Source organism: Equus przewalskii, chromosome 1 (assembly GCF_037783145.1).
Source record: "Equus przewalskii isolate Varuska chromosome 1, EquPr2, whole genome shotgun sequence".
NCBI classification, from domain to species: domain Eukaryota; kingdom Metazoa; phylum Chordata; class Mammalia; order Perissodactyla; family Equidae; genus Equus; species Equus przewalskii.
The window spans coordinates 161,703,156-161,845,746 of record NC_091831.1 but is presented as its reverse complement, the minus strand read 5'-3'; the positions used below and the strand labels follow the sequence as shown (position 1 = coordinate 161,845,746).

The 142,591-nt window shown below is 46.2% G+C and overlaps 6 protein-coding genes across 12 annotated transcripts; 4 read left to right on the top strand and 2 right to left on the bottom strand.

The window, feature by feature from the left end:
- The first annotated feature begins 8,433 nt into the window (after positions 1-8,433).
- LOC103544143 (mast cell protease 8-like) lies at positions 8,434-10,280 on the top strand. Its single transcript, XM_008511003.2, has 4 exons — positions 8,434-8,578; positions 8,950-9,076; positions 9,307-9,558; positions 10,004-10,280. Exons 1-4 carry the CDS (start codon positions 8,475-8,477, stop codon positions 10,175-10,177), a joined length of 657 nt encoding a protein of 218 aa, XP_008509225.2. The 5' UTR covers positions 8,434-8,474; the 3' UTR covers positions 10,178-10,280.
- Positions 10,281-63,586: 53,306 nt separating this feature from the next.
- Positions 63,587-66,525, top strand: LOC103561055 (chymase). Its single transcript, XM_008535451.2, is given in 6 exon segments — positions 63,587-63,644; positions 64,321-64,471; positions 65,222-65,357; positions 65,584-65,818; positions 65,821-65,837; positions 66,245-66,525. Coding segments are annotated over 6 exon segments (741 nt in total). The 3' UTR covers positions 66,389-66,525.
- A 26,747-nt stretch (positions 66,526-93,272) lies between these two features.
- On the top strand, positions 93,273-96,425 carry SDR39U1 (short chain dehydrogenase/reductase family 39U member 1). The gene is made up of 6 exons (XM_008535449.2): positions 93,273-93,404; positions 93,713-93,819; positions 93,913-93,995; positions 94,375-94,496; positions 95,288-95,431; positions 95,665-96,425. The coding sequence occupies exons 1-6, from the start codon at positions 93,389-93,391 to the stop codon at positions 96,075-96,077; spliced, it is 885 nt and encodes a 294-aa protein (XP_008533671.1). The 5' UTR covers positions 93,273-93,388; the 3' UTR covers positions 96,078-96,425.
- Positions 96,426-97,793: 1,368 nt separating this feature from the next.
- Positions 97,794-107,560, bottom strand: KHNYN (KH and NYN domain containing). Of its 6 annotated transcripts, none has more exons than XR_011542108.1 (9): positions 107,281-107,556; positions 106,402-106,622; positions 104,199-105,307; positions 103,914-104,044; positions 103,731-103,827; positions 103,121-103,169; positions 100,346-100,453; positions 100,037-100,138; positions 97,794-99,227 (listed from the first exon to the last, which is right to left on the bottom strand). XR_011542108.1 is itself a non-coding variant. In XM_070627847.1 (8 exons), exons 2-8 carry the CDS (start codon positions 106,600-106,602, stop codon positions 98,975-98,977), a joined length of 2,001 nt encoding a protein of 666 aa, XP_070483948.1. In that variant the 5' UTR covers positions 106,603-106,622; positions 107,281-107,560; the 3' UTR covers positions 97,794-98,974. The 6 variants fall into 6 exon arrangements, 4 of the variants coding, with proteins under 4 accessions (XP_070483948.1, XP_070483955.1, XP_070483963.1 ...); XR_011542109.1 differs by lacking the exon at positions 107,281-107,556 and adding an exon at positions 106,898-107,131; XM_070627847.1 differs by lacking the exon at positions 103,121-103,169 and having other exon boundaries at positions 107,281-107,560.
- A 742-nt stretch (positions 107,561-108,302) lies between these two features.
- On the top strand, positions 108,303-111,166 carry CBLN3 (cerebellin 3 precursor). The gene is made up of 3 exons (XM_008535448.2): positions 108,303-108,906; positions 109,206-109,325; positions 109,680-111,166. The coding sequence occupies exons 1-3, from the start codon at positions 108,607-108,609 to the stop codon at positions 109,875-109,877; spliced, it is 618 nt and encodes a 205-aa protein (XP_008533670.2). The 5' UTR covers positions 108,303-108,606; the 3' UTR covers positions 109,878-111,166.
- Positions 111,167-118,592: 7,426 nt separating this feature from the next.
- Positions 118,593-138,701, bottom strand: NYNRIN (NYN domain and retroviral integrase containing). 2 transcript variants are annotated; one of them, XM_008535447.2, is made up of 8 exons: positions 138,393-138,701; positions 129,349-130,016; positions 127,590-129,227; positions 126,538-126,668; positions 126,310-126,406; positions 124,726-124,827; positions 124,405-124,506; positions 118,593-123,208 (listed from the first exon to the last, which is right to left on the bottom strand). In XM_008535447.2, the coding sequence occupies exons 1-8, from the start codon at positions 138,588-138,590 to the stop codon at positions 120,328-120,330; spliced, it is 5,817 nt and encodes a 1,938-aa protein (XP_008533669.2). In that variant the 5' UTR covers positions 138,591-138,701; the 3' UTR covers positions 118,593-120,327. The 2 variants fall into 2 exon arrangements, with proteins under 2 accessions (XP_008533669.2, XP_070483935.1); XM_070627834.1 differs by lacking the exon at positions 138,393-138,701 and adding an exon at positions 137,864-138,137.
- Between the last annotated feature and the right edge of the window lie 3,890 nt (positions 138,702-142,591).

Sequence of the window (142,591 nt, the reverse complement as noted above, 5' to 3'; positions counted from 1 at the left end):
CCACATGTTCTTGGTCCAGGTTCCCACACCTGCTTGTTGCATACCCTTCGGGTGACAAGGGGGCTCCTTCTTGTGGTGACAAAATTCCTGGAAGAGTGGACACTCAGCTGGGCTCTGTGCTGGGTCCTGGAGGACAAGGTGGCAGCATCTACCCCAGCTTTAGGGGCCATGCACTGCTCAGTCACTCAGCAGCAACAGGTCACTTCAGCCTATCCCTTTTGGTCACATCTGGCAGTTCGGCTCTGCTCCTGCCATCCATCAATACATACATGGTTAGTGAGGATCAGTCAACTGCCAGGCCTGGTGCAGTGCCCTGGAAATACAATAGTGAGAATCACAAATGCCTAACAATCAGGCATGAGAGTGGCCTTGGTCTGCATTTCATGGATCTCTGTGCTCTGTTCTCAGAGTCCTCAGTGACCCAGATCTAAGTGAAACCCAACAAGAATGGAAGAGCATCCAGTTCCAATAAACACCACAACTTCCATTGTTTATTACAGTGCACTCTGCTTGTATCATTTCACATCATCTTGGAAATACAGATGATAGTAGCTAAGGGAATCGTGTACATCATCATGCCCCATGGTTTCAAGTCCTGGAGCACCCTAGGAGACAAGAGGGAAGGAATCAAGCACCCCACTCCACCAACTTAAAGTAGAATTGTTCATGTGTTTTAAATATTTGGCATTAGTGAAATTTTTCCATGTGAGAAAAATATCTCAATATTAAAAAAGGAAAGTATGGCCACACAGTGATGTAGATTGTCTTGCTCCTTTGAGATAAAAAGTGTGGAATGAGAGGTGACCAGCACAGCTATTCAGCAAGAACTCCAAAGGAACAGGGTGCCTGATGTCTCCACTACCAGGCCTGGGCTCCTCCATAGGGGCATTTTGCTCCTTACACTTTCTTTTCTCCAAAACCTCTGGCCATGCGGCCATCCGGGCTGCTCTGACACCTACGGGAGAGGATGCGCCACATGGGACCATGTGATCCATTTCATCTCCTGTCTGTAAACACTAATCAGCCCCACTGGGGCTTCCAGACATCTGTATTTCTCAATTAACTGGTAGAATCTAAGTTATCTGAGTATCTTCTGGAATCCCTCTATTAGTGTGAGTCACCAAGTTACTCAACCACCCAGTTCTGGAACCTCAAGGAGAAAATCTCACCCAGGCCCACCTTACAGTCCTTAATTTGGGACAGCTATCATACGTACCATCTTTTCAGCCCAACTGTGCTCTCTTACAGCTAAACACCTCCAGTTTCTCATCCATTCTCCTAAGATACTTGGAAGCCCATTCAACTCCCAGGATCCTGTCTTGTGGAAATTCTCCTCAGAGGCCAAAGTTGGAAGATCCAATGGCCAGATTCTCTTGGTTTCTCTCCACTGTGCTGAGCTCCTCCCAGGGAAAGAAGGAAACTGGCCAGTTTGGAGAAAACTCTATCTTCCACCTTAGAGAGCTGCTCCACTAAGGCTTAGGCCTAGGAATGTGTTTTTAAAAGGGAAATGGCCAGTATTTCCAGTGCAGCCACCATTCCTCTCCCAACACTGAGTGATAGAAAAAGGGAAGAAAACAACAACCAGGTTGGGGCAGTCTCCTATAACTGGGATTGTTTCTTCTTTCCATGAAAATTAAAGCAGAAGCTCTCAACCAGGGACAGAGAATGATGAGGTGCAGAAAGTTGGCCTAAATGACAGTCTTCAATGGGGCCCCGTGACCCAAGCACACTAGGACAGGAATGGTGGGGACAGGGGGAATTCATAACAAAGTCTGATTTCATCGCTTTATAGCTCTACTTGCCTGTTCTAAATACCTTGCAACTGGAAATTGTGACCCCTTGAAAACACCATGATATTTGGAGCAACATTGGCTTTATCAGGGTGACCTAGGAACACACACTGAACTCAAGCACATTTGCTGTCAACTCTCCTCTAAGGGCTCCCCTTTTGGCCTCTTCTTACCTTCTTACTACTCTCTTTAACATGCCATCTCCACTTCCTGCCCAATATCCAGCCTGCACTCACACACCCAGGATTTTGCCATTGTCTGAAACTACCAAGAAGTTGATGGATGACTGGGTTCTTGGCTAACATGTTTCAGGTGAGACAAGAGTTGGGCCCTTTTGAATGAATATGAAAAAAGGGCTCAGGCCCTCAAACAGTAAAGACTAAAAGGGAAAGGATTGCATCAAGTGATGATATTATAGGAAAAATGCATGCAGGTGTTAACCACACATGAAAGGCAATGTGGGGTGATATTCAGGCTCTTTGTTCACCCAGAATTAAACCAAGGTAGGGAATATCATGTCTGACTCAGGCCAGTGTGCCCCAAACCCCTATCCATTCCATCTGAGTACCCAGTATTTCCTCCTGGTGAATGTGATCATGCTAACTCAGCAACTATCTAAGAATGTGATTTTTACAACAACTTTACTACTTGCAGACAGCTCCTGCCAGGCTACCTCTGTGACCCATCCTTGTCTCAGTCCTACACAGGAATTTACTGAACACCAGCTCTATTTGACAACAATTCACTGAAAGCACAAAAATGAAAACTTCTCCAAAGGGCAATGGTGGGCTTCTCCCTTTCATGGCCCACTCATTGTAACCAGGACTCTGATAAAGTATTAGAATGGTACACAATGAGAGAAAGCTGAAAATGGGGGATATAACTTTCCATTCTAGAAAGCTAAGAGTGGTTATCTATCCCAGGAATTTTTGTCTGTATCAAGAATAGAAGAGCTGGCTAATAGTTTCCTAGGTATCACCTTCACCTTGTCCCTCTACTGCTGAGCCACTCAGCAATACCAGGCCAGATACACAGACCCTAACTGAGCCATCAGAGTGTTGCCTCACCACTGCTCCAATGGCCCTGGTGGAGGCTGGCTCCCACCCACACCCCTCCTGCCTATTTCCCCATCTCACTCTGATTTCCCATCCTTCGTCCTCTGCCCTTATTATTCTGAGAGCTCAATGACTTAGAAGGATAAATCCAGGCAGGAGTTCAGAATCCTTGTGGGGATCTCCCACACACATGCAAGCCAGAGCAAATTTATGTATTTTCACTCATGCATCAAATATTTATGGGTATTTCATATGCGTCCAACTCAAGATGGAAGAGAAAAATACCAGAGTATCCTACCCGATCAGCTCAAAATTTCCAGGTCTTAGAGACCATCCTCATCCTGGAAGGGAGCAAGACACAGGGAGGTGAGATAGTCAGGGACAAAGAAGCAACCAGCATAGGAGAGAGAAAGTGTTTTCCAGGTCTTCTGGACAGTCTACCCTAAAGACAGAACCTTTCCCCATAAGACGTATCTGAAGCATGCTTGCTACAGACCCGAGCTGAGTTTCTCATCAAAACAGGGAGAAACTGAGAACTAAGGAAGGAGCCTGGCCATGGCACAGGGATGCCATGCTGCCCACAGAAGCCAGAAGGCCCATCTCAGTATGTAGTGGTCCTGACAAAGGGCTCCCTTCCCCACCATCTCCACCTCCACAGACTATCCCAGGCTCTAAACAACCTGTCTTCTGGCCACCAGACCTGTCCTCTGGTTTCCAGAACTCTCCTCAGAGACCCAGGCCAGGATCCCCTAGACTCAGCCTCAAGTTAAGCTTTCTCACACCTCAAGCCAAGCTAAACTCTCAGGTAGTGAAGGAGACCGGACAAGTGGAAGAAGATCCCATCCTCCACCCTACTGAGCAGCTCCACTGAGGATCAGAATAGGGATGTGCTTTCTGGAGGCAATGGCACTGATATTCCTACTTCTCAGGACAGTGAGTTGTGTAGAAAGGGCAGGGGAGCAGAGCCCGGGTGGAGGCAGTCACTCTTCACTGGGGCTGTTCTTTCCTTGCAAGCAAGAACAGAATCCCTCACTAGGCTTCAAGCTCCTCTCAGTTGTCCCTGATGACATCAATACCCCATTCAGATGAAGAAATTTGCTTCTCTCTCTCTTTATCTTCCAAGATCCCCAAAAGTGTGGAAAGCCAGACTTCTCTGTCCCACCTGAACACATTCAGGAGAAGTTAGGAGGAACCTTGCCTTCATCCTAGTAGTTGAGGGCAGAAGGATGAATTCAGGCAGGCTTTTTGCCATTGCTTGCCACCTCCCCAGCTCTTTCTCTGTCTTTCACTTCTCTTCAAATCTCTGCTTGCCTAGAGTTGGCCTACTGCCTAATAAGGTCTAATTGATAAACAAGGTGTAAGGTTTAAGATGAGACCATGCTCAAGCTTCTTTCATTTACATTAGAATCTCTTGGAAATTTATGGAGACACAAAGGAGAGTGATGATTCCCTGGGACTAGAAGGAGAGAGCAATGGTAAGTTCCTGTTTATTGAGTTTAGAGTTTCAATTTTGGAAAAGGAAAAAGCTCTGGAGATGGATAGTCATGATGGTTGCACAAAAATGCGAATGTACTTAATGCCACTGAACTGTACACTTAAAAATGGTTAATAGGGGCTGGCCCAGTGGTGTAGAGGTTAAGGTCACACACTGTGCTTCAGTGGCCCAGGGCTCACAGATTCCAATCCTGGGCATGGACCTACACACCTCTCATCAAGCCACGCAATGGCAGCATCCCGCAAACAAAATAGAGGAAGATTGGCACAGACGTTAGCTCAGGGCCAACCTTCCTCACCAAAAAAAAAAAAAGGTTATAGCTAAATTTGATGTTATATGTATTTTGCCACAATTGACAAAGTAGTAGTAAAAGTGAATCTCTTATAATACAAAAATACAAAAGGAATAAAGCTCTAATGGTAGGAAATACTTTTTGTAGAAAGTGGGCAGCGATCTCCTCTGCACCTGTATGGCATCCTTGGAGCTACATTTTCCTTTGAGCACTCAGGTTTCTAGGTCAAGCAGAAGAGGCATCATGTCTGGTCGATGTCACAGACTCAGAAGCGTCTCCATCCTGGCTTTTCTCCCCTGCTAACATGATATACAAGTAGCAGCTGTGGGAAGAATGAGCCAGAGGGGCTGTCTGAAGAGAGAGCTGGACTGTAAATGAGACCATGATATCTAGGGTAGAAGGGAAGGAGGAATGGGGGAAATCTTGCCCATTCTTCTGTGATACTTTATCCTACTTGGAGTTTACTGAGCTTCTTCTGGGTTTACATTAATGATTTAGGTTTGTTTTGGGTTTATTTCGACCAAAATTGAGAAATTGTCAGCCATTAGTTTCCCAAATATTTTTTCTTCTCCTTTCTCTCTCTCCTCTTCCTCTGGGACTCCCATTAGACATATATTGCATGCAGTGTTCCAGACATCTCAGACACTCAGTTCACTTCCCCTCTTTCTGTTCTCTTTCCGCTCACTGAAAAGTTCTAAAGCAACTACAAATTTAGTAATGAGAGCCTCAGGAGAGCAGCCAAGCTTCTCTCCAGACACGATGGCTTAGCACAGGCACTGGTGCCTTCTGCCCTTGGCCAGAGCAGCAGAGTCATGATCAGCTAGGTGTCGGTCCAATGAGACAGGGGGCCGAGAGAGAAGAAGATCAGAAAGAGGGAACTGCCTGCCAATATAATCTGGATCCAGGGGGAACCCTGGGAGAACAGGGGTCTGAGTTGTTTGTGGGGTAGACATGTAGCCCGAGATAATGTCCCAATAGCTCAGAGGAGAGTTATCTATCAGAAAAACATGATAGCACAGCCAAAAGTACAGGAAACCAGCTACGGAAATTGTAAGAACTCTCACGGGTCTCTGTGACAAGATGCACTCAAATGATAAACAACTGCTTTGGGGCAAAATTACATTCTACCATCTATAATTTTCTACGCTTCCAAAACTTCATAAATATTATTTAATGGGTACATAATAACCCAAGGTATGAACACACATTTAATTAATAAATCATTAAAACATTGCTAAACATATTGTGGTTTCCGAATTGAGGGTGAAGAGGAGGCCTAAGTCATCAAAGGAAGGAGAACAGTGATATCCCCTAAAAGGAACAGCCACGTCTGGGACACAGAATGAAAATGAGATGTTTGACATGTTCCACCTTCTGGGAAATGACTGATCCAACAGATGCAAAAGCAGCATAAGCATTATGCTCAGTTTGAGATAATTCTTCCAAAGACTTCACATATCTTTATTAAATTATATAAGAACAAAGAAAAACAATTTAAACTGTCAGGGTGAATGCTTGTATTCAAAGCAGCATCATAACTTGAAACTTCTCCTGTCCAAAAGCTGACAGCCCTCAAGCACCTGTGTGCAGAGAACTCTGGGAACAACCATGCCAGATTCCTCACCAGGGACAGGGAGCCTCGGGGGTATGACCTTTGCCTACATCATGGTCTTCACTGGGGCACCAGGTTACCTGCGCCAGGGGGGGAGAGGAGTGACCAAGGAAACTCGGAATGAGTGGCAAAGCTTTGGTTCTCCTGTTTCAGTCTATATCTGCATGTCCCCAACTACTTCACTCTGGGGTCTTTGAAACATCAAGAAGTTGAGAACAACATTAGCTTTATCAGGGCAACCTGGGATCACAGAGTGAACTCAAGTGCATTTCTCTGTCAAACCCCTCCTCACAGACTCTCCTATTCTGTCATTACCTTCTCTTCCTAGTACTCTCATCAATGCCCCATCTACACTTCATCCCCAATCTCTGCTCCTCACCTCCACCCCCAACAGGTTGCAAGTGCCTGAAACTACCACAAAGTGAATAGATGACTAGGCTCATGGCTAGTGTGTTTTAGGAGAGACTAGTGCTTGGTTTTTTAGTATCTATTAAAAAAAAGAACCTTGAGCTATCAAAAGAATGAAGCTCTACAAAGAGTAGGATTGCATAGATGCATGCTATTTTAGGAAGTAGACAGTTACCTAATCACAAATTCAAGGCATGGTGGGGTCATATTCATGATCTTGGAGGGTCTCACTTAGGGGAAGAGGACACATTTTCTGGCTAATCCCAAATGCCCCACAAATCTCCATTCAGAGAATTCAGGATTTTCTCCTGGAGAATGTGGTCTCCTAAGAATGTGGCTCTTGCAAAACCTTCACCACACAGCCCTTTTCTGTGAGGGGAAGAGGGATGTGACGAAAGCTCTAATCTTGAGAAGCAATAGAACTGGGAGGAAATTGGTGGTCACTGAGCCAGCCCCTTCTTCCTTCACCTCTAGGATTGAAAAGCCTGGAAGGAGAAGGCACACACCACTTCAGACCTGATCAGCCTTTCAGAGAAGATGCTGCTGCTTCTGTTCTTGTTGGTCAATCTCCTACCCTCCAGGCCTGAAGGAGGTAAATGCCCCTGGAGATCCTCAGAAGCCTGGCTTATTCCAACACCAACACTTCCACAGTGTCCCAGTGAGGCTGTCATTATGATCCTCCCCTCCTTCAGTCCATTCCCAAAATTTGCTGATCCCATGATCTATCACCAGATATGCAATGCAGAGAAATTGTGGAAAATAAAATTAGCCCCAGAGAGACCTGGTGAGTCTTGTCCCTTCTATGGGTCATACTCCTGTCACCTGGAAAGTGACAATATTAGAATAGCACATGATTCTGTTGGGGGGAAAGCTGAAAATGGGGGATATAATGCCCCATTCTACAAAGCTAAGAGTGGTTATCTAACCCAGGAGCTATCCTCTGGATCAAGACTAGAAGAGCTAGCTCATACTCAGTTACATGGGTGTCACACTCACCTTGTTCTGATTCTGCTGAGACACTCAGCTCTACCAGAGCAGATACTCAGAAACTAACTGAGCCATCAGAGTGTTGTCTCAGCACTATGCCCACAGCCCTAGTGGAGACTGGCTTCTACCCAGGCCCCCTCCTGCACATTTCCCCATCTCACTCTGACTTCCCAACCTTTGTACTCTGCCCTCTTAGACCTGAGAGCTCAATGCCTTAGAAAGATAAATCTGTGCCGGGGTTCAGATTGAATAAGGACTGCTCCTCCCTGGCTGCTGACCAGAGCAAATTGAGGAATGTTCATTCATGTACCCAGCAAGCATTTCTGGGGTATGTACTACGTGCCTGACCAAGGATTAGGGGGAAAGAAGGCATAGTATTCAGCTCCGTGAGCTCAAAATGTTCAGGTCTCAGATTAGGCTCATTCTGGAAGTAAGGACACAGGAGTCTGAGAAGCTAGAGACAAAGAAGCAACCAGGGTAGGTCAGAGAAAGTAATTTCCAGGGCTTCTAGGACAGTCCCCTTAACATGTATATGAAGTGTGTTTGCTCCAGAACAAGGGCTGAGTGCCTCATCTCTGCAGGAGGAAACTGAGAACAAAGCTAGGAAACAAGTCCTGCTGCAAGCATGCCAGCTGCCCTCTGAAGCCCACAGTCCCATCTCATTGTGTTGGGTCCCTGAGGACAATACAACCACCCCAGCCTCTGAACATCCCATGGGTTTAGGCCACCAGGCAGTGACTAGCCACTGTTTGCCATGAACACAGAGATCCAGCAATTTTCTCTTTCAGGGAAGATCAGATGGGGCAGAGAGGCCAGACCACACTCCCGGCCCCACATGGTGTCTGTACTTTCCTACAATGACATAGGTGGTGGGAGCAAATGCGAAAGGTTCCTGGTACAAGACAACTTCGTGCTGGGAGCAGTTCACTGTAATGGAAGGTGAGGAGCCCAAGTGAGTCCTTGTCTTCCTGGAAACCCCAGCTACTGTCCCAGGGCCTGTAACTCAAGAAGGTCCCTGAGCACAGAGAGCCAATGACCAATCAGAGGAGCAATCTGATCTGCTCAGGCCAGGACACAGTGAGTGTGGGATTCAGGGGTGGAGCGTGTGGACAGAGGCCTGGGTGACATACAGGCTGCTGAAGAACCAGGCTGGGTCACTGCTACGCAGCAGAGCATAGTGACACTGTTCACTTTTCCCTTCCTCCCTGTCTGACTCAGCTGTAGGTGCACCTTTGGCTGGAACTTCAATCTATCTCTCACAGACTGAGCCGTATCTCCTGTGACTCACCCAATCCACCTTTTCTTCACAGAAAAATAAGTGTCATCCTGGGTGCTCACAAGATCAGAAAAATGGAAAACAGCCAGCAGGTCATTCCTGTGCTCAAATCCTTCCCTCACAACGATAATTCAAAGGTCAACGACATCAGGCTACTGAAGGTACCAGCTTGCTGAATTTCAGGTGCACTCACACAGGTTACAAGGGAGCAAACAGCTCATTCAGGGTCTCAGTCCCCTCCTCTCCTCCCACCTGTCTGCTGTACTGGGTCAATGTAATAGAAGGGGGCTCGGGGGACTCTGGTGGAGTGGGGTACAAGCAACCTCATCCCTGGCTCTGAGCCCAACTGGAGGGAGGGACCTGAACTGCCGTCTCTCACCTTTCTGACCAGCTGCAAAACAAGGCTCAACTCAATTGGGCTGTGAAGACCATCACTCTGCTGCAGAGCCAGGACTGGCTGAGGCCGGGGCAGGTGTGCAGTGTGGCAGGCTATGGGAAACAGGCAAGTGGCAAAAAGGCAAACACACTCCAGGAGATGGATCTAGAAGTACAGAATGAGCAGAAGTGCAAGGACCTCTTCAAAAACTACAACTCCATCCAGCTGTGTGTGAGGAACCCTAACAACAAGAAGGCCACTACAAGCGTAAGAAGACAAGTGTCTTCCCAGCCTTGCCCCAGGGACACAGTGATGCTGGGGTGACAAGGCCAGGCCTTCTCCCACCCTAAGCCAATGGTTGACCTGGGTCCACTCATGGGTGGAGGCATGCTGTTCCTAGCATGTGGGGCCCAGGCATCTTTCTCCAGCCAATCTCTTGGCCTTTGTCCATGGGAAAACAAGAGGAGGGCCTGGGACTGGGTTGAGCTGGAGAGAGAACACAGCCAGGACACAGGCTCAAGGTGCAGACAGATCACAGAGCATCCACCAATCTCCCTAACACTCAGAGCCAAGGTGAATGGTGACCACTCAGCCGCTAACCATCCGAACAGCTGGGCCCTGAGATGGGGGCAGGAGAGCACCCGGGAGGATATGAAGCCGAGAAGGGGGCAGCCAGAGGATCGACTGAGACTTCTCCCTTCTCTGTCCACAGGGGGACTCCAGGGGCCGCCTCGTGTGTAACAACATGGCCCAGGGCATTGTCTCCTTTGGAAAAAGAAATGGGAAACCTCCACATATCTTCACCAGGATCTCAAGCTTTTTGCCCTGGATAAAAAGCACAATAGTTCAGGCAGCAGGGACCAGACTCAGGTGCCCCCAGGATTGATCCATCCATCTTCTGTGGGACAGAGGCCAGAATTGCACTGTGCAGAGGCGGGTGGAGTAGAGGCTGCCAGGGACTTAATAAATTTTCATCTCTAGAGTAGAAACCATTGATTCCTCCTTTTATCACTAAAATTGACCCTAGCGTATAGCTTATTGAGGAAATTTTGCTTCTATTTTTCAACAATCTCTACATCTTGTATAGAACAATGAATTCAGAAAAGTAATCTCATTTTTAAAACACCCAGCTTAGAGAAGGTTAGACTGGAAAGAAGAAGTGGTTTGCTGAATGTTTGCCCTTGATGTGTGCTTTGACTACGGGAAAATGTATATTGGGTAGAAGGGTAATACATATTCATCATAGAAAGATAGTTAAAGGTAGAATGTATCAATAAGAAAATTAAAATTACTGAGAATTCCACCACCCAGCAAGCATCATCATTAATGCTTAAGCATTCTGCCTTTCCCTCTTTTTCTATGTCTTCATAAGATGCTGTTGCTTTAACAGAATTGGGATTTGGCTATTTAGAACTCATAATGACTTCCTTTTCCATTACTCCTTCATCTGTCAGCACACTGGTGAGAGTGTTGGGATAATCTGTTTGCAAATGCTTATAATTGTTAGGACCAGGGACATCAGAGCCGTGGTTCACTGGACCCTGGACAGAGAATACCTGGTGGGTAGTAATTATTTGGATGATTGACATCCACTTCCCCACCGCCTGGCAATAGTAACCAGCATTTCTTGAGGAGGAGCCCCTTCCCAAAAAGACAGGCACTAAGATTTGGGTGGAACAGTCCCCACCTCAGGTCCAGGTGTGCTAAATGATCCAAGTATAACCAATCAGGCCACTAAATTCTGATGAACCCAATGATGCTTTGTTTTGGCCCAATGAATATCAAGTCAGGACTTTGTTCAAAATGGTGGGATAAAGGAAGCTCTCTTTCTTGCAGAATATTTACACCTAAAGACATGTTTCCAAATATTCCAAAAATACAAGGCTGGAATGGTGGTCAGACGGGAAGCGGGGTTACCATTGGGGCTGTTTGGGTGTGTCCGGCTCTACATGCTCCTAAGGCAGGTCCAGTCTCTATCTCACACCAGCAAGAAGACCCCCACCACAGCCCTTACCAGCCTGTACTCTAACCACCGATTCTCAGTCTATTCTGGCTGACCATCAGCTTCTGAGGGCAGGAGCCATGTTGCTCACCTCCCTTGACCTAGCTTGCTAAGTAATTATTCATGACTTCATCCATCCATCCTTGGAAAAGAACAGAGCTGAGAAATGGAGACATTCTTGATTCAGTCACTGAGGGACTTCTGGGGTCCAGCTTCTCTGCTGGCTGCAGCACAGGTTTTGCTTTCTTGTTCTTTCTTCTTGCTTTCACCTTGTGACTCAGCACTGAGAGTGCAAGTGTGGCTGGTGACGGAGCTACTGTCATCTACCGGAAGCCAGATAACTTTGACAAACCACCTTGCAGATGATGCAAGGAAACCAGAAGCACAGGTCTAGGAGGTCTGTGGGGTCCTGGGCCACACCACTGCCTTCCCCTCGGGGACCGTGTGTCTGGAAGGAAGAAACACCAGCAGCTCTGACCTGAGCAGAGCTTCAGGGAAGATGCAGCGGCTCCTGCTCTGCTTGGCCTTTCTTCTGCACCCCAAGCCTGGGACAGGTGAGTAACCATCCCCATTCCAGAGGCTCCAGCCCATCTCACAAAACCCTCTGTATTCCTGACACTTCTGCCCAGCACAGTCAGGGATTTTCCTCAATTTGAGCCCAAGAACTTTCTAGACCCCAGCTCCCATCCTAAACCTAGATTAATAAGTCCAATTCTACATAGACACTCAACATGGATGGCTGGAAAGAAGGGTGTTCACTAAAAGATTAGTGTGTGAGCCTCTCTCTTATCAGCTGGGAAGGGGGCTGTTCATAGAAGGCAGAGAATGTGAAGCTACAAAGACAAGTAATTAAAATCTCTCACTCCAACTCAGGAAAGGGCAGATCAGACAAAATGGCTGCAGTAGTGAGAGTTGTCTCTGGATCCAGCTTAACAACCAGTAACATTTCTTGGTGTCCTCACTAACTCACCTCTGCCCAGGAGAGGAGCCCAGGGTGCAGTTGATCTCAGAAGGGGCTGGATGACTGCACACAGGGCTCCCCTGTTGCCTTGGCTCTGCCAGACACCCTGTGACACCCATTTTCAGCCCCACCTCCCCCTGCCTTCCCAGGCCCTCGGTTGCTCCACACAGTGCCCTGCCCCCATCCTGGTGACCTTGAATCCCATCAGCAATATCCTCACCAAAAGTCAGCCTAAAGCTAAGTGAAGGCTCCAGTCCACATGCAAGGGCTGAGTCTAAAGGTTGCCCATTATAAAACAACAATCTTCTTCCCCAAAAATTGATCCTTTCTGGGCCCAAGAAATTTCTTAACATCTCTAAGCCGACCACCATCACCAACCCCCCAAGAATTTGACAGAGAGAGGAGCAGGGCAGTCGAAGGGGAGCAACTCCATGGACCCAGGAGGCCAGAGGGCCAGGCCGTGGGCACTGAGTTTCCTGCTTCCAGGGCCTCTCTCTCCAGCAAGAATAGCTTCTCCCACAGCCAGGACCATCTGCAGATTCGGAGGCTCAGACGCTCTTACGATGGCCCCCAGCCCTCACTCTGGTCCCATTCCCTGCCCTGTCCTGGGCCCAGCACTGAGCTCAGTCAACCTTCCTCCCTGGCTGACCGTCCCACTCCAGCACTTGTTGTCCATGTGACTGCCCTGGCCACCAGCTCCTTTCCCTTCCAGGCCACCCTGTCTTGAGCCAGTCTCTCTCTCACCTCCCTAACAGACTTCCAAAAGCCCCATGTGAATTCTCCTCTATTGCATGTTTCTGTCATACCTGATCTGCCAGCCCACCTGATGCCTATCAGAGGGGCCAGTACCCACTTCCCACCTGAGCAGAGACAGTTTGGTTCCTCCAGCCTGCCCAGCATCCCCCAGGGCCTCAGCCACCATGGCCTGTGGAGTCACTCAGCAGTCTCAGTCCCTTTCAGCCTGGCCTGATGCCCCCTGCTGGCAACCTGGGTTATGGCAGCTTTGTAACCTGAGGGCTCCAGTGTTGCTGGGCTGGAAAGTACCGCCTGGCCATCCATCAATACATCAAGTGTTGGTCTCTCTATTTGTGCCAGGCACATAACAGGCTCTATCCCTGATACTGGGGAACTTATAGTCAGGAGAAATTTCCTCTAAACTCCCCTGATTCCTCCCCTTCCCCCAGGCAGGTCAGTTTGGCAGATGTATCTGTATTTGGAATCCTCATGATTGTCTTGAAAATAATTAAATTCTCTTATTTTATCTGTATTGCACATTACAGTTTCACATGGGTGACCTTGTTCAATTCCACAAGGGCCATGTAACATTGGAAAAGACTCAGAGACTCACAGGTCCTGAGGTCCCCAGTCTGCGCTCAGTGGAGTTGATGTCTGGAGGGGAGGGAGGGAGGGAGGAGGCACCTGGGCAGCCTTATCTTTATTTATTTACATGTAGAAGGCATGGGCCCCAGTCCACAAACTCACAAAATGCCATGTTTCAAGGACAAGACCGTTCATTGTGACCCATATGACCTTATTTAGTGTCTTGATCCTTCAAACAGCACCACCAGTGAGTTGGACGGGACAGAACACAACAAATTCATGAGAGCTGGACAAATATTGAATCAATTAGGACCAATATCAAAAAGAGAAGGAACTGCACTAAAAAGAATAACAAATCAATCACATGGATATAAAAAGCAAAGCCTAGCACACTGAAAAATAACAAAAAGCAAATAAAAGCTTTTTTTTTTTTTTTTTTGGTGAGGCAGATTAGGCCTGAGCTAACATCTGTCGCCAATCTTCCCCTTTTTGCTAAGGAAGATTGGCCTTGAGCTAACATCTGTGTCCATCTTCCTCTATTTTGTATGTGGGATGCCACCACAGCATGGCTTCACAAGCAGTGCGTAGGTCTGTGCCCAGGATCCCAACCTACGAACCCCAGGCTGCCGAAGCAGAGCACACAAACTTAACCACTACACCACTGGGACACTGCAAAAGCTTATTTTTCAGTCAAGACTGTCCCCATGTCCATCTGCCAAGCCTCACCTGGGGCTCACAGCACCGGTAGAAGCACAGGGGAGGGAAGAGCTGAATGCACATGTGGAGATAAATAAGCAAACAGTAGAAGGTGCAGGAGCCAGGGGACAACTTCGGGTCACAGCAGTGCAAAAGGACACTCTTAGAAGAAGCCGTCACACTACAGAATTAGAGACCCCAGAAAGTCAGCCATGAGGAGCTCCACGGAGCCCCAGGGTGTAAGCCAGAGCCAGCGAGAGAGTAGCCAGAGATATCTGCCACCAGGGACATGGGTGTGTGGTCTTGAAGGACAGTGCCTGGTGGGTCAGTTCCCCCTCACATCTGACAGGAGCATTTGACGTAGAATGACACACGTTAGGAAGGAAAACGATTACCTAATAATGCCTGTAGCATCAGGAAGACTGGGGTGCTCTTGATGGTATCTGTTTCCTTAAAATGGTTTCAAAGTCAGTTTACATCTATTTCTCTCTCTTCATCTAGTGATTTTTCTTCTGGGACTTATTCCTATGTGAGGTCTAAAGTATGTGTGTGTATGTATGTGCGCATGTGTGGGTTATTCATGAAGATGTTCATCACACTATTATTTAATAATGGACTCCATATTGGAATCAGTATTAATGTCCAAAATAGGAAAATGGTAAAATATGGCACATGTACATTATGGATTCTTGAGCTCTTAACATCTGCATTATCCATGGATCTAGGAAACTAGGGTGAGAACATTAATAGGCATGTTATTAAAAAAACTAATAAACATTTGGAAAAAAACTAAAATCTCACTAATTAATCAATGCTAATGGAAATATTAATAATTTTATTTTTATATAATCAGGAAATATTTACAAAACTAATGATGCTTACATTCAGTATGGTCACTGAGAAAATGGCATTTTCACACCTTGTACATAAAGGCTTTAAACGAAAAAAAGGAGTCTTTCACCTAGCCATCAACCACACTGAGAAAAGCGGACAAGGTTATTCTTTACAGATTTGTTACACAAGTCAAGCCATAGAAACAATGCCAAGGTTCAGCACTAACTTGGATATCAGCTTTTAAAAAGTTACACAGGACTAAGCACTATGGAAACCTTAAATTTTTGAGATAAAATTACATTTTGTCAGATGGAAGAATGTTCACCAGGTATATTTAAGTCAAAAGCACTTAGAGAGCAGTATATACTACAATCAAATTTTTGCTTATACACATATTTTCCTTTTAGGCTTTTTTTTCTTCTTACATATCCATTTTCCTAATTTTTCTACAACTTTTATGTATTACTTATACAACTTAAAAGCCTATTTAGTAAATATAAGTGACATCTAAAACAATACTCAATAATAGATTTTTAATAAAATCAGGGAAATGTTTATGCTGAATAATGTAAACTATAGGATTCAAAACTAAATATATTGTGATCAAACTTATATAAAAATATACACAGAAAAATCGTAGCTGGAAATACATCTGTTAACAGTGGTCAGTTGGGTGCTGAGATTAAGGCTGACAGTTTTCTTCTTTCTATTTTTTAATTTATTCAATATTTTAAATTGTATATTTACTATAATAATTTCATTTTAAAAAGTATTCCAATCCAGAAAAAGGTAGGCTTAAGTAAGTTGGTCCGTATGTTAGTTAAGATAACCCTAACTATTGTAACTGATAGACTGTAACATTTCAATCACTAACACAATAGAAGTCTATTTCTTGCTCACACAAAGCCCAAAATGAGTTTCCTGGTGAGTAGTGCCCCTTCTACTCTCAAGTGGCCCAGTCTGGACAATAATTATATGGTCAACCCATGATTAAGGGACCAGGATCAGTCCTCTGAAGATGACATCCATGTTCCCCGGTTCACCAGCATAAAACTCTAGAAGGGGAGGAGTCTACATGGTCAGGCCCAGGAGTATGTGGAGCCAGGTCTGGAAGGTGCCCACAGCATTTCCACTCACCTCCCATTTGCTGCAACAGTCACACAGCCAAGACCTCGAGACCTCAAGTGAGACTACAAATGTGGTTCACCTGTGTCCCCTGGAAGAAAAGGAAATTGTTTCACTAAACTGCCAGCTCATCTCGACCACGATGCTTAATAGTGTTTGCTGTTTATAGGGATCATACGCCCTAAATCTCTTTCTGCCTATAAAACTAATATATTTCCATTATAGAAAAAAGTTGGATAATAGAAAGGTGAAAATAAGAGTCACATACAATGGTTGTTCTGGTTTCATGTCTTTCACTTTAACAGAATTAGTATCAAATATGTATACACCATTCTACATTCTATTTATTCCAGGTAATATCAGATGACACAAATTGCTCCATGCCACTAATCAGTCTTCTAAAAATGATGTTTTTTAACAGCTGGACAGCATTTCATCCCATGAATATATCACAATGTCTATTACCACTCTCCCATCTTGAATATTTGGACTGTCTGAGCATTTGTGGAATATGGTCTTAGGGAATATGTCCAATTCCACCTCTTCCTATATTTACCCAGAGCCCCAGGGTCAGCAGCTCAGTCTCAGAAGTAAGCTCTTCTGGCAAGAACCACTGAGGGTCTTGCACCTTTTTTCAAATCTTTCTCTGCCACATGCAGGGTCTGGGGCCCTCTTTCCCACTGACTACTCTGATGAGAGGACTGTATGCAGCTTCCACTGAATGCCCTTTTCACCTGCTCTTTCCTACAAGGACAGCAGCACAGTCTAATTCTTGGAAAGACAGTCTGGCTCCCATCAGACACATGGTGGGAAGACAATGGCACGGGCACAGGCTTCTCCCACTAACACTCCATGAAACATAACAAGCTCATCAGTAGAAACTTCCCAAGGAGCTTCCAAAACGTCCTTCTGAGAATGACATTAAGGCAGCCCTGAGGATGTCTGGAATGGCTCAGTCGCACATTGCTCTCCTACAAAGCCAAGAGCAATGAGATCGGTTTCTCACTACAGCAGCATCAGAGGGAGAGAGAGGAAGTGACCCAGCATCAGCCTGCCCAGAAGATTTGCATTGTTGGCAGCCTAGGGGGCCCAGGGAGGATGTGGGAAGCACAGGACTTTAATGTCCCAACATCCTAGAGGAGAAAAAGTTGTAACTGACGGAAATATAATAAAACAGTCCAAAGTACGTGTAACAGCTATGGATGCTGTGAAACAAATCACAATCTTATTTATTTTAATATTACAAATTTTTTATTAAAACAGAAAATAAAAACATTAAAGACATACATGTCCTTATCTATTCTCACACATTCCATTCTCCATCCAAATGTTCTCTCAAATCCCCACCCTCTGGAAAACGGACTTTTTAAAAATTTTATTGCAAAATATACACACATGAAAAGTGAACAAATCATAAATGTACAGTTTAAAGAATAATTACAAGGCAAGCACTAAAATATATGTCAAGAAATAGAGCATGGTCCACATTCCAGAAATCCACCATATATCTCTCCCTGGTCAAAATGCCCTCTCTGCCCTCTAACCCCAGTGTTAACCACCATCATGACTTTGTGAGAACCACTTCCTTGCTTTTCATCACGCCTTTAACACCTATGTATGCATTTCTATCCAATATAGCTACTTTTTGCCTAGTCGTGGGCTTTCTATAAAGAGAATCATACTGAATGTAGTCTTCTTGGGTTCTTTCTCACAACATCATGTTTGTAGGATTCATTTGTGTAGCTGCACATGGCAATAGTTTGTTCATTTTCATTGCCATGCAATATTTCATTATATGAATGTACCACAATTTGGTTATTCGTGCTGCTGTTTGTCGACCTTTCGACTCTTTTCCTCTTTGAATAATGCCACTATGCCCTTCTCAGACATGCATCTGGTAGAAGTGTGCACCTGTTTCTCTAGGGTGTATATCTAGGAGTGAGGAAAGAACCGACCTGCTGACTGTAACTGGTATCTCACTGTGATTTACATTGGTGGTTCTCTGCTATCTACCGAGAGTAACACCTCTTCACGTGTTATTGGCCACCTGCAGTTCCTCTTTTTTTTTTTATCAAGATTATGATAGTTTACAACCTTGTGAAATTTCAGTTGTACATTATTGTTAGTCGTGTCGTGGGTACACCACTTCACCCTTTGTGCCCTCCCCCACCCTCCTCTTTCCCCTGGTAACCACCGATCTTTTGAGATGAGGCTGTTCAAGTCTTTTGCCCATTCTACTGAGCTGATTATCTTTTTCATACTGATTTATAGAAGCTCTTTATATGATTAGAATATAAGTCCTTTGTTAGTTATGTGTGTTACGCATCTTTGCCCCCTCTACAAATTGTCTTTTGTTTCTCTCAATTTTAATGTATCAAATTCATCAATCCTTTTCTTTATGATTAGTGCTTTTATGCACAGCATTTGAAACCTTTACCTATCATGAAGATATTGCTATATATATTTTCAAATATTTAGTCACACTTGGATGCAAAACCACCAAAAATGGATTTTTGAATATGGTGTGAGTTAAAGGCCAAGTTTTATATTTTTCCATGTAGAAAATATGTGTCCCTATAGGACACCATAAAGACACCTTTTGTCCTAGCACCATTTTTTGGAGAGAAAAAAGAAAACAGTCTTTTCCCTATTGCTCTGCCACGCAAACTCCATCATAAATCAGGTCTTCATAAATGTGTGTGTCAGTGTCCAAACGTGTGTGGGATGTCCATTTCCAGTGCATTAGTCTCTGTCTCTATGCCCACATCAATACTCTCTTCATTTCTGTGGCTTTATTGGCTGAAGCAGGACCTCCTGTCTTATTCTTCAAGAGTGTCTTGGCTATTGTCGGCCCTTTGTATATTCATGCGTATATTTAGAATCTAAGTTCTATAAAATACCTCTTAGGTGCAACAAAACTATAGATCAGTTTTGGAGAATTGACATTTTTATAGTACTTAGTCTTCCAATCCACGAACATGTAATATCTCTACATTTAGCTGTTCTTAAGTGTCTCTTAAAAGGTTAAGGTTCATGTTCCCTGCAGCTCCTTTAAAGCTTGTTTTTATTTCAGCATAATGGTTTTGTAATCTGTATTTTATAATTGTAGTAATATTATCCAAATAATTAAAGTTTTTTCCTCTGTTCTTACTGTCTATTGTTTCTTAGTCATGGTGTCTTATTTCTTTTGTTTGTTTGTTTGTGTTGTTTTGTTGTGTTTTTGGTGAGGAAGATTGTCCGCGAGCTAATATCTCTGCCAATCTTACCCTATTTTGTATGTGGGATGCCACTACAGCATGGCTTGACAAGCAGTGTGTAGGTCCGTGCCCAGGATCTGAACCCACGAACTCCGGGCCACCAAAGCAGAGTGCGCAAAATTAACTACTACACCACTGGGCTGGCCCCTTCATGGAGTCTTACTTCTTTGCCTGAATAATTTTCAGATATAATTCGAATCCTTGAATTCAGTGAATTTCTTCTAGATTTGCATTAGATTCTGCCAGGTATTTTGAGACACCATCCATTACCACATTAACTTAGGTTTGAGATTCCATGAAAAGTCCAAGTAATTCCAACCTTTCATGAAATTACTTGCAAGGACTAGCCCTACCTCTTCTTTGCTACTTTGAGGGTAGACGTTTAAGGGTTCAGCTTACTGTGGGGAGGGTCTCTGATTAGACCTGTTTGTGTGGGTCTTGGTCTTGGATTTCCACACCTCCTCCCTTACATGCTCAACAAAACATAAGTTCATATTTTGTGGGTTCAGCAAATTCTCTCAGAACAATAGTAGCTACCTAATTGGACTCCTATGATTCCTGCAGTTTGCACCTGATAATTACTCTTGTGTTGGCAGTTCTCCAAGGCTTTTGAAGGTTTTAGACATTTTAAACAGTTGGGGTTTTTTAATTCTTTTTAGTGGGAAAATTGGCATGAAATCCTACGTCACTGTTAACAAAATCCCCTATCCACATCTCTATTCAGATCATTGGATGTATATTTTTTATTCCCCTTTCTTCTCAAGGTGTTCTTCATCCCTTTCCTCTCTTTTTTTTCCTAAATTAGACTAATGTTTTTAAAACAAATAAGATGTTGGAAAAAATTACATAACAATAAATTAAAATTACTCCAAATGCTAAGGCATTAATAAAGCTTTTGTAACAATTTTTCTTTTTTCCCTTTCTCTGCATCTTACTTTTCACATGCATAAAGAAATTTTATGAGGTGGCGTTCACTGAGCACACATTAGAGAAGGGATGAAGTTCTTTGCAGCTCTGAAAATAAGTGGAAACCTGTGGATATTTATATACGAGAGGATCCTTAACTTTCATAACATTTTTAAGGGGGTCTATCACAATCCATGAAAGATTGAGAATTGTATTAGTTTTCAATTCTGATGTTTTTGCCAAAATTATGCTGTATTATAATGCTTTTCTGTGCATACACAGAATCTTCTAAGTATTTTTAGGGTGTCTAACAACTTTCTGTGTTTCTCTGCAGTGTCTTGCTGGGCCTAACTCTCCATGTTGCTACATTTTCCAGGTCTTTATGTATTACAGGTAGCATGGCACAGAGGTACCCCCTTCTTAGAAGACACCACCCCTGGGGCACAGAATGCTGCTTAGGTTGATTGGTCTCTCACATCATGGATGAAGAGGATCTCAGATGCTTTCCAGCCACGGTCGGGCAGCTCTCAACAGAATCAAGTCACTAGTCCTCTTCTGTGTGCAGGGAAACTTCTGGGACACAAAGGCCTTTGCCTTGAATAGGGAGCAGGAAAAGAGAAGTCTTCAACTGGGTCACAATTTCCCCTGAAAGTTTGTTGGGGCTCCAGTGACCTGAGAAAGTAATTGTCAGTGGCAGAGCCTTGCTCTTCCCTTTTCCTTCTCTGGCAGCGCACTCCAGCCACTCAGGAGAGAGAGCTACTCAACCTGCCTTGAGACTTCTAGAAAGAAGTGGAAGCACCAGGGTCTCCACAGGGTGGCCAAGGGCGAGAGATGAAGACAGGCAGGCTTCCCCTTTTCCTCTTGTGTGTCCTTTGATTTGTTCCTGGTGTCCTCACCACATCACACCTCACAACACACTTGTGTTTCATTCGCCCTTGTCCATGTCTTGCTAAGTATATATGACTAAGGAATCCAGGAAACATATTCATTTAGAGAAACTGCAATTCCAGATGACTGAGCTCTAATTCTGGAGACAAGCAAATAGAGGAAATAGGCTGCCACCAGCTTTCATGCATTGTCAGGAAATTATTGAATTTGGCAGGTTTAGGATTCTAGGTCACAAGCTCCAAGCACCCCTTCATCACCCTGGGATCCCATTTCTGCTCCCAGCACTGACTCAGCGGTTGTCGAGAGGATGGTAGTGCTGGCTGGGATGACTCTTTCTTCCCCATATCACTGGCAGTGGTGGGCAGCCTCCTGGGCAGCTGGGTGATGAAACCTATCGCACCAGCAGGAGAATGAGACTGTGAATTCTGACCACCAGCCCCACCCTTCCTTCCTGTCTCTGGGGACGAAAGTCCGGCAGGAAGAAGCACCAGCAGCAACTCATTGGGCAGGCTTCCGAGGAAGATGCAGCCGCTCCTGCTCCTGGTGGCCTTTCTCCTACCCCCAGGGCTGGGGCTGGTGAGCGACCATTCCAACCTCAGAGATCCGACCCTTCTCACAGACCCTGGAGCCAGACTGCCTAGGCACTGCCTACCTCAGGATCGCAGGGCAAGTTACTTGAATTCACAGCTCCCAGGCTCCCCAAACATAAAATAGCAATCATTTCAATGCCTTCCTCATACACTTGCTATGAGAAGCAAATTAGTTGGTGTACATAAAATTCTTGACTTGCCCCTGGCACCTAGAATGTGCTATATAAATGTGCTCTCTAAATTCATTCTGCTGCCCATGTGTCAGAGCCGAGGCCATAAGGAGACAGCAATAACAGTCCCATCAGCTCACATCTAGAATCTCAAAACCAGTCCCCTGTTGGTCATGAGCTGACCATGAGCTGGACTCAGAGGGATCTGGGAAGTTCCCTGAGAAAGAAAGTACCAGAGAAATTCAGGGAGAGGCCACTCCAGAAGGCTCTGGATTTGCCAATCAGAGAGTAGAGCATCTCTCCTCAATATGTGAGGCTGAAGCTGGCCATGCCTGGAGCAAGGGTTCTTCTCCTCCTTTGGAGGAGTTGGGAGGAGCTGGGGTCTGGGATGAGGAGTCAGCAGTGTTTCCTGAAGAACCCTGGAGCTCTCCCCCAATGTGTGGAGCAGATCGCAACTCTCACGCCCAACTCCTCTTTCCTCTGCATCCTCTCATCTGCCTCCACATCCTCTAGCCTTTCTGGAGCTACCAAATTGGTGGCACACCAGTGAGTCCACAAGCACAGAGATAAGTACCGAATGTTTCCTTCCAGGGGAGATCATCAGAGGCCAAGAGGCCAAGCCTCATTCCCATCCCTACATGGCATATCTTCAGACCCAGACTCCAAAGGGTTTGGGCACTTGCTGAGGGTTCCTGGTGCAAGAAGACTTTGTGCTGACGGCAGCTCTCTGCTGGGGAAGGTGAGGAACTAAGGAGAATCCTAGGTGACCAGTCACACAGGCCCAGAAGATATCATACGGAGGGCCATCTGAAAGCAGGGTTCTAGCAATGAAGGGGTGACAAAGAGACCAGGTAGGTCTAGGGGAGAGGGAACAGGCCAGTGTAAATGAGGAGAAAGGAAGAACACGATCAAAAAGAGCAAGAGGAGGAAACGGAAGGCACGCATTGGGGTTCAAAATATGAATTGAAGCTATCTTTCAATTTATTGCAGAAGAAGTAAAATTCGAGGTCACTATGTCCCCTGCCCTCCCATCTCAAACACCCCACCTGTGCCTGCCTTCTCTGAGGGCTGTGCCTTAGGGCAGGAGGAGTGGGGAAGCCCAACTTCGCATCTGTTCTCATCACCCACACCGGTACACCAGAGGCCCCCTGGTGTGTCACCATGAGGCCCAGGGCATCGTATCCTATGAAAATAGGATGAGGATTCCTCCAGCAGTCTTTACCACCATTTCCAGCTTCCTGCCCTGGATAACGAGATCAAGGAGACACTTCAAACAGTGGGCTCAGACTAAGACCCTGCTTGTGACTGACTACTCTGGGGCAGAGGCCAGCTCCAAGGGTGTTGCCATAGCCTTAATAAATGACCACATCTAGAGTGTAAATAACCTATTTCTCATTTGTTCAGTCAACATCATTCAGTACACAACAAATATATGCCAGGACTGAGTCTGAGCAAATCCAGGAAAAAGGGGTCTCTTCCTCAGGACAAATGAATCCCCTACAGTGTCCTGGAGATCAGGATGAGCTTCTTCCCTCCTCCAAGCCATCTAATCCCTCATCTCCCCTCCCCTCATGGCCTTGGGAAGGGATGGAAGGACACCTCTCTGCCCAGGGCAAGGCTCTCTACTCTCCACCCTACCAGAGACCCCCTAATAATATTAAAGTGCAATCCACCTTCCATATCCCCGGCAGATTCAACCAATGGGGATCGAAAAGCCTATGATGGTTGTCTTACTGAACACGTACAGACGTTTTTTTGTCATTATTCCCTAAACAATAACTATAGTATTAACAACTATAGCATTTTCATTTTATTACGTATTATGCTTAATAGAGATAATATAAAATGTATGAAAAGGGAAGACACACATAGCTTATATGCAAATATTTTGTCATTTAATACGTGGGACTTGAACATCCGCAGATTTTTATATCTGCTGGTTTCCTGGAACCCATCCCCCTCGGATACTGAGGGATGACTGTATGCTCTAAAACTGTGTGCCATGGTGTGTGTGGGACAGGCAGAACAAAGGATAGAACTGAAATTCCATACAAGGCCTAATTTAATACATGGGAAAGTTGGTATCGCAAATCACTGGGAAACAATAAACTTTTAATAAATGGTGTTAGAACAACTAGGTAGTTATTTGGGGCAAAAGAGAAAACTGGACATTTTTTCTAAATGTAAAAAATATATAAATACTAGAAGAAAAAAAATATTTGCTTGCTTAAAAATAGCTAACAAACGCCCATGTTCACAGCAGCACTATTCACAGTGGCCAAGAGATGGAAGCAGCCCTCGTGGCCATCACAGCCAGAGTCCTTCTCCTAAACCCTTCACCACACCAACTCCCACCGTACTGTGGACCAGTGTTCTCATTTTCAATGTGAGGAGGTCTGCTTCTTGTTTTGATACTCTAAACATACACAAAACTTCACAGAAAATGTTGACCAAAATAACATGACTTTTACCCTAAAGATTAGCCCATATTCAAAGAAAAGATTCCTGAAGTCACTTAATTTAAAATCATGCTTTAAATGCCTTCTTAAGGTAACCTTACAGAATGAGCTGGCAGATTTTTCTACCTCTATCAAAATATAAATTACTCTTGCAGTCTATACAGAAACTGATAATGTACACCTGAAATTACACAATGTTACACACCATTATGACCTCAAGAAAATAATTGAAAAAAATGTTAATTACTCTTTGCAGTGTGACATTTACCATCTGAACTGCACTTTCCATGATCTTAAATGGAATAATCACTGAGGACATATTTTATCAAATCCAAGCAACTATACACAGCAACGCTCTGATAAATGTGACCATTATTTCATGGGTATTCCTATCAGAAAGTCATTAGCCTAATATTCAGTGTAAGACACTTATCAATAAAGTTTTAATCAACAATACATCTTTGATAATACTCAGTCAATCTCTATATTTGCTACCATCTACCCACAGGAATTCTCCTTTACTAGCATGCCTGGGAGGATAACTGTCTCATTATTAAATGTTTGCACTGGCAAATGGAAAGAATACTTGATGGTGGGGAGGGGAGAGGAGAAGGCAGGGAAAGAGTCCCCCATTCGGCCCTTCCTCTCTGTAACAATTACTTAGAGCCCAGAGCACCGCCCAGTCTCAGGACTCAGTCCCCAGGAAACACCCAGGCCAGACATGTCCCACTCCCATGTCTTTCTCTGCCTGTCAGTACTTCCCAAGCAGCTCTCTGCCTCCAGCTGCCCTGCTGAAAAGATTTCCATGCCTCATGGTGCTCACCTCCAGGAGACAATTCCTTCCTGACCATCCCAGAGGCCAGCCCCACCACCATGGCCCTGCACTCTTCTCTCTTAAGGAAACCTCAGCAGCAGAACTCTGGCAGGAAAGCGTGCTGCCCTTGTTGAACAAGTGATGACAGAGGACATCCTTGCCTTGTTCCCAATATTTGGGGGAAGGATTCAGTCTTTCGCTAACAAGTATTATGTTGACTGTAGGCTTTTCATAGATTTCCTTTATCAAGTTAAGGGAATTCTTTTCTATTCCTAGTTTGATGACAGGTTTTTATTGTCAATGGGAGTTGAATTTTGACAAATGCTTTTTATACAACTATTGAAATGATCATATGGTTTTTCTTCTTTATGTTATTAATATGGTGAATTACCTAATTGAATTTTGAATGTTAAATTGATCTTGCATTCCTGGAATAAACCCCACTTGGATATGACACATTACCCTTCTTATATATATCGGAATTCAATTTTCCAATATTTCATCAAGGACTTTTGCATTCACGTTTGTGAAGCAAATCCATCTGTAGTACATGTATGTTTGTGAGTGTGTATGTGTGTACCAGAATTCACCATTGACGGCATGTGAGCCTGAAAAGTTCTTGTGGGCAGATTTCAACTACAAATTCAATATTTTATCTTTCTTGTGTCAGATTTGGTAATTCATGTGTTTCAAGGAATTTCTCCATTTTATCTATGGTGTAAAATTTATTAACCTAAAGTTGTTCATAACACTGCTTTACTATTTTTTATTGTTCTCAGGATATTTAGTGGTGTCCTCTATTTCATTCTTGATATTGGTGATTTGAATCTTTTCTCACTTTTTTTCTTCCTCAATCCAGATAGAGGTTTGTGGTAAATAGCCTCCAACATGGCCCCTAGTGGTTCTCACTTCTTGGTTTACAAACTCTCTTGTAATCCCCTCCCCTTGAGTGTTGGCTAGACCTATTGAGTCACTTCTATAAATGCAATATGGCAGAAGTGATGGTAGGTCACTTCCAAGATTAGGATCTTAAAAAAATATGACTTCCATCTGGAATCCTCTTTCACTTTGTCTTGGATCATTCACGCTAGGGGAAGATAGCTGCCATGTCATGAGGCCTTTCTGTGGGGTAGTCTACGTGACAAGATACTGAGGCCTGCCAACAGCCCCAGGAGTGAATTTGGAAGCAGAACCTCCCACAGTCACATTTGAGATGACTGAAACCCTGGTAGTCACCTTGATAGTGACACTATGAGAGACCCTGAGCCAGAACCACCCAGCTAAGCTGCACTTAGATCTTAACCATGAGAAAGTAAATAGTTGTTGTTTTCAGTCACTAGGTTTGAGGGTAATGTTACACAGTGACAGATAATTAATATAGGCTTTCTTTTTTTTAGTGATATTTCCAAATAACCAGTTTTCTATTTTATTGATTTTTCTTTATAATTTGTCAATTGTCTGTTCCATAGGTTAGCAAACTTTTTCTGTAAAAGGCCGATAGGAAATATTTTAGGATTTGTGGGGCCAAAGGGCAAAATCCAGAATATTATGCAAATACTTATATACCAAGAGTGAAAACAAATTTTATTGACAAATTTCTATAAACATTTTACTGAAATTCAAAATATAATAATAATAATAGAATATAATTTCTTGTAGTAAAGATCTACTAATGAGAAGAATGGAACCCTAAAAGAGGATAAGATTTTACTTAATTGAGGTTCAACATTAGTGTTCCCTAACATCAAATCCATTGCAAATTTTCATCTGTAAAATTCATTCTGTACAAAAAGAGGAATCAGACCAGGCTTGGCCCACGGCTATAGCTTCCCAATGCTTACTCTACTCTATTGATTCATTCTCCCATATTTATTATTTCCTTTCTTCTACTTATTTGGGTTTGATGTGCCCTTTGTTTCCTAGCTTCTTGTGGTAGAAGTTTAGATCATTGATTTTAGGCCTCTCTACTTGTAGAAAATAAACACAAACTATAGACTGCTTTATTTGCAGTCAAATATTTTGAAATGTTTTATTTTTATTATCATTTAATTCAAGATATTTATAAGTTTTCTTCATAATTTCTTCTTTGACCCAGGGGTTAAATAGAAGTGTGTTATTTAATTTCTATATATTTGTTGGCCTTTTTCTAGATATTATTATTGGCTTCTGGTTTAATTTCATTGCCATTAGAGAACATAGCCTGTGTTAATCTTTCGACATCCATTGGAACTTGTTTAAGCCCAGCATCTGGTCTATCTTAGTGAACATTCCATTTACACTTGAAAAGAATATATATTCTGCAATTGTTTAGTGGAGTGTTCTATAAATATCAATCGGGTTAAGGTGATTAATAATGTCTTTCATATCTATACAGAGTTTTTTGTCTAGTTGTTCTATCAATTGCTGAGAGAGTTTTGTGGAAGAACTCTAAGTATAACTGTGAATTTGTCAGTTCTCCCCTTAACTCTATTTTTGCTTCATCTGTTAAGTGCATGTACATTTATAGTTATTATATCCTCCTGATAAATTGACATTTTATCATTATGAACTATCCTTCAATGTCTGTAGTAACATTCCTTGTCTTGAAGTCTACTTGAAGTCTATTTGGTTTGATATTAATATAGCTACTCCAGCTTTATTTTGATTAGTGTTTTAATGACATACCTTTTTTTTATCCTCTTAGTATCAACTCATTAGTCTCTGTGTACTTAAAGTGTGTCACTTGTAGATAGCATATAGTTGTTTCTCATCCCTTGATAATCTCTGCCCCTTGATTAAAATGTTTATGCCATTTACATTTAGTGTAATTATTACCATGGTTAGATTTAAGTCTGCTATTTTGCTATTTGTTTTCTATTTATCTCATCTGTTTTTGTTCCTCTGTTACTCTTCTTGCCCTGTTTTGTGTCAGTCCAATATTTTTTCATTATTCCTTTTCAATTCCTCTATTGTCTTTTAGCTATATCTCAGCATTCAGTTTTAGTGGTAAATCTAGAGATTACAGTATTCGTCACTTATTTCAAATAAAACATAGGAATGTTGCAACCATATAGTTTCATGGAGATGGAGATGGGGATCTCTCCATTCTTTGGGCTATTGGTGTTATTTATACTACATATATGAAATTTTAAACTCAACAACAGTTATTAAATTTGCTTTAAGTCCTCATATGACTAAATTAAGTGAAGAAAAGAAAAATACATCTATATATATACATAATCTATTATATTGGCCCATATATTTACCATCTCCAGTGCTTTTCATGCCTTTCTGTAGATTTGAGTAACCACCTGGTGTCACTTTCCTTCAGGCTCACTTTTAATCAATTGCTGTAGACAGCTCTTTTTCCTGAGTATGGATCAACTTTTTTTTTTTCTTGCATATCTAGCAGTTTGGGGCTAAAATTTCAACAGTGTAGTAATACACACTATAGTGACTCTGGATCCTATTACGTTCTTCTGAAGATTGTTGCTTTTTCCTCAGATAAGAACTTAACTTGCTGGGACTCAGATTATAAACTGTGTCTCCCCTGTGGAGTGTAGCAGCTGACATTTCTGCTTAGCTGTTTTTATTCAGCCTGGCCCCATAGGGTCTTCCCCACACTATGCGTAGTTTAGTGCTCAGCTAGGAAAAGGGCACAGTTCATACTCAGATTTGGGGTTTTACCTCTTCTTCAGATCCCTCAGTCCTAGGATTCCACCCTAATTTCCAACTGCTCTGCCAACTCTAATTCTTTCCTTTGCTATCTCTAACCAGTAATTCCACAACCTTTTTCTGCCATAGTTTAGGGGAGTATTGAGTGCTCTCAGGCAAAAATGGAAAGCCACAAAGTTGCTCTCTTACCTGTCACAGTCATCTGTGACCCTCCTGAACTTATGCCTACTGTTCATTTTCCAGTGAATCCACAATTTTTTGAGATTTATCTCCAGGAGCTTGACCGCTTCTCACAGTAAAGAACAGAGAAAAATCCCCTCATGCTTTTGGCAGGGGAAGGGGAAAAGGAACCATTTTAAAATACAGTAGAGAACTCTGTTCTTCTTAACAAGGCCTGCCCTCAGGAGAAACTAGTCAACCAGACCCTAACCTGCTGAGGTATTATCAGAGCCTAACTGACCTGGGGGAAGGAAAATATCCAACTCTAGTCAGCTCTAGCCATCCCGTCCCATCTAACAGAGGAGAAAAAACTGAGAAACACTTGTGAAGTTCACAGTCCAGAGGCAGAGGCTCACTAAAAGACTGAGACCTGATCATAGGACTATAGAATGCCTCCTCTCTGCTCACACCTCAGCACCACTTTACCAAAGCCCCATTTATAACAGTTCCTTTACACAATACATCATGTCCACCTATCAAGAAAAAATTACAAGGCATACTAAAAGGAAAAAACCACAGTTTGAAGAGACATAGCAAGCATCAAAACCAGACATGGCAGAGATATTGGAATTACCAGACTGGTAATTTAAAACAACTATGATTAATATGCTAAAGGCTCCAATGGATAAAATATATGCAGTATGCAAGAACAGACAGGCAACATAAGCAGAAAGATGAAAATCCTAAGAAAGTACCAAAAAGACTTCAACACTCCTCTATCAGAAATGCACAGACTCAGCAGGCAGGAAATCAGTAATTACACAAACTCAACACCACCATCAACCAACTGGATATAATCAACACCTAAAGACTGTTTCATCCAACAACAGCAGAATGCACATTCTTCTAAGCTTGCATGGAATATTCATCAAGATCTGGGCCATAAAACATACCTTAACAAATTTAAAAGAATAGAAATCATACAATGTCTGCTCTCAGACCAAAATGTAATTAAACTAGAAATCAATAACAGAAAGATAACTGGAAAATCCCAAAATACACAGAGATTAAACAACACTCTTCTAAGTAATTCCTGGGTGAAAGAAGAAGTCATGATAGAAATTTGAAAATATTTTAAACTAAATGAAAACCCAATTTATCAAAAATTCGTGGGATGTAGTGAAAGAGTGAAATTTATAGCAGTGAATGCATATATTAGAAAAGAAGAAAGATCTAAAACCAATAATCTAAGTTTCCACCTTAATAAACTAGAAAAGGAAGAGCAAGTAAAATCCAAAGTAAGCAAAAGAAAAGAAATAATAAGGATTAAAGCAGAAATCAGTAAAATTGAAAACAGGAAATGAACAGAGAAAAATCAATGAAAGCAAAAGCTGGTTCTTCGGGGAGGGTTTGGGGTTTTGGGGGGTTTTTTTTGATGAGGAAGATGGGCCCTGAGATAACATCTGTTGCCAATCTTCCTCTATTTTGTATGTGGGATGCCACTACAGCACGGCTTGATGAGTGGTGTGGAGGTCTGCTTTGAAAGGATCAACAGATCAGTAAGCCACTAGCCAGGATAACTAAGAAAAAAGAGAGAGGACAGAAATTAGTAATAGCAGAAATGAAAGAGAGGGCATCACTACAGATTTCATGGACATTAGAAAAATAATAAAGGACTGCCATGAATAAGTGTATGCCAACAAATTTGATAACACTGATGAAAGGGACTAACTCCTTGAAAAATACAATTTGCCAAAACTTACATGAAGAAATAGACAATCTGAATAGGCCTATATCTATTAAAGAAATCACCAGTAATTAGTAACCTTCCAAAACAGAAAGTACCAGGCCCAGATGGGTTCACTGGTGAATTCTACCAAACATTTAAGGAAGAAATTATACCAATTCTCTGCAATCTCTTTCAGAGGATAGAAACAGAGGGAATACCTTCTAACTCATTCTATGAGGCCAGCATTCTTTAACACCCAAACCAGACAAAAACGCTACCAGAAAAGAAACTACAGACCTATATATTTCATGAACAGAGATGCACAAACTCTCAACAAAACATTACCAAATTCAATCCAACAATGTATTTAAAAAATCATACACCCTGACCAAATGGGATTTACCCAAGGTATACAAGGCTGGTTCAACATTCAAAAATCAATTAATGTAATCCATCACATCAACAGGCTAAAAAATAAAAATGACATGATCGTATCAACAGACGTCAAAAAAGCATTGACAAATTCTAATACCCATTCATGATAAAAGCTTTCAGTAAACTAGAGATAGAAGGGAATTTCCTCAATTTGATAAAGAATATCTACAAAAAATCTACAGTTAAAATCATACTTAATGGTGAGAAACTAGCAGCTTTCCCTTAAGATGTCCCCTCTCACAACTTCTTTTAACATCATACTGAAATTTCTAGCTAATGCAATAAGACAAAAAAGATAAAAGTTATATGGATTAGGAAGGAAGAAAAAAAAACTCTTAACTTGCAGATGACACGATTCTCTATGTAGAAAATCTGAAAGAATGGACAAAAAAACTGCTAGAACTAATAAGCAATTATAACAAGGTTACAGGATAGAAGGTTAATATACAACAGTCAATCACTTTCCTCTATACCAGCAATGAACAAGTGGAATTTGACACTAAAAACACAATACCACTTACATTAGCATCAACAAAAATAAAATAGATATATAAATATAGCAAAATATACACAAGACCTATATGAGGAAAACTACAAAACTCTGATGAGTGTCATCAAAAAGAACAAAGGGGCCAGCCTGGTGGCCCACCAGTTAAGTTCGTACCCTCTGCCTCTGCAGCCTGGGGTTCGCCGGTTCAGATGCCAGGCACAGACCTGCACACCACTCATCAAGCCATGCTGTGGCAGGCGGCCCACATATAAAATAGAGGAAGATGGGCACAGATGTTAGCTCAGGGCCAATATTCCTCAGCAAAAAGAGGAGGATTGGTGGTGGATGTTAGCTCAGGGCTAATCTTCCTCAAAAAAAAAAAAAGAACCAAATAAATGAAGAAATGCTCATGAGTGGGTAGAATCAATCCTGCCAAGATTTCCTTTCTTTAGTTCATTGGTCCTAGAAATGCATTCTATTGGCACTAGAATGAAAGATTGTTTGTTTATCATCTTGTTCCACGACTTTTAAATTGCTCTGTGGAGCCCCTGGAAGTGGAAAGGGAGAGAAGGGCAATGAATGAGGTATTCTCAGGCCCCCTAGTCTCTCACTTCAATCAGAAGAGCATATCTCTATCTGTTTTAGGTACACGCATAGGTATAAAAAGACATCCCTGGCCTGAAAAAAGTAAAAATTTTGACACTCACTGACGTAGAACAACTGCCTCCTTCAGAATATGAAGAAACTGAGGAACAGAAAGGGAAGAGACTGCAGGGGACCCTTCAGAGAGTCATCCCCAGACTTACGATTGGGATTTTGGTCTCCCAACTACCAGGCCAGTACTCTTCCAAGATGCAACCCCTAAATGCAGCAAGAGGCCTTTAGTTCACCCAGCCACCTCCTTTCCCACAAGCTTACAGCCCAAACTTCCTGGCCAAGTGGCCATCTGGCTACTCAGATGCCAACCTGGACAGAAAGTACACAGAATTCAACCTCTTCCCTTTCCCATCTTACATATGAAAGCATATGTACAAACAAAATATGTATCATATGACAGTCCATATAAAGCTTAAGAATAGCTGTCATAAACACCTGCCCTGCTCCAACCCAGGGCAATTCCACTCTGTTCTAAGTTAAATGCCCTCAACCCCTCCCCACCCCAGTCAGGTCTTCATTTGCTCCCCACCAGAGCACTTGGAGTCCATTCACCACACAAGACCCTCTCCTTTGTAGACTCTCCTCAGAACCCAGGGCTAGGATCCTCCTAGAACCAGGTTCTCCTGAAATCTGTCCAGCTGATGCTGAGATAACCTGATGGGCAATGAAACAAAGAAGTTCAGTGGGAGAAGGGCCCATCCTGTGTCCCAGAGGGAAGCTTAAGTGAGGATCAGGCCCAAGAGTGAGCTAAGAGACCCATCTTCGTAATGTAACCACCATTCTCCTCAAGCAGTGAGCTTTGAAGAAAGGGTAGATGAGGGAGTCACAAGTCTTGGGTGTCACCCTTATCTTGGGACTCTTTTATGTTTCCTTTGAGAAACAACATGAGTTCCTTTTCAGCTCTCTGAAATAGCTGACTGAGAAGATAGAGAAAAGACCACTTCCGTCAAAATCAGAACCTCCCATGATCTTGATGAGGCTCATGATGAGAAAGTGATGAGCTTGAAACAAACATCTTTATCTAGTTTTCATTTCCTTCCAAGTTACTCTCAAGATCCATCTCCCAATTCAAGAAGGAGTCTGGAGAAAACTGGTCACTCACATCCTGCAATTTTTTAAAGGCAAATCACTAGACTAGTCAGGACTTCCCCAATCCCTACCTGACTAACAATCCCCCAAGAACTTCACACTAAAAAATGTCCAGACTTCACATAACCATTCCCATGGGCTACTGTGCTCAGAAGAAAATGCTTAAAGGGCATGTTGTTTACCTGGTGGGGGCCCAAAAGAAAAAAAAGAAAGGAAGATAGGAGCTAAATGAGTCACCCAACCACCCAACCCTACTTGCGTCTTCACAAAGCCCTCCTTTTCCTGAGTCCTGGTATGATCAGGGTCCTTGAATGGCAGGACCACTGTCTATTTCATGTTTATATCATCATCTGTCCCCCTTCCCCAGTAGATTCTAGACACTCTTTTGGAGCACTGGGGCCTGATTCTAAACCCTTGATACATCCCTACTGCCTTACTATCTATTCCCCACCCTAATGCTGTTTCAATTTCTTCCTATCTCCTGAGCTTGGCAAAATGTGGTTAACACTCCCCATCAACCATATTAATCTCCCAAACACTTCAGGAATGATATTCTGACTCCTGTTCATCACCTCCAAACCTCACAGAATCTAGTCCAGGTAATGAGTAGATTGCTGGTTGCTCTAAGGGTCCCACATTACATAATCAGAGGCAGCTTCTATAGGCATAAACTCAACAGTGAAATACAACCCACTATCAATGAGGGCTCCCCATTTGAAGTACTCTGCTAGGCTCCATGGTGTCAAAGATAAGTGTAATAAAGTCCCTGATTGAGAAGCTCGAATATCACATGAGCAGTAAATATAAAGAGAGTTACTTATAATACAATAAAAGATATAATAGATATAGCTATAAACTGCTATTAGAACATCAATAAGAAGCAATTTACTCTGCTTTAGTGAAGGAAGAAGGAAAAAAGAGGGATAATAGCACAAAAGATGAAAGGGAAGCAAATGAAGTTAAAATCTTTTAATGGCCTTGAATTATCCAGGAAGTGGTAAAAGTACTAACTTATACTACATTTCGTAAATCCAGACTTTTATTTTTTACTCTGCAGGGTAACCACTAAAAGAATAGAAAAATAGTGTATAACTAACAAGCTGTAAGATGAGGCAATTGGAATAATAAAAAAATACTTCATTAACCCAAAAGAAGGCAAATGGAAAGAATGGAAAGAAAAAGAACATGAAACAAGTGAAACAAATAGAAAACAAGTAGTAGGGTGATAAATCTAAAGTCAATTATATCAATTACTACCTAAAATGCATCCTAGTCTAATTAAAAGATAGAATTATCAGAATGAATTTTTTTAACTGTATGCTGCTTACAAGGGAAACCTCTTAAATATAATGATACCGAAAGGCTGAAAGTAAAAAGATGAAAAAATATATGGCTTGCAAACACTAGAAAAGAAAAAAAGCTAATCTAACTGTACTAATATAAAACAAAACAAACTTGAAAGATACAAGTGTTACTAGAGATTTAAAAAGATATTTTATAACGCTAAAAGATCAATTCATTGAGAAGATATAAAATCCTAAGCCATATGCACCTAATAATGTAACTTTGGAATATATAAAGTAAAAAGTTGAAAAAGCTGAAAGGCTAGACAAGTCCACAATCACAGTGGGACATTTTAATACACCTCTACAGTAGTCCCTCTTATCTATGGGGGATACACTCCAAGACGCCAGTGGATGCCTGAAACAGTGGATGGTAGTGAACTCTATACATACTATGTTTTTTCCTATACATACATACCTATGATAGTTTAATTTCTAAATTAGGCACAATAAGAGATTAACAGCAACTTCTCTTTGGCATATCCGAATTGCCAGCATCACTACTCTTGTGCTTTCAGGCCACAAGAGTAGCCCCAAAATAAAATAAAGGTGTAATTATTAAGTGAAATAAAGGTGACTTGAACATAAGCACTGAGACAGTGACCTGATAACCAAGATGGCTACTAAATAACTAATGGATGGGTGGGTAGGACTAATGGGCGGGTGGGTGCATGGATACGCTGGACAAAGGCATGATTCATGTCCTGGGCAGGACGGAGTAGGGCCATGCAAGGTTTCATCACAGTACTCAGAATGGCACAAAATTTAAAATTTATGAATTGTTTATTTCTGGAGTTTTCCATTTAATATTTTCTGAGTACAGATGACCATGGATAAGTGAAACCATGGAAAGCAAAACCATGGATAAGGGGGAACTACTATATTTGTAACTGATAGAACAGGCAGACAAACAAATATCTCTGTATATACTGGATACCTTTTGTACCCTGTCTCCATCCTCTTGGCCCTCATTTTTACTTCATTTATTGCAATAGCAATCTAGACAGGTGTAACCAGACAGCTCCTTGTCTCAACTGCACCATGCATCTGTCACTTTCTGCCCTGGAGTCTCTTTGCTGCCTCTACATGGAAGATTTGCAAGAATCTGCTTAGTTATTCTGATATATGCACAAAATCTATATGTACAAGAGAGTTAATGCCACCCAGAGCAGCCTTCAACCAATGAAGACAGGAGCCAGTGGATAATTATCCTCCTCTAAGATGTATCCTAAACAGATCACCAGCAGGTCCCCAGTGAAACCGAGCAGCACATGCTCATAGATGTAAACAGTTCAATAACATTCCATTGTCTTGTCATTTACTCCTCCTCTGTTTCATTCTTCCCAGCTCCCAATTCCTGTCCCTTGGGATTACTTCCCAAAATAAACTATCTGTGCACAAACCCTGCCTCAGACCCTGCTTTTGTGAGAAACCTAGGCTAATACAACAAGAATATAGAATACTTGTACAGCATAATTAACAAACTGACCTGACATATATAAAACGTAGCACCCAAACACTGCAGAAGCTACCTTCTTTTCAAGAGCATATGGAACATTTATCAGTATTGAGCATATTCTGAGCTAAAGAGCAAGTTGCAACACATTTTAAAGTATTGAATTCATACAGAGTCTTTCTCTGACCACAGTGGAATTAAGTTAGAAATAAAAAATAAAAGGACAACTGAGGCCAGCCCAGTGGTACAGCAGTCAAGTTCACACATTCCACTTTGGTGGCCCGGGGTTCGCCAGTTCAGATCCCAGGCACGGACATATGCACCATTTGTCAAGCCATGCTGTGGCAGGCGTCCCACATAAAAAGTAGAGGAAGATGGGCACAGATGTTACCTCAGGGTCAGTCCTCCTCAGCAAAAAGAGGAGATTGGTGGTAGATGTTAGCTCAGGGCTAATCTTCCTCAAAAAATAAAAATAAAAAATAGAGGACTAACTAAAAACTAACCAGTGTTTTGGGGGCCGGCCCCATGGCCACATAGTTAAGTTCATGCTCTCCACTTCAGTGGCACAGGGTTTCACCAGTTCAGATCCTGGGCACGGAGATGGCACTGCTCCTCAAGCCACGCTGAGGTGGCATCTCACATGGCACAGCCAGAGGCACTCACATCTAGAATATACAACTACTTACTGGAGTGCTTTGGGAAGAAGAAGAAGAAAACAAAGGAAGATTGGCAACAGATGTTAGCTCAGGTGCCAATCTTTAAAACAAGAAATAATAGAGTGATGTCAGAGTCATGGTGGAGTAAGCTTGCCCAGGACTCTCTCCTCTCCAACATACAATAAAAAAGAGGAACCATATTCCAACAAAAAAAATATCCTAACAGCACAGGAATCCTCGGAGACCCACAGCAGCCAAACAACAGAGGGCAGAGAGGCTGGAGCCCCCTCTCAGAGGAGCTGGAACAGGGTAAGAGAGAACTTCGCTCCCTCCCCTAAAGACTTGGATTGCTGCTGCAGGAGGCTCCATGAGGGAAGGAGTAGGGGAGGTGCCTCGCATCTGCAGGATCACCCAGGACTCCCACAGCCATGCAGCCCAGACAGAAACTCTCCAACAGGGGAAAGCTCTCTCGTGGGGTGACCTCAGCAAGCCAAGACCCCAGGACAGAAGATAGCCAGAGCTAATCCGGAAACCCAGTCTGCACACGAGAGAAGGTGCCCCTCCCTCCCCCAACCCTCGCTGTGCCGGCCATCTAGGCGAAGGCAGAGGGCTCAGAATATGCAGCTCTTGATCCCCATCTAGTGGCGACAGGCTGTAACTGCAAGTGAATAATAGCACTATGTGCAAAAACCGTTCTTCTGGCATCAAACAATTCATAAAAACTCCAGACCAAAGGGAAAATGAGCACCCAGAATTCTGCCCTGAGGACTCAGAAATAAGTAAACTAAACGAAAATGAATTCACAATAGCTACTGTCAGAAAACCCAATGAGGTAAAGGAAAATATAGAGAAACAAGTCAACAAGTTCTGGAGTTACTTCACAAAAGAGATTGAAACTACAGAGAAGAATCAATCAGAAATACTAGAGGTGAAAAATACAATGGATCAGATAAAACAGAATATGGATTCCCTGAGTGTCCGTGTGGATGCCATAGAGGAGCAAATCAGCATAATTGAAGATAGACAGGTTGAATGGCTCCAGACAGAGAAAAAGAGAGAATCAAGAATAAAAAGGAATGAAGAAAATCTCCGAGAAATAGCTGACTCAATGAGGAAATGCAATATAAGAATAATTGGAATCCCCATAGGCAACGAAAAGGAGAATGGAGCAGAAAGCGTGCTCAAAAGAATAATAGCAGAGCACTTCCCAAATCTAGAGAATGAGAGAGAAATATGTGTAGAGGAAGCTTTCAGGTATCCTAGATATGTCAATGTAAAAAGACCTACTGCAAGGCATATAGTAGTAAAACTGGCAAAAGTGAATGACAAAGAAAGAATACTCAGGGTAGCAAGGTAGAAGAAAATAACCTACAAAGGAACGCCTATCAGAATTTCAGCAGATTTCTCCGCAGAAACCTTACAAGTGAGGAGAGATTGGAATGACATATTCAAAACTTTAAAAGATAACAATCTTCAGCCAAGAATACTCTATCCAGCAAAAATATCCTTCAGATATGAGGGAGAAATTAAATCTTTCCCAGACAAACAAAAGCTAAAGGGCTTCGTAGCCACAAGACCCTCCCCCCCCAAGAAATCCTCAAGAAGGCCCCTCATACCTGAAAAAAGAAAAAAAGGGAGAAAGGGGTCACAAAACACAGGGTAAGGAGACAAATAGAATCAGAATAGGTTAGCAAATATACAACAATAGCATTAAGATAAAGGGAAGGAAAACACCAAAAACAAAGACAATCTTATCACTTTAACCACAAACTCGCAACACAAGTTGGAATACGAGATGACAAGAATAACTTAGGAGGAAGGAGGAAAGGGACTGAATCAGTTTAGGCTAAGGAAACAAGAGGCCACCAGAAAATGGACTGTGTTATTCACGAAATTATGAATACAAACCTCAGGGAAACCACTAACCTTAAAAACAGAACAGAGACACAAAAAATAAGTAAGGAAATAAGAAACTGCCAATGTCACTGGGTAGGCCAAAACACACAGGACAAGAAACAAAGGTAATGCAGGAAAACAAGTGACAGAATGACAGCATTAAGCCTTCATGCATCAATAATCACCCTCAATGTAAACGGATTGAACTCTCCAATAAGAAGACACAGAGTGGCAAGATGGATTAAAGAACAAGATCCAATAATCTGCTGCCTCCAGGAAACACACCTCAACTCCAATGACAAACACAGGCTCAGAGTGAAAGAGTGGAAGATGATAATCCAAGCTAATGGCAAACAAAAGAAAGCAGGTGTCACAATACTTATATCCGACAAAGTAGATTTCAAGATAAGGCAGGTGAAGAGAGACATAGAGGGTCATTATATAATGATCAAAGGGACACTACATCAAGAAGAAATAATGCTTATAAATATCTATGCACCCAACACAGGAGCACCAGAGGTCATAAAACAACCATTAACAAACCTAAAAGTAGATATTAAAAATAACACAATAATAGTAGGGGACCTCAACACCCTACTCACATCATTGGATAGATCATCCAGACAGAAAATCAACAAGGAAATGGTGGAATTAAATGAAAAGCTAAAACAGTTGGACTTAATAGACATATATAGAACACTCCATCCAAAAACAGCAGAATACACATTCTTCTCAAGTGCACAGGAAACATTCTCAAGGATAGACCATATGTTGGGAAACAAGAGAAGACTCTATAAATTTTTAAAAAATGAAATAATAACAAGCATCTTCTCTGATCATAATGCTATAAAGCTAGAAATTAATTATAAGAAAAAAGCTGAGAAAGGGACAAAGATATGGAGACTAAACAATATGCTATTGAACAAGCAATGGATCATTGAAGAAATTAAAACAGAAACCAAAAAATATCTGGAGACAAATGAAAATGATATCATGCCATACCAACTCATATGGGATACAGCAAAAGCTGTATTAAGAGGGAAATTCATCGCAATACAAGCACACATTACCAAACAAGAAAAATCCCAAATAAGCAACCTCAAATTACACCTAACTGAATTAGCGAAAGAAGAACAAACAAAGCCCACAGTCAGCAGAAGGAGAGAAATAATAAAAATCAGAGCAGAAATAAATGCTATTGAAACAAAAAAGGCAGTAGAAAGGATCAATGAAACAAAGAGCTGGTTCTTTGAGAAGATAAATAAAATTGACAAACCCCGAGCCAGTCTTAGAAAGAAAAAAAGATAGAAAGCTCAAATAAACAAAATCAGAAATGAAAGAGGAGAAATAACAACAGACTCCGCAGAAATACAACAGATTATAAGAGAACACTACAAAAAACTATATACCAACAAAATGGATAACCTAGAAGAAATGGACAAATTCTTAGACTTTTACAATCTCCCAAAGCTAAATCAAGAAGAAGCAGACAGTCTGAACAGACCAATCAAAAGGAAGGAGATTGAAACAGCAATCAAAAGCATCCCAAAGAATAAAACCCCAGGACCAGATGGCTTTCCTGGGGAATTCTACCAAACTTTCAGAGAGGATTTAATACCTATCCTTTTCAAGCGATTCCAAAAAATTAGGGAGGATGGAACACTTCCTAACACATTCTATGAGGCCAACATCACCCTGATACCAAAGCCTGACAAGGACAGCATGAAAAAGAAGAACTACAGGCCAATATGACTGATGAACGTAGATGCAAAAATTCTCAACAAAATTTTGGCAACTCGAATTCAGCAATACATCAAAAGGATCATACATCATGATCAAGCGGGATTTATACCAGGGACTCAGGGATGGTTCAACATCCACAAATCAATCGTGATACACTACATCAACAAATTGAGGAATAAAAACCACATGATCATCTCAATAGATGCAGAGAAAGCATTTGACAAGATCCAACAGCCATTTATGATAAAAACTCTGAACAAAATGGGGATAGAAGGAAATTACCTCAACATAATAAAGGCCATATATGACAAACGCACAGCTAACGTCATACTCAATGGGCAAAAACTGAGCGCCATCCCCCTGAAAACAGGAATGAGACAAGGATGCCCTCTATCACCACTCTTATTCAACATAGTACTGGAGGTTTTGGCCAGAGCAATTAGGCAAGAGAAAGGAATAAAAGGAATCCAAATAGGGAGAGAAGAAGTGAAACTCTTGCTGTTTGCAGACGACATGATCTATATGTAGAAAACCCCAAAGAATCCATTGGAAAACTTTTAGAAATAATCAACAACTACAGCAAAGTTGCAGGGTACAAAATCAACTTACATAAATCAGTAGCATTTCTATACTCTAATAATGAACTAACAGAAAAAGAACTCAAGAACACAATACCATTCACAATCACTACAAAAAGAATAAAATACCTCGGGGAGAATTTAACTAAGGAAGTGAAGGACCTATACAACGAAAACTACAAAGCTTTCCTGAAAGAAATGGATGAGGACATAAAGAGATGGAAAGACATCCCATGTACATGGACTGGAAGAATAAACATAGTTAAAATGTCCATACTACCTAAAGCAATCTACAGATTCAATGCAATCCCAATCAGAATACCAATGACATTCTTTACAGAAATAGAACAAAGAATCCTAAAATTCATATGGAACAACAAAAGACCCCAAATAGCCAAAGCAATCCTGAGGAAAAAAAAAACAAAGCTGGAGGCATCACAATCCCTGACTTCAAAACATACTACAAAGCTACAGTAATCAAAACAGCACGGTACTGGCACAAAAACAGGTGCACAGACCAAGGGAACAGAATTGAAAGCCCAGAAATAAAACCACACATCTATGGACAGCTTATCTTTGACAAAGGAGCTGAAGGCATACAATGGAGAAAAGAAAGTCTTTTCAACAAACAGTGCTGGGAAAACTGGAAAGCCACATGTAAAAGAATGAAAATTGACCTTTTTTTTTCACCATTCACAAAAATAAACTCCAAATGGATCAAAGATCTAAAGGTAAGATCTGAAACCATAAGCTTCTAGAGGAAAACGTAGGCAGTACACTCTTTGACATCAGTATCAAAAGGATCTTTTTGGACACCATGTCTTCTCAGACAAGGGAAACAACAGAAAGAATAAACAAATGGGACCTCATCAAACTAAAGAGCTTCTTCATGGCAAGGGAAAACAGGATTGAAACAAAAAAAAAACCCCACTAATTGGGAAAAAATATTTGTAAGTCATATATCTGACAAAGGCTTAATATCCATAATATATAAATAACTCACACAACTCAACAACAAAAGCTCAAACAAGCCGATCAAAAAATGAGCAGAGGAGATGAACAGACATTTCTCCAAAGAAGGGATACAGAGGGCCAATAGGCACATGAAAAGATGTTCATCATCACTGATCATCACAGAAACGAAAATCAAAACTACACTAAGATTTCACCTTACACCCATTAGAATGGCAAAAATAACCAAAACAAAAAGTAACAAGTGTTGTAGAGGTTGTGGAGAAAAAGGATCCCTCATACACTGCTGGTGGGAGTGCAAACTGGTGCAGCCACTATGGAAAACAGTATGGAGATTTCTCAAAAAATTAAAAATAGAAATACCATATGACCCAGCCATCCCACTACTGGGTATCTATCCAAAGAACTTGAAGTCAGCAATTCCAAAAGTCCCACGCAACCCTATGTTCATTGCAGCATTATTTACAATAGCTAAGATGTGGAAGCAACCTAAGTGCCCATCAACTGATGATTGGATAAAGAAGATATGGTATATATATACAATGGAATATTACTCAGCCATAAAAAAGAATAAAATCATCCCATTCACAACAACATGGATGGACCTTGAGGGAATTATGTTAAGTGAAATAAGCCAGATATAGAAGGACAATCTCTGTATGACTCCACTCATGTGAGGAATTTAAACATGTGGACAAAGAGAACAGATTAGTGGCTAGCAGGGGAAAGGGGGAGTGGGGGTGGGCACAAAGGGTGAAGGGGTGCACCTACAACACAACTGACAAACAATAATGTACAACTGAAATTTCACAAGATTGTAAACTATCATAAACTCAATAAAAAAAGAAATAATAATAACTAGTGTTTTGGAAACAAACACTAAATAATCCTTGGGTCAAAGAAGAAAATCAATAAAAATCTAGAAATTTTTTGAAATTAATAATATTAAAACCAAACATCTCAAAACCAAACAACTAGGGCTGTACCAAGAAGGAAATTTACTTTTTAAAATTTCTTGTATTAGAAAAGAGGAAAGGCTGAGAAGTCAATATGATCTCATTACCTACACCCAAGATGTTAGAAGTAGTACCCTAATTAAACCAAAAAAGGTGGAAGGATTGAAATAAGAAAGGTAAGAGCAAAAACTATTTAAATAGGAAAAAAAAGTATCAACAAAGCAAAAAAAACGTAGCTATCTGAAAAAAACTAACAAAGTTGATAATAGCAAGACTGATAGGGTTGCCAGTTTTAGTAAATAAAACTACAGGACTCCCAGTTAAATTTGAAGTTCAGATAAAAGAACTTTAGTATGAGTATGCTCCATGCAATATCTGGACCTATTTATGCTCAAAAATTATTGTTTCTCTGAAATTCAAATTTAACTAGGCATCCTGTATTTTATTTGACAACCCTAAAACTGATTTTAAAAAAAGAGAGAAGAAAAAAATTACCAAAATCAAGAATGAAAAGGGGACATCACTCCACATTTTACAGACATTAAAAAGATTTCTTAAATAATATTATACACAATTTTATGATAATTTGAAATTCCAGATTAGAAAATTGATTAGTTCTTGGGGAAAAAAAAACTCACCAAAATTGACACGGGAAAATTTGAAAACATGAGTAGTCCAATATCTGTTAAAGAGATAGAGTCTAATTTAAAACCTTGTCCCAAAGAAACCTCCAGAAGCTAATATAGAAGACTATCTTCATGGTCTTCAGGTGGGCAAGATTTTTCTTAAATACAAAAACCACTAACCATCAAGAAAGCATCTTTAGAAAGAGTTTTTGTCATTGGAAAGATGAGAGGGACAAATGGCAAGCCATTAAGTGGGAGAAAACATTAGCAATGCATGTATTTGACAAAGGACTCATATCCAGAATATACAAAGATATATAACTTCTACAAATTGCTAAGATAAATACAGGCAGTGTAATTTTTTAAAGGAGAAAAAGCTCAAACGCATTTTGCAAAACAGGATAACTAAATGGCCAATAAGTATGTAAAACATTTTTCAACAGTAGTCTTCAGAGGAATGTAAACTAAAAACTGCAAAAAGAGGGGCTGGCTCTGTGGCCGAGTGGTTAAGTTCGTGCACTCTGCTTCGGTGGCCAAGGGTTTTGCCAGTTCAGATCCTGGCGGCAGACATGGCAATGCTCATCAAGCCATGCTGAGGCAGCATCCTGCATACCACAACTATAAGGACCCACAACTAAAAATACACAACTGTGTACAGGGGGCTTTGAGGAGAGAAAGGAAAAATAAAATCTTTAAAAAAAAAAAAAAAAAAACCTGCAAAAAGATACCACATGGCCACCAGAGTGGCTAAAATGAAAAGTTCTGACAACACCAAGTGTTGACAAGGTATACCAACAATTTCAAAACTTTCAGGGGTTGGCCCTGTGGCCAAGTGGTTAAGTTCGCGTGCTCCACTGCAGGCAGCCCAGTGTTTCATTGGTTCGAATCCTGGGCGCAGACATGGCACTGCTCATCAAGCCACACTGAGGCAGCATCCCACATGCCACAAATAGAAGGACCCACAACGAAGAATATGCAACTATGTACTGGGGGGCTTTGGGGAGAAAAAGGAAAAAAATAAAATCTTTAAAAAAAAAAACTTTCACACAGAGCTGAATGGAGTGGTACGATCACTTTGGAAAAAATGTTTTGCTCAATATATGCGTATGTCAAGCAGAGCAATCCATTTTTAGATATATGTGCAAAAGAAATGTATTCATATATGTACAGAAGATATGAATAAAGAAGTTCATAGCAGACCTATTCTCCAAAGCAAAAACATTGCAAATTCTAATATCCAGTAGAATGGATATATAGATCATAGAATAATCATAATGGAATGCTAATCATCTATTAGAATGAAGGAACACCAATTCCACACAACCGCACAAATGGGTCTTTAAAAGCATAACACTGAATAAAAGGAGCCAGACACAAAAGAGTGTATACTGATTGATTCTATTCACATAAAGTTTAAAACCAAGTATACGAAATTAATCTAAGGCAATGAAAGTCAGGATAGACGTTACATTTAGGGAAAAGAAAAGTAGTGACTGGGAGGGGCACAGAGGAGCTTCTGGGGCAGTGGCCAAGGTCTATTGCCTGATCTAGGTTGTAGTTTCACAAGTGTGTTACTTTGTGACAGTTTATGGGGAGTACACTTACGATTTGTATACTTTGTGGGGTTCTGAGAGGGCTTTTGTTGAGATATAATTTACCTACAACATTGTGTAAGGTTAAGGTGGACAACCTATTGATTTGATATGTTTATATATTGCAATATGATTACCATCACAGCTTTGGCTAACATCTCTACCAGGTGACACAGCTGTCATATCATTTTTGTGGTGAAAACATTTAAGATTTAGTGTCTTAACAATTTTAAAGTATATAATACAGTATTATTAACTATAATCACTACACTGTGCATTAGATCTCCAGAATTTATTCATCTTCTGGTTGAAAGTTTGTACCCTTTAACAACACATCCCCAATTCTCCCATCCCCCAGCCCCTAATAACCACCATTCTACTCTCTGTCTATGAATTTGGTTTCTTTAGATTCCACATATGAGTGATTCATACAATATTTGTCTTTCTCTGCCTTGCTTATTTCACTAAGCATAATGCCCTCAAATTTCGTCCATGTTGTCACAAATGGCAGGATTTCCTTCTTTCTCATGGCTGAATGATATTCCATTGTATATGTATCTTCTTAGGTTGTTTCCATATCTTGACTATTGTGAAAAATGCTGCAATAAACATGAGAGCCCAGATATCTTTTCAATATCTTGTTTTCATTTCCTTTGGATATACCCAGAAGTGGGATTGCTGGATTATCTGGCAGTTCTGTTATTAACTTTTTGAGGAACCTCCATACAGTTTTCCAGAATGGCTGAACAATTTCCATTCCCATCAACAGCTCACAAGGATTCCCTTTTCTCCACATCCTCACCAACACTTGTTATCTCTTGTCTTCTTAAGGATAACCATTCTAGCAGATGTGAGGTGATATCTCATTGTGGTTTTGATTTTCATTTCCCTAATGATTAGTGATGTTGAGCATCTTTTCACATACCTGTTGGTCATTTGGATGTCTTCTTTGGGAAAATGTCTATTCAGTTCCTCTGCTCATTTTTAAGTCAGATTGGGTTTGTTTTGTTTTGGTTTGGTTTTTGCTGTTGAGTTGTATGAGTTCCTTACATATATTGTGGATATTAGCCCTTTATCTGATATATGGTTAAATTCATCCCTAAGAATGCAATGTTTTTGATGCTATTGTGGATAGGATAGTTTTCTTTTTCAGATATTTTGTTGGAGGTGTATAGACATACAACTGATTTCTATATGTTGATTTTATATCCTACAAATTTACTGAATTTGTTGATTAGTTCTAATAGAGTTTTGGTTGAGTCTTCAGGGTTTTCTACGTATAAGATCATATCATTTTCAAATAACAACAATTTTACTTCTTCTTTTCCTATTTAGATGCCTTTTATTTCTTCATCTTGACTAATTACTTTAGCTAGGACTTCCAGTATAAGATTTGTATACTTTGGTATGTTTGTGCCACTATTTTAAAAAAGTTTACTTTAAAAATGTCTCAAAATAGGGGCCAGCCCTGTGGCCATGCTGTGGTGGATGACCCACATAGAAAGTGGAGAAAGATTAGCATGGATGTTAGCTCAGGGCTAATCGTTCTCAAGCAAAAAAAGAGGAAGATTGGCGACAGATGTTAGCTCAGGGTTAGTCTTTCTCAGCAAATAAATAAATAAAATGTCTCAAAATAGCATATGTTAGTACAGATATGGGGCAAAGAGAAGTCTTGTAAGGCGCTGCTAAGAGCATAAATTGGTACAAGGATTCCGAAAAGTTTAGCATTTCCTATTAAAGTTGAAGATATGCGTCTGCTTTGACACAATGATTGCAGAAAAGTCTTTAACAAAATCCAACATCCATTCATGATAAAAGAAAAAAAAATTCTCAGCAAACAAGGAATAGAAGGGAACTTCTTCAACCTGGTAAAGAACCTCCACAAATCCCTAAACCTAACATCATACATAATGGTAAAAGACTGAATGCTTTCCACTTAAGTTTGGGAATAACGCAAGAATGTCATTCTTACCACTTCTATTCAACAATATACTATAGAACCTAATAAGTGCAAAAAGACAAGAAAAAGAAAAGAAAGGTATACAAATTTGAAAGAAAAAAGTAAAATTGTCTTTTTTTCAGGTAACAAGATCATCCACATAGAAAATTCTAAGGAATCTACAAAAAAGCTAGTAAAAGTAAGGCTTCAGTAAAAGTAATAACTGAGTTTGGCAAGGTTACACGTTACAGGATTAGTATGTAAAATTCAATTATATTTCTATATACAAATGAAATCAGACATTGAATTTTAAAACATTTACAATATGTTTACAATAGGTTACATACAAAATATATGTCCAGTTATACACAATTCTTGAAATGACAAAATTATAAAGAGGAAATTAATGTTGCAAGGGGTTAGGGATGGGGTGGGACGGCACAGTGGGAGAGAGGTGAGTATGGTTGTAAAAGGGCAGCATGTTAAGTGTCCATCAATGGGCGAATGAATGAAGAAAAGGTTGTACACACACACACACACACACACACACACACAGTGGAATACTATTCACCCATAAAAAAGATGGAAATCCTGCCATTTGTGACAACATAGATGAGCCTTGAGGGCATTAAGCTAAGTGAAATAAGTCAGACAGAGAAAGACAAATACCATATGATCGCAATCCTATGTGGAATCTTAAAAACAAAACAAAGAACAAAAAATGAGCTCACAGATAACAGAGAACAGATTGGTGGTTGCCAGAGGCAGGGGTTGGTTGGTGGGTGAAATGAATGAAAGTGGTCAAAACTTATAAGCTTCCAGTTATAAAATAAATAAGTCCCGGGGATGTAATGCACTGCGTGGGCACCATAGTTAATAATACTGTATTGTATATTTGAAAGTTGCTAAAAGAGTAGATCTTAAAAGTTCTCATCACAAGAAAAAAATTGTAACTTTGTGTGGTGATGGATGTTAACTAGACTTAAGTGTGGTGATCATTTCACAATATACATACACGTCTAATCACTATGTTGTACACCTGACACTAATATAATGTTATACACATTATATGTCATTTATATCACTTTTTTTAGGACAGCATGAGAGGTCTTTGTGGTAATGAAACTGTTCTTGAAACATACCTTGACTGTTGTGGTAGATACATGAACCCAGACGTGACAAAATTGCATAGAACTAAATACACCACACACACACACACACACACACACACACACACATTAGTACATGTAATACTGGTGAAATCCAAATAAGATTGGTGGATGGTATCAACATGAGTTTCCTGGTTGTGATATTTTGCTGTAGTTTTATAAGATGTTACCACTGGAGGACGCTGGGTGAAGGGTACACAGGACTGCTCTGTATTCTTACAACTGCCTGTGAACCTACAATTATCCCAAAATTTAAAAGTTTAATTAAAACAAGTAGCAACCAGAACATATTCCTTCTAAATCAACTGACCTTTCAGAAAGGTTCATTGAGGGCTGTACTTTTTTAGTAGTAGGACGGACCAGATGCAGCAACTTTTCCATTACTTAAGAAGGAATATCGTAGTACCAGGTCACTGAAGTCTTAGATCTTCCACTAACAATGAAGACCCATGAATTTTTGTGGGATTTATATTCCACCTTCTGACATGCATCCATCTTGCCAAGGTATCTAATGTAGTTGCTCCCTCCTGCCTCCCAAATCCAATCAACATAATATCATCAATGTAAGGGACCAGCATGATGTCCTGAGGAGAGGTGATCAAGTTCCCTGCAATTGTCAGTAGGACCCTGAGAGAACGTGCATTGGTAGCCCTGCCAAACGTTCCCCAGAACAACAGCTGCAGGGAATTTGTTCATTTGCTCCAGCAATAAAACTACATCAGGGAAAGCAGCTGCAATTAAGGGTCGCCACCTGATTAAATGTATAATAATCGACTGTAATTCTCAAAGATCCATCTATCTTCTGCACAAACCAAATAGGTGAGCTGAGTGAGGATGTCAAGGATGTCATAGGAATCATCATCCCTGCATCATTGAATAATTTGGTGGTTGCACTAATCTCTGAATCTCTCCATGAATATAATATTGCTCTTGGTTTACTATTTTGGTAGGTAGAGGTAGTTCTGGTAGCTTCCACTTGGCCTTTTCCACCATAATAGCCCTCACTCCATGTGTCAGGCAACCACTGTGGGGATTCTGCCAGTTTTTAACATGCCTGTTCCATCTCTGCATTCTGGAACTGGAGAAATAGTCAAAGGTTGATTTGGGAACCCTCTATGAAATGGACACATGTCAAAACTTTGTTGATCACCTCCATAAGCCCCTCCTCTGACTGGTGATTCACAGAAGCAGTTTGGGTCTTTAGGAATTAGTATCACTTCAGAGCCAGTGTCCAGAAACCAGAAAAAAGACATGATTATTTCTCCTATTTTTTTTCTCTAATTCATAGGCATTCTGGGAGATGGCCACAGGTAGCTTTGGGGAAGGCAAGGAGGAAGATGTACAGTACAGATTTTTGGCTACGTAGCAAAGATCTTCCTCAGGGACACTTAGTCCTCTTCATTCTGGGTCAGTGAGCTGACTCACATCTGACAACTAGTTGAGGGGCCTTGCGATATTCAAGACTTCTGTTCAGCAGACCTAGAATGCTTCCACTCATGCAAATCAACTAAGACTTTAGTAGGCTGCCCATCCTTTTCAGTTCCAGAGACACCATGATCAATTAGCCAAAGTCAAAGATCTCTATTTGTCAAACTATCTTGACTTCTGCCTCAACTCTGATACCTATTACAGTAAACAAGCCTACTTTATCTCTGGTAGCCTGGCTTCTCCTACCCCAGATCCCATCATCACCTTGGAACTCAGGGACCCAGTCCAATAGCAGCAGTTCCTATGTCATTCCAGGCCTGCAGCAAATAGCCACTACAGTGTTCTTCAAAGATGCCAGTGTTCCCCTCCTTAAATTACTTTTCACAGCTTTGGTGGAAAGAGTACTCTCCCACTCTCCTAAGACATACTTAGGGAGTGAGTAAACCAGCCTCACATAATAAATCCACTCTACTTCCTGATTTCCCTGAGCTCTGGATATCTCCCTTCACAGTATACTAAAGAAGGTCTGGCACCTCAACTTCACTTAGTATAGGCCACCTTTGGCTGTACAGTCATGCATTGCTTAATGACAGGGATAAGTGCTCAGAAACATGTTGTTAGGCGATCTTATCATTGTACGAACATCCTACAGTGTATTTACACCAACCTAGATGGTATAGCCTACTACACACCTAGGCTATAGAGTACTAATCTTATGAGACCACCATCATATATGTGATCTGTCATTGCCCAAAAAGTTGTTATGTGGGGCATGACTGTATATTTAAATCCAACCAACTAGGTAAATAGTTAGAGCCAATTAGATATGCTTGATCTAATACGCTGACATTAGAATCTCTCTTAGTGCAGCCCATCAACAAAGTCAGGCTGGCCCAACATTACCACATTCCTTCTACCCTATACCAACCTCTTAAGACCTATTTCCATTCCATTTACAGATCTAGAAGCAACAAAAGGCCTTGGCTAGGGGGCGGGGAGGGGAGGGAAGGTCAGCAGTCCCCTGCAAAGTAGCTACCTCAGGGGATCCCATAACAGATTCTTCAGGCAAGAGAAGACTAACTTCCTCAGCTGGAGAAGACGGACTGCTGTTACCAGCAAAGGAGGACTGGAGGAATTTAGGGGTTCAAGGTCCAAGCTTCATCAGAATCTGCCCAAATACACTCCCATCCCAATTTTCAGAGTCCCATTTAATGCCTTAACTTTATATAAGAGACCCTGCCAGGCTAGGAATACAAAACGTGGTGCAAGCCAGCCATAGGATTAGACATTGGTTTGGTTTTTAGAAATCTCAGACATGAGGTTATATGAAGTAAGTTTCTTTTATGGAAGTCATAGAAGATTTCTGGACCCTAACTTAGACCACAAGCTTGGAATTTAAAGCCCAAAGCTCATCCTTTTCTTTTCCTAAGTTCTTTAGTGTGCTTATAAGCCATCAATCAACCCCATTTTACTCCTTATTTACACTAATAGGTTTTATGGCAGCAAATACTTGGTCACCTAAAGTCTTGTCTTTGATTACAAGTATCTACAGGTAATAATTTAGGTAACAGATTTGAGACTGCATGCCGTAAGTGATCACTTACAACTTACAACTAATATCCTTTACCACTTACAACAGGGTAAGTAAGACCTTTAGATATATTGAAATTAGGGAACCAATAGCAGATAACTCAGGCCAATTTACAGAACCTACATTTAGGTTCCCCTGGACTCCCTCCCAGTGCCAATATCTCTATTATTTAGAGTACAGTCGGGGAAGCAGAAGCACTATGAGTAATATAAAATAAGGAATTTATTATAAGGATCATATCTTATAAAATTGTGGGAACTGGTGAAGAAATCCTCTCTGGATCCTTGTTATTTCCTTTTGTTTTGTTTTTACACATCAGGGAAGCAGGATGATATATGGAAAGATCATGTGATTGGAGTCAAACAGGTATGTGTTTGACACCTAGTTCTGATATTTATTGGCTATGAGGTCTTGTCAAGTGACTCAAATTCTCTGAGCCTCAGTTTCCTCATCTGTAAAATGGAAACAATAACACTTCTCAGGGTTGGTGTGAGAGTGAATGAGATAAAGTACACATCTGTAATATACCATATTTCTTTGATTCCAAGATACACAGTATTTCACATTTTAACCACTACAACAGGAATGAATCTTGTAATCAATATGTTATTGTCTAATTGAGAACACGTTTTTTCTTTCTCAGTGGTACATACGATAATGAGAGCCCAGAGTAACATCTCAAATAATGACAGGCACAGATATTACTTCATTATCAAACCAAATGTGACTCTCAGTGCACAAGCGGAAAACTCCAACATCCCCTAGAGAACACAAGCACTCTCCTTTATACATTCCATTCCTTTTTCTGTTCATTGGACTAATTCTTCATCCCACATCCCTTATTATTCAGAGTAGTGGAATGGAAAAATATGAGTTTCAGAATCTGACATATTAGATTTAGATCTTGCTGCTATGTGACATTCTGAGCTTCAGTTGAATCCTCCTCACTAGCTTCAATGAAGTCTTGCACTGGGCTCTTTTCTTACCAAACTAATAGTCTTGCCTACCAATTTCCCTGTATATTGTGTGGTGTTATGGATTATAAAAGAAAATATTTTGATCTACACAATACGCTTTAACATCCAGAGTAACATTGGCACTGATTTACCTTCTTCCTCCACTGCCCTCTCTTCCTCCTCCTCTCACTTCTCCTCTTCCCACAAACCCCATGCCGCAGGCACTGCAATTCAGGGCATAGCTGTGCCATAGCCAACTCCCTATGTCTATTTCTGGAGATGGCCCCAGGCCTGGGCTGTTAATACCTTGTGTCCTCACACCCACTTCTGCCCCATCATCATCATCCCCCTCAATACTGTGTCTGCAGCCAGAGGAGCAACTGCCCAGTGAGAAAGAAAATACCCCAAGCACAAGAGTTCAGGATGGAGATGGGGGGAAGGATGACCCTTGGAAGTTCTCAGGATGGGTCTATTGTAGCAGTCACAATGGAGCTGTATATGGGGGAGGGCCATTCTAGCCCAGGATAGGGGTCCCCAAAAACATCAGAGTGAGCCTGGTCCCTGAACTGCATCAGAGTCACCCAAATTCAACCGTTGTCTTCCCTCAGAAATGACACAGAATCTCCAGGTCTTCCAGAAGAGGAGTACCTGTACTCCAAGTGACCCGCAGTGCTCTGAATCCCATCCCCAACAGCATGTGAGCTGGGTGAGTACACTCACGGCCACAAGCATCCAAATGCAAGGGACACAGGCCGTGAACTCCAGCTAGCTCTTAGGAGCCTGCAATTAAAGGGCTCCCTTACAGGTCCCACCATGGTCCCTGAGAGGCCTAAGGAGAGAGGTCTGGCCCCGTGCAAGAAAGAACTGCTACTCCAAGCTCCAGACCAGGAACCCACCACCTCCACCTTCCCCTCTGGCTGCCAGCCCTCAGATCTGGGTTTCCAGCTTTGCCACTGATCAATACGGATGAAATATAAGGAAAGTATGACATACAAGACTGATTAAAAACTCTAACTCTATGCAAAAAACAAGGATATATGCAAAAGAAAAGAAAAAGCCTGGAAGGATCTCAAAAATAAAAGAAGTTGGGGCTGGCCCCGTGGCCAAGTGGTTAAGCTCACACGCTCTGCTTCAGTGGCCCAGGGTTTCGCCAGTTCAAATCCTGGGCACAGACATGGCACTGTTCATCACACCATGCTGAGTTGGTATCCCACATGCCACAACTAGAAGGACCCACAGCTGAAAATACACAGCTATGTACCAGGGGTCTTTGGGAGAAAAAAGGAAAAATAAAATCTTAAAAATAAATAAATAAATAAATATAAATAAATAAATAAATAAATAAATAAATAAATAAAAGAACTTATGCTGAAATGGTAAGAAAAGGATGTTTCTTCTTTTTGTCCTAACTCTTATTTTATATTTGTATAATTAAATAAGAGATTGTAAAATGTGAAATACAAGAGGCAGAGACACTATGTGTAATATTTGTTTAGAGGATCAGAGCACATGCTGAGTTGGGCTGAGGCTCCATCCACTCATGACCTCCAGAACCTAAGGACACCAGAACCTAAGGACAGCACATCCACAGGGCAGCCCTTCTTCCTTGGAAGCTGGAAACTGGAAACATGGGGAGAGTGGTCAGGCTACCCTGCCAGCCTGGCCCCCAGGAACTAATGGAGTTGGTAGAGAATGTAGGGAGCTGGGCTGAACTCACAGACTGAATTGGACCCCAAGGGGTTGATAGACACGGACTCTGGCATGACCATCACTGCAGACCAAAGAAGCATCACATGGACCCCTGCTGTGGAAAGAGCAGTTGGAGGCCCAGCCAACCAGAGAAGATAAGCACACCATCATTGCTGCAGTGTTGGTTCCGCAATGTGGAGGATGGGGCCCAAGGAATGTGCCCGCCTGATGGACACCAAGAGCAATAAGAGAGTCTCAGCATCACAGGGTCAGCAGGGGAAACCATCTACATAAGAGGTTTTGCCCAAATTCATAGGAAGAGGCCCTCTGGACAGCTGAGGGCAGGAAATGCTGAAGAACCAGCTCCTCCTGGGGTCAAGGTTGTTGGGGCCCAGGTCCAACAGCCCAACAGAAAAGTATCAGCTCCTCCAACCCCACCCCAATGTTAGGCCTTCCCCAGGGAATCTGAGGATTGTCTGTCCTGCACCCATAGTTCCTCTGGCAAATTTACCCTCACATAGTCATGCACTGTGTAGTGGCTTGGCATGTGTATCTACTGAAGGAGTTGGTATGGTTGTATTGTGTCCTTCCAAAAAACTATATTGAAGTCTTAACTCCCAGTGCCTCAGAATGTGGCTTTATTTGAAAACAGAGACATTGCAGATTTAATTAATTAAGATGAGGTCATACTGGAGCAGGATGAGCCCTTAATCCAATATGGTTGCTGTCCTTATAAGAACAGGAGAGAGACACTTATAGGGAGAAGGCCATATGAAGACAGAGGCTTAGAGTGGGTGACGCATCTACAAGCCAAGGAGCCCCAAAGATTGCCAGCTGTCACCAAAAGCTAGAAGAGAGGCATAGGATAGATTCTTCCCGATGGCTCTCAGAAGGAACCGATCCTGCCAACAGCTTGATCTCAGACTTCCAGCCTCCAGAGCTGTGAGACAATAAATTTCTGTTGTTTTAAGCCACCTCGTTTGTGGTACTTTGTGACAGTGCCTCTAGAAAGCTAATACAGGAGGTAAGGCAGAGTTTTAGGAATTTAATGTTTTCTCAAAAATATAGCCGTTGATTATAATAAATGTTTTATATTGAGTAGGTTTTAAATTCATAAAAAGCTTTGCCATTCAAACATATCAAGAAAAGAAGCTGTGACTGTGGGGTAAAGAGATTGCTAAAACCACATTTATAGGGTGTAACTCCAGCCTGCTTCAGAAATTCCTTTTTTTTTTCACAGTAATTAGAATAACAGACCCAAGGCTTTACTCTCACCTTGTCCTCACAATCCACTGCTCCCCGCTCCATTTCTCTACAAGAAACTGCCACCCCGTGGGAAACTTGCCTCACTAAAGTGAGGAAACAGAGGCACCTGGGTGCAAAATTGAAGGAGACAGTCACTTGAGGAGGCACTTGCAGGATGCTGAGAGTGAGCATCTCCTCAGCTGTGTGCCCCAGCTGCCTCTCTTGCCTCACCCAAGCACATTTGTGAGTAGTTTTGGCTCAGAGCTGGCCTCTACTTGGCCTCTACATAGTTCAAATGAGTTTTTACTCAAGGCCACCATCAAAAAGGACACTTCTACTTCTCAACATCAAAGTGAGTGATAGCCAAGCAGACTTACAGATAAAGGAAAATTTAAGTCCGAAGGAAATACATTTATTAAAAGCTGGAAGTGGGTGAAGCTGACAACCGTGCTGTGGACTTATAATTCATCTAGGGGACCCAAAAGAAATGCAAGGTGAGCCATATCTGCCCTTGTAGGTCCACAGTCTCCATGAGTAAGCACCATATCCATGAAGGAGGCCACTTAGCCCAAAGCCATACAAAATTCAAGGGAAAGAACTAACTTTTATCGAGGGCCCACTTGGTGGTGTTTTACCTACATTGCCTCATTTAATTATCACGACATCACTTGGGAAAAAAAAAAAAAACCTTCAACCTAAGTCTCATACCTTATACAAAAATTAACTCAAAATGGATCATAGATCTAAATGTAAAACTTTTAGGAGAAAATCTTCATGGCCTCAAGCTAGGCAAAAAGTTCTCAGACATGACAGCAAAAGCACAATCCATAAAAGAAAGAATTGAGGGCCAGCCAGGTGGCACAGCGGTTAAGTTCGCACTTTCCCCTTTGGTGGCCCAGGGTTCACCTGTTCGGATTCCGGGTGCAGACATGGCACCGCTTGGCAAGCCATGCTGTGGCAGGCATCCCACATATAAAGTAGAGGAAGATGGTCACGGATGTTAGCTCAGGGACAGTCTTCCTCAGCAAAAAGAGGAGGATTAGTGGCAGATGTTAGCTCAGGGCTAATCTTCCTAAAAAAAAAAAAAAAAAGAAAGAAAGAAAGAATTGATAAATGGGACTTGTCAAAATTAAGAAACTTTTGCTCTGTGAAAGACACCTGTTAAGAGAATGAAAGGATGAGCTACAGACTGAAAGAAAATATTTTCAAATCACAAAGCTGACAAATGACTTGTGTCCAAAATATATACAGCACTGACAAACCTCAACGGTAAGAAAACAAAAACCCAATGGGCAAAAGACACAAACAGGCACTTCACCAAGGAGGATTTATGGATGGCAAATAAACACACAAAAAGATGTTCAATTTCATTAGCCATCAGGAAAATGCAAATTAAAAACACAATGAAATAATACTATGCATGTATTAGAATGGCTAAAATAAAAAATACTGAAAATATTAACGGTTTGCATGGATGTGGACCAATTGGAACTCTCATACATTGCTGGGGGAATGGAAAATGGTACAGCCACTTTAGAAAATAGTTTGGCAGTTTCTTATAAAGTTAAACATTTACTTATTATATGACCCAGAATCCTATTCCTGGATATTTACCTTACAGATGTGAAAACTTAAATTCACACAAAAACCTGTACAGAAATATTTATAGAGGCTCTCTTCCTAATTACCAAAACTGGAAACAATCCAAATGTCTTTCAGCAGGTGAATGGGTAAACAAACTGTGGTACATGCATACAATGAAAGACTACTCAGCAATAAAGAGAAGCAAACTATTGTTCATACAACAAAACTTGGATGAACCTCAAAGGGATTATGTTGAGTGAAAGAAGCCAGCCCAAAAGTTACACATTATATGATTGCAATTACACAGCATTCTCAAAAGGACAAAACTATAGTGATGGATAACAGATCCTTCCTGTGTTGTCTGGGCTATTCATTTGAACATTCAAGGCAGGCAGCAGTCAAGAGTGGAAAGAATTTGAACTTTACAATTAGATAAGCCAGTGTTTGGATCTAGGATTTCCAATTTGCTAACTTTGTGCCTCTATGAGCCCAGTTTCCTCATATGTAAAATGGCAATGGACTATTGTGGGAAAAATTTTATTTTTAAATTATCATGACTTCTTTGGTGTAGCTCTATGAATTTTAATACATATATAGATTCATATAACCACCACCACTATTGGGATACACAACAGTCCCCTTGCCTCCCCAAATTCCCTCACGTTATTCTTTTATAGTCATATCTCCCCACTCTACAAACCCTGTGGAAGAGAACTTCAGGTCTGAGGATAGAGGTAAAGAGAAATGGAGGGAAGGAGAGGAGAAGGAGGAAGGTGGGGAGGGTAGGAGAGAGAGAAGAATTTCCTAACAGTGATTCATATTAATATAAATTGAGATACAAAATTATTTATACGTCTCTCCCTGACCACCTGACACATTCTCCCTGTTCTGGAGCTGCATTTCCATCTTCCACATCTCCCCCAGATGCCAACTCATGCTCTCTGAACAACCGGGGTTTGGTCCCAAGGAAAATAGAAGGGCTTGGAGCTGTCCGTGGTCCTGATTTTCTCCCTCTACCATTCCCCAAAGGGTGGTTGGACAGAAGCACCATTGAAAGCTCCCTAAACGACACCTAGAGGGTGGGTTCTGTGACTGTTGATACTGTACACCACCTGTCTCATTAGTCTCACATAACTTGCTTCTTCACACTACTCCTATAACCTTACCAAAATCATATCTGCAGCTGGGCAGTATTTGTTATTCAAGAACAAAGGAATTTGCTTGTAACCAAGAATGTAGGATGTGGAGAAAAGACTAAACAAATGAGAAACCCTTATAAGGCCTCAACATAATACAGCAATCTCAGTAGAAGGAGAATATCAGGCCACTCTAGGACAATCTAGAAGATAAGTCACTCCCAATCCAGGAACTCTATCCTGACAGCTTGGCACACAGGAAGCAGAAATGGAGACTGTGAGGAACAAAGTGGAGCCTGCAAACACTGACTCTACTATTAGCAACAACCACAGATTAAACAAGCATCATGTAGACCTCTGAATTAAAATAACAGTTGTTGCCTCACCAGCCTCCCCTACAGCCCACCCAGAAAAGATAAGATCATCATGGCTACAACGTTAATTCTGAGGTACAGAAGATGATGGCCCAAGCAGTGGGCCTGCCTGACTGATGCTGAGAGTGATAAGGAGGGTGGTGGCACCACAGAGTCTACAGGAGGAACTGTCCAGGTAAAAGGACTTGCCCAAACTCACCAGAATGAGCACCCTAGGACTTTCCCTCCTCAAATACTAGCCCATTGCAGGAATAGTGAATGGAAAAGAGAAATATCAGAAAGAAACTCCAAAAAATAAAGATTTATGGGTTCTTGCTGAAGAGCCTGGGACAGAAGTGAGGACAGACAACCATGAGACATCTTCCTCCCTGTCCAAAACTGAGGGTCATCTCCCAGGACCTCTCCATTCATCATTCTCCTAGATAATTTGTCCACTGAAAAAAACTGTGCAGAGTGCAGTAGTTAAAAAGGAACTAATGTGTTAGGAGTTAAGACAAGTGTATAGTAAAATAAATGAGCTTATATCCTCACAAATTACTTTACAGATATTGAGTGTAAGCTAGTAGGAATTAAATTTAGACTTTAAATTTAGAGGAACTTAGTCATCTGAATCATCAACTACAGAAGGAAGTAGAGGTTATTGCAAGGGCAAGCAGAGTGAGCTCCAGCCTGCTTCAGGAAAATGTGGCCAATACCATAAAAGATGTACTGTTCTTGCTCCATTGCACTGCTGTCTCAATCTGATGCAAGATGGCATAAGTCCACGCCATCAGTTGTCCCTTATCCAGAGTATTTCTTACAAGACATCTCAACATTTATAAAAGTTTATAGGTGTTGTATCCCTACATGGCAACTTTGGGGTTAAAACAACTTTTATACACATACTCAATCAAAAAGACACAGCTAATACTCAAAAAACAAGGTTAAGGGGATGAGCCCCATAGCTGAGTGGTTAAAGTTCTGTGCACTCCACTTTGGCAGCCTGGGTTCACCGGTTAAGATCCTGAGCACGGACCTACTCCACTCGTCAGCCATGCTGTGGAGGCATCCCACATACAAAGTAAAGGAAGATTGGCACAGATGTTAGCTCAGGGCTAATCTTCCTCAAGAAATTTAAAAAAGAGGAAGGTTGGCAATGCCTGTTAGCTCAGGGTGAATCTTCCTCAAAAAAAAAGAAGGTTAAGAAATAAACCGGCAGCCTAAAGTTGAACGAATAAAACAAGATGTGTGCAAAGCAGAGAACAACTGAAGTCTGTAAATCTGATTAATTTGTAATATGTCTAAAGGAAGTTAGAGGAAAAAATATATAGCCTCGATGAGGACATAACTATCATTTACCCATCAAATGGTTATATGGCAGTACAAGGTATAATACAGTTAAAGAAACAAAACCAACAATTATTAAGGACCAAGCATGTGGCATTTTACATTTAGCACCATACTTAATTCTTCAAAAACTCTGTTATATATCATTTTTCATATTTTGCAGATACAGTAACTAAGGCTGATAACTTAAGAAACTTTCCCAAGGTCAGACAGATAGTTAAGTGGCAGAAGCAGCATTCAAGCTCACCTCATCTAACTGCAAAGCCAACTCCATGGTCTGAATGTCAAAGTGAATATTGGCACAGATAATAAATGTTTCATGAACTCAGAGAAAGGATGATCCTACTGCATTAAAGTGGGTAAGGAATCACTGCCACCACTTAAATGCCAGTGCTTTTATATCAAGTCTAACCCTAACCTTCTTGCTAATTGTGAATCTTAAACAAGACTCCATCCAATCCCTACTTGAATATCTCCAGCAATGGGGAAATCACTTACTTCCCCTCACCACACATTCATTTTATAACAACTGATTATTAGTAAATTCTTCCTTATCCAGAACCAACATCTGCCTCCCAAGATGCCATAGAATCGGATCTGGAGCCAGAAACAATGTCCAAACTACACCACAGGACTGTTCCGCAAAGGCCTCACTGCCCATTGGCTTGGCCCAGACACCTGAACCTAATTCTTCCCTCAAAGTCAGACCCCTCTCTCACCCACCCTCACTACAAAAATTAATTCCACATAATGCCTACTTCCTCACGTTATCCCCTTCTAAATCCAATTTTACACTCTTTCATCTGATGGGCAGAGTCTCAGTCAAATGGTCAGGCCCTAGATGCAAAACAATCTGGGGAAGGAAGTTTGTGTATTCTACCTTAGGAAGGCAAGAACCACAATTGAGAATTCCCCTAACACAGGAAGGGTATTCAAAAGACACTAAAGATCCACCAAATACATGGCAGATGTCCACTACAATCTATCACTTGGCTGCCCAACATGAATGTGCACGCTTTTTCCATACTCAACCTTCCTAAAAATAAAAATTGAACACAATTTTCACTACCTTTTATACAAAGGAAAATGAGGCTTGGCTCTCTCCAGAACTACAATAACCAGTCTCTTCAGTTACTGCTTTCAGCTCCAAGTACAGGATCTCTAGGTGATACTCATTCCACCTCTAATTTAGTCATGCTCCCAAATTGACATCTGTATACCACAGACTAAACTGTAAAGTTCATCACCAACAACATGCCACAAAGAAAATAGCAGAAGGAGGGCATAGGAGAGAGAAAAAGGGAATCTGTTAAAATACGCAAATACACACATGACAGAGCAAGGAAGAAAATATGGGCATTTTCTCATTTCCGAAATTGGTCACCTGACTGGAGCTGTACCTATTCTACTCCCTTGCCCTCAGCCAGTGCTCATGAAATAAAAAGTGGATCTTGGTGGATCTTAACCTTAATGATACTGTGGAGCTATCATACTAGCCCTGGACTGCCTGTCTCTCCACTTCTCATTACATCAGTGAAAAACAGAAACTCTTAATTTGTTTACACCTCTGCTTCTTGCTCCAACAGGCGCAGGGCCACAGGACAGGACTTCTCCAGCTCCAGATTCTCCTCTGTTCTGCTGATGATGGAATGCCCAGAGTAAGGTTGCCAGCTTTAACAAATAAAAATACAGGATTCCCAGTTAAATTTGAATTTCAGATAGACAATAACATATTTATACTAAAAAATGACTTGGGTTCTCCTGAAATAGAAATTTAACTGGGCATTCTGTATTTTATCTGGCAACCCTAGAGAGTGAAAGAATTAGTACAGGGACTCAGACATTAGGAATATGCGTAAATGTTCTAGTCTAGAGAGGGTCAGAGCTGAGGGCAACAGAGGACCCAGCCAATATATACCGAGGAATGGATCACCCCAGTCACAAGCCCAAGCTGAAATCAAGGGCATGGTAGAATGATTTGGGGAAAGTATTTATCCTCTCTGTTTCCCCATCTCTAAACTAAATGCCTCATAAATCTCCAAGAGAAGTGACTCTCCCCCATGTTACCCAACTCTTCCCTGGGCTCCCTGCTTCTCCCAGTCCAGGGAAAACAACAGATAGGTGCTTAAAACACAGTTATGATAGTTATGAGTTGTGTAATCTAGGTGATGTTAATGTGTCTGACTCTCAATTCTACATTTGTAAAGTGACAGTAATGGTATTCCCAAGACCATTGTGAAAAAGAGGAAAACTTCTATTTCAGCAAAACAAGCTTGACTCATAAGATGAGAGTAGGAAACCCCAGCCCCCCCGGAACAAACCATCGTTCTACAGCTACATCCCCACTGACAGGACCCTATTTCTCTATTTCTCTTTGGTGATAGAGCAGAAAGGACCCTTGATTTGGAATTGGGAAAATCTAATTCTAAACCATAAGCCTTGATAGCCACATCCATAAAATTGAGACAAGAATTCCTACTTCACTGGGTTGTTACAAAAATAGTAGGGGCCAGCCCGGTGGCGCAGCAGTTAAGTTCGCACGTTCCACTTTGGCGGCCCGGGGTTCACCGGTTCGGATCCTGGGTGTGGATATGGAACCACTTGGCACACCATGCTGTGGCAGGCATCCCACACATAAAGTAGAGGAAGATAGGCACGGATGTTAGCTCAGGGCCAGGCTTCCTCGGCAAAAATGAGGAGGACTGGCAGTGGTTAGCTCAGGGCTAATCTTCCTCAAAAAAAAAAAAAAATAGTAATATATCTAAGACTTGTAATAATACATGGTATGTATAGGCTCTCAAAAAATGCTAATTCCAGGGGCTGGCCCCGTGGCCGAGTGGTTAAATTCGCACGCTCCACTGCAGGCAGCCCAGTGTTTCGTCAGTTCGAATCCTGGGCGCGGACATGGTACTGCTCATCAAACCACGTTGAGGCAGCGTCCCACGTGCCACAACTAGAATGAGCCACAACAAAGAATATACAACTATGTACGGGGGGGCTTAAGGGAGAAAACGGAAAAAAATAAAAAAAAATCTTTTAAAAAAAATGCTCATTCCAATCCCATTTGCTCTTGTGATCCTGTATGTGAAGTCCTATCACACAGTGTTCCCTTCTCTCATCTGCCCTCCTTGGATCTCTCTCTTTTCTGTCAGTGAACGCTGAATCACAGAAAGAGAGAGATCCAGATCAGTGTTTTTCAAATTGCAGGTAATCATCCTTCAAATGGAGCGCTGCTCACATTTTAATATGGAGTGGAATAAAATGGAATGGAAACTAACAGAGCATTGCATGTGATAACGATAAATACTGTTTCCTGGAACTTACGATTCATTTGTATGTGTGCATGTTTGCGCTCATGTACTCACACATACTTATGTATGTGCACTGGTCTTTTTGCAATGCATTTCCTATGTTGGGTCATAGCCATAAAAGTGCATATACTTCTGAACGCTCAAAGTAAAGACTCTCCCCAACCCATGTTTCTGATGGGTCTTTAACAAACTGCCCTTACTGGGAAAGACACATTCCTTCCACCTCCCACCCCAGATAAGGCAGCATGGTTGAGAGCTCATCCTGGAAGCCAGGACTTTGGGAACTCAGGCCTCAACTTCACCTCTAGCAAAACAGAGGGCATCTCTCGGGGAACTTCTGATCAGAAAGACAGTCAGCTTAGTATGAGAGAAAAAAACATGACCACACAGTTTCTGTGGTTACCAGCCCTGCCCTGCCCTCACTTGCTGGGAGTTATAAAACTCAAGACTGGAAAGTAGAAGCGGTCCCTGCCCTGGGCAGCCTCTTGGAGAAGATGCATCGTCTTCCTCTCCCCCTGCTGTTCCTTCTCCTGTGCTCCAGAGCTGAAGCTGGTGAGTCTCGGGGTCCTCCATTCTGTAGGCTGCAGGATCAGCTCCTAAAACAAAGTTCAGTCCGAAGGGTGCCGACCCTTAAACAGGATCCCAGGATCTCTTTTCAAGAGCCCAGAGTGAAGTTTCCACTTTGGATCTGCCCATGCATACTCTGCAGCCTATGGTACTTCCTACCATAGGAATAAGGAAACTCACGTTGACTGGGGGAAAGCCAGAGCAGGTGAAAGGAAGAGGGGTATCTGCTCAATATAATATGTGATAATGTGTATAAAGTCCTACGTTCTCTTCTTCTTATGAACTTCGGGGCTACACGTTACCCTGTAATTTGGCCATTCTGTGACACTACTCGTGGGCTGTGGAGAAGGTTGAGACAGGATCCTGCATGGTGACAGAGGAGGGTTGAGTCGGGGGAAGAATGGGAGTGGGGGAAATTTGAGGTGAAAATGCCTGAATGACATCTAAAGCCAGGTTGGCTCTTGTGCCTGGAGGAAGGAATGAGAATTTATGTGGGAGGTTGTGGGTGGGGAAAGCAGGGAGAAACCTGAGAGGGAAGACGGGCAGACTACAGGGTGAGGATGAGATTCAAGAGAAGCCTTTCTCAACCTTAACCCAACTTAGGCACTCTCTAGAAAGAGTACCGATGCCTATGTTCAGGCCCTGGGGCTCTCTGCTCCAGGCAAGATCATCGGAGGCACAGAATGCAAGCCACACTCCCGCCCTTACGTGGCCTACCTGGAAACTGTCACTTCCCAGCATACCCTGGTGACCTGTGGTGGTTTCCTGATAAGACAGGACTTTGTGCTGACAGCTGCTCACTGTGCAGGAAGGTGAGACAACAGGGTCCTGTTAATCTCCAACTGGGAGGGTAGCACCCAGAGACACACCCACAGGGGGCCTAAGAAAGGGCTGCTGGGCCTGGGTCACTTTAAGAAAAGGCAACACTTGGGCTTAAGGAAATCGGTTTCATAATTGAATAGCTGCCCCGATCCTCAGTCACTGTGAGCTCAGCTCCCCTACAAAGGAAAAGTAGGTCCCATCCAGTGTCTCTCCTCTAAAAGCAGCTCCTCCTCACCCCCACCCAACACATAAGATATGTGACTCACTTTTTAGGGCCCCACCCTGTTCCCAGGCCACTTCCTCTGTGTCCTTTTCAAGAACACTGGCCTTTAGTTCTCAAAGACCTGAACCTATTCTTTTCATGGGGGACAGAGAACAGGGTCCCCATGAGACCCCACCACTTCCCCCTTTCCTCTGATATCTCTTGCTCCAGAGGGCTGGCCCTCATACAGGGCTCCCTGAATTAGGAAGTGCTAACCCTGTCCCCTGGGTCATCCCTGGCCTGCTAGGTCCCCAGTAACTCCCCAGGGTCCTTAAAATTAACTCTGTTCCCTAAGAAAGCTCTTCCCTGAGTAAAACCAGAGCCCCTCAAATGGCACAAATGGCCCAGGAAAGGGGGGATTGGTAAAGTCCAGTGGCCTGTGAGAGACTCCAGTCCTCTTTTCTCAGAATAGGCACATCTCAGGAGAAACCCCACACCATCACTGTGTCTCCTTGTCTTTCCTTCTCCCTCACAACAGGTCTATAACAGTCACCCTTGGAGCCCATAACATAAAAGAGAAAGAAGACACATGGCAGAAGCTTGAGGTTGCAAAACAATTCCCTCATCCAAAATATGGCGACTGAAATACTCATTATGACATCATGTTACTAAAGGTGACAACATCTTTCTTCCCTTCTCCATTTCCTGTTGTTAGGCTTCTCCTTCAGGTCCCCATTGTCCTGAAACTTCCCGAGCTGCCTCTGGACTTCACCCCCAAACTCCAACTCACCCCTCTGGACGTGGCTCCAATGTGGAGCCATCCGCCCTGTCCCTCCCTGCTTGCCTCCAACTGCCCCATAACCCATTTCTAGCACTGACAGCCCCTCATTCCCTTCACAGTTGAAGAAGAAAGTCAACCTGACCCTGGCTGTGGGGACACTCCCCCTTCCACCCCAATTCAACTTCATCCCACCTGGGAGGATGTGCCTGGTGGCTGGCTGGGGAATGACAGAAGCAGAGGTATTGGACTCCAACACTCTGCAAGAGGTGAAGCTGCGACTCATGGATCCCCAGGCCTGCAGACAGTTTATGACTTTTGACCACAATCTCCAGCTGTGTGTTGGCAATCCAAGGAAGACAAATCTGCATTTAAGGTGATCCTCAGACTAGGGTTCTTCTCCAGAAATCACTGTTCAGGGTCCAGGCATCTCCGGAAAGGAGATGAGGTCAGAAGATTGTCAGTCAGCAACGGGGTTTGAGATGATAGGACTGAGGAATCTGGAATTGCTCCTCTGCAGGTCTGTCCTCCTATGGCCCCAGGCAGTCTCTGACCATCCCTCCCAGGCTGCTGCCCAGGGCACAGGGGTGACAAGAAGGAAAGAAAGAAGGGGCATCAGACTGAGATGTATGACCCCATGAGAAGCCAGGGCTCCTGAGTCTGACCCTCGGTCTGGCCATGACTCAGAGGTGGGACCTACAGGCAGGAGTGGATTACTTCCCTGGCTCACCTTCTGTGCTCTCTGTCTCTCTCTGTCTCTCTCTCTCTCTCTCTGACCCACAGGGAGACTCAGGGGGTCCTCTTCTATGTGCTGGGGTGGCCCAGGGCATTGTCTCCTATGGCCGGGTGGATGCAAAGCCTCCTGCTGTCTTCACCCAGATCTCCCATTACCGGCCCTGGATCAATGAGGTCCTCAAGGAGAACTAACCCTGGAGCCCAGGACAGCCTGGGAGGAAACCTGGACCTGGAACCGAGCAGCTTCTCTGTACCACTCACTCTGGAGCTGCCTCTGGTTCCTACTGAAGTCCTGCCACATCCCTAAACCTCAAGAAGTTTCCTCCAGGTACAGAATTCTCAATAAACTTCAATAAAGACCCAGCTTTCAGACTTGAGTCTGTGTCTCCTCTCTCTGATACTCTCTTCTCCCAGCACATAGCAACCTGATTCCCAGCCCAGGCAGCCTACAAGCTTTGAAGGGAGTGGGTGTGTGGGTGTGGGTACAAGAGAGAGACAGAGAGGAAATAATGAAGAAAAAATAGGGAAGGAAAGAAGAGAAAGGGATTCCCTGGAGAAGCAGGATCCATATTTCCAACTTAAACAAGAAATTACACCAGATCCTTCCTTCTCTTAATCAACAACATTATACCAATTCTAGTTTATCTTTAGTAACATTCAGAATCACTAAGAACATTTTGAATTGCAAACAAGATGCAGGATGTTTACAGCATCCCTGACCTCTCCCCATTAGATGCCAGTAGCAACACCCCCCTCCACCACCAAGTTGTGACAACTACAAATGTTTCCAGGCATTGCTAAATGTCCCTCAGGGGTTGGGGGGCCAGGAATCACCTTCAGTTGAGAAACATTGATTTAGATACATGATATAGGGAAGGCAGTTGGTGCCAGATAGGGCCCTCCTCACAGTCCACCTTAATAAGAGAAGATCCACCATCTGTGGAGCTTTGAGCTGAGATGCAGAGAAGATTGCCTCTCTCTCACTGCTGCAAAACAGATACCTGGAGGAGATAAGAGGAGGGATAGATAGCATCACAAGATCTCCTGAGCAACACCAGCCACGAAGGGCTGCGCCCAAACCAGCAGGAAGTCGAAAGCCGAGAGCCTGCTCAAACTCATGCCAGTTGAGGGACGGGCTGGAGGAGAGGAAACGGCAGGACGCGGACAAACACGACAGGAGCCTGTGGCTGATACCACTCCACTCTGAGGGGGTGTGAGTCCCTGAGACCAAGTGAGCTCTCTCTAGGAATTTGTCTTTAAGAAATAGTCAGATACAACTAGAATTACTGTTACTACTTTGTACTGGGGGGCTTTGGGGAGAAGAAAAAAAAAAGAAGAAGATTGGCAACAGATGTTAGCTCAGGTGCCAATCTTTGAAAAAAAATTCATTTTCAAAAACATTTAATCATGTGGGAAAATTCAACATAATATAATGCTTTTTAAAAGCAATACAAAAATCTCCCTCCAGTAGAATCTTAATTTTGTAATTATATATTTTATGTATGCATAGGAAAAAACTGGAAGTAATTACATCAAAACAATCATGGTGGTTATCTCTAGAGCATAGGATTAATAGCTACTTTTATTTTATTTCTACTCAGGCTCCAAACCGCACGTATTCTAACTATTGGGGACTGAGCACCATGTATCACCTACCAGCAGATAAGCACACAGAGCTATCCAGTCTCCCTTTGGTCAAACAGGGAGCCCCCACCCACACCTGAGTCTTCACCTGAGATACTGTGCACTGTCCCCTTCCCTCCCTCTCATTGTTCCCCTAGCTGCTTCGTGCCCTTGCAATCCAGCTTGACATAGGGAATCAGTATATGGGAGAAATTAATTTCCCTTATACATTAGAAAGTATTTTTAAGTGGTTATATAGTAAACGATTACCAAAAACATTGAAAAAGGAAAACAAAGAAGGCTTACCCTATCACAAGACCCTATGTAAAACAGCTCCAGAATGTTCCGGAAAACTTGATTCTTACAAATATTATGTTCTGACTGCTCTGTAGTTCTCCTCTCTCAATGCACTGCCCACCACCCTTGAATTCATCTCAGCAGCTGTCCCTTCTCTAAGAAAAGTCTTTGCAAACAAATTACAGCCACTGTAAGTTCTTATAAGTGGAAATTGGTCTTTCCCTGACCATTTGATGAAAGAAATTAAACAAGACACAAACAAATGGAAAGATATCCTGTGTTTATAGATTAGAAGATTTAATATTGCGAAAAATGTCTATTCTACACAAAGTGACCTACATGTCCAATGCAATTTGTACAAAAATTCCAGTGGCATTTTTTACAGAAACAGAAAAAACAATTCTAAAAGTCATATGAAAACAAAGACTCTAAACAGCCAAAGTAATCTTGAGATAGAAGAACAAGGCTGGAGCGTATCACATTTACTGATTTCAAAATATATTACAAAGCTACAGTAATTAAAATAGTATGGTATTGGCATAAATACAGACATATAGACCGAAAGAACAGAATAGAGAGCCTAGAAATAAATCCATGCATATACGGTCAACTGATTTTTGACAAGAGCGCCGAGAATACACAATAGAGAAAGGATAGTCTCTTCAACAAATGGTTTAGAAAACGGTATATCCGCATGCAAAAGAATGAAATTGGACCCTTACCTTATAACATATGAAAAAATCAACTGAAAATGTGTTAAAGACTTAAACATAAGACCTGAAACTATAAAACTCCTGGGAGAAAATACAGGAGAAAACTTTCATGACATTAATCTTGGCAATGATTTCATAGGTATGACACCAAAAGCACAGGCAACAAAAGCAACAATGGACAGTGGAACTGTATCAAACTAAAAAGCTTCTGCACAGCAAAAGAAACAATCAACAAAGTGAAAAGGTAACCTATGGAATGGGAGAAAATATTTGCAAACCATATACCTGATAAGGAGCTAATTTCCAAAATACATAAGAAACTCCTACAACTTATTGACAAAAGAACTAATAATTTTAAAATGAGCTAAAGACTTGAACAGACATTTCTCCAAAGAAGATATACAAATGGCCAATGGGTATACGAAAAGATGCTCGACATCACTAATCATCAGGAAAATGCAAATCAAAACCACAAAGAGGTATCACCTCACACACATTAGGATGGTTATTATCAATCAAAAAAACAGAAGACAACAAGTGTTGTCAAGAATGTGGAGACGCTGGAAGCCTTGTGCACTGTTGATGGGAACGCAAAATGGTGCAGCCACTATGGAAAACAATATGGAGGTTCCAGAAAAAATTAAAAATAGGACTACCATATGACCCAGCTATTCCACTTTGGGGTACTTACCCAAGAGAATTTAAATGAGAATCTCAAAAAGACACTGGGACTCTCACGTTCATTGCAGTGCTATGCACAATAGCTAAGATGTGGGAACAACAAAAACGTTCATCGATATATGAATGGATAAAGAAAAGGTGGTGTATACATACAATGGAATATTATTCAGCCTTTATAAAGAAGGAAATTCTGCCATATGTGACACCATGATGAATGTTGAGAACATTATGCTAAATGTCATTTTATATAATATGTAATTATGCCAGCCACAGAAGGACAAATGCTGTATGATTTCACTTACATGAGGTATCATGGAGTCAAAGAGCTGAATGGTAGCTACCAGGGACGGGGGGAGAGGGAAGTGGGGAGCTGCTAATCAATGGGCGTAAAGTTTCAGTTAAGCCAGACGACTAAGTTTCAGTGACATTGTACCTATAGTTAACAATACTGTATTGTGCTCTTAAAAATTTAAGAGGGTAGATCTCATGTTAGATGTTCTTACCACAGTAAAATAAAATTTCTACAAAAACTTTTGGGGTACAAACAAAATGGGACTTAGAGAGACGATTATAGCCTTAAAAGCATGCATTTGAGAATAAGTGCCAAAAATTAATGAGGTAAATCTTAAAACCAAAAAATTAGAAAAAAGAAAAAAAAAAGGGTAAAGTTATTCACAGAATGTGAAAGAGAGAAAGTAACAGAAATAATTGCAGAGAAAAACTGAATAAAAATCAAAGACAAGGAGGGCCGGCCCAGTGGCGCAGCAGTTAAGTTCGCACATTCTGCTTCGGCAGCCAGGGTGTACCAGGTCAGATCCTGGGTGTGGACCTATGCATGGCTTGTCAAGCCACGCTGTGGCAGGTGTCCCACATGCAAAGTAGAGGAAGATGGGCATGGATGTTAGCTCAGGGGCAATCTTCCTCAGCAAAAAAGGAGGATTGGTGGCGGATATTAGCTCAGGGCTAATCTTCCCCAAAAAACAAAAACCACAGAAATGATAGAGACTCAGGGTGAGGAAAAATTTCATAGAAACACACAAAAGTATAAACTAAAATGAAAAATGTAATTTGACCTCATTAAAATTTAAAACAACTGGACTGGATAAAGAAAACACATCGAACTCTCACGCGTACTTTTTTTCCTCCCTCAAGAGAGCACTCTAAAATGGCAGCAAAGGGGTTTTTTAATGGATTTCTATCTCTCAAGAGAAAGAAAGTAAAGAGGAGACAATATCAACAGAATTTTGGAAGAATGAAGTAAAGACTTGACAGTTTCCATGCCACCAGGAGGGAAAGTTGAAAACCAATCTGATTTACATTATAGGATCCCCAAAAGGAATTAGCAATTTGAAGAATATCAGACCTGCCACTCCTTACAGCTGGACTGCCTCTCCACCACCCCAGCAAAAGGCTAGAGACGTATTCACTGGAGAAGATAAAACAGAACGTCTCTGATCTGGGGTTCAAAATGCAAGGTTGAAGGCACGTGTACTACACTGAAAGTAAGAGTAGTAAGTAAACTCTGAACACTGGATTCTGAAACACATTGCCAGTCCCCCCTCAACCCTCTTCCTCTACTAGGCTCCCAGAATACTGGCATTCTGGTCTTCACCCTCCAGGAAGGACATAAGAAGTGTTGTCTTTGGAGACTCCAATGGCCCAAGAGGAATGAACTGGAGATACTGATATCCGAGGTTCCCCACTAAGGATGGTGCCAGTGGACCCCACGAGGAGGCTCACAGTCAATGAACCTTACTTAGCTTTTTGGTCCCCAACTCTTAACCAGGCAATCAAGAGTCCCACCTGAGGACATCCCCTAAAATGAAAAATACAAACAAAGAAAAAAAAATGTGAAGAAGTGGAGAAAATGCAGGAAGAAGAATCTTTTTAAACAATCATGAATATCCCCAGGGCAATAAAAGACAATATTGCGCTCTTGAAACAAGAACAAGATGCTATTTTTTTTAAAAAAATAACTACTCCAAGAACACAAAGAAGCTATTGGATATTTAAAATATGATGATAGCAGAAATTAAGAACTCAATGGAAGATAAACTGAAGGAACTCTCCCAGATATCAGAGCAAAAGAGAATAAAAAATAAAAGAGAAATAAAAAGAAAATTAGAGCCCAGTCCAGGAAATTCATCACCTGTGTGACAGAAGTTTGTATCAACACAAAATAAAAGTACTTTCAAATAGTTTACTTCCCAGGACCCTTTCTCAGGACGGGAAGATGTGTTCCACCAAAACAAGAGAGCAAACCAAGAAATAAAGTGAGATCCCAGGATGACAGCATCATCCCAGGCAAGTGGTCCAGATCAGAGCAGGTCAGAAGGCTTGGGAGAGATCACTTCTAAGGAAGAAATAAATAGAATGTCTCCTGCTCTGAATGTGTCAAGAGGATATTCAGTCACCTGGCAAATTCAACTTGGGATTGAATTAGTGAGATATGTGTACAAAACTAAGCAAGAAAGAAAGGTATCAATTCTAGAAAAAATAAAAGTTGAGAAGAACAGGAGAAAAAACACAGTTTACTACGTGGCTCAGCTATGAGCAGCATTTACATAGTCATGACACTATAAACATTGACTATTGACCTTACCAAATTAGACCATATCTATATTGGAAGGATGGAGGAATGGGAAGGATACTCATGTGTGATGGAGGTAGGGAGATAAAAGAAACTAAAATCTCATCTTCCTAGTAAGAAATCAACAGATAATGCCTAAAACTGAAAAACCAAAAAATAGCAATGCATGTGTTATTTATAGACACTGAGGTTTAAAAAAAAAAGCTTAAGGGGGCCAGCCCAGTGGCGCAGCAGTTAAGTTCGCACACTCCACTTTCATGGCCCGGGGTTCGCCAGTTCAGATCCCAGGTGTGGACATGGCACCACTTGGCAAGCCATACTGTGGGCAGGCATCTCACATATAAAGTAGAGGAAGATGGGCACGGATGTTAGCTCAGGGCCAGTCTTCCTCAGCAAAAAGAGGAGGATTGGCAGCAGATGTTAGCTCAGGGCTAATCTTCCTCAAAAAAAAAGTATTAAAAAGAAGAAAAAAATAAGAAGAAAAAAAAAGCTTAAAAAGGTAAAACTGGTTATTTTTGGTGTGGGGAGAAATCAAGGGGAGGGAATGGGACTGGTCTTTTTTATAAATAACCTTGCAGAATCATCTAACTTTTTAAACTCTCAGCAAGTATAATTTTGACAATAAGAAAGTGGAGCAAGAGACTGTAGGGAGCCAGTAGTTGATTTACACTGGAATGGAGCATTCCAAATGCAGAGTAGAGTGTTGGCCAGGGACACAGGTGGGCAGACGGAAGCACTGAGCGGCGGCGACAAAGACAACCACAGGGCATGCATTTTGGGTGGGTGGTGAGGGAAGATGCACATTCCAGGCACAGCAAGGCTACCTGGCCTCGAGGTTCTCATTTTAATTCTGGTGGGCAGACATTTCTGTGCATCTCCAGCAGAGACGACAGCTGGTGATAGGGAGGTGATTGCTGTTTGCAGCACCATGAGCAGTCAATGGCCTTTGCACAGAGCTCCAAACTGATTAACTGAAGGGCTGTTTTGTGCCTCTGCCAAAGTCACCCCTGGGGGAGCGGAGGGAATTAAAGTCTTTCTTCAAGGGAAGCAGCCCCTCCAGCCAGATGTCCAAGCTCAGGGATGGGTGGGTGGCAGGAGGCAGCAAGCTCTGACCTGAGCTCCTCTCTTTCCTGTCCCCTAGGCCTCACTTCCTGCTGTCCTCCCAGGAACACCACCTTGGTCCACACTCAATTTACAGGGCTTTTCCTTTCCCTCCTGCTTTTTCCCTCCTGCTCTTTGGCCTTTGCCTTCATGGAACTAGATTCAAAATGAAAAACTATAATTCTGACACCAAACCACCCATGAGTCCTAATAAGGCCCTTGGTCATTCACTCACTCTATGGTCCTATCTCTTTAGCTTTATAGATATTATCATCATCTTCATCATATTGAGTATCCTCATTCTCCTTGTTGTTAGTCATCATTATTGTAGTTATTACCATTATTACTACTTATCACTGTTGTTGTTGTTATAAACATTGAAGAAAGTTTCTCTGCCCTTTAAAAAAAAAAAAACAGGTAAGCCCTGAGCCAAGGAAGAGTAGGCTTGGTGCAGGCCAGGGCTGGACAGGTAGCCCACAAGGTTCCCAGGTGCTGCACTGTCCAGCCTGGGTCCCAGGGAAAGCACCAGCACACCCTCTCTGTGCAAAACTTCACCACTGGGCCAGTGCTGAAGACAGTGTGACCACAACAAATGCCCAGCACTTGTGGGAGGCACAGAGGAGAGAGGGGTCAGTCCTGCCAAGGGGAGCAGAATATCAGCTCTAAAAACTCAGCCCGGGGTAGAATAGCTGGTACATAGGAGGGTGCCAGTCTGAGCGTTCTCTGTCTTGATTGCTTCAGGCTTTGAGAGGAACAGTGACTTCCTGAAGCCACAGCTTTGACACACAGATCCAGAGTCACTCTGGTTTGTCAGAGCCCAGACACCCCCATATTCTTCCATCCCCAACCCAGAGCAGCCACACCCAAAGAACATCCTGCGGGTGATCTTGGCCTTCCCTCCTTATTCCAGGGGGTCAACACCAGTGTCCATGGGCTAGAATGTCAACCCATGGCCCTCCAGCACTTCTCCCCTGAGAATAAATAATCGGCACACACCTAGGACCCCTGCTGCTCTGATGTCCCAAGACTCACTATACACAGAACAGACTTCCCGTTTTGTACAACCTTCTCTATCTACATGGCTCATCTGAAGTGAGCAGGGGCTAGAGAAAGTCATTCTCTCCCTGGCTCTGAGTTCTAGCAAGGGAGAGGAGCAAGGGGAGCCAGAATCCTCCTAGGCCTGCTAAAGCAGGAGGCCACCCAAAGGCTCAGAGGCCCACCCAGCCCGGGAGCTGAACCATGTAAAGTGAGAGGCAGCATGCAGCGTGGACGGGGACACCAGACCAGCCACTGGCACCAGCCAAGAGCAAGGTGCACTGGCTGAGAGGTGGGAAGGAACCATAACAGAGCTGCAGCTAGCCCCACAGATCAAGTGTCCCTGAAGATAAGGGGTCTCCCTTCAAGGTCAGTGCCACAGCCACATTTTAAGGTTAGTATTGCCCCGGGGGCACTAAGTAGAGATGGTCCCCTCCAAGCTAAATGTGGCCTTTATTTTCCTACCCCAAAGTAAAGAGTTCATGAGACTCCCCAAGAGGGAAAAGAGAGAGGGCAGAGGAACTAGCACCCTCAAGTGAATCCTCCTGTCTACAGGGCACAGGAGGTAGGGGCGGGGCCACAGCAGCTAATGGAGCTCAGGAACCCCGACTTGGCCTTGGCCGTCCTCTCCCCCTTAATCCCATACTAGCAGCTAATGGAGGCCTGTCCCTCAGCCCCTTGGTTTGGGAAGAGGAAATAGAGTTACAAAGAGGAGGGTCGCTGGTCCAGGTCCCTCTCCTTATGACTCTATTTCTTTTGCACTCTTTTCTCCCCATCAGAGAGGAGCTCCAGGCCCCCCCTCTTATCTTCCTCTCTGGTCTCCATTTTGCTTCCCTGGGTAGAGGAAGCAGTGCATTCACTCAGCCTCAGTCCCCATCTCTTGGCCGAGCCACACTCTATGGAGCAGCTACCCCAAAGAACATCCTGAGACGGAACGAGAGTGTGAGCGGCTCTGAGCCTTCTCACCCACCTGAGCTCCCCTGTCACTGCCCCCAGGCCCTCCTGATGTACCACCAAACTCTGCAGGTGTGCACCCATTTCTTACACACACGCCTGCCATGCCTGGCCCCTCTGTCAGGGCTCCTTCTGGAGAGGGGACTCTCCCCGCTCACCTCCTACCCACCTCGCCCCCTTCAAATGGCAGAGAGACTGCCAGCTGGGGTGGGAAATCACCTGAAGTTTCCCAGGCTGAGAGGCATGGCTTGATGTCCTGCCCCCATCCCACTGGGGAGAAGAGGCCCTTCATGCCCAGGGGCAGGGCTCTGTCTCACAGTGACAGAAGCTGCTGCTGAAGCCCACCCAAGCCCAGCTTCCACGCCCTTCCCTTTCCTGCCCTACTTTGCCCTGTCACTAGTCCAGACCCCAGCTCAGCCTCAGGTCCCGCTGGATGCCTACCCTCCTCTAGCCCGGTTGTCCCTGCAAGTTGCTCAGACGCCCCCTCCCCCGCTGGCCACCAGCTCCTGTCTCCTCCTGGTCTTCCTGACCTGAGCAGGTTCCTCCCACATCTCCTCCCCTCAGGGCCCCTGCACTGTCCCATGCCCTGGCTGAGAGGAGACCAGACTTCTGGAACAGCCAGGGCCCCTCCTCAAAGGCAACTCAACCCAGCCCAGCATCCCATGGAGTCAGAGCCCACTGGCCTTCCAGTCACTCAGCAGCCCTGGCTTCCTTCAGCTTGCCTTAGACTTTGAACTAAGACTCCCCCAGCAGGAGCATGGCCACCCGGAGCATGGCTCCTTTTGGGCAAAAAGGTTCCTCCCTGTCACAGCGTACCATCAATTAACAGACAAATCTTACTGAGCATCTAGAGTGTTCCCAGCACTGGGACACAATAGCTAATAAGACAGGCTCACGGCCTGCCCTGTTAGAGCTCACAGTCTAAGAGGCTTTTGATCAATGTTAATACCCCAGGAGGAGCACAGCTTGTCCAAAATCTGTTTGAAAAAGAAAATTATAATAACCTTGCTTTGAGAAAAGCACAAGATGTAAAGATGTGTCATTTGTATAGAATAAGGCAAAGTTCACATATATTATCTCATTTAATCCTAGCATTACAGTATGATTTGAGCTGCAACACTCAAGCTTATCATTGAGAGGTGGCATGGTTAAATATGCTGGCTCTGGAACTGGCTTCCTGGGTTCAAACCCCAGCCCTATCCCTCAACAGCTGTATGATCTTCAGCAAAATATTTAAACGTCTCTGTACGTGAAAAACAGGTAATTTTAGTTCCTATCTCATACAGTTGCTGTTAGCATTAAATGAGCTAGCATTTTGCTTAAAAGACAAAAGAGCTCAACATGAGTTAGCCATCATTACCATCATCTAATCCAAAATCGTAATTGTATAAACAGGACCCAGACAGGTAGAAGGACTTCCATGATCATATAAAGTTCCTAACCCTTAACAAAGGGTCTTTCCTCTGTGCCACTGATTCTCTTAGGAACTAGAAAATTCATTCAAACAAATTTAATTAACTTACCCACCCACCACCCTAACCAAATGCTTAAATTCTCCTACCTCATCCTCACCCGGTAAGTACCAAGCCTGGGTGGCTACTCCACTTTCTGACCACTCAAATGACCAGAAAGTTCGTGAACTAAGTCTGCATCCTGGTCATTTCTGCCCAGAGACCCTAGTTCTGCATTCTGCGTTCCCATAGAACTAATACTTCAGACCCAACACCACCCTCCAGATGTTTGATGACAGTTGTCATATATGTCTCTGGGTCTTGTCTCTCTCTCTCTGACTAATAGCTCTCCTTCCTCCAACCACCTCCTTCTCTGGACATGCCCCTCCGAGTCCAGGGCTGACACCTTCTGGGGACAGACATTTCCCCCATATGTCTAGGTATTGTGTGACACCACATGTACAAACAGTAGAAAAAAGCCCTACCCCTGACTCCTCACAAGAAAGAAGGGCCCAAGGTGAGGTCTGGATGAGGCCCCTGGAGGAGTGGAACCAGCCAAGGGTACAGTCTGAGCTGGGTCACCCCCTGACCTGAGATCCACGTGTTCAAGTGTAATGTCTATTACGTATACATACAGCCACAATGTGGCTGATGAGTGTGCTTGCTCGTGTCTGAGATTTGCTTCAAAATAATGAGGGAGGGAGGTTCACAGGAGAAGGGGAATGACAGGTTTAAATGAGACCAAATTGGCCATGTATTGATAATGGTTGAAGCTCAGTAATAGGTACATTGGGTTCACTGTATAATTCTCTTTACTTTTGTATGTTTGAAAATTTTCATAATAAAACATTTTTTAAATATCTCTGACACAATATCTAATACTCCTCCTTTCTCCTTAAAATAGGATTCTAGAGAGAATGAGAGGCAGGCTCCTGAAACCCCTCCCCTCTCCCACATGGAGCCATTGTCCTGCCTCTAGAATAATGCAATGTGGAGGCAAAGAAAACATGCATATGCACCATTCCTACAACAATGTGACAATGGTGCACTTGTTTGTGAAATTATAAGTGATTGGGTACTTTTTAATTAATTTTAAAGTTAGTGCATTGATTTTTACGATAGATATGATCAAACATAAAACACAAAGGAGCAAGAGACTTTTCTGAAACATCTTCAGAGGATCCAAAATATAAACTGAGACAGAGCACATCAACCAGGAAGACCTTCCCAGAGAGCTGTGGAACCAGAGCACATAGGACCCAGATCCCCAGGACAGCAAGTGCAGGAGAGACCCATGACCTTTCAGATCCAGTGCTGGTGGACCACTCATGGGAGCAGCTGTAAGGGGCCCCCAAGCTGGACACAGCTGAGCCCTGCCACCCAGGGCCCAGGGCCCTGATTCAGCCCGAAGCAGTGACCCCATATAACAAGCTCCACATGGGCCTGTAGTCAGGAAAGACAAGAGCTCCCAGCAGTAGAGATTTGCTTCCCAGATGTGGGAGGTTGCTGCCCATTCCTTGCTTCTACCTGGCTGGTGTTAGTCACCAAAAGCAGGGAGTTGCATGAGATTCATCCCTCAGAAGAAGAGGCTTCACCCAAGCCCTGGGAAAGGGTCGTCCCAGACCTGCCCATGACAGGCACTGACCAAGCTGAGTCCCCCGTGCTAATGGAAAGAGAAAGACGCTAACACCGCTCAAGTCAAAACACACCGTCTGAGTGCTGGCACTGTACATGTCTAAAGGGGAGAGATAGGCGTTAGTGTGAGGGCTCTAAGGCAGGATTTGTTTTCCTGGAGGACCCTGGACTTTTCCCTTTCTCACTGTCAAATATCCCATGACAGAATGTCCCATCTCAGTCCACCGGGCCACAGAGAGATGAGGAAGAAGCAGCTAACAGATCTGCCCAGATTATATTCTGTGTGGCTGGGGCCATTATTTACTGAGTCTATGTTTTTGATTCAACTTTTCAGTGATTCTGGGAACTCGAGAATTAGACTTCACCCACAAGCGCCAAGAACAAGTATCCAAATAAGTTGAAAGCACTGAAAAGTTGAGTAGGTACAGAAGCCTTTCATCATTGAACCAAAAACATAGACTCATTTCCTCAACAATAATTGCATCATTAGGCAGGGGTAGCCAGGAAGCTGAGGTCTTTGCTAGTTTTCATGATGGTTTTCCTGATAAGAATCTTTTCTGATTTCCATCTTGCACATGAGCTTATCTTTGCGGGGCCTGCTGGCTCTGAAAACTGCGCCACAACCAACCGCAGGTTTTCCATTGCCAGCCCCTGCTCTGGGCATGAAACAATCACACCAACCTGTGCTTTGGGCCTTTATTCTCAAAGGCTCTGTCTGTCAGGTCCCAGCAGTGACAGATGGCACAATCACACCGGATAATTCAGGAAAAGTTCAATGGAGGATCTATTTGCAAAGGAGACAAGGTTACGGGAAACCAATAGAGGGTGGTGACACACTCCAGAGCCGGTGAGAGTGAGAAGCCACAACTGCCCCTACAGCATGAAGGAACCTGGGTAAGGAGTGGTCACTGGAACCCAGGAAGAGGGTTGAAGCTCTCCCTCCACAAACTCTGGCTGCAGCTGCATGACAAGAGCTGTGGGCTGCAGTAGAGGAAGGACCCACAGCCAAGTAGTGGCATTGGGATTGTGTGAATAAATTCCACCATCTCACTCTCCTCCTGCCCCCACCTCCTGCCAGTGCTCCCACTGGCCAAGCGCAACTGAAAGCCAGAGGACAAGGGGGGCTTTTGAAGACATCCACAAAGGGCGGGGGCACTGAGCAGGGTGGAGAGCAGATCCAGAGGGATGAGTGGAGAACAAGTGCACCAGGCCTTTTTCCCACCTGTCCCCAATCCCTGAGAGAACCCTCCACAGAGTCCTTTGGCTCTTCTCTCTCCCATGTCGCTGGCTGAAAGTCACACCCCATTCTGTTCACAGCAGGCTCCTCAACTTTTTCTCTTCAAGGTCAGAAGAAAAAGGAAAAGGTCACATCACTGAGCCTTAGATATTCTCAAGCCTGAGCTACAGCAGTTTTCAGTGCAGGAGAGGTTGCAGACCCAGGAGGGATACAGTTATGATTCACTTCTACCCAGGAGGCAGGAAGTGCTACTTTTTTTAAGGCAAACCCCTCAAGAGAGATTTCTGGTCCCTGGGTGACAGAGGCCACCAAGGGGGTTGGAGCTATTCTAGGAGCCAGAAAGACATCTTTTGATCACTCAGTAACAATTAACTCCTAACACTGGCTCCTACAAACAGTGATATAACCTGGATCCCACCATCCATCACAGAGAGGGACACATTCCCATGCCGGGAAACCTGGGGTGACACTAATCAAAGCTTGGCTAACAGCTTCAGGAGAACAAAGTGTTTGACATCTCTTCTGCCCTCTTTGTTCAGTATTTTATAAACAGTTTCTCTAGTCCCTCACCGCCCCAGCTGCATCTGAGACAACTGCTGACCTCACATCCTCCCACTACACTTGATCTGACCTTCAGGAGATATTCTTCCAATCCTTTGCCAATGGGACCTACAAAAGATCCAGTGCTTTTGAGGACTCTTATGTACAGTATCAGGAGCTGATACTAATCCTTGCGGACCCAAAATGCAATCGTGACTCATCTCTTAGAGTTGGAACTTCGATGCCAAGTGACAAATAGAGTCCTCACCCATGTCCATCTCACAGTGGGTCAGTTCGGTTCTTAACTCCTGCCTGTGGTCAATTCCCTGGTCCCTCAGTGCATACTTGGAATGTACATACAGCACTTAGAAGCTGACAGAACTTTCATAATGATTCCCAGATTTATAAAATAAGGTCTACTTTGGTAAGAAAAGCTGAGTGGAAGCATGTGTAGCTGCCTCCCCAACTCTGGCCAAAATGGTAAATCAGAAATAATGCAACATCCCAGGTGAAATGGCATAGTTAGTGGCTCCTCAAAGGCTTGAAGTATGCAGGGGATGGGGCTCTGGAAAGCCAGATACACCATGGCAGATGACAGTGGACCACCATAAACTTCACCAAGCGTAGCCCCAATTGCTGCTGCTGTTTTGCATGTCATATCTTTGCAGCCTAAAGGGCAGCAACCTAAACCAACAGAAGTGCTTGCCAAGGGGTGGAGCGGGGGTGCGGGTTGGAGGGTAGAACAGGTGCTAGAGGAGGAACATGACAGCTATTAATGAGGACCCCAGGACCAACTGCAATGGTAAGGGACTGTAGCTTTTCCCTCTAAAGGCATTTTTTAAACGTCATTAACATTTAAATCAGTAGACTTTGAGTAAACCTCCATAATACAGGTGGGCCTCCTCCAATCAGCTGAAGGCCTAAAGAGCAAAGACTGAGTTTCTCTGAAGTAGAAGAAATTCACAAGACTGCAAGAGAGAAACTCTGCCTGAGTTTCCAGCCTGCTGCACTACGGACTTCAGACCCAAGACTGCAACATCAGCTCTGACCTGAATTTCCAGCCTGCCGGCTCGCCTCTCTGCTCTCCCTCTCTATCTCTCTCTTTCTCTCTCTCTCAGATATAGATTTAGATATAGATATAAACATAGATACATAGATATAGATATAGACATAGATATATAGATATAGTTGTAAATATTGAAATGACCACTCCCTTGAAGAATCAGTGACAAAATGAATGTGGGGCATGATGAGATCAGATGATTTCAGAGGAAGGAGGGTAGCTGATACTGTTCGTGCCCTGTCCGTATTCCACCACTGCTCACTGAACTGAGCTTCTACAGAAGGTTTCTTACTCCAATCACCCACAACTCTCTCCCTAAGAGCTTTCTCTGGTTGCAGGAGAATGCTCAGTCAGTGCACAAGGCAGACCAGAAATGACCCCTAAAGTGGTCTCAACCCACAATGCATGGGAATTGGTGGACAAACACCGGTCTGATGGGACAATCTGAGGTATGTCTTACACCACCTCCCCAAAGCCCCAGGTGAGATGAAGTTTCAGGTGTCCACAGTCATAATCTGCTCTTAACGCACCCTGATTTTCTTTCCCTCTTTCCTTCTCTGTTTCACTTCTCCTCTCCCCTGTTGATGCTTCCAGAGATCACATCACAAATAAACTACTTGCACTCAAATCTTTGTATCAGGGTCTGTTTCTGGAGGAACTCAATCTAAGACATTCCCAGAAATCAAGATTTACTTAAAACTACTATAATTAGTACAACATGATGTTGATGCAAAGACAATTAGAGCAATGACACAGAATAGAGTCCAGAAAGAGACACACCCGTCCATGGACAGTGGGCTTATAGTGTAGGAGGAAGTGCAGAGCAATGAGAAAGGGCAGCCATTTCAGTACCTATCGCTGAGCCAAGGTGAATATCCACAGGGAAAACTGGAATTTGACCCCTATCTCACAAACACACAAAAATCGATTCCAGGTGATTCACACGTGAAAGGTAAAACAACAAAACTTCTACGTGATGTGACAGGAGAGTATCTTTATTACACTGGGGGTTAGAAAGATTTCTTCAAGGCATAAAAATCACTAACCTTGAAGCAAGTTTCTCAATCTTGCACTATTGACATTTGAACCAGATAAATTTTTGTTGTGGAGGACAGTTCTGGGCATTGTAGGAGGTTTAACAGCATCCCTGGCCTCTACCCACCAGATGCCAGGAGCACCATCACCCTGGTTATGACAAGCAAACACGTCTCCAAGACATTGACAAATGTCCCCTGGGGGTACTGTTGCCAGATTTGGGGGGGGGAACAGAATTTGAATATTGGATAAAGAACAACAACAAAAATAGTGTAAGCATGTCCCAAATATTGCTTGGGAAATACTTACATTTGATTTTTTTCATTGTTTATCTGATATTTGCACTTAATTGAGTGTCCTGTATTTTATCTGATAACCCTAGCTCAGAGGCAAAATCGTCCCCCCTTGAGAACTAGTGTCTTAAAGGAAAAATGATTGGATAAATTGGACTACAAGATGGACTTCTAGTCATCAAAAGGCACCATTAAGAGAGTGAAAAGGCAAGCCATTTACAGAATTTATAATAACGCCTATCAATCAATAAAAACAAAAATCAGACAAACTTATAAGAATACAGACAAGAGACTTGAACAGGAAATTCACAAAATAAGATATCCAGGGGCCGGCCCCGTGGTCAAGTGGTTAAGTTTGCGCGCTCTGCTTCGGCAGCCCAGGGTTTCACCAGTTCAAATCCTGGGCACAGACATGGCACTGCTCATTAGGCCATGCTGAGGCGGCATCCCACATGCCGCAACTAGAAGGATCCACAACTAAAATGTACAACTATGTACCAGGGGGCTTTGAGAGAAAAAGGAAAAAATAAATAAAATAAAATCTAAAAAAAAAGATATCCAAATAGCCACTAAAGATATGAAAGGTACCCAAACTCATTTTGTTGTTAGTGTGTTTGAGGCGATTCTGACTCCTAGTGACCTCGTGTAGTTTCCAGAGCAGAACCCTGCCTGGTCTTTTGCGCCATCCTCTCACCTTCCAGCACCGTATCAAACAATGTTCTACTGGTATTCTCAGAGTTTTCACGGTCAATTTTTTTGGAAGTGAGTGGCCAGGTCCTTATTCCTAGTCTGTCTTAGTCTGGAAACTCCACTGAAACCTGTCCACCATGGGTGAAGCTGCTGGCATTTGAAATACCCATGGCACAGCTTTCAGCATCACAGCAACATGCAGTGCCTGACAGGCAGGTGGTATGTTCCCTGACCGGGAAATGCATCCAGCGATGGCAGTGACAGAGCCAAGTCTTAACCACTAGACCACCACCCAATCTCATTCGCAATCAGGAAAATACAAATTAAAACCACAATACAATACCACTACACACTAACCAGAATTACTAAAAAGAGAAGAGATTGATAATATCAAGTATTGTCAAGGAGAGTCACAGGAACTCTCATACACGGCAGGAGGGAGTATATATGGACTCAACCACTTTGACAGCATCAGTTGAGAAACTGAAAATGCACTGTGACCTATCCATTCCACTCCTAGAAATACACCCCAAAGAAGTACTTGCATCATAAAGCATGAACAAGAATGTTCATGAAAACATGATATTTCGGGGGCTGGCCCTGTGGCACAGTGATTAAGTTCGCATGTTCCGCTTCAGTGGCCCGGGGTTCGCCGGTTCGGATCCCGGGTGCTGACATGCCACCGCTTGGCAAGCCATGCTGTGGTAGGCGTCCCACATATAAAGTAGAGGAAGATGGTCACGGATGTTAGCTCTGGGCCAGTCTTCCTCAGCAAAAAGAGGAGGATTGGCAGCAGTTAGCTCAGGGCTAATCTTCCTCAAAAACAAAAAAAAATGATATTCGGAAGCAACCCAGAAGTCCATTAACAGTAGAATGAACAAACACAATTGTGTTGTGGTAACACCACATGGGACACTACCCCGCAATAAAAATTAACCACTACTACATACAGTAACATGGATGAGTCCCACAAACATACTGTTGAAAAGAGAAAGAAAGCCAAACTTAAAAGAAGACCTACCGTGTCAGTCCATTTAAATAAAGTTCAGAAGCAGACAAAACTCATCTACGGAGTTAAAATTCAAGATAGTGGTTACCTTTGGTGAGGATGGAGGAGGCAGGAATTAGGGCGAGGCACATAGTCGGGAACGGGGGCTTCTGCGAGGCTGGTAACATTCTGTTCCTGACTGGGGCGGCGGTCACGTGGATGTGCTCACTCAGTGATAGCTCACTGAGTTATATTAATGTCACACTGCAAGTACAGGTTTGGAGTTTTTTGGTTAAGCTAGTTTTCAGTCCTTCTAAGTTTTTTGGTTACTTCATTTCTAATTAACATCTAACTCTTGCCTTTCAGAGACTTTTCTTTTTCTCGCCCAGCCAATTTTACTATATTTTTTACAGGCATATTTTTACCTGTAGCAGCCTTTTTGAGTACGCTGATTAATCACTACAGAGGATTTTTTTAAGTTTTTAGAAACATTAATCCAGAAATTTTATTTCTTAATTTACAGGGTTCTTATGAGTTGTTGCCTTTTAATATTCTACCTTTCAATTTTTCATTAACTAATTTTCCTATGTTATCTCAGTTATCTCCCATCTCTCTCAAGGATGCTGGATTTAATCAGGCATAAACACTATTACTAAAGGAATTACAGCTAACATCTGGCCTAGTTTATATTGCAGTCTAGTTCCACATCCCAAAATCTTAAGTAAAATCATCAACTCTAATTTCCACCCTAATATGGCATTTTCCACCCTTTGTTTCCTCAAGCAGTACAGTTCGTATTAAATTAACAGCTTCTCTAGCCTCACTTTCTACCCTTCAGACGGTCAGGTGATCTACAATAGAGAGTGCTCCACTTTTTTTTTTTTTTCGGTGAGGAAGATTGGTCCTGAGCTAACATTTGTTGCCAATCTTCCTCTTTTTGCTTGAGGAAGGCTGTTGCTGAACTAACATCTGTGCCCATTCCTCTATTTTATGTGGGATGCAGCCACAGCATGGCTTGACAAGTGGTACTAGGTCTGCACCCAGGATCAGAACCCACGAACCCCGGGCCGCAGAAGCAGAGCACACAAACTTAACCACCACGCCACCACGCCAGCCCCATGAGAGTGCTCCACTTTTTCATATCCACATTTCACTCTTTCCTTCATTCAATCTTGAATAATAAAAGTAAACTTCGTTTCTCACTATCTCAGCCACTCACTCAAGAATTCCCAAAAAGGATGTCAAATAGGTCTAGCAGGCCAATGAATAAGTAAGTTTTATTCATCTGGCAATGATCCACCTTCTAAAGCAACTGCCAAGAGCAAGTTCTGTCATATAGTCAGCAAACATTTTACTCTATGTGAATGCGATTCTGAAAATCCCATGAGAACGTGATTTCCTCCCACAGACAGTTTGTCAGTTTTTACTTCCAGATTACTTACATCTTCCTCACACACAGAGCCTCTTCACTCTCGCCTGCCTACCCACACCCACACCCTTCTTGTACTCTGGAATTACGTCCCATTGGTCACCTTCCCATTAAGTCCCTGCTGATCAGATGAGGCCTCATAGGCTGCTGGAATGCCGCTGAGGGTTTCAAATCTCCCGTTTAATCATTCATGACCCAGCAATGAAACAGGAGGACCGTTTCTCTCACCTGGCTTGGCTTGGCTTTTTCTGCCTGCATCTATTTGCTACACTGTTAGCCAGGGGAAAAAACAAACCCAGAAAAAGCCTCCTGATGGCCATTTTCACAGCCCGGAGCCAGAACGTTGACAACAGTCTGCAGCCTACAGCCCTGGCTTAAGCGGGTAGGAAATGGAATTTCTGGACTAGTGAGGCCTCTGGTGGTGCAGGAAGAGCGGCGCATGCTGAACGTTTCCCTTCAGCCTGAACAAAGGCCAAACTCTCTCTCTCTCTTTCTCTCTCTCTCTCTGTCTCCCTCTCTCTGTCTTTCTCTCTCTCTCTCTCTCTCACACACACACACACTCCAGCACTGACAGAGCACATAGGAAGGCAATCCTTAGCTCATTTCTCACTCTCTGCCTTGGAAAGTAAAAGCAGAGGGACCTCAGGGCACTGATCTTCACAGCAGGTCCAGACCAAGAGCAGAAGGAGATGGGCCGATGCCGGAGGTGAGAAGGCGTCAGCTCCTGAGTAAGGCCCCACTGGGAACAGATGTCTGGGTAGAGGTCTGACTGGAAAGGGTAGCCTTTAGAAGTCTTCATGGAGGGGAGAGAAGAGAAGCTGTAGCCCCTGGAAAAGAGCTGGCACCACCACAGAGGGTGAGGCTCAGAGAACACTGCTTTCGTCACCTCAAACCATAGGGTCAGAGGAGACCATCTCAAAAAGGGATCCTTTATCTGTTGTATCTCCATATTAGGATTTTAGTTGGTTGGTTGGTTGGTTGGTTCTACCATATTTTAACTAGAAACTATGTGAAATGACGATGTGAATAGCATTTTTAGCAAGTAACATCCCCGAGCCTGAGAGAAGTTGCAAAAATCTGCCTGAACAAAATGATGCAGGGGGCATTCACACAGTTAGAGGTGGCATGGCGGAAGGGCAGAGGGGCCTGTCACCAGCAAAGTCCCCATCCCACCCTGCCCAAGCCCATGATGAGGGGAGCAGCCAGGATGCCTCCCTGAGTCCTGGCTTCCTGTCCTGCCCCACAGTGATGGCCTGACCACCCAGAGGGACTGCGCTCAGCTCCTTTTGCTGTTTCAGGAAGCACCTGTGGGGGAAACAGTCCTATTTCAATGAATGAAGTCCTCGTGATAGCTGCAGACTCAGGAGGGACCCTTGTCCTCCTGAAGGGCAAACCAGCTGCACTTGCCCCTACACCCAGATGTGCAGACAGAAATTTCTCATGTCTTTTCATCTGGCTTGGATTTGAATGTTTTAACTGCCAAAGTGTCAGATGGACTATGAGAGCTGCAAATAGTTTAACTTAACTAGTTCAGTTGTTAAAGGAGATGCTGAAGAGGAAGAAGCTGACTCACCCATCCCTAGAACCCAGAAGAAAAAAGACTTTAAAGCATTTGAGAAGAAGCTTAGTACACTGGCAGAGCCTGCTCTCCATCAGCCTCCCTGGAGAGGAGGGAGTGGCTGCTGGGAGTGGACTGCTGTCCCTATGGATATCCCCTCTCACAAGGGGTACAAAGTTCTGGAAGGGATTCCCATCTCACCTCCATGAGGATACTGGTGGACCTCCACCATCCTGAATCTATGGTCTAAAGGCATCTGATACAGCAGAATCTCCTCTCCATCTCCCCACCCTGCCCCCTAGCTCACTGGAAGAAAAGACAGAGCCAGGAGAGAAAGAAGGGGTTGTGAATAACTAGGGTGTGGTTGAAGAGGCGAGGAGCCCCTTGACACACTGGAGGACGGTGAGTGGGGATGCCCCTCTGCCTGTGGTCCAGTAGTAGACACATGTCCCAGGCCTGGCCAGTCAGAACACTCCACACTTGGCCACAATGGTTGGCTCAGAGATGGACACATAAACCAAATCAGTCCAGTGAGAGTCAATTCTGAGACTTTTGCTATGATTAGAAGCCAAGAGTTCATCCTTGCCATAAAGGGGGGAAACCTTCCTGAAAATGAAGCCAAACTGTAAAAAAAGAAGAGCTGAGAACTAGAAAGATGTGCACTCTTAATGACATTATTTGAGCACCTGGATCCAGCCATGCAGGAACTCAATATATTTTGAAATATTACCTAATATATCTTCCTTTCTCAGTACTTCCTTTTCTCTCTGCAGTATATAGGAACAAATAAGACAAGCCTTAGCTTGGAATCTCAAAACAAAGTTCTTTTATTCTATATCTAAATAACAGCCTGGAAAGTAGGAGAGTCACTTACAAAAGCAAGGCTTTGTTGAGAGAAGAAAATATTTAGGTGCTTCAACAAGCCAGATCTTGGAAAATGGAGCAAAGAAATTGCTCTATAAGTCAAAGAGTTGAAAAGCAACAGGATATGACCTCAGAGCTGTCCATCACACAGCTTTTCCTGGGCATGAGGGAGGAGCTAGAAGAGATTTGATAAGGACAAAACTAGATTATAAATGCTGCCCAGGGTTCTCTGAGAAGGCACTCAGCTAGAGGGATAGGGAGATATGCTTGACCCAAAGAGGTAGAAGGGGTATCTGAAAAAGCAGAATTGTGGCACAATTCCCTGGCATAGCCCAGAGACAGCAAGCTTCTCAGAGAAGCCCTAATTGCAGCACAGAGTTTGTGGTGCTTTTAAAATATGTCCATAAATTCTTTGACACTTATCCCTTCAAAAGTAGGAGCCAAATTCCTCTCTCTTTGGACTTAGTGACTCATTTCTAACAAACAAATTATGGTAAAAGTGACTGTATGTAACTCCCAGGACTAGGTCGGTCATTAAGGGCATTGAGGCTTCCTCCTCACTCTCACTCTCTTAGATCACTTGCTCTGGTGAAGCCAGCTGCCATGTTGGAAAGCCACTCAAGCAGCCCGATAGAGAGGTCCACATGGCCAAAAATTGAGGTTTTCTACCAACAACCAGCAAGAAGCAAGGCTTCCTGCCAACAGCCATATGAGTGAGCCAACTTGGAAAAGGATCCTCCAACCCCAGTCAAGCCTATAGAGGACTGCAGCCCTGGCTGTTATCTTGACTATAACTCATGAAAGACCCTAAGCCATAACTACCTAACAAAGTGCTCCAAGACTCCTAACCCAGAGAAACCATATGATACAATAAATATTACTGCTGTTGTTTCAAACCACTAAGTTTTGAGATAATTTGTTAACAGTAACATATAACAGTGCTAGACTGCAGTAAGTTGCCTGGATGGTAATAAGTGTGGCAGATAACCAAGAGATGAGCCTAAGGGGAGACTCATCAAGGTCCAAACATTCCATGCTGTTGGCCAGAAGACAAGCCAAGTATTCCTTGGTCCTCCAGGGGACACTTTGGAACACTAAGATCAGGCAAGGACCATGGGTAGCAGAAGCAGAAGGTATGATACCCAGAAGCATGGGTATCAGTATCACAACACAACGCCCAGAGGCCTGGCCTAACCAGCTGTGCCTTAGCTGATGGAAGCTAAGGCCAAATGAGATGAGATCCTTCTGAGCAAGCACTGAGGACCAGATGACGGTATCTGGACCAAAGGGCCTCCTATACCCAGCTATCTAGCTCGGAAAGAGAAAGGAGAAGAGAGACATGGCATTCTGAAAGACTAAGAATTTGCTCAGAGAAAACTGAGTTAACTGAGAAGTTCTAAATTAGAAATGATAAATTTACTTTGGTTGGGTGACTTTAAGTTTACTCCTCTGCCAAGGAGAGATGTTCATGAGTAAGTTGTGTTCAATTATAAAAAATAGTTATGTTTCTGCACATCTGAGATATGTCTATAAATTGTAAATCCACTACATATTTTTATTTATTATGAAATATTTTATTTATTATGAAAATATGAACAAAGGAAAATAAAATGAACACCCATGTACCCACCAACTAGCCTGAGAAATAAGAAGTCAACATCTCCTGTATACTCCTCCCTGATCACATTCCCACTCTGCTGGCCTTGGGAAAATGCTGTCCTGAGTTTTCTCATTTTTATTCCCATGCATTCCTCTTTACTTTAATTACAAATTTATTTATCTCTTCAATAAAAATAGTATTTTGCCCATTTTTTAATCTTTAAATAAATAATATCATATAGCAAATACTTTTCTACAACTTCCTTTTTTGCTTAACAATGTAGTTGTGAGATTCCCCCATGTTGAAATTTGCAATTCCAGTGCACCTAGTTAATTCAGTTTCTTAGTCTGTTGTACTGATTATTCCTGTGATCTTATTTAGAGCTTTCTAGTTTTGTCTAAGCCCTCTTTTTTATCACTTCCTGATAACTTTTGAATTGATTATATTGTTTTATGGTTTTTCTCTACTGATCTGGAAGTGCATATTTATTTTTAGTAAATAATAGTTGCCCTTAATTTTTCAAATGTATATTTAACAAAGTTTAATATTATTCAGTATTGTTATCCTTTTCCCAACAAGTCAGCTCCAGTCACATACTTCTCCGTTATTGAGGACTACTATTTTACTTCTGCTTTAATTTTTATCCACAAATTAAATATTACTGTTATTGCTTTATATGCTCAACATTTGTTTACATTTACCCTTTTGTTTACCAACATTTTGATCATTTTTCTCTTGCATTTCACACCTTCCTTTTGAAATCATTTTCTTTCTTCCTGACAAAGGTTAGAAGTTGATGATGGTAAATGCTCTCATTTTTTGCTTATCTAAAAGTATCCTCGTTTTACCTTCATTCTTTTTTTTTTCTCTTAAAGATTGGCACCTGAGCTAACAACTGTTGCCAATCTTCTTTTTTTTTCTGCTTTTTCTCCCCAAATCCCCTCGGTTCATAGTTGTATATTTTTAGTTGTGAGTCCTTCTAGTTGTGGCATGTGGGACACCGCCTTGGCGTCGCCTGATGAGTGGTGCCATGTCCACACCCAGGATCCGAACCAGCAAAACCCTGGGCCGGGGAAGAGGAGCATGCCAACTTAACCAATGGGCCATGGGGCCAGCCCCTACCTTCATTCTTGAATGCCAGTTTGTTGGTAAACAATTCTAGTTTCCAATTATTTTCTCTTACCACTTGAAGGTATTATCTCACTGGCTTATACTGCTGCAGTTGAAGTATCAGTTGTCCATCTGCTATTTCTTTATAATCTGTCTCTTCTTGCTGCCTGCTTTTAATATCTCTTCTTTGTCTTTGTTCTCATAGTTTTACTATGATGTGACTAGGTACAGATTTCTTTTTTATTTGTTCTACTTGAGATTCACTTTGCTTACTGAATCTGAATATTCATATCTTTCATTAATTTGGGAAAATAATCAGCTAGTATCTCTTCAAATAATTTTCTCTGTCTCCTCTTTTCTGGGATGCCAAATAGAAGAGTTAGAATCCCTCACTTTACCTTCCTTGTCTCTTACCCTCTCATATTTTCTACCTCTGTCTCTCTGTGCTGCATTCTACATAATTTCTTCATATGTAGTTAATCTTCTCTTAACTAATGCTAAATCTATTCCCTGCTGCTTAAAGCCATTCAATGAGTTCTCAAATTTGAATCACTATATTTTTAATTTTTAGGAGTTCAAACTGGTTATCAATTCTGTTGGAATGTTTTTGATAGTATCTTTTCTCTTTCTCATGTTTTTAATATCTCCTCTTCTTTAAACATTTTAGACTTGGTAGTTTTAAATTCTGTATCTCATCATTCTAACATCTGAAATCTTTTTTGGTCTAACTCTACTGTGAGTTGTTTCTGTTGACTCCTGAGAGTGTCTTGTTTCCTTGTGTGTTTTGTAATTTTGGATTGAGGGCTCATGCTTAGCAGGACTTTATCTATTGGGATCCTGTGAAATCCAGGGAGGATTTATGTCTGCTCCTATCTGGAACACTTACTTAAATTCTTGGCTTAGGGCTTCCTAGGCCAAACAGGTAACAATGAATTCAAACTCCAAATCTGCAGGATGGCAGGACAATAGATACAACTTCTCAAGGAAAACAAATTTTTGTACAACCAATCCTAGCCAAGAGCCAAACCTATAGAAACACGCTTCATGGTTATGTTCTTTGATACTAAGTGGGCTTTTTAAAGTTCACTTTCTCCCTGAGGATATAGTCCATGAAGAGCTTTATGCAGAGGTCTCAGATCTAATCTTGCTTGGGTCCCAGGCATCATCTCCTGTCACCCAAGCCTCTGGGTTACTGAGACTGACGAACAACCATGAGGTAGCCTCAATCCTAAGGAAAACTTTGTTTTTGGTCTCTGCGGATTTCCTTTATTTTCTAGTTAACTCAGGAATGCATTTAAATGGAGATATGTTATATTTTATCCAGCATATCTAGGTATTTTGTTATGGGAGTTTTTTAGGATATATACATGCCACCATAGTGTTCCTCCCACATGTTTTTAAAAGATCATTCTGTTTGCAATGTGTGAAACAGTTTGGAGAAAAGAAACACACAAAAGCAGGAAGATTTATTAGGAGTCTATTGCAGACATTTAGACAAAAGAGGATAATAACTCGAAGGAGAGTGGGAGTGGCAGAGACAGAGAAAAACAGATGGATCTGGGATATATTTAGTATGTAAAATCAACAGGGTCTCAGACATCCAAGAAGAAATGTCTAATGGGAAGTTTTTATAGGAGTCAGGAACTTAGAGGAGAGATTCAAGTTGCACAGGAGGTTTAGGAACTCTTCTTTAAAAAACTGGTAACTGAATTCACCAACGTAGACGCTTGGGAGAAAAAGTGCAGAAGGAGAAGAGAGGAAGGTCCTAGGACCCAGCTTTAAGGAATACTGACATTTTAAGACCATAGTGGAGGTGGAGCAAGCAATAGAGACTGAAAAAAGTTAGGAGAAAGACCCAGAAAGGAGTCTGGCTTTCACTGAGGCTGAAAGATGAGCATTTCCCAACGGAAGGAGGAGTCAGCAAAGGTCCAGTGATGCAGAGGTCGAAAATAATGACTGAAAACTAGGGATTTGTTTTGATGACACATGCGAAATTGGTGATCTTGGCGAGAGAGTTAATGAATGATAAAGGCAGAAACCAGGCGAGAGTGAACTTGGAAGTGGAAAATGGACACCACTTTTCTGAGAAGTCTAGCTATGAAGACGAAGAGAGACGACATTAGCAGATGAAGAAGAGAGCTGGAGAAGGGTTATTTTAAGACGAGGGGAACTTTGGCATGTTTCAAGGCCGATACAAAGGAGCCAGAACAGGGAAAAGAAAAGATAAATAGGCCGAGTAGAATGAATCCATATTACCGGTGGACAGATTCTCTTGGATTACTGATCCACCAAACCGAATGGACATCCAGAACTTCGCAGTTAGAGGAGGTTCCGGTTTTAGGTCAAGGGCTCTTCCCTGCACTAAAGCTTTCCCTCCCCCGCCTCGCCCCCCTCTTTCCCCGCCCCCCTCTTTCCCCGCCCTCCCCTTTCCCCGCCCCCTCTTTCCCCGCCCCCCTCTTTCCCCGCCCCCCGTGTCTATTTTCCCCACCGCTCGTACTGTCCCAGCCACGCCTTGCAATGAAATACATAGCCTTCTCTATGAGTTCTTCCGGGTCACCGGGCAGGGCCGCGCCCACTCACAAGTCTGCCCGCCCCCTAATTGGAGCGCTCTTCCCGGATGACGCATGCGCAGAGAGGTCGTAGTCGCCACTAAGGGAGGAGGGAGTGCTCTAACTCTAGCACATGCGCGTTAGGTCCTGGCCGCTATGCGGGTGCTTGTGGGTGAGAGAGGCAGAAAGGGAGAGTGAGGGGCGGGTTTATGGAAAGAAGATTGAGCCAGACAGAGATTGAAAACCGGGAGGCCATTCCCGAGAGGGGCACTGTCACGTGCACGGGCAACCTGGCCTTGGCCTCCTAGCCCGAGAAGCCGAATCTCGCCAATCCCTGTGACCTGTGTCACGTCTGCATTGTGGGGAGGGGGCGAGGAGGAGAGAAATCTGGAGTCAGACGGGATGGCACCAGAGGACGGGCCCACATGCGGGGGCGGAAGGCTCCCCCGGGAGGATAAACACCTGGTATTTCCCGATCAGGTGGCGGGACGGGCTTCATTGGAACAGCCCTAACCCAGCTGCTGAAAGCCAGGGGCCACGAAGTGACATTGATCTCCCGAAAGCCCGCGCCGGGTCGGATCACGTGGGTATGTCCGTCCCTTGGAAGCTGGGGGCGGGGGGAGCCCTGGTTTGGCGGCGCAGGGCGGGGCCTCGGGGGCACCGTGTGCTTTCTCTGACAGGATGAACTCGCTACGTCGGGGCTGCCCCGCTGCGACGCTGCCATCAACCTGGCCGGAGAGAACATCCTCAACCCTCTCCGAAGGTCAGGCTGGGCCCTAAAACTGATATCCTTTAGAGCATAGGGAGGAGGGGGGTCAGCTCTGATGAGAACCTATGAGCTGTGGAGAATGGAGCTGCCAGATTGAGAATTAAACCTATTTCCTCGACTACTCATCCTGCCTCACCCCTCCACGCCCACCTGCCCCTCCACCCACTCAGCCAGTTGACTTCAGTCCTCGCTTATAGCTCAGGATGCCCAAAAAAGATATGCCTTTTCCCTCCACAGGAGGATGGACCACTTCACTAAGACACAATGCAGGGTTTTACTAGACGTGGATATGGACGGGCCCCAGGGAAAGAGAGGGAGGGATATGTGCATGTATGTATTTAGTGACTTTTTATTTCCTCTGTTTCTCCTGCAGATGGAATGAAGCCTTCCAAAAAGAGGTTCTCAGCAGCCGCCTGGAGACCACCCACCTGCTGGCTAGAGCCATCACCAAGGCCCCACACCCCCCACAGGCCTGGGTCTTAGTCACAGGCGTAGGTATGCCCCAGATCACCAGCCCCATACATGAGCCGGGGGAAGGTAGTCCACCATGAGAGGGAGCTCAGGCCCTCCTAGCTACACATGCCCAGAGGGCTAGTCTTTTCCAAGCACAGGGACTTCCTAGGCCCTCGTCCATGCATGTTTCTCCTGACCTTTGTGTACTTTCACTGAGAAATGGGGACCCTCAGAGATAGCGGGGGTTGAAGCACTGCTGCCTGTGCCAGGAAAAACTTCGCCTACCCTCAAGTCCCTTGACTCTCACAGAACAGTTCTTTAGAAACAGAATTCCCGATTCTTGTATTTCACCTTTGGGACCAAATAATGGCAAACAATTATAGCTTATACACCAGCCGCTATTCTAAGTGTTTTACACATATTACAGCATTTAATTCTCACAAGAACCCTGTGAGGTAGGTACTATTATTATTTTCATTTTAGAGATGCAAAAATTCTGCACGGAGAGGTTATGTAACTTGCTGAAGGCACAGAGTTAATAAATGGTGGAGCTGAGATTAACACTCAGGCAGCCTGGCACCCAAGTCTTTTTTCTTAACCACTACAGTCCAGCAGCTGCTCAGTTTAGTCCTGCTAAGACTAACTAAAGATAAGAGTTCTTCAGGGCAGAGACAGTCAGCTCATAGAGAAGCTCAAGGAGCAAATACCATGGCTCTGTCTTCCCATGGGGAGATCCCAACGGCCAAGGTGGGTGAGGCCAAGGGGAGCCTTGACTGCAAAGGGCCAGGCAGGACCAAGGACACTGGGGCAAATGAGTGCTGTTCCACTGGCAGCTTACTACCAGCCCAGCCCGACTGCGGAGTATGATGAGGACAGCCCTGGAGGGGATTTTGACTTTTTCTCCAACCTCGTAACCAAATGGGAAGCTGCAGCCAGGCTTCCAGGAGATTCTACACGCCAGGTGGTGGTGCGCTCCGGTGAGAACCAGGGGCTGGGGTCTCACACATGGTTGGACCATCTTCTCTGGGTTGGGGAAGTCCGAGGATCAGGGGAGCTGAGCTTATAAAGTAAGGATCAGAAGTACCAAAGTCCCTCAACTGCTACAGAGCTAAGTTAGCATGGGGAAGGAGCGAGGAAGGGGAAGCGGGAGAACAGTGGGGCTGCCTGGAGGCTGACTGCCTCCCCGGACCATCCTTCTTGCCTGCTCTAGGAGTTGTGCTGGGCCGTGGGGGCGGTGCCATTGGTCACATGCTGCTGCCCTTCCGCCTGGGCCTGGGGGGCCCCATCGGCTCAGGCCATCAGTTCTTCCCCTGGATTCACATCAGGGACCTGGTGGGAATCCTGGCTCATGCCGTTGAAGCAAGCCACGTACAGGGGGTCCTGAATGGAGTGGCTCCAGCCTCCACTACTACAAATGCTGAGTTTGCCCAGGCCTTGGGTGCAGCCCTGGGCCGCCCAGCCTTCATCCCTCTCCCCAGCACTGTGGTGCAAGCTGTCTTTGGGCGAGAGCGTGCCATCATGCTGCTGGAGGGCCAAAAGGTGGTCCCCCGGCGGACACTGGCCTCTGGCTACCAGTATTCCTTCCCAGAGCTGGGGGCCGCCTTGAAGGAGGTTGTAGCCTAAGTGGGAAGGTTCATGGCAGGGCCCAAAGCCTGTCCCCCAACAGAGGCTTCCTGGTTAGACAGTGAATAGGCTCAGGTGTTCCTCTACTTGAGACCTGAAACCATCTGGTTCTTAGGGAATCCTCCTCTGGCCTTTCTCATTGCTCTGTTGCTCCACCTTATTTAACTGAGAGAGATGGTCCACTTCTCAAGGTCACAGTCTCATCAAGGTGTGACTGACCTCTTCGGCTCCTGGGAAAAGAATCTCCAAGTTTGGTTTCCCTACAGGTCCCATTCCTGCCACGTTCCTCCTTTCTGCTGTGTATAGGATTCTCTGCCATTTGGACAATAAAGATAAATTATCTCACTAGCTTCGGCTCATCTCTTTGGCCTGGATCCTCCTGGAATTTATTTCAAGGAATGTCACCCTAGATGACTCTTTCCCCTACATGGGTTTTGAAAGTTAGAATGGACAACATCTCCCTTCTTGGTCCCTCCATCACCAAAAGAGCTGGTAACAAATTTGGAGCATGAGATCATCATAAAGGTTGAGACTAGAAGACAAGAGAAATGATGCTCCACTTCCAGTGGGTTCTCTGGTCACCCTGCATACTTGTTCACACAGTGCCATTAGGATGCCAGCAGAGGAAGAGTCGAGGCCCAAGTCTACGACAGCCTTCAGTCTGTCACCGCAAGTCAGTGAATTAAGAAAGCAATCACACGCTGGTCCCAGTTCATCAAGCTGCAGCAGGACAAAGCCAACATCCGGGTCTGTAAGAAGCTTAGGACTTGTCTCTCATCTGATAGGGGCCACTTCAGTCAGAAGGTCCCCAGCACAAAAGGGCAGAAGATACCTCTGGCCTACAGCACACCCCCATCGTTGAAACTGAAAGGGGCAAGGACCCTATGCAAAATACAGACCGTGCCATATCAGGAAACAAAGTCCCAAGTGTTTGTCTAGGACCCTCTCCCTTTCTGTCTACCCTGGTATCTACCACAACTTGACCAGTAGTTCCCCTAGCCCTCAATTTAGGCCATATTAGCAAATCTCCTTTCTTCTGAGGGGACTTAGTCACTGCCACCTCCCTGGCTAGCTTCTCTCCAACACATCTGCCCCAGCCCAGGTCAACAGGTTCTAGTGGTGTACCTCACCAATAGGGAGGAGGGGCTCAGACACGGGAACCCAGGGACCCCCGCCATCACCATTTGGCTCCCCATGCTAGTTGCTGCAATGGACCGGGGCAGCAGTATTGAACTTCCTGTGCCGTTCAGGGAGTAGTCAGAGCCTAAAGAGGATCGCGTCCAGGGCCTTGCTGCAGGGTCCAAACAGCACAGCACCCAGCGGCACCTGTCCTACTCCTTTATCTGGTCTTGGACTCTAGGAAGCTGACTGGCTCTGTATTGTCAGGATGACCTGCCTCAAAGGTAGAAGTAACAGAAAAGCACATTTGGGGTGCCCAAAAGGAAGGACTACTGACTAATGCTGTCCACGGTGCAACATGCTGCCTTGGAGGCAGTAAATTCCCGGGCATGGCAGGACTTCACGCAGATGCAGGAGAATGACCTGTAGGCATCAGGGTGGAGAGAGAATGTCCTGATTGACAGCAATTGGTCTGGTGGCCAGCCAGGTATCTTCCAACTCTGATTCTTCTGTTTTCATTTTCCAGATAATTGGTTCCTCTAGATCCAAACTCTGTAACCCCCCGATCCCCATACACACACGTGTACACACACACAGAGAGCAGAAGTGGGCCTCACTTTATGCAACATATGTGTTCTGTGGAGAAAACGCTAGGGTCAGAGCACATTAACATCATCATTGCCGAGCATGGCTTCATCGCTTTGGTGAATGCTCGACACTTCAGCAAGTGCTTCTAACCGGGAACTTCCTGACACATTCGCTCATCTGTAAACAAACACCTGAATGCAACAGGAGAGCTGCCATTTATAGGAACCCTGAGAGTATTTTGGTATGCAGTCAGTCAGCCCTAATCAACTGTTTTGTAAATGCGGACTTGGGGGGTTGCCTAAAAGGGACGCAGCCATTATAGGGCACGTTATACTGAGGACGCAGTGTTAAAATCTAGGGCACAGGCCCTGGGGACAGAGGACCTCTGCACTCTGAAATGAGGTTTTGGTTAGGAAGCCTGTGCAGCCACAGACGGACACACCTGAGACTTGGTCCAAGTACCTTCCCTCCAACGGGCCTTCCTCCATGTTCTCATTCCTTCTCCCAACAGGCATTTTTACCCTGATTTACAGGCAGAAGTAAATGCCAGGCAGCTCAATCAAGGTCACAGACAGGCACAGCTGAAACCAGGAGCCAAGTCTCCCTCTGCCTTCTCCACCAGCTCTCTGCTGCCCCACTGTGACCCAGACACCGTAGCACCAGCCTTTCCAGGCCCAGTGTTCCCTTCACTGTACCCAGGAGCCCAGCCCAGCCTGGGAAGCATCCTGTGCATCCTGTCCTCCATCCTTCCTCAGCCAGGGGGAGGAAAGGCTTCACTTCCTTGCCACTTTTCTTCATTCCCCTCCCACCCACCCAAGCCTCGATCCCGACTCAGCTTGGATGAGGAGCCGGCATCCCAATGGCCAGGACCTGCCCTTTCCAGCAGCCCCCACTCCCTACAGAATCCCTGTGCTAAGGCAAGGTTGAGAAGTTAAGGCAGAGCGGAACCTCCTGAGAGCTGGTTGAGGTCCTGACTCAAGATGAGATCAGGTCACTTTATGGACCTGACCCCAAAGTGCCCCGGGCAAGAGCATTCCCCACACAAGTGCTCTTCCTCAGTGCTGCCCTGACCAAAGCACCAACTCAGAGTGGGTCTGGGTCAGTCTGAGCAGCAGAGGGAGTCTCACACAAGGGGCTAAGTTGGGTGAGGCTGGAGCTGGCCAGGTGGCAGCCACTCAGGCTGGTGAGGCTTAAAAGTTGAGACTGAGCAGGGCCTCAGAGAGCTGGTTGATGTCCCGGCAGTGCGGCTCCCGCTGCAGGATGAAGTCCACTTTGTGATCCTGGCCCCGAAATACCTCCAGCAGCTGGCGCCGGAGCCGCTCTGTCTCCCGGGTCTTCCGGATACCACTACTGCCTTTTTCCTCTTCTTTTCTTCCCTGCTGCTGATTACCATGTTCTGCAAAGCCCCTAGAAGGATGCTGAGCCTTAGAAGACCCCTGTGCCCTGGAAAGAAGCAGAGAGAACAAAAAGAGCTGATGAGCATCCTGGAGGGAGTTCGAGCTCAGTGGACCTTCCAGCTCTCCTCTCCAGTTAACTATCCTGCCTCTTCCTGGCCCTGAGGGACAATCCTGAAGTTCCCCAAGCTGACCACTGAGCAGCACTATCAACCCGCTTCTGAAGGGAAGATGGAAAGTTCCTTTGGAACCAGGAAGGTGAACCCGGTCCCCAGTATGATATACTTCCAGTTTAATAAATTAATCACTTAGGGGCTGGCCCCATGGCCGAGTGGTTAAGTTCGCGTGCTCCGCTGCAGGCGGCCCAGTGTTTCATCAGTTTGAATCCTGGGCGCGGGCATGGCACTGCTCATCAAACCACGCTGAGGCGGCGTCCCACATGCCACAACTAGAAGGATCCACAACTAAGAATATACAACTATGTACCGGGGGGCTTTGGGGAGAAAAAGGAAAAAAAAATAAAATCTTTAAAAAATAAATTAATTAATTAATCACTTAATGGTCCAGCAGAAGGCAAGTGGAATACAAGTGACCATAAGTAAAAGCAACCATCTTCCAAATAACTCCATCAAATACACTGATGAGGGGAAACAAGACACAGGAGCTTCCCTCCCAGCCAGAGGGTTTGTGTTAGAATTCCCTGGGAAGCAGTTAAAAGCCAAGCCCAAGGCAACTTAAATGACTACAGAATTAAGCTGGCCCAGACTGAGGTCACACTTCCCCCAAGTCTCCAGGCCTGAAGGCCCCTCAGAGAAAGGGCCAGGGCTGGGGGCTGCCTAGGAGAATGTGGGGCATTACCTGGCTGGCTTCTTCAGGAACTCATCCAGCATGGGGCCATGTCGCCCCAATGGGTCATCAGGGACCATAAAGAGGTTTCCCACGAAGGTGAAGGGCAGGAGGCTGGATGGGAACAGAGAATGTGTGGTCACAGAGGCGCCCTTGCCCACCTATCAGACAGCTGAGACCAACACCACCATAAGCTGCTGGCTATCATCCTTAAAGGCAACGTCAAGCCCCTTCCCAGAGTCCTGAGCTGGTGGCAGAGCAGAGCTAGTTTTAGACAAAGGTCTGAGTCCATGCCCTATTCTCAGGGGAGGGCTCCCTCACCGCTCTCTGATGATTGCCATCCACTTCTCAGACTCCTCCGCCAGGTCCCGGAACTGGTCATTGGAGACAATGATCCCATCGGTCTCTTCAGCCAGCTTCACCATGAACCTGTCTCAAAAACCACAGCAACCATTCTGGGATTCTCGAAGGCCCCAACCCCAAAGAGCATTATCAACTCCCATGACCCACTTCTGGTGATAAGATCTGGCCCCCACCTCACCGTGACGCAATCACAACTGACTAGGTACAGCGGCCATGGGTTAGAGAGGAAACAAAAACAATCCAAAGTGGTCTCCCAGCAGCATCCCCTCCACTCACCACACCCCTCCGCTCGACACTCTGCGCCGCCTCATAAGCGACAGTAAGCTCTGGCTCTGGCCTGTCTTCTTCCACCCTGCCTCACCAATCAGTCACAAACCCAGCATGTTCTTCCTCTGAAAAGCCTTCCACTCTGCCCCCTTCCTTCCCAGTGCCACCATTACCACCTTAGCTATTCAGATACTGCAACTGATACCGCATAGGTCCCCTGTCCCCAGCCACTTAGCACCTTCCAGTCTCTCCTGCCCTCCTCCAAGAGGACATGCTCTTTCCCTACACAAAACCCTCCTGTACACAAAACTCTTCCCTACCTGCTCTTTATCTATGGAATAAAGTCCACATGCCCAGCCCTGGCAGCTAAAGCCTTCCAGATCCCAGCTCCAAGCCACCCTGATGGCCTCATCTCTCCTGGTATTCCCTAATGTACTCTCAGCTCCTGCCAAAATCAATGATCAGATTAACGTTGTTCTCCAAACATGCCCTGTGCTGACTGTCCTGTCCCTCAAACTAGTCCCTCTATCTGGAAGGTATTCCCGAATCTCACAGTTGAACAGAGTCACCAGGGAAACTTTTTACAAAGAGATGCCTGGGGGCCAGCCCTGGTGGCCTAGGGGTGAAGTTCAGCATGCTCTCCTTCTGCAGCCCGGGTTCGGTTCCCAGGCGAGGACCTACCCCACTTGCCTGTCAGTGGCCATGCTATGGTGGAGGCTCACATAAAAAAAGAGGAAGACTGGCAACAGATGTTAGCTCATGGCAAATCTTCCTCAGCAAAAACAAATATTAAAAATAAAAAGAGAAGCCCGGGCCCTACTTTTGTAATTCTGACTCCATGTGACTCGGGTAGGACTCATGAGGGGGTGGGTGGGAATCTTCTTTAACAGATTTGAAAACCAAGAGATCCAGCCCATCCTATGTCCTTCTCAAGCAACCAAAAACTCTCAAATCCCTCCCTTCCCAAAACCCCAGCCAGAAGGGGGCTCCCTTTCCTCTGAGTTCCTGTAGTGTTTGATTTATCATTTCTTTTGGTTCTTTGAAGTCAAGAATCAGGTCTTGCCTGATTCCCAGCATTCCTGCCATTCACCTAATACTAAGTGGGCCCTAAGTAGCTGAAAGATAGTGTGGTATAGAGGGGACTGGTAATCAAGATTAGACTGGTTCTGGGGGCCAGCCCGGTGGCACAGCGGTTAAGCACACACATTCTGTTTCGGCAGCCTGGGCTTCACTGGTTCAGATCCCAGGTGCGGGCATGGCACCGCTTGGCAAGCCATGCTGTGGCAGGCATCCCACATACAAAGTAGAGGAAGATGGGCAGGGATGTTAGCTCAGGGCCAGTCTTCCTCAGAAAAAAAAAGAGGAGGATTGGCAGCAGATGTTAGCTCAGGGCTAATCTTCCTCAAAAAAAAAAGATTAGACTGGTTCTGAGTTTCTGTCTGGAAAACAAATTAAGGGGATGACACATAAATGTATATGGTACACATATGATATACAAAAGGTTCTTCAGGAGAAGCACGTTTTACTATCATGTCAAATCATACGCTGTTCAGCAGTATTCATCTAGTAGGCCCATGCTGGGTACCACTGTGCTTATTCACTGTAACTAGGCAGAACTCCAGATTCATCTTGTGCTGTCTGCCTACCAGGACCTACACAACTGTACAGACACAGGCCTTTAAAACTCATTACAACCGACTCAGTCTTCACTTTCAATTCTGTGTCAGTGCTGGTGTGGAAAGAAAGTTCCATATCTTAGAGAATCTGTGAAATCCAGACATAAAGCAGAACAGCCTTGGGAGAAAAGGAACTGCCTTTCTGCAGGATACCATTTCCCTGTAAAAGTTAAGTACTTGCAAAGACAAAATATATCATCATTACAGTTTGGAAACTAGTTTTTTATTTAAAACTGAAAGTCCCAGAGAATAAAGAACTTGTAGTTGTAAATTTTTTTAACTAATGAATTAGCTTTTAAAACCTGCCCATTTCTGGGGCTGGCTCCATGACCGAGTGGTTAAGTTCGTGCACTCTGCTGTGGCGGCCCAGGGTTCAGATCCTGGGCACGGACATGGCACCACTCGTCAGGCCACGTTGAGGCGGCGTCCCATATCCCACAACTAGAAGGACCTGCAACTAGGATGTACAACTATGTACTGGGGGGGGCGGGGGGGGAGCGGGGGGGGGGGGTTGGGAAATAAAGCAGGGGAAAAAAAAAACCTCCCCATTTCTCACATGGTGTGTGTGCTGGGAGGGAATGCGCACTGGGTTTTTCATTTCAACCCTCTGGCAGCTGTAAGTTCTCCTTTTCCTTTGCCCCTGAGTCCCCTTTGCCAACAGTTAAGCACTCTCCCCCTCTGCCTCCATCTCTGTACCACAGGGGTAAGAGCCTCTGCCACACTGGTCCAAGAAACATCAGAGAATATCACTGAATGGTTGCCTAGCACCTTGAGTGAGGCGAGAACGTACCTTATCTTCTTTTGTATTCTCGAGGAGGGTGAATGAATGGAAGAGGACCCTGAGACAAAGAGGTGAATCCACTAAGAGACGGTCCACAGAGCGAGTCAAGGAGTGCAACTGGGGCTCAAATTCAGATCCTCAAATTCTAAGTCGAGTGTTCTCTCTATTGCACCACGTTTTATACAGTCTTATTATGCATGGATTACGATTTTTCATTTGTCTTCTTATTCTGAATATTTATTCTGGTTTTTCTAGAAGGTTGGGGAATTTACATGTTTGGAGATTTAGGTTGTAAGACAGCATCTGTCAGCTAGTCATGTCATCTGCTTTCCTATCTTTCCCTTAAACTAGTATTTTCTAGACATTGGCACTATGTAAATATGAGGCCTCGTTCAGTCTGATGAATGAAAAACGAATGATGAATGGGTACAAAACCGTCCGTCTCACGTGCAGGTCAGGTTTACCTACCTAGTTACAGGGGCACACGGAGGAATAACTGGCCCTATTCCCACTGCCCAGGCTTAGAGACAGCACAGAGGGTCGGGAGATTCTGTCTCTCCCTCAGTAGCCCATTGGGCTCCTTAAATATCAAGCCTGGGAACAGGAGAGAAGCAAGTACCTGTCATCATAGGAGGAGATCCTCTTGCCATCCATGACTCGGGAGGGAGTGAGGGAGAGCAGGCTGAGGGAGTACAGCTTCTGCAGGTAGTGACCCTCTAGAGAAACAGGGGAGCATAACCAGGTTACCCTCAAGGTGGAAGCAGGGGCTATCCCAGGACACAAAAGACCAGTCCCAACTCACCTCTGACCTTGGAATCCTTACTGAAACGCCACTGAGGCACAAAGACAGTTATGTCGCGGTGGCCACGGTCCCAGAAGTACTGCACAGCAATGGCAATGCCCCGGCTGGAGAAGTGGTGCTGGAGGCCGTGACTGTGGTGGGAAGGGGTCAGCACTCTAGGGCCCTAGAGGAGGGGCCTGGCAGCCTGGCTGGACTGCCTGCCCCTCAGCACATGTCCCCAAGGTAAATAAAACTTCCCATGTCCTCCCCCTCCCTAATACCCTCAGCCCCACCATGGGTACTTACACCATGGCCACGTTGCTGCCATCAATGACAATATGGCGGAGGTCCGGCTGGCCAGGCACATTGGCAAGGCACAGGGTGAAAGGGTCCTGTAGGGCCTCCTGGAAACGCTGTGTGCCAGTCACCAAGTTGCCCCCCCGGGTGCCTCGTTTCCATGGAGACCCCCGACCTCGAGCCACGACGGGCTGCTTGTCTCCCCTGTCTCCTCGGTCTCCTCGGTCGCCACAGTGCCATGGGGGTTCGGGAGCAGGTGGGGGGCTGGGCACTCTTGGAGGTGAGGCTTTCCCATTGTGGAGCCGCTGCAGGAGGGAGGCCCCCCGGAGCGGAGCTACCCTCTGATAGGGACCTTGGGCACCAGGAGGCTCCCCCTGGACACAGAACCTTCCTCTTTCCTGAGGCGCCTCCTCCTTCCCCAGGGCCTTCCCTTTCAGGGGCCCTGCCTGCCCTGCCTCTCCTCCCCATGACTGGGACCTGAAGGCCACTTCTCTCTCCCAGGCCTCTTCCCCAGGCAGCTCTTTCCACCCCAAATCCATCTCCCTGAGACCAGCCTGCTTGCCCCCCTCCATCTCCACAACATGTCTCTCCCCCCTTGACCCTTGCAGCCCCATAGGTCCAGTGTCCAGAGACTCCCTGCCTTCACTCAGAAGAGCTCTTACTCCCTGGTGCTGAGCACCCAGTGGGCCTGGGCTTCCCACATTCCAGGAAGGGAGTGGTTGGGGCCCCTGCCCCCTGGCTGCCTCCCGCACCAGGCTCAGCAGCTCCTCCTGGACAGCCAGGGGCAGCTGCAGCAGGGCCTCTCTGTGGGCGTCCCCCTGGGCCGGCAGCAAGGCAGAGAAGTCTCTTAGCACTCCGGCTCCAGGGGCTGGCCCTGGCCGGAAGTCCCAGCTCAGCCGTTCCACCAGCTCCTCCACTCGGCTCTGAGCCATGACGAAGGCCTCAGTCAGGCCACTGACCAGCAGCGAGCCGGGTGCCCCAGGCACGAGGTGTGCTGACGTGCTCCAGGCCAAGCAATCCAGGAAGAAGCCCTGGGCTCCCAGGAAGATGCAGTGCAGTTTGGGTGGGTAGTGGATTTCATTCTGCAGCTCCGGGCTACAGAGACCCTTCAGGTACTCCTAGGGGGGAAGGAGGGGAGTGGAGGTAGGAAAAAAGGAGACTGCTGGGATTTTAAGTGGCCCAGTAGCCCCTTCAGGCCCATGGCTCTCCCCTGAGCTCCAGGATGCCTGGGCAGAGCAACGGAGCCCCACAGATGCTGACAAAGGCAAGTGTTAAAAAAGGATCCAGAATCTCACTTCTTTCCCTTTTCAGCTGACAGCTGGTGGCTAGTATTTCCATTTAGAATTTGACTCAGTGGCCAGCCAGATGGCACAGCAGTTAAGTTCACACATTCCACTTCGGTGGCCTGGGGTTCACCAGTTTGGATCCCAGGTACAGACCTATGCGCCACTTGTCAAGCCATGCTGTGGCAGGCATCCCACATATAAAGTAAAGGAAGATGGGCACGGGGCCAGTCTTCCTCAGCAAAAAAAGAGGAGGAGTGGCAGCAGATTTTAGCTCAGGGACAATCTTCCTCAAAAAAATTAAAATTAAAAAAAATTAAAATATTTTTTAAAAAATAATTTGACTCAATTTAAGATACTATTATAATTAATACGTTACAAGGCTATCTCTAAATATTTATGTGTGCATATGTGTGCTGTATATTTCCCTCATAATGATCATTATTGCTAACTTGTACTGAACTCATGTGTTACAGGCTTTATCTCTTTCACAATAAGACCAATGAGGTGGACACTGCTACTATTTACATGTTACAGATAAGGAAACTGAGATTCGGGCCACAAGGCTGGTAGGCGGTGGAGCCTTACTAGAAGCCCCAACTGACTCCAAAGGAAGCAATGTGGCGCAGCCTCCCACCCCACAGCAAATTCCTTGGTGGGGCCTTCTTGCCCAACCGGATTCTCTCTACTCTCCCAAAGAGCACCACTGATTTGAACTGAATCACAAGCCCTGAGGATTTGAGTCGTCACAGCAAAAATGAAACCAAAACTCTACACAAACAGAGAGTTAGGAAGTCCCTCAAAACTCAGGGCCACTGAGGTTGCCAGTGAGAACAGCAAGGAGTGGAGATCCTCCCCCAACCCTCCTCTCCTCTGCCTCCACGGGGGAGGGAGTCATCCTTCCGGAAGGGTCAGGGAGGCGCGTTCACCTTGGCTCTGCTGGCGTTCTCCTTGGGGCCCTCCAGCTGCAGCCAGATGTGAGGGTTCTCGGGACAGTCCTTCGGGAGGACACTCATCCTCACGCTGAAGATGCGCTCCACGTGGGGTTGCCGCTCCCGCACCTTGGCCTCGGCCTCCGCACACACCGCAAAGCGGTCAGGGGACGGCGAGCCAGCCCCCCAGGTAGGCATGGCTGCTTGGCCGCCCAGTCCTGGAAGAAGGGAAGGCAGCTCAGAGCCTCGCCGTGCCCTCAACCCCAATCTTGGTCTCTCGGCCTACACCAGCTATCAACAGGTCGCACCTAGTTGTTTACCGAGCTGGTAAACAACCTAGGAAGTAACAAGCATCTCAGTCCATCTTGGCGGTAGGAAGGGAATGTCAGGTTATCCGGACACACGGGCCTTCTCTCCGGAGAGGAAGTCATGGATAAATAAGGCTGTCTATCTGGGATGGGAGTCTGGCCTTTAGAAAATTATGACCACAGACCTGAGCAGGAAGCGGGGGAGGGGTCTAGCTCAGTCTGAAGGCCAGGAGTGGACAGGTGACGAAAAAGTCCCTCTCCTCGGGGGACCCTGCAACCTCTGGTTCCAAGACGACCTGTTAAAAATCCGTCTTCACAAGGGCTTGAATTGGGCTATCCTCTGGGGTCCCTTGTCTGCCATTTCCAAGGTTCTAGCCACTCCTACTCCTCCCCCTCCCTCCGCTGTCCTCTGGCCCCTTAGATAGCGCCACACGCCCTCCGGGGACCCAGGGGCTGGGCGGGCCCCGCCCACAGCCGCCCGCGGCCGCCCGCGGCCGCCGCCCCCAGGCGCGCTCTGCGCTGCGGCCTCCGGCCCCCGCGGCCCGGGCGCAGGGGAGGGGGCCCCTACCGCCTCGGCCGCCCGCGCCGCTTCAGTCCCGCCGGCGCCTCTCGGGGCCCTCCGACCCCAGGTTCGCCCGCGCCCCCGGCCCAGGGGAGAAGGGTGGGGGACCCGAATCTTGGGCGGGCCTTCCCGGATTCTTCACCCAACGGGGACCTCTCTTCTCTACATCTCAGTTTTTTGAGTCACTTCCTGGCCCGGGGCGGAGTCAGTCGGACCCTTCCCGGGGCTGGGCCTGCACGGCCCAGGCGCGCGCCCGCCTCCGGCCCCAGCCCACCGGGCTCCTCCCCGCCCCCGCCCCCGCCCCCCTCCTCCCCGCCCCTCCCCGCCCCCACTCCGCCGGGCTCCTCCCAGCCTCCGCCTCCGACCCGACTCCCGGCCCACCCGCCTCCTCCCCGCCCCCGCTCCTCCGGGCTCCTCCCAGGCTCCGCCTCGGACCCCGGCCCAGCGGGATCCTCCCCGCCCCCACTCCTGGGGTTCCTCTTCGCCCCTGGCCCCGCCCCCGGCCTCGGCCCCGCCCCGCCCACTCGCCCGCAGTTCTCCGGGGCTCTCCCACTACGCCTGCCCCGCGGACTCTCCCCGCTTTTCTGGGTTCTCGCTAGTTCCGCACAGTATTGCCTCGGGTAGGAGGAACCACTCGTTGAGAGCTGGAGGTGAAGAGGACCTTAGAGGGACTTACGCAGTCCCTTCGGATGAAGATATGGACAACCATGGAGAGAAAGAGACTGGCCCAGGTTCACAAAATAGTGACACTGTTGGCCCGAACACTTTCCACCGAAACAATTGTGGGGAAAAGACAAGGGCTCCCCCTTGCTTCCGACGTGGAGAAGAGGCTGCTGAGAGGGCAGTTGACTTATGAGGGGTTTCGAAGAGGAGGGCATGAGGAGGAGGAATGGGCTGTGGGAGCTGTCTCTCACGCATATACACACAGTCACATACACAATTGCACGCACTGACACATTCTCACACTCTCACACGCACACTTATGTTCTCTATCTTCCCAGTTCAGTGCTCCCTGGAGGGGCTGCCCTGGGTTCTGGCTGTAGCCCTCCTGTCTGGCTGCTTCATCCCTTCTCTCCCTCCCAGAGCCCAACTGCTGTCATTTTGTGCCCTGCCAAGGAGGAGGGAACTGCAGTGACAGCAGGAGTGAGAGGCAGGACAGAGTCGTGGGGCATAGAGAGGTATGGAGAGGGAGATGCCAGGAGACCAGGTGACAGTGAGTCCCAGAGAGAGGGCTGAGGACCAGGGTGAGGGGCGGTGAGAGTCTGGGGAAGAGGAGGGGAAACCAAAAGGAGTAGAAAGAGGAGGACTTGTGGGTCACAGAGCCACTCAGTCATGCTGGGAGCAAAGCGACACTGGGCACCAGGTCCCTCACTCAGCCTTGGGCTGCCCTTGGCGCTGCTGCTTCTGTCCCTGGAGGCTGGGTGGGCCCAGGAGGGGGCAGAGCCGGTTCTATTGGAGGGTGAGTGCCTGGTGGTCTGTGAACCGGGCCGAGCTGCTGCTGGGGGCCCCGGGGGAGCAGCCCTGGGAGAGGCACCCCCTGGAAGAGTCGCATTTGCTGCAGTCCGGAGCCACCACCATGAGCCGGCAGGGGAAATCAACAACGGCACTAGTGGGGCCATCTACTTCGACCAGGTAATCCCCTACCCCCAAGGACCTGGACCCAGCTGTTCAAACCCAGTTTTCTCTTATGGACACAGCCCTGCACTGTGGTCAGTTGCCCCACAACCTCACTGCCTGCCTCCCTCACCTACACACCTGCCCACACCCCTCCTTGCCTTTTCTCACTGTTTCTTTTGAATCTTTGCATTCCTTCTGTTCTATCTACTTGCCACCGCTTCTTTTCCTTCCTCACTACCCCTTCCCCCAACCCAGTGGTTTCCCTGAGCCCCAGGCGTCCTCGAGCCCCACTCAGCAGGGTCTGCTTCCTGCAGGTCCTAGTGAACGAGGGCGGTGGCTTTGACCGGGCCTCAGGCTCCTTCGTGGCTCCTGTCCGGGGCGTCTACAGCTTCCGGTTCCATGTGGTGAAGGTGTACAACCGCCAAACCGTCCAGGTGACCTCAGCGCTGGGCCCCATCCCTGACTCAGGAGGGGAGGAGAGGGAAAGGAGGGGGAATAAGTAGGGCCCAGCGGACCCTGGGCAGACCTTCCATTGACCTGTGTCCTGGGGGGGCCAGAGCAAGGGACCCCACCCTTGGGAGGAAAAGGCCTGCCTAGCAGAGAGTGTGGAGGAGGGGCAGAGTCCCACACTGGCCACCCCTTAGCCCTCCCTGAGGAGTGCACTGATCCCAGGTTCCCAGGTTCCAGAGTGTCCCTCTGGGGCTGGAGAGAAGAGAGGAAGCCCTCTGGAAAGTGGCAGTCCTGGGAGAAGGGATGGGGGGAGGTGCTAACTGGGCTCCCCTTCCCAGGTGAGCCTGATGCTGAACACATGGCCTGTCATCTCAGCCTTTGCCAACGACCCTGACGTGACCCGGGAGGCAGCCACCAGCTCTGTGCTACTGCCCCTGGACCCCGGGGACCGGGTGTCCCTGCGCCTGCGTCGGGGGAACCTGCTGGGTGGCTGGAAATATTCAAGTTTTTCTGGCTTCCTCATTTTCCCACTCTGAGAGCTCCCTTTCAAAGTCGGGAATTTAGCCCCTGACCTCTGCCCTCTGCCCTCTCTTACCCCAGAAACAGCATCTCTGAGGCAGGAGAGAAGCTCCCTCTGGCTGCCTGTGTTCCACCTCCTTGCATGGGACCCTGTACCCACAGTGAAGAGTAGAGCTGTGGTGTCTCAGGGCCTGGCCCCTCTTCCCTGACCCCAGTGCCCTCCCAGTCTCCCCCTGCATTTCTTTGTGCCCTCAGCCCTAGGCAGGGCAGGGTTTGGCAGGTAGGGAGGCCTGTGCTACTTTGCAGGCTCTGCTCCTGCCCCCCCCCCCCACCCCCAGCTTCCTGCTCAGTGCTATTTGGGGACAGGTGGCACAGGTGAGCCTGACAGGCCCCCACAGGGGCCCAGATGGACCAGCCTCAGAGTACCCTGCAGGCTCCTTCCTGTGAGGAGTGCCAGCATCACAGATCTCAGTCAACACAGTCAGAAGCTGAGCCAGCGCCTTATGGGCTAGGGCGGGAGGCTCAGCCACCAGCAGAAGTGTGGGAAGGGCCACAGAGCAGCCTGGAGCCTGTGGCTGGTAGGGCAGGAAGGGGGCATGCGGCCAGCCTGAACGTGGTACACATTTTTCATGTACATTAGGGCAGCCAGCAGGCAGTGGACCCAGGCGTCCATCTGTACCAGGTCCCAGATGGACTCTGGCCCTCACCTCCCCACCTGAGACATGGGGTGTGTGTGTTTGCTCTGGCTGAAAGCAGGTGTACAGAGCTTCCTTGGGCAGCTGGAGGTGGGGGTAGAAGGTCATATGTGGGCAAGTGTAGATATCCAGGCATGAAACACATCAATGGCCAGGGTGACCTCCTAGAACTGCTCCTTCTGTAGTCTGAACTTCCATCACTCCACACTCTGACCACTACCAACCTCCTCCCAGCTCTCTCAGTTACCTCCACTGTACCTCTTCCAGACTATCCCATAACCTCTCCTCTTACCCCTGATTTGTGCTCCCGTCCTTAAAATTCTTATTACCTTGGATTCCATGATTCATCCCTTCGACCTCGCTCCTTCCAGTATTATAAACTCTCTCTCTGTTACCTCGCTGTCCCATTGGCCCAGCATGGATGAATCTGTCAATAAAGTAACTAGAGAAGGATGGTCGATGAGACACTATAGGATCTCTAAAGAGAGAAAATGCTATTGCAATGTGGATCGGGGGTTACAGGGTACAAGCAGGTATGTTGTAGAGAAAATAAATGTAAAGCTGTATATTAGAGCCAAATAAAAAAAGGATTTGGTAATGCTTGAGTTAAATAGGAAATACCAATGTGAATTTGTGGTTTCCAAAAGAAACAACTTTTTCCAACTTTTTGTTGTGAAAGTAGCCTAGAAACAACATCAGGAAAAATCCGATATGCATTCTTAACACCTGGATCTTTGCCTCAAATATTATTCACCTTGAAAAAGACTGATTTCCCTGGAGAACAGCTCTGTGTCTTAAATAACTCTAGGCCTGGAACATGTTGTTGATGACAAACAGCAAGGATGCTTTTTTATATGTATAGGGTAGAACCAAAAAGGCAATGGAACCGATTTTAAAAGGCTCCCACCTGACACTCTGTGACAATTTCATAATCAAAAGGAAAATAATATAGTTAACTGGAACAAAGTGAATTTTTAAAACCCGTGACTGTGTAGTAATATTCAAGAAGCAAAAAGTCACTATAAAGGGTGCAAAAGGTAGTTAAATACTGCGTGAAGAAGAATGAATATAGTATATAGTATATATATATATAAGTATATATATATATACTATATATATAAGAAGAATGAGTATAGTATGTAGTATAGATATTTTTAGTTAATTGTGATAAGTAGAAGAATATATAGTATTTTATCTATTCATAAGAAACATTTATTTTTCTTTATCTGTATAAGTAGGGAGGGGTAAATACAGTGAGCAGTGAGTAATTCTAGAGAAAGTTGGAAATGTACCAAGAATGAAAGAGAATGATTGGCACCGTCTGTTCATATATTACAACTAGGAAGAAAAAAAGTCCAACAGTGTGTTTAGTACGAGATGATGAATTGGTCAAACATCCAAAAGATAACTGCTCACTATTCAAACCTGATCCTTCATCTCTTGGGAAAGGGAGCCTCTTTATTACCCTACTAATTATAGTGCAATTACAGTAAAAGTGAAACCCAAAATGAGAATGGCTTAAACAAGATAGGAGATTATTTCTGCCTCACATGGAAAAATCTGCAAGTAAAGAGTCCAGGGATTGAGGGCAGTTTTATGATCATCACAGCCCAGTTTCCCCTCTTGCTGTTCTGCCATCTTTAGCATGTCCCCCCCCGACCCAACATGGCCCCTTGAGCTCCAGCCATTACATCAGCCTTACTGCCTCCAGCAAGGAGGAAGGAAGAGAAGGCACACCCCTTTAAAAAAGCTTTCTGAAAGGTGTACCAGACATTTCTGATTGCATTTTATTGGCTAGAATTTAGTCATGCCTGGGCACACCAGGCCAGGGAGAGAAGCTAGGAAGTAGTCTTTACTCCAGGCAGCCATGCCCAGCTAAAGGTCAGGAGTTTTATAATAAGGAAGAAGAGGAGATTAGATATTGGAGAAAACAACTAGAAGGTTTTTTTAAATGCAGATGAGCTAGATAAGTTTGTAAATAATATCAGTAAAGTTATTGTATTAGTTTTCTATTGCTGTGTAACAAATTACCATAAATTTAGTGGCTTAACACAACACCTCTTTATTATCTGGGCAGTTTCTGTAGGTCAGAAGTCCAGCGGAGCATGACTGGATTCTCTGCTCGGGGTTTCATAAGGTCAAAAACAAGATGTGGGCAGGGATGCCTTCCTTACTGAAGTGGAAAAATCCACTTCCAAGCTCATTCAGAATTCAGTTCCTTATGGGTATAGGACTAAGGACCGTCTCCCCCTCCATCTCTCAGCCAACAACGTCAGGCCAAGTCCTTCTCACATTTGAATCTCTCTGACCTACCCTTCTGCCACATATCTCTGACTTCAGTGGAAAGTTCTCTGATTTTAAGGGCTCGTGTGATTAGATTGGGCCCAACGAAATAATCCAGGATAATTTCTCTATTTTAAGGCCCATTACGTTGATTACATTAGTTTGCCATGAAACATCCCATATTCAGAGTCCAGGGATTTTGGCATGGACATCTTTGGGACTTCTGCTTATCATAGTCATTAAACTTAAAGATGACATCATTTAAAGAAAGGGCATCCATTCACAATACACAGAATGCGTGGAAAAGGTGTGGGCTTGAAAAGTTCCCATGATATACAAGATAAACGCTGGCTCAGGTTTTAATCATCTTAGCAGGTAAACCAGTCCCCAAGTCCCAACCAAGAATTTATTGATTAATAATCCAAAACTTGATGTGTACTGAGATAGTGTTCTTCTTTTGGATATCCAAATTCAAAGATTGGTCTGAACTGAGATAATGTCCATCTCTCGGGTCTACAAACCCAGCTTTATGATGAGTTTAAGTGTAGGTGTAATAAATTGTATCATCCTTGTAAGATGTGTGTGCTTTACCAAAATGTTTGATGCTTTTAGAGAAGCTGACATGTTATACTGGTGATTCTATTAAAATATGTAGGAGGATTTAAGTTTGCGATCAATGTTTAAATAATTTGATTTTTAAAATGGGTAGATTTGGCTTGTTAGTTATATAAATAATGTTTAAATGTTTAAACAATTTTTGCTTAAGTAGGTTTATGAAGTAAATAGATTAAAGAACAAATAAAGCACAGATGGTGGTTAGTGTTCCTCTCCAGGCACAAAAAGCTCCTCCGACTTAAGGATTCTAAGAATAGAATCCAACTATCCCTCCTCCCTACCCCATGCCCTGGCAGCTGATTCCTACAGAGAAACATCCCACCAACTGAAGGATTCACTGTGGATCCAAATCCATGGTCTCCAGCAACCCCTCGTCCTCAATCCTCCAACCAATTCTTCTGTGGTTTTCTTTGCCAGCTTCTTTCCTCATTCTCCCCAGATTCCAACTGAAGCCTGCTGCTCTCTCCTTAAACCTTTTACCCCACCAACTCTGCCCCCACTGTAAGCAGAAGGTGCTTCCCTTTCTACTTCTCTGAGAAAGCAGGACAGCAGGTAGGAACCCTTCCCACCACCACATCGACGAACTCACCTTGTTCCTCATCTCTGCTTCTTCCTATCTGGCTCAGTAGAAGATGTGTCCTTGCTCCTCTCAAGGCAGCTAGCTTCATCCACCAGGCAGGGATCCCGTTTCCTCCAAACATACTCTCTTCCTTTCCTCCCCTCTCTCCTGTGTGTTCAACTTCTCCCTCTCTACCTCCTCCTTCCCTTCAGCAGTTAAAAAGACTCAAGTTTCTCCAGGAAACAGGTATAGATATATAGTTACCCCCAGCTCTCTATGCCCACGCAGCTCATTAGCGTCATCTCTCCTCTTTAGAGCCAGATATCTCTGCTCACCACTTAAATCAACTCTGGCCTCTGCAGCCCCACCTAAACTGCCATCAGCTGGTCACTCACTCCTGCTGTGTCACTAAGACGCTTCCTAGTCCTTATGTTACTCATGCTCTTCCTAACATTTGACCCTGTTGGCCACACCCTCCTTCTAGAAGCATTCTCTGCCCCAACTTCCCTGTCTGTGCACTCTCTAGGCTTTCCCTCCACTCTCCACGCAGACCTCAGTTTCTTTTTCAGGCTCCTTTACCTCTGCCCATCTCTTAGATATTGATTTTTCTTAAAGTTCTGCCCTAGGATTCCTTCTGTCCTGACACACTCTCAAAAGCACAAGTTTCCATCCACGTGCTGACAGCTTTCACATTTTTTCTCTCAATCCAGGATCTCCCTCCTAAATCTCAGTCATACATTGCTATCCCACCTTAAAGTCAACCTGCTAAAGTTATACTCCTTCCTCCTTAAATCTGTCCTCCTTCCCTTGTTCTCAGTATCTGTAAATGGAACCTCCCTGTTGCCCCAACCAAACACGGGCCATTTTCCTCGATTCGTCCATCTCCCGTAACCCCCACATCCAACCCTCAGATCCACCAGTTCCATCCCTTGTTCCCCATCCACCCTGGCTCAAACTACCAAGCTCTCGGATACAGTTCTCGGAAAGCTTCCTGACCCACCCCTGGGCCTCCAGTTTTGCCTCTCTCAGTCCATTCTCCACACGGGCGTTACCATAGTGATTTGCCTAAATGAACTTCACTGCCTAAAGCCCTCTAGGGGATCCTGGTGTGGGGATGGGGGAGTCTCAGAACGAATCCATATTTCTCAACATGGTTTTTGAGGTCCTTTGCAATCCGGCGGCTGCAGCCTCCCCTGCTTCATTTTTCACCATCTGCAAGAATGTGGAAACATTCAAAATAGCAGCGTTTATTAGCTGAGGGAAAATGGCACCCTTCGTGTGTTGAGGAGCCCCGTAGGTGGTCTATTAAATTACAGATATGCAGATTCTGGGTCCAGCCCCGTGGCCGGGTTGTTGAGTTCTCGCGCTCTGCTTCAGCAGCTCAGGGTTTTGCTGGTTCGGATCCTGGGCACAGACATGGCACCGCTCATCAGGCCATGCTGAGGCAGCGTCCCACATGCCGCAACTAGAAGGAGCCACAACTAAAAATACACTACTATGTACCGGGGCCTTTGGGGAGAAAAAGGAAAAATAAAATCTTTAAAAAAAAAAAAAGAATATGCAGATTCTGACCTGCTTAAAGAAGGGGCACAAGCCACCCACACAGGAGCTCCCTCAGCATCTGAGGTGCCACTTTGGGGAAGTGAAAACCCCGGGGTCGTTTTGATCGAGGTGCAGTTTCAGGACACTCACACAAAGGAAGTCACAAGATTTATTACCTATAGATCCCAGAAACAGGGCGGGGGCGGGGGGCACCAAGCTGGGGGAGGCAGTCCTCTGCCCCAGGTCGCCAGGGAGCAGGAGATGGAGCGCAGGGGAGCAAGCACCTACGGCTTATAGGGTGGTTGGGGCAGAGGTCACTAACTTTTCACGGGCTCAACTGTAGTGGTTATTTTAAAAGGTCCCGGGAAAAGCGAAGCAGGAACTTGGGGCAGGAAAATCCTAGGTCAGGTCCTTATCTAACCGTCCAGAACCTGGGTGTGAGCAGGGTATACTGTAAAATGCACAGGCAGCAACTCAAAATAGCTGTTTTCTCATCACACCTCAGAAAAAGAAGGCATGGCATTCAAGTCAAAACTTCTCAGGGCCAAGATAATCATTCTTGGACCCAACTGAGGAAAATAACAACCTGTTTTAGTTTCTAAATCATCTTAATCTGGACCAAACTGAAATTGAGGTATCTCAACTGCTGCTATATAACACATTGATACAAGATGGAGAGGCCATAGATTAGGGAGGGAAAGTAATTCCAGCCGCGAAGTGAATATACTTGCGTGAGAGGCAGTGAGCAGAGGGGTTAAGATGGTGTGTACAGGAGTTGTTCATTTAGTAGCTGCACGTGATCTTGGGTGAGTTACTTAGCCTGTATAAAATAGGGAGATTAATTATACCTACCCCACAGGGCTGGAAAGCACTTCAAACAGTGCCTGGCACAGAGCAAGTCCTCTAAGTATGTAGGTTACTGTTACTCTGTGAATTAGTCAACAAGTTAAAACTGGTCCATGTTCCAAGGATTCTTGGACAATCTTAAGCATGTGGGTAGGATTTTTGTTTCGTTTTATTTGTGACCATTTTTACCTGTTACAATGCTTCTTTCTTTCAGGTGGGTTCATTTTCCTCATGAACGTGAGGACATAGTAAATGGTTGCTAGGAAAACATGGAAGAGCAAGGCGTAGGGTTCCCAGTCTCACTGGATTGTTTCCGTAAGTTTTAACATAGGGACGGGATGCAGTGGGGGACATTCTTTATCTTTGCTTAACTCATTGGACTATCTGCCTACTGGCGACTTTGTGAGTTCTCTGTTGGAGACTTGGGGAAGCTCACCTGCCAGTGCCCCAGATGAGAAGGGAAAAACGAGAGAAGTAGTGACTAGTAGACAGTAGACGTGGTGTCCACAGTGCTTGATGCGGACAAACATTTCTCCTTCACTCCTCCAAGAGAAGGAGGAATCTCAGATCTCTGCTCAGACCTTGTAAATTGTTCAACAGCAAAGAGAAATCTCACCATCGGAGGCCTCAGAAGCCAACATGGGGAAAATCTGATTATGGCTGAACGTTTTCTTGAGTAGAAAAGGAGATTGTGCTGAGCCATCTTTCTGATCAGTCTTCCACTTAGGTGTTCTGAAACTTTCACTGGCTGACCTGTACCAAAAACATGTGCATTGCTTTTGTGAAGGGGGTCAGGGAAGACCAAGACTCTGAATTACGGCTGAGCTGAGACCCAGGCGCCTGTGCCCCTATGCCGCGTTCTTTACTTACCTCCCTGAACTGTATTTGCTTGTTGAATTGTCACCGTCACCTGACTGCCGGCTCTAAAAGGGGCAGAAACGATGTCATGCATGTTACCTGCTGTCCACCCCACAGGTAGTCAGGCCAGGGCCTGGCACATAGTGGATGCTCCATAAATAATGAATGAGTGTACACGTGAGCTGGGGACTTCTCAGGAAGGATGGCTCCTCCCTGCCACTCCATATCTCTGCCAGTGCTGAACAGAGACTTGGGCAGGTGAGAAAGGCAGCAAGAAGTAGAGCCCCAAAGGCGGGAAACTTGGCCTGGGTTAGGAAGGTCTCTGAGCCTGAGGGGTGATAACAGCAAGAGTTCCAGGGGCAGGAAAAAGAGAAACGTTACCTAGAATGTGATTCTCTTCATCAGTTCAGGCTGCTATAACAGAAAGACCATAGCCTGGGTGTCTTAAAAAACGGAAATTTATTTCTCACGTAAAAAAATTTATTTCTGGACGCTGGACGTTCAAGATCAAGGTGCCGGCAGATCCAGTATCTGGTGAGAGCCTGCTTCCTCGCTTGCCAGTGGCCATCTTCTCATTGTATCCTCACACAGTGGTGAAAGCCCTAGTTTTTCTCTTCGTATGAGGACACTAGTCCCATCATGGGGGCTCCACCCTCCTGACCTCATCTAAACCTAATTACCTCCCAAAGGCCCCACCTCCTGATACCATCCCACTAGCGGTTAGGGTTTCAACAAATGGATTTGGGGGGACACAAACATGCAGTCCATAACAGTGATGAATGCCTACTCCATACCCGGCCCCACAGGAGCCTCTTCACACAGATCATTTCATATAATCCTTGCATCACCTATAATTTAGGAATTGTTACTCTGCATTTGATAGATGGGGAAACCGAGGCTCAAGAAACAGGCCCCATAGTTGGCAGGTATAGTCAGTTCCAAACCCAGTTCTACTGTGTTTCCAGTCAATGAAGTTGGTTCAGCACTGATGCCATTCTCTTATGCCAGCCTTCATTCATCTTCCTTCCCACCCTGCCCACTTCCAAGACATGAACTGGAAAGAGCACCAGCATGGAAGTCCACAGCCTGGGCTCTCCTCCCAGCCCTGCCAAGAACCAGCCACAGGGCCTTGAGCACGTCACTACCTGGGCACTGGTCTCCTTGCCTGTCAATAAGGGCTTGGGTCAGATGGACTTGAAAAGGTTATTATCCAGGCCTTCAAATCTGTTTCCCATCAGCCTGGGAAACATGCAACTGCCACACCTCACGACTGCCCCCACCCTCTCCTCACTCCCGTAACTGAGTCTGAAGCTAAAAAAGAACTGGACATTGGCTCCATTTTGATCCATTTATTGGCAAGTCAAATGAAAAAGTCACATAAATGGGCATAAGATCATAAATGTGGTTAACATTTATGGGTATAGCACTGGGGAGGGATAAGGAGGCTGGATGTACCATTAGAGGGAAAAGGGGGAAGAGGAGAAGGTGGAGGAGGAGGGAGAGGAGGAGGGGGAAAGAAGGATCTGCTAAAAATCCCACGGCTCACCTTTCAATTTCTCAGTTGTCACCCAGTCATTCTTTCCTGGACAGAATTAGCAGCAGGAAATGGTTTAAGGGCAACATCTAAGTAGATTGTCTACTAGGCTTGGGAGACGAGGAGCTGGAAGGAATACGGGTACAGGATTTTGAGGGATTCTCTCACTTGAACCTGTCTCCAGAGCCCAGTCTATGGTGAACTGACAGTGAGGAAGCTTAATCCTGGCTCCAGCTCAGCCACGAACTAGCTGTGTGACCTTGGGCAAGCCATTTCCCCTCTCTGGGCCTCTTTCCTTGGCTGTAAAACAAACAAACTGGACTCAGTGGTAGGTTCTACTGTGGCTCTAGCAATGCCAAGCGTTTCGACAACCTGAGCTAGGCCAGAAGACCAGCTCAGCTTTGGAGAAATAAAGCCACTTAGAGGCCCAGCCAGAGTGATACGGTGCCGGCCCTCACCTGGAGCCCACTCTGTGGGCAGCAGCAATTCAGAGCGGTGAGTGGACGCGCACACACCTACAAGAAACTCCCTCTTGCTGCAAGAGTGACCGCTGCAGGGTGGCTCTGAGGGAGCCTGGGTTTTGCTCTACAGAAGCCAGGTCCAGGGGATGAGGGGTGATCCAATCAAAGCAGTAACACACCATGTAGGGTCTGGGACACAGGGTAGAATGGAGGCAGGAGGAGAGGGCTGTGAGCTTTGGGGTGGGGCTGAGAGGTAGAGCCAGCACCTCCGCGTGTGCCAGACTGCTGGTTTCAGACACCATCCCCCTTGAGACAGAGGCCTGGGGCCCTTGGTCTAGTTGAAGCAGCTCTTCAGGTAGAAATGCCACACTTGGCATCAAGATCCTTGATTCCCGTGGGGTTGACACCATCGACGCAGGGGTCGGGGGACTGTCTCCATTGGCTGGAGTCAAATGAGGTAGACTGACTCAGTCTCCCCCTTGTCCTTTCACGCCTATGTGGCTGGCCATCCTCCCACCCCAGCTCCGAGCCTCGAGGCCCAGGACTGCCAGCCCTCGCTTGACAGCTGGGCAGGGGACGCCAAGGGCAAAGGGCCCCCAGATGAACAGGTCAGGGGAGGAGTCTACATCTGAGGTTTGTGTTTGAGAGGGGAATGTGGTTCTCATTCTGAGGTCCAGAGCCACGCTGTTCCATGGTTAAGATAGCCAGGAGTAAGATTCTTAGGGGTGTGTACGTGTTTACCTGCCTATGTGTGACAGGGTGGAGGGGATCCTTGGGGAAAGACATTGAGCACCTGGCCTTTAGTAAGGGGACTTTCTACCCCCCAGGATAAAATGGCCAGAGAACCATATCTGACAGCCTTTGGCAGATTCCCCCAATACCCCAAAAGGGGAATGTGTCCATAGGGACGCTGGTGCCCAGTTCAAGGCAACTCAGCAAAGCTTTATGAAGTAACTTCTCTACAAAAGGCACAGCGAAGGCCTCCAGGGGCCTGTGAGAGCACTGCTGGGGTGGGGGGAAGCCTGGCAGCAGCAGCCCAGGGCCCTGGGGCAGGGGCTCCCCCACTGCTCCAGCTCACTGCTCTAAGACCTTGAAGGACAGGGGAGTGCCGCTCTTGGCAAAGGCCTTCATCAGACTGCTGGGATAGATGCACCCAAGCTTCTCTGGGGTTGGGAAGCCCCAGACCCTGTAGAGAGACAGGCTCAGCCGGTCGCCGATATAGAAGGGACCCACCCATTTGGCACTGCTGCCGTTCCTGGGGAGGGACAGCAAGAGGACCTGGTCACCCACGTTCCACTCCTTCTCCTGGCTCTCCCGCCTGAAACGCCTGTTCTCGGCCTTTTCGCTCGCCTTGTCGGCCACCCTGCAGTGGAGCTCCAGCAGCTCCCTCATCAGCTGCAGCAGGAAGACATCCATCTTGAGCCCTTCGATGTTTGCACTGCTCATCTCCCACCACAGGGGCTCGGTCAGCCTCACCTCAGCCCCGGTGAGGATCTGGACCGGTGTGGCCTGGCTGGAGGAGGCCCTGAAGGCCAGGTGCAGCAAGGGCAGGGAAGCGGCCCACTTCTTGCCATGCAGGAAGATGAACTCCTTGAGGGCCCTCTTGAATTCCCAGTAGGCCCCTGAGCTCGTCAGGCAGGGGAACTGAAGGTCCCTACTCAGGGAAGCTACCTGGGCTCCCAGGGCTAACCCACAGCTCACCAGGACATGGCGGGCAAACTGGGGGCCCTGGGCGGCCTCCAGCCTCACGGGAACACCCCACCTCGCAAATACATGCTGAAGCAGCAGCTGGGCCACGGCCGTGTGCGTGTAGGGCTTCAGCGGGAACGCCTCCACCCACCTGGTGTTGGGGTCGGCCACAATCAGCACATGCTTGTGGCCCTCCTCACTTATGGTGACGGGACCCACTACCTCGATCTGCAAGTTCGACCAGGGGGCAGTCGACCTGAGGGGCCACAGTGACTCAATAACTTTCAACTCACTGCCTATGAGATTTCGGGGGATGCAGAACAAGCAGCTCCTGCAGTAATCTCTCACATGCTCCTGCATCCCCGGCCACCACCCCAGCAACCGCAACTTCTTATAGGTCTCCTCGGGCCTCTGGTGGGCCCCCATGGGGAGGTCATGCACAGAGAAAATCAGATCTCTCCGGAGTTGCCTCGGGACTACCCAGACCCTGGGCTTCTTATCTCCCTTGAACATTAGCAGGCCACTCTCCTTGTCGAGGCTGAGTGAGTTAAAGGCAGAACTGAAGGGTGAGGAGCTGGACAACTTCTGCCCAGCCTGCAGCTTGGCAATGATATCCGCCAGGGTGCTGTCGCTCAGCTGTAATGCCAGCAAGTCAGGCCTCTTGCCCATGGTATGGGGAGACACGACTGGGGCTGGCACATCCTTTGGCAAATTCCACCACTGCCCGCCCCCCTGTGCACCCTGCTTGGCCAGAGTGTCCACTGTCACAGCAAACAGGGAGCCCCGGTAGGAGGTTCGGTAGATAAAGGGAAGGGATGAGAGGCCAGAGGTGAGGGATATGATGTAGGAAAGCAGGCTCGGGTGAGGTAGCGGAGCCCCGTCGGAGGAAAGGAAGCCCCGAGCCTTCCAGAGGGGCAGGAGCTCCCAGAGGAGGCTGAAGATCCAGTTGCAGTGCGTGAGGAAAACCACAGGGAGGTGGGACTGACCAAACCGCTCCAGGCCGCAGGCCACGGCTGCCAGGTGGGCATAGGTTGGGGTATAAGGGGAGCAAGAGAAGGAAAGGGAGACAGGGGCACTGGTGGGAGACAGGACATAGAGACCAAAGCCAGCACACCACTCGTCCTCACGGTAAAAGCAATAGCCTGACATGTGGATGCAGACAAAGGTGGACAGGTCAGAAAAAGGCGGCAGAACCTGGAAAAAACGAGGCATGGAGGATGCAGGCGTCAGCAGTCGGTTCCCCCCCAGCAGACCCTGGAGAAGGGTCAGTTCCAGGGCCCGCTTGCCTTTGTCCTGAACCAAGAGGGACCATCGGATCAACCATGCTTTGGAGACCCTGCGGTCCTCTCGGGCCTCGGGGTCCACAGTGGTCCGGGAGGCGTAGCTCAGGTCCAGGACCACCGGGGTGTCTCCAATGCAGCGGGAAAAATGCTTGAGGGCCCAGGCCACAGCATAGGGGCTATCTCCCCCCGACTGGGGGCCCTCGCTGTCCTCATCTGGGAGGAGGGGTTTTGAGGTATAGGCTATGGGGTGCTTCCTCCCTGAGTGCTCCTGATAGACAATGGCCGTCAGGGCCACATGGCTCACCATCACCTCCAGGCGGAAGGGTAGCTGGGGGTTGGGGGCCGCCAGGCAGAGAGCAGACACCAGGGCTCGCTTCAGGGCCAGGAAGGCCTTCTCATGCTCCCGGTCCCACTGCCAGTCTGGCTTCTGCTTGAGGAGGCTGTGCAAGGGGCCCACAAGGGCTTCATAGTCGGGGATGACATCGCGGTGGGAGTCCATGAACCCCACAAAGAAGGAGAGCGCGGTGAAGTTGCTGGGGATGGTCAGCTGGGCCAGGTGGGCAAGCACCTGCTGGCAAGGAGGCTTCCCATCCCAGGGGATGCCCAGGTGGGGAGAAGCCACAGCTGGCAAGAGATCGATGTCTAGGGCCCCATCGGAGGGGTCGTGGAGGCTGAGGCACTGGAGGATTTCCTCTGAAAGGGAAGGGCACTCAGCCTTGAACACTGATGCCAGCGAAGAGTCCAGGTCATCTTTCTCCTCTACTGGCTCATGCATCTCCTGCTCCTCCCTCTGTTCCTCGTCCTGCCCCTCCTCCTCCTCCACCTCCTCCTCCACCTCCTCCTCCTCCTCCCTGACTTCTTCCACAGTCTGCGGACTCTCCAGGGGTGCGGGGTCAGCGTCATCACTCAGCTCAGAGATGCTGGCTGAGCTGGGAGGAAGAGTCTTCCACACCTTCAGGAAGTTGCCAATGTCAGTATCCAACCTACACCAAGAGAGCAGAGCAGAGGGGCTGAGGGGCTGCTGGAGGAGGGAGGTGGATATCCCGCCCCAAGAGGTCATCCAAGAAGAAAACCACATCTGTGGAAACCCTGCAGAGCCTCACCCCACTGCTAAGTGTCCCTGAGGCTGGGCCAAGTGCCAGACTCAGGGGCCCTCAGATACCTCCTCTACTTCTGGCATTAGCGGGGCCTCCATATTAGAGATTCCTCTGTGCTTTGAAGGCTCATCCAATCCAAACCTCTTTGACCAAGTGACATTTCCAACCAGTTTTAAACCAAAGGTTTGCTAAGAGTTAGATGACCAGTGCTTCCAACCTGACCCAGGACGAGCAAGCCAGGGGGCTCAAGAGAGGGAAGGAGACCCGACAAGGGATATGGGAGGACACAGCAGACAAACCTCGTCCACATCAATTTTTTCCAAACCAGGGAAATGGGACTGGGGGACCTGGCCTGGGCAGCAGTGCCCTGCCCAAAAGGTCCACCACTGTCCCCTGCTGGGCACAGGGAACTGGGGGGTGGGCAGCAAGGGGGCTCAGAGGGCACGGAAGCCGGAGGCTCTGAGTTACTGCAAACCAGTTCTGCCGGTTCCAGCCCAGTGACCTCTGGAAAATACTTGAGTCTCAGATTCCTCATCTGTAAATTGAAGATAGTGGTCATGTATGTCTCACCCAAGTTGTGAGGATCACAAGGGATAATAAATGTGAAAAAATCCTACTTGGTATATACCCTAGACACAGCTGCCCTTGCACACCATGAAACAAGAACATGGCTGCTCCCTGCAACACTGGCACCAGTAACATAACATGGAAACTGCCAAATGGCCCTCCAGGAGACATCCGATAAATCTGTCGGGTCCTCGTGTAAGGGAATACCGCACAGCCATTAAAGTGAGCCACATGAATTAACATGGCATATGTCTGGAAAACACGGTAAGACACTGAGTTCAAATGTCATTTGTGGAAGGATACATATGGTATTAAAGCATGTGTGTAAAACTGTAAACTGCAAAGCCATACTAGAAGTGATTTATGGATTCATAAATATGTGGTAGAAGTATGAAGATCCAAAAAGGTCAACTCGCTCTGTTATTAAGCATTAGACAAGTGCTGGCTAGCACCGAGGGGAAGTTTCTGGTCAGACCCAGGACGGGTGAGATGGCAGGGGAGGCCTGGCCCATTACCTGTTTGGCTTCTTCAGAAACTCATCCAGGGTGGGGCCATCACGGCCCAGGGGGTCGTCGGGCACCATGAAGAGATTCCCGGCAAAGGTGAAGGGCAGCAGGCTGGACCCGGGAGAGAGGAGGCATGGTCACAGAGGAGTCCTTGACCCACCCACACCCCATTACTACCTAGCCACACCGGAGCTGAGACCCACATTTCCTCCCAGCAGATGCTGGAAAGCCCTGCTCCGAGGCCCCTCTCCCTGCCCCAGCACCCCTCTGCCGGGGGCTGCCTGACATCCAAGGGAAAGAAACAGCCCAGGCCCCTGGAAGCCGCCTCACCGATCTTTGACCATCAGTTTCTTGGAATTATTCATCAGGATGTGGAGCTGCTCATTGGTGACGATGATGCCATCTGTCTCCTCTGCCAGCTTCACCATGAACCTGCAGGGAGAGGGGGAGTTGCTAACAACCCAGTAACCAGCCCCTCACTCCTCGGGTCCTCTGAGAAAGTGAATTTGCAGCTGCACATTGAAGTGTGTTGGATAAAAAAGCTGCCCTTGGTACCAGAGAGCCCATCCCCTCATCTGTGCAGCCATTTGGGAACACCACTAGCCCCTGGGAGGGTGAACTTGGACACACATCCCCCCAACAGTATATGCAAACACAGACCCCTATTTGCACACAGACATTCACTGCTTCAGTCCCCACATCTATAAAGCAGGCATAAAACACCGACCCTAAATTGCTGCGAACATTCAAGTGAATGAGACAACACACTGAAGAGCCTAACTCAGTGCCTGCCACACAGCATACACATAAATTTTCCATTACGAACACACAACATTCATGTACACGTCAAGACATGCATACATACGTATGGATGTGTGTGTGTACATATACACACATAAAACACATATAAAAACAAATACCTGAATAAACCAATCCATTTTCCAAGGATCACATCTCCTCGAAAGAGGGCTGTGACCAGGAAAGCAAGCTAAGGCTACCTACTTCTCAGCAGACTGCCATCGGGGCCCCAGGTGTGCTATTCCACAAGTGCCCGGCAGAGGGCCCTCTGCAGAAAAGCCATCTTCCCTCAAACACAGGCCTGACTTCAAAGGCCCTTAAAGACCTTGTGGGGAGGCTAGCTCTTGATGAGGATGTCTGAGCGGCCCTGCCCAGCCCTTCCCAGGCCTGAAAGCTGAGTGGGTGCAGGTATTGGGAAAAGTGGGGACAAACAGAACTTCTCCTGCCCAGCATGGGAGGTGCCTAAGGGAAGCCAAGACCTGTCTCTGCCGGGCGTCGTCTCCAGCCCAGGACTACGGCAGGGCCTCCCCTGCCCCAAAAGGCTCCCTCTGTGCATGCTGGTCCTGCAACCACACTGGGGAGTGGGTACTTAGGAGTGACAAGTAGGGAGGCAGTCAGGGTTTAGCTAGGAGACAGGGCCAATCTAACTCGATTTTCAGAGCCCAGCCAAGGCTCCAACCACATATGGCCACACACATACCTCTGGGTATGGGTATGGCTGGGGAAGGAAAAGACTGAAGCAGACATGAACTTCAACCCAAAATCAGCTGCTGGGGGAAGCAGCTGCCCTGAAGCACCGGGAGTCCCCTGGGCTAGCCCCATCCCAAGCAGTGGCTCTCAGCCCGCAGGTCTTGAGGAAGAAAGCCTGGGAACTAAGGAAATGGAGCTGCATAGGCCCAGAGCCAGGAACACCCCTTGGCCTTGGGTATAAGCCCTCTCGTCGCCATGGCCCTCCCTCTGTCTACACAGGCCCCATGTACCACACCATCCTCTCTGACACGACCCCCTCTGACACATTTGCCTCCATCTCCTAAGCAGATGAGGCAGGACTCCCCCCAACACACCAGCCTGGCCCAGCCCTGGCCCCACAGAGAGAAGGCCTGAGGACTGGCATACCTATAATCGTAGGTGGCGATCTTCTTGCCGTTCTCGAGCTGGGAGGGAGTGATTGAAAGCATCTTGAGGGAGTGTAGCTTCGTCAGAAAGTGGCTCTCTGGAGGTGAGAGGCAGAAGACAGAGATGTCAGAGGAAGGGCTCAGTGGAAAGGCCACAGTGCGGATGGAGAGGCAGGGAAATGAAAAGCTTGGTGACTCTGGAGGGGCTGGGGGGCAGGAGACAGCTCACCTCTCACTCTCCGGTTTTTCTTCAGCTGCCAGGTGGGTACAAACACAGTGACCTCTCGGTGTCCCCGGTTCCAGAAATACTGCACTGCCATGGCAATGCCACGGCAGGAAAAGAAGTGCTGGAGGCCATGCCTGTGGACAGGGTAGGAAGTGAGGGGGCAATTCCTGCCCAAGGAGTGGCCCTGCCCCTCCACCCTCACCCTCCCTCAGAGCCAGCCCAGGGCAGCACAGCAGACAATGCCAGGGCACCAGCATTAGCACTATGGGCACCAACAATGCCCTCGACAATGTCCTCTCCTCCCTCCAGCATCAAACATTCTGTGAGCACCTACTGGGTGCACTCACCTATTGTGTGTGTGTGTGTGTATATCTAGGGGCCTCCAGGGCAAGAGGAGGAAGAAAGCAACCCCTACACTCAAAGAGCTCAGTTCAGGGCAAAGGAAATAAATATTTGCTGACGACCTACTGTGTGCTGGGCATGTGCTCAGCATAGACAACCACTCTGCCATGTGGCAAATTAAGTGGTCTTGCATATATTTATGCTCACATATACAGCAGTGAGTGCTGCGCAGGGAGGGTGATCTCTAAGGAAAAGCTTCATAGAGAAGATCTGTGCTGGGCCTTAAGGTTTGGGTGTAACATTTGAAAGCTGGGCTGGGGTTGCCAGACGCCATGCTGTGTGAGGTAGGCTGCAGTGGGAAGAGCATGGGTCTTGGCAGAGGACAGATCTGAACCCAAAGGCCAGCGGGGCCTCTTACTGGCTCTGGGACCTTAGGTAAGATTCCTCACCTCTCTGAGCCTATTTCTGCTTCCGTCAAAGAGGAAGAACAGAAACCTACCTTTGCAGGGCTGCTGTATGACTCCATGCACGCTGCCTAGCATGCACTAGCCGTTCATGCTCATGCACCACTCCCCTCCCATCTTTTCCCCATTTGAACCCCATGTCACCCATATACAGAGGTCAAACAGGGAGACCCACACTCTGTCCCCTCAGAGACACCCTGCTCCAGCTCCCCAGCATCTCCAGCCCACCCTAAGCCCGTGGTTACTCACACCATGGCCACACTGCTGCCATCAATGACCACTCGCCGCAAGCCCTGGTCCCCAGGTTCCCCCGACAGGTTCAGCTCAAAGGGTGTATTCAGGGCCTCGTGGTACCTCTGGAAGCTGGTCACCGTGCTGTTCGCCTGTGGGTGGCGAGGCGGCTGCCTCGGGGCCCCCTCCCAAGCCCCCAGGAGTCCCTCCCCCTGAGGTTGGTGCTTACTCCTGGGGGCCAAGGTGCTGCTGGACTGGGAACCCTGCCTCCCGACGTCCCCCTGGCCCTTCGGGAAGGAGGTACTGCCCCTTGATGAAGGCTGGCGCTCGCTCAGGAGTTTGGCTGCATCCAAGTTTGGCCCTAGATCTGTGGGCACCTTCTGAGCCGCAGGTGTTTGGGGCACCCTGGGGGCTTTGGAGGCTGCAGAGGCCTTGGGGGCTGCAGGAGCTTTGGGGGCTGCAGGGGCCTTGGGAGCTGCAGGTGCTTTGGGGGCTGGTGCTTTGGGGGCCACAGGTGCTTTGGGGGCTGTAGACCCTGTTTTAGCTGCAGGCCCAGGGTGAGCCTTGGGTGTTTTGGGCCCTGCAGGTGATGCTTTCGCTGCAGGCATTTTCTGAGCTGTGGGGGTTTTGGGAGTTGCAGGCACCATTCGAGCTGCCGACGCCGGTTGACCCACGGCTGCCTTTTGAGCTGTGGGCACCACTTGAGCTGCTGGCTTTGTTGGAGCCAAAGGCACTTTGGGGGTTGCAGGTTCTGCTTGGACGGCCGGCATCATCTGGGCTGTAGGCACTTCGGGGGCTGCAGGCAGCACTTGGTTCGTGGGTGGGGGTTGAGCTGTGGGCACTGCCGCAGCCACGGGCACTTTGCGAGTTTCAGGCACTGTTTGAGCATCAGGGACTGACTGAACTGTCGGCCCCCCTTGAGCCACAGGCCCCCCTTGAGCTGGAGGTACTTCATGCCCTGTGGGGGGCACGGGACAGGGCCCCTCTTCTGGCCCCTTACAATCCAACTGCACACTTCTCTGATCCCCCAGCTCACTTCCAGCTTGGAGTTGGGGCATAGAGGTCAAAGGTGGCCCTATTTGTGGAAGTCCTGGGCTCACCTTGTCCTTTACACCTGAGCCCCCTGAGACCACCAGTAAACTCATTACTTTTTTGGGAGTCTCTGGCCTTGGGCAATTCTGTAGAGCTGCCTCTCCTCCTGGCCCCCCATCAGGTCTACAGTCCGGGCTTTCCACACTGGGCAAAGGAACCAGCTCCTTCTGCTTCCACTCCAGATTTAAGGGCAATGCATTCTGCCCTGGCAGCTTGAACTGAATGGGGCCCAGCGGTCTCTGCCAGAAGGGGAAACTGAGGCACGCCTGGGACAGGAGCCAGGCCAGGTGGAGAGAATGTAGTTCATTGATCCTCCAGAAGGTTGCAGCAATAGCCCCTGGCCACAAGGGCCCAAATGCTGGCCCCGGGGCCCAGGCCTTCCAGGGCGGGCACACACCCAGGGCTGACACCGGAGGCTGGAAGGGGAGTTTGTCTTCCACCCTCTGGACCTGCCTCTGCTGTGACAAGGCTTGTGTGTGGTTCGCAGAGTCTTGGCTGCTGGTGGCTTGCAATGGCCCTTCCTCGCGAGCACTGTCCGTACCACCGTGGTTGTTGGAACTGACCCTGGAGGAAGCCCAAGTTTGTTGGAAAGTGGGAAGGCCAGTTAGGTCCTAAGCTACTATTTCCTTGGGGTTGGGGTGCAGGGGGAGGGGCAGAGAAGCCAGCCTGAGTCTCCAGAACTTACCGTACCAGCTGGTTGGCTGTCTCCTGCTGTGCGTTCTGACTTGGGGTGCCTGAGACTAGGGACCTGGTGGCTCCCAGGCTGGTTAATCTCTTTGAATTTTCTGGGCTCCCATTCTGGAGGGTCCCCATCTCCAGGAGGGGCCCAGGACCATCTCCCATGGACACCATGGCCGGGCCTTCCTTCTGCTGGTGGGGAGGGCAGATCAGGACCTCCGGGTCAGAGCGGGAGTCGGAGGTGCCAATGCGGCTGAGCCACTCAATGATGTCCTCCTTGCCCGCAGCATCCCGCACCAGGCTCAGTAGCAGCTCCTGGACCGCTGGGGGCAGCTGCAGCAGGTCCCCTGCATACTGGTCACCACGGATCCAGACCAGGGCCCCAAAGGCCCGGGTCACCTCAGCCTCCCAGATCCCTCGGGGGGTGAGCAGAGGGGCAGGACCCCAGCGCAGCCGCCCCACCAGCTCCTCCAGCCAGTTCTGGGTCATGATGAAAGACTCAGTCAGCCCGCCCACCATCAGGGAGCCAGGAGGGCCGGGCACCAGGTAGGCCAGGGTGCTCCAGCAGAGGCAGTCGAGGAAGAGGCCCTGGGCCCCAAGGAAGGCGCAGTGCAGGGCCGCCGGGTAGCGAACCTCCTTCCACAGCTCGGGGCTGCACAGGCCCTTCAGATACTCCTGAAGCCAGAGAGGAGAGCACAAAGGAAGTCAGCAGCCCTTTATGGGCCTGCCACTGACTCACACTCACCCACCCAGAAGGCCCGCCCTCACCACGCATGTGCCCTCCCCCTCCAGCCCCAAGCCAAACGACTCCCCATGGCCAGCCCCTCTCTCCCTGGTCCTGCCTCCTCACACACTATTTCTTTCCAGAGACCTCTCTGACAGATGGGAAGGCCTGTGGAGAAAGGGGAGCACTGGGCTCAGAGTCAAGGGACCTGGTTCTGGTTCCAACCTGACTTCAGTCAGTTAGAGTCCTGGTGTGGAATTTATCATCTCAGGGCCTCAGTCTCTTTACCTGTAAAATGGCAGGTTGAATGAAGCAGTCCTAAGGTGCAGACCTACTCTGGCATTCTAGAATTGTGAAATAGCGAGCAGGAAAGAGACTGCACACTGCTGAGTACCCTCCCTCCCTGGGCCAGGAACTTGTGTGACCTGGGGCAAGTTATTTATCCTCCCTGTGCCGTTTCCTCAACTGTGAAATGGGGATAATAGCAGGTCCCGCTTCATTAGGCTCTTTTGAAGCATCAGTAAGTTAATACAAAGGAAGAGCTTAACCCCATGCCTGGCACAGCCTATTCCCATTCTGCAGGCTCAGGAGGGCTATGTAGCTTGCCCAAGGACACACAGCTAGAGGGTGACGGGGCCAGGACCACAACCCACATCTGTCTGACCCTGAAACCAGAGCTCTTTAGGCCTCCTCGGGCTGTCTGCACAGTACTACAGGGTAATCCTGTGGGATTCTGCCTTAATCCCCCTCCAGAAGGTCTCTGGCACAACCTGTACCCGTAACCATGGTAACTCTGTTGCCCAGAGGAGACAGAGGAGGAGATAAGTCACTGGGCCAGCATCCAGGGGAACCCCGCAGATATGCACAATGGCTGAACCAAAAGGAAGGCCTCTGGCTCTCTGCAGACCAAGTCCTCGTGCTTACAGGACTCATACACTCAGTCTCCGGCAGTAGCTGGCATGGGAGAGGTTGGGTCCCTCCACTATATGGCTGAGTTCCACCAGCAGGACCCCATGAGCTCCAAGGCAGCTGAGCACTCCCTCTTAATCAGCCAACCAGGTTGACTGCAATTGCCTTCATGTCCCTCCACATCCCTGTGTTGATGACAGTCACCCCTCTTCCTGCTTTCCCCTGATAGTTCCATTAGGGAACAAATGCTCCATTTGGGGTCTCTGACAACCATCCTAAAGACCGCTCCAGCCCTTCTGTCCAGTACCCAAGCCATCCTGCCCTCCTCAGGCCTAGGCTCACCTCCTCAACCTGGCCCAGGCGATAGAGCTCCAACCCCTTCCCCGAAGGCACTGAAACAGAGCCAGACACTTAGGCTCAGGTCTAAGCCCTTTTCAATCAGTCCAAACCCAGCTCAAAACATGATGGACATCCCAAGCCAATCCCTCCCACCCGGAACCTCAGCTGGTCCCACTGCACAGCAAGGGTGAACCTGACCAGGTGGCTTACCTCCCACAGACCTTAACCAATGCCCCCAACCCGTGCACCCCACATTCCAACTGTGAAAACAATATGTAAAAATGAAGAGATGTGCTGTGAAAGAAGATTATGGGTGGTTTTTTCCTTTGTGCAAAGAGCTTAAAATATTTATTGTTCCATTAACTGTTCAATATTTTTTAACTAAAAGATATATAGGAACTGAGATAATTTTCAAAATAATAAATCTGAACTAACATTTATTGAATACTTACTCTGTGCCAGGCTCTTTACACACATTATGTCATTTATTCCTCTCTTAGGTCTATTAGAAAATTACTGCCATCCCCATCTCAGGTGAGCAGGGAAGGGCACATGTCAACACACAGACTGTAGGCTGGGATGTTCAGGCACTCTGACTCCAAAATCTGGGGTCTTAACCATGACTCTGTCTATACCTCAGAGCAAATAAAATAAGGAAACAATAGGCATTTACATCCAGAAAATACCTGGAGCAATTTTCCTGCTTAAAGCCCACCCAGGCCTTTTTCCTCCAAGAGAAGAAAAAGTAGAGAAGAGGCAGGAACAAAATAAGAACAGAAAAAGAGTGCGGTATTTGTAAAAATATACTTCTCAAAGTCCCACAGGTCCTTTGTCAACTTGTAAGTGAAATAAAACAATAACGCCAAATGGTTTAATACTGCTCTACGCTTGATCAGGGGCTTTACTATTTAACACCCGAGGTAGGATTCTCCTTTCTCATAATGCAGTTACCACTCATTGTCTGCTTTCCAGAGCTGCTCCAAATTAGACCGCAGAATACTCAAAAGGCTCAAAATGGCATCACCAGGAGACTCTGGAACAGGCAGTGAAGGAGAACATAAAAAAAAGGTAGACTGAGGTAAAGCTGTTTGAGGAGCAGTTAGATCCAGGATCCCGACCACCCCCGACACACAGGCTGGGCAAATACCTCCCCACATGCTGGAGGTTTGACCTCTAGAGAGCGGAAAGCAAGGTCCTAGGATTAGAGGTTGATCAGAATGCTTGAGGGTGTGGGTACCACACACAGAAAACATGGAGGAAGCAGGGGGGGTGCCAAGTAAGGATGTCTGCAGTGAAGTGCAGAGAAATTTGGTCTTCCTGTTCAGAGATTCAGCAGCCAGACCCTGATCCTTTAGGATAGAGAACAGAGGACTGTATTCTGGAAATCGGGCCAGTCCAAGAGCAAAGACCTGAAGATCACCAAGTGGGTTTCCTAACGGACAGTGCCCAGATCTCTACACAACCAGCTCAAAATCGACAACCCTCAGCCTCAGCTCCCAGTCGGCCTTTTGTTCTTCACTCTTAACCAGACAAGGATTACCTCATATTTGAGGAAAATTTCTCATGTGAAATAAACATACAGAAAATATACAGAAAAAAAAGCAACTTGAAGGAAGAGAAACCAGCAGGGAAAGGAAATGTCAGGGAGCTTACTCTCATTACTGTCCTCAGAGAGATAACAGAGAGTTCTGCACACATCAAACAAGCATAAGATAGGATGTTTAGGCAGAGAATTCAGAGAGAACATAAATGACTTCTAGACATTAAAAATATAATGGTGGGGGCCAGCTCCATGGCATAGTGGTTAAGTTTGGTGCACTCTGCTTTGACAGCCTGGGTTCACGGGTTTGGATCCTGAATATGGACCTACACCACTCATCAGCCATGCTATGGCAGCAACCCACATACAAAATAGAGGAAGACTGGCACAGATGTTAGCTCAGGGCTAATCTTCCTCAAGCAAAAAAAAAAATATATATATATATATATATATATATAAAACGGCAGAAAAGAAAGACTCAAGAAAAGGGTTGGAAGATAAAGTTGAAGAAATCTCCAGAAAGCAGAACAAAAAGTCAGAGTTGGAAAACAGGAGAAAAAAATAAGAAAAGTAGACCAGTCCAGAAAGTCCAATGTCTGAATAGGAAAATTCCAGAAAGAGAGGACAGAGAAAACACAGGAGAAAATCATCAATGAAATAGTTCCAGAAAGTGTCTTACATTTGAAGAACCTGCGTGTCCAGATGGCAGGGCCCAGCAAGTACAATTGTAACCAACGATAAAGACAGACCCACACAAAGGGGTTTCCCAGGGAAACCTCAAGACATTGAAGGAAACTACAAACCTCCAGAGAGAAGAAACTTCACATCCAAAGGACCAGGGACCAGAAAAGCTTCAGACCTCTCAACACTAAGAGGTCAATGAGGAAATGCTTTCACATTTCTGAAGGAAAATAATTCCCCACTTACAATTTGATACCAGCCAAATTATCAATTAAGTGACCTTTAGAGACAGAATGTATCCATGCAACCCCAACATGCTACCTCCTATAAAACCCTTCTCAGGAAGCTACTCTGCAAATCAAGACAGGAGATCCAACATAGGAAAAAAGCAAAGATAATCTCCAGGATGATAGTGAAGAGAAATCTCAGAATTTATTCATCCACTCAACAAACCATTATTGAGCACCTGCTTCACGTCAGGCACTGTTCCAGGATGACAACCGTCTCCAAGCATGGAGGCCAACTAGCTCAGATTGGAGAGTATGACTCAAGAGAGAGGCGTGTGGAGAGCAGTTAGCAGTGTGCTCTTCAGCACCACACCGTCTTTCTAACTTGAGAAGCCACTGATGGACGTGCTCCACCAACCCAAGAGAGAGAAAGACACGCGATCCAGGAAATAAGGTATTTAACAAAGAGCAAAAGGCAAAGGATGCCAAGGATGTCAATCAACTGAAGTCTCAGGATGACAGCTGTGCAGCCCTGGAAAGTGACTGGCCAGACAGAAGGAGGGATTTTCCAAGAAAAAAAATTGTAACTGAAAGAATGCTTTGAACCAATAGACTGACCTTGTAGAAAACTGTACTGAGAGACTGTTGGAAGTCATAAGAATTAGCAATAGTACAAAGAAAAACAAGCAAGTTAGAAAACAAAGAGTTCTTAACCTCAGTGAAACGAAAAAGAAAGAAAGAAAACATGATCAAAGTGCACTTCAATGCTTCTACGTGAATACCATTTACATGGGCATAATGACACAAATACTAAATATAAATTTAACAGAAAATTGAAATATAACTATGTTGGGAAGAAAGAGGATGGCAGCGTCAGGGAGGTAAATCCTCCCCTACAATAATAGGAAGTAAAAAGTATCTAAAACTGATGAATCAAAAGATAACAGTGTCGGGGCCGGCCCGTGACCGAGTGGTTAAGTTCAAGCGCTCCACTTCGGCGGCCCAGGATCCTGGGCGAGGACATGGCACTGCTCATTAGGCCATGTTGAGGCAGTGTCCCACATGCCACAACTAGAAGGACCCACAACTAGGGTATACAACTTGTACTGGGGGGATTTGGGGAGAAAATAAAAAGCAGGGGGAAAAAAAAGATAACAGTGTCTACATATTTTTTTAGGAATGTGGAGAAGTGTAAATGCCAGAACAAATGCTGTCCACAAGGGAGGGCGCTGAAGAGAGAGCTGGGAGGGACAAGGCAGGAAATCACTGTGTTCTACTGTGAGCTTTTTAAAAATTATTGGGGGTCTGGCCCCGTGGCCGAGTGGTTAAGTTCGCACACTCCGCTTCGTCGGCCCACGGTTTCGCCCTTTGGAATCCTAGGCATGGACATGGCATTGCTCATCAAGCCATGCTGAGGCAGCATCCTACAAGCCACAACTAGAAGGACCCACAACTAGAAATACACAACTATGTACCGGGGGGTGGCTTTGGGGAGAAAAAGGACAAATAAAATCCTAAAAAAAATAAAAAATAAAAATTATGGGGTTTTTAAATTGGTATTACTTTGATAAAAGAAAAGTTAAGTCCAAAATAAGGAGAAGGCTTAGGTGCCCACAAAACAATTAGGTGTGCTGGTAAGCATTTAACAATCGGTGGGGGGTGAGGGGGCACAGGTAGCCCTGATTTGTAGCATTTGCCAATTTCTCTGGTGTAAATACTCCCATCTAGGTTGATTTCAAACTACCAATGGGACTCCACTGGCTTGCAAACCTCCTGAAATTTTAACAGTGGGTCAGTAGGAGCCAGCTCCAGCACACCCCTGGCCACTACCAGCTTCCAGGGCATCATTCACAGTTAATGTGGGAGCAGGGACAGATCAACTTCCATCTCAAAGCCAAGCCAAAAATCAGCAAACCACACCCTGCCCCCCAGCTCCCAGAAGCAGTCTCTGGCTCCCCATCACCTCCCTCCAGGTCCCTCCATCGTCTCCAATGGGGAGAAGCGAACTTGTCACCTCTCTTCTGCGCCCAACCTTTCCTCACACGCTGCCAAGGACTGAGCAGGGCTTGTCCCTGGACAACTATAACCATTATTAAACTCTCCTTTCCACTTGCTGATTTCACCCCGGAGAGGCCAGGCCTCCCCAGTGTTTGATTTTGCTGCCTGAGAATATGATTTCCAGCAATGCCTTCACTATTTTTTAAATCTCACCACAGGAAAACAATTGAAAGGCACTGCTGAGTTCTACAGAGATTTTCTTGGAAAACCAGCAGCATATAATGTAGAAACACACCCAGGCCATTCTCCAGAGGAGCCTGGATCCTTCTTGACCCCTCCTTCCCTCATAAACAAGCCACTCCAATCCCCACCCCCTCCCCTGTCCTGCAACCTCCAGGCTCACTGAGTCCTCTCCGCCAGGTAGCCGGCAGACAGTGGGCCATTATCAAAGTGCGTGATTCTGTGCCCCTTCAGCTGGGATTGGGGTCAGCCACGGCACCTCCACATGGAAACCACAAGACATCCTTACACTTGGGAAATTTTCCAGTATCAGATCACTGGACCTTAGAGAACATTTAATCCAAACCTCTCACTTTACAAACAAGGAGATAGACGCTTAGGAAAAAGGACTCATTCAAAGTTGTACAACTACTTAACAACAATAGTAACTGACATCTGTACTCTGTAGCTTTCCATGTTTTGCAAAATTACTTAAGCATGCATTATTTCCATGGACTCTCACAACCCCTCCATGAAGTGGGTGTCCTTATATTGTTTTACAGATGAGGAAACAGGCTCAAGAGAGGGTAAATGATTTGACCCAGGTCACTCAGTTAGAAGGTTGCAAACCCCATTCTCACACTCTCTCCACCACACCTCTCTGTCCCATGTGACTTGGTGACAGAGAATTGAGCCCAGATCCTCTAAGTCCGGGGACAAAACCTTATCCTCCCCACCTTCCCTATCCTCCTGCTCCAAACCTCCGACCATCTCCTTTCTGCTTATTCTATGCAATAAGGGAGGGAGTTACTTACGTTATGTTTCCATCTTAAACAGTGCCTTTCCCCAGGGGAAGACATAGAGGAACCAGGTTGGGGTGGGGGGGGGGGCTGGGAGACCTGCAGGAGACACCAGTTACTTTAGCAGGGCCTGGGGTACAGAGGAGGGAGCAGTGGCCCAGGAACCCTGAGGCCACCGTGGGAGCAGATGCCCACAGGCCTGGAGAAGCTGAGCCAGGATTGAAGCAGAGAGCAGGGGAGCTAGGCACCTGAAAACACACCAGTTCCATAAAAGGGTGAGCTGTTGTATTTCAAATTAACAAAAGGATTAAGAACCCAAAACAACCCCAAAGCCTCCTCCTGTTAGCCCACCTTATTTCAGTTACTGAAAAGCCTTAATCTGAGGGACTCCTGCACATCTGTTCTCCGGGCAGGCACCCCTCCCCTCCCCCAGCACCTCTGTCAGAACCAGAAAAACTGCTGGCGCAGCAGCTCCACGGAGGGGCTGAGGGAGGAACTTTCCAGCCTGCCTGCCCACCCACTGGCTAGCATGTTCTAGGCCTCCCTGATCCGTGGCCTTGACCAATTAGGATATTGGTGTAGACCCAGCTGGGGAAGGGGTGTATGTTGCGGGGGGCGGGGGGGGGGGGTGGAGGGGGGTGGCGGGGAGTCATGGATAGCTGTGGTCTGGGGCAGAGGGAAGCTGTAGCATTCCTACCAGAAAAAGATAAGATAAGGGAATCTCGGGGGAGAGGGAGACCTTGGCCATGACTGGGGGTCAGAGGGGACCTGAGAGGCCCAGGTTGAGGAGCAGCCTGTGAGAGAGCCAGGAAGAATGCAAGACAGCCGCCCTGTGACCTGGCCGGACCAGTGTCCAGCCCACACAGCAGCCCCTTTCATTTGAAAGCCCACAGCCCTCCTCCCAGATTCCCACCCATCCCCAAGGGCTGGTGCCTTCCAGAGCAGCTGCACCCGGACCCCTGAGCCCTGCAAGAGGCTGCCCAGGGCATCAAGTGTGGGCCAGGGAGCCCAGAGGCCTAGGTGCTGGCCCCAGCCCCGCTACCCTCCGACCTACCTGACCCTGAGAACTCAGGTAGGCCTCTTACCCTCTCCAGTCCCCAATTCCTCATCTGTAAAATGCCAGCATTGCTCCAGAAACGTCTCTAAGGGCCCCTCCAGTCCCAGCATTCTGAGAGTCTCCAAGGGACAGCCCAGGATTTAAGGAGACAGAAAGACCCAGGCCTTCCAGAGTCTTTGTGGAGAACAAAGAGGTGTGTTACAGAGGCCATAGAAATGCAGGACCTTAAGTTGCTCCCCAGGGGGAGAAGAGGGGCTGTGGATGCTGAGGCCCCGGCCAGAAAAGGCTCTTGGGCCGCTACCGCTGAGCCTCTCTCAGCGCACTTGAGGGACAGAAGTGACACGCAAGAGAGGGGTGGGGCAGAAAAGAAAGAAGGAACCAGAGGGAAGGAACCAAGCCTGCAGATCTGGAAAGAAGGGAGGATGGCCCAGTACCTGCACGCCATACTGCCGGGTCCAGGTCGGGGGACCTCTGGGGACCCCTGTCTCCCAGGGACGGGGGAGCGAGAGAGGGTTCTGGCTGGAAAGGACGGGTGGGGGTGGGGAGAAGCTGTTTACCTTGGCTTTGCCCATGTTCTCCCTGGGCCCCTCGAGCTGCAGCCAGAAGTAGGGGGTGTCCGGGCGGCTCTGGAAGGCGTTCAGCTTGACCCTGAAGATGCGCTGCACTTGCAGCCGCTGCCGCTGCACTCGGGGCTTCGATTTGGTCTGCACCATGAACCATTCCTGCGCCGGAGGGTCGCCCCCGGACAGGAGCATGGCTGCCCCGCCCGCCCCTGGAGGGAGGGAGCCGGCAGTGTCACCGGGGTCCCAGGATGAGAGGCACCCCAGCCCGGGCCGGCGGAGCCTCTGTCGCGCCCCCTGCCCCCCGCGGCGGCCCCCGCCCCGGCCCCCTCCTCCGGGCTCTCGGACCCACCCGCCCCGGCACCGGTGCCCGCCCTCCCGAGCTCCGTCCCTCTCGGCGGCGGCTCCCGCGACAATCTCTTCCTGCCAGGGGTTGCAGCCGGGGGTGGGACCGATCGGGCTCCCGCCGCCCTTCCCTCCGCCCCCAACCCCCCCTTCACCAACCCGCCGGCCCCTGCAGGATGAACTCTCTCTGTCTGCGGGGTAGCTTGCAGGGGCGCGGAGGGAGGAGGAGGGGGAGGGGGAGCGGGGCGGGGGAGGGGTAAGGAGGGGCGAGGAGGGTCCTGGAAACCTTTGCCTTCTACACGAGTGTTAGGCTCACAGCCAGAATCCAGGGGTCAAAGTTAATTTCCTTCCACGTTCCCCTTTCCCCAGTGGAAGGAGAGGAAGGGGAAGGAGGACCATTCGGCTGGGGGACAGGGGGTTGGTTCAGGGACCAGGCTTGTCTCCCGGTTCCTCCCTCCCACCCGCCCCTCCCAGGCCTCCCTGGAGACGGGGACCGGTGCCACTCCTTCCCTGGGAGGAAGGGGCTGAGGGAGAGCAGGGTGGGGAGCTGGGGCCTGAGGAAACTCCGGGCTGGAAACCGAGCCGGAAGGAGAGGGTCACAGCGCAGCCTCCCCACCCCGGAGTCTGGGGACAGCGGGGCTGGCAGGCAGCCCAGACCCTCCCGGAGCCCCCAGGGCAGGAGCGGCGGGGGAGCTGCTGAGTTTCCAGACTTGCATAGTTCATGAAAGCCCTGTTTAGTCAGTTTGAGTTATGCCGCGAGGGGAGGCTTCAGCATGGGGGTGAGGGTCTGGTTCGTGACAACCCCTGAGGGTTCCCTCAACCGCTGACCCACAGCCAGCCGCTGGGCATCAGTGGTCAGGGACCAGCCCCAGGCTGGGGGGCTGCCTCCAACACCGGCCCTGGAGGCATCCCCAGCACAAAGAATACCTTATGCAGCCCTGTGGGCTGAACAGAACCTGGCCGTGGAGGGCAGAGTCTGCATCCGGGGCCTCAGAGACTTTATTTTCCAGACGGGAACCCAGAGCCAGGGTCTGACAGCCACAAGTGTACTTATGGGGACAAAGGGCAGTGGACTTTAAATTAGGCCTTCTCTGGAGCATCTGGGCTGTGGGGCCATCACTTGTTTGTGTGCCTCCAGGCCAGGGGCCAGGAGCGCCCCACGGCAAGGAAGGGGCCCAGCTGGGGGAGGGGAGAGGGCAGCACTGCTCCTAGCCTGGACTGGACTCAGGCCGTCTGTCCCACCCCACCCCCTCCCTGCTGCTTCTCCCTACATTGGAATCCAGAAAAGGAGAGGGTGCTCTGTGTCACCTCTGGCTCCATGGCCTCTTGCTCGGCCTGTCTGATGTCCCTGCGCTGTCCCTCTCTGCAGGGCCTGGAAGCAAAAGACCCTCGGGGCGAACTTCCTCTCTCTCCTCTCTTCCCACCTTTAACTGCTCTCCCTTTATGGGAAGAAGCTCCTGCCTAATTGTGCTAGTTTCTCATCTGAAGCAAGGTGGGGCCTTATCCGCTGCTCCCCCAGGCTTTCCCCCCAATACGTACTTAACCCTTGTTGCCCTCTTCCGACTGACCGGACCCCCAAGTGCAGTGGCATCTTAAAGGAGAACTCCCAGGGTTAATCCTATGTTCAAAGATGCCGTGTGGAAGGTAGGAGGGGGACAGATTTAGGAGTCGGGAACTTGATAAATGGGTAAAAGAAGGTATTTTATTTGAACCCTTGTGCCTCCGTTTCCTTAGTTCATAAAAATGAGGACAATAATACCTACAGCACAGGTTGTAAATCAGACTACATAAGTACCCCCACCTGGCACATTGCCTGGCACAGAGTAGACACGCAATACATTTTAATTTTCCCTTTCTAGATCTTGTCTCTTCTCCCCCACCTCAGCTCTGGCCAGGATGTCACCATACCTTCCCAGAGATCCCCTCCTTCCCATCCCTTCATATCTCACTGCCACCAGCCCCACTCCCAGACCAGGCTCCTCACCTGGATGTAGCAGATTTAGTTAGATAGGCTTGGTTCTAGTCCCAGCTTTGCCAGTGATGTTGTGCACAGTTCAGCAGGTAACTAAGTCCCTTGACCTCTCTGGGCTTCCTCATCTGAATTCATTCTTTGAGCCAAATTCATTCACTCATTCAACAAATTCAACACATATTTATTAAGTGTCTACTATGAGCCAGACCCTGGGAGTATAGCATTGACTAAGAGAGCTATCTCCCTGCCCTCATGGAAGGGGAGAAGAAAGAAGAAAACAGCTGAGATTTCATGGAATGAGAAATACCCTACTGGAATAAAATGAGGTGTGGCAATGGAGAGTGTCCTGATGGGGCCTCTCAGGTGAGGCGATGTTTCAGCTAAAGGGAGAGCAAGAACACGTGCACTGAGATGGCAACACAATGAGCTCTCAACAACTGTTCATCTAAATCTCTCCCCAGCTCAAATACATTTAGTGATTCCTTGCCTAGAATATTAGGTTAAAACTTGTTTGATTATGTTGGAGGCCCTGGCCCAAATCTACCTTCCCAACCTGTGTGGAAGGATCCCAGCTCAAGTCTAAGTAGAATTAGGTGTGTCTAGGCATGTCTGACAACAGGGGAGCACACCCTGCCAGGATCCTGCTTGCATAAGGAATGAGAAGCCTCCAAGCAGAAAACTGGTCTTGATTTAAGGAGGGGCCTGCCCTGTGCACCTGACAGAGCAAGAGATCCTTATCCCTCCAAGGCTTCAGAGGGAGAGGCAGTTCTGTCACTCAAATACCTCCCCACCTAGCCCAGTTCTGGAGATGGGGGTGGGGAGCCTGGGACCCAGGCAGCCTGCTTGGGACCTTTGTGTGGAGTAACCCAGACGGGAGACAAGCTTCTCCCTGACTTTGCCAGAGTCCCTGAGCAGCTCGCATTCCTGCAGAGCTCTCATCAGAATAGACATGGCTTCCCAGGGGCACATAGAAGGGTCAGGACTTAAGGTAGTTCCAAGTGAGCAGGCGGAGGCAAGAGCCGAGGGAACTGGGGTGACTCCAGCAGGGAGTGGTGGCTCCCCCGTGTTGGTCGGGATCTGGGGAGGAAACACATGGTCGTCTCACAAGGGATGACTGATGAAGTTAAAAGAATGGATCGTTTGTGGAGATGCGAGCAGGATTAAGGAAAACCGATAAGAGACTGCTGTAGTTCTCCAGGGCTGGGGTAGAGGAGGCTGTTACCCACCTGTAGGCCTTAGGGAAAAGGGAAGAACTGCTTCCTGCAACCAGCCAACAGGCCAGAGCTGGAGCCATAGAAGAACACGAAACAGGGGCTGTGGCCACAGGGGAAGGTGCACAGCCACTGACGAGCTGTGGCTCAGCATGGAGGGGCTGCCGTCCAGTTTCCTGCCAGTGCCTTGCATTGGCCAAACCCGATCAGAAGCCAAAGGGCAAGGAAGTGGGATTGAGGCCCACTGAGGTCAGCCTCCTGGAGGCAGGGCAAGGTGGACAAGAACAAAGAGAACTGGAAAGGCCATAAAATAGTCAGCATACCCCTTCAGCCCTTAACACCCACAGGCTGAGGATGCCCAAGGAAGTTGGAATTATACTCACTTCCTCACAGCAGGAAACAGGGATGAATATCCTCGTGCTCACATTCAGAAGGCAGGACCTACAGTCAAAGACTTGCGTTCAGATCCCAGCTCTGTCACTGTGTTGGCTTCCTGGGGCTGCCATTACAAATGCCCACGAAGTGGTGGCTTACAACACCAGAAATGTATTCTCTAACAGTTCTGGAAGCCAAAAGTCCGAAATCAAAACATATGAAGCTCCTGGTGCATGAGTAGAGAGACTGTTCAGTGGAACAGACCAAGATTCTAGAAAAGGAGAGCAACTACA

Excerpts from the sequence above, each read along its gene's own strand:
- LOC103544143 (XM_008511003.2), top strand. The coding sequence starts at position 8,475 with ATGGTGTCTGTACTTTCCTACAATGACATAGGTGGTGGGAGCAAATGC. Across the intron at positions 8,579-8,949 it reads GCAGTTCACTGTAATGGAAG|AAAAATAAGTGTCATCCTGG; the intron begins GTGAGGAGCCCA and ends TTTTCTTCACAG. Across the intron at positions 9,559-10,003 it reads ACAAGAAGGCCACTACAAGC|GGGGACTCCAGGGGCCGCCT; the intron begins GTAAGAAGACAA and ends CTCTGTCCACAG.
- SDR39U1 (XM_008535449.2), top strand. Across the intron at positions 93,996-94,374 it reads ATCCTCAACCCTCTCCGAAG|ATGGAATGAAGCCTTCCAAA; the intron begins GTCAGGCTGGGC and ends TTTCTCCTGCAG. Across the intron at positions 95,432-95,664 it reads CCAGGTGGTGGTGCGCTCCG|GAGTTGTGCTGGGCCGTGGG; the intron begins GTGAGAACCAGG and ends TGCCTGCTCTAG.
- KHNYN (XM_070627847.1), bottom strand. The coding sequence starts at position 106,602 with ATGCCTACCTGGGGGGCTGGCTCGCCGTCCCCTGACCGCTTTGCGGTG. Across the intron at positions 103,828-103,913 it reads TAAGGATTCCAAGGTCAGAG|AGGGTCACTACCTGCAGAAG; the intron begins GTGAGTTGGGAC and ends CTGTTTCTCTAG. Across the intron at positions 100,454-103,730 it reads ATCTCCTCCTATGATGACAG|GTTCATGGTGAAGCTGGCTG; the intron begins GTACTTGCTTCT and ends TTTTTGAGACAG.
- CBLN3 (XM_008535448.2), top strand. The coding sequence starts at position 108,607 with ATGCTGGGAGCAAAGCGACACTGGGCACCAGGTCCCTCACTCAGCCTT. Across the intron at positions 108,907-109,205 it reads GGGCCATCTACTTCGACCAG|GTCCTAGTGAACGAGGGCGG; the intron begins GTAATCCCCTAC and ends TGCTTCCTGCAG. Across the intron at positions 109,326-109,679 it reads ACAACCGCCAAACCGTCCAG|GTGAGCCTGATGCTGAACAC; the intron begins GTGACCTCAGCG and ends TCCCCTTCCCAG.
- NYNRIN (XM_008535447.2), bottom strand. The coding sequence starts at position 138,590 with ATGCTCCTGTCCGGGGGCGACCCTCCGGCGCAGGAATGGTTCATGGTG. Across the intron at positions 126,669-127,589 it reads GGCAGCAGTGTGGCCATGGT|GCATGGCCTCCAGCACTTCT; the intron begins GTGAGTAACCAC and ends CCCTGTCCACAG. Across the intron at positions 123,209-124,404 it reads TTTCTGAAGAAGCCAAACAG|GTTGGATACTGACATTGGCA; the intron begins GTAATGGGCCAG and ends CTCTTGGTGTAG.